Source organism: Rhinolophus hipposideros, assembly GCF_964194185.1.
Source record: "Rhinolophus hipposideros genome assembly, chromosome: 10".
Classification (NCBI taxonomy): domain Eukaryota; kingdom Metazoa; phylum Chordata; class Mammalia; order Chiroptera; family Rhinolophidae; genus Rhinolophus; species Rhinolophus hipposideros.
The window spans coordinates 5,488,142-5,623,412 of NC_138056.1; the positions used below are offsets into that span (position 1 = coordinate 5,488,142).

At 55.0% G+C, this 135,271-nt stretch overlaps 11 protein-coding genes across 21 annotated transcripts in view; 6 read left to right on the forward strand and 5 right to left on the reverse strand.

The window, feature by feature from the left end:
• The first annotated feature begins 11,112 nt into the window (after nt 1–11,112).
• On the forward strand, nt 11,113–19,663 carry SLC29A2 (solute carrier family 29 member 2). Of its 8 annotated transcripts, none has more exons than XM_081061844.1 (13): nt 11,113–11,578; nt 11,876–11,993; nt 12,245–12,326; nt 13,769–13,929; nt 14,139–14,278; nt 14,670–14,804; nt 15,419–15,516; nt 15,738–15,819; nt 16,787–16,923; nt 17,185–17,290; nt 17,388–17,473; nt 18,205–18,416; nt 18,527–19,657. In XM_081061844.1, exons 2-13 carry the CDS (start codon nt 11,965–11,967, stop codon nt 18,636–18,638), a joined length of 1,380 nt encoding a protein of 459 aa, XP_080917970.1. In that variant the 5' UTR covers nt 11,113–11,578; nt 11,876–11,964; the 3' UTR covers nt 18,639–19,657. The 8 variants fall into 8 exon arrangements, 5 of the variants coding, with proteins under 5 accessions (XP_080917970.1, XP_080917969.1, XP_080917971.1 ...); XM_081061843.1 differs by having other exon boundaries at nt 11,441–11,578; nt 11,945–11,993; nt 18,217–18,416; nt 18,527–19,663; XM_081061845.1 differs by having other exon boundaries at nt 11,443–11,578; nt 11,945–11,993; nt 18,334–18,416; nt 18,527–19,663.
• Nucleotides 19,664–26,653: 6,990 nt separating this feature from the next.
• B4GAT1 (beta-1,4-glucuronyltransferase 1) lies at nt 26,654–28,965 on the forward strand. Its single transcript, XM_081064075.1, has 2 exons — nt 26,654–27,853; nt 28,107–28,965. Exons 1-2 carry the CDS (start codon nt 26,798–26,800, stop codon nt 28,296–28,298), a joined length of 1,248 nt encoding a protein of 415 aa, XP_080920201.1. The 5' UTR covers nt 26,654–26,797; the 3' UTR covers nt 28,299–28,965.
• A 293-nt stretch (nt 28,966–29,258) lies between these two features.
• Nucleotides 29,259–36,415, forward strand: BRMS1 (BRMS1 transcriptional repressor and anoikis regulator). Of its 2 annotated transcripts, XM_081062261.1 has the most exons (10): nt 29,259–29,379; nt 31,915–32,059; nt 32,148–32,238; nt 32,394–32,521; nt 32,657–32,736; nt 32,818–32,914; nt 33,520–33,612; nt 34,837–34,901; nt 35,396–35,435; nt 35,859–36,415. In XM_081062261.1, the coding sequence occupies exons 2-10, from the start codon at nt 31,921–31,923 to the stop codon at nt 35,864–35,866; spliced, it is 741 nt and encodes a 246-aa protein (XP_080918387.1). In that variant the 5' UTR covers nt 29,259–29,379; nt 31,915–31,920; the 3' UTR covers nt 35,867–36,415. The 2 variants fall into 2 exon arrangements, with proteins under 2 accessions (XP_080918387.1, XP_080918388.1); XM_081062262.1 differs by lacking the exon at nt 29,259–29,379 and having other exon boundaries at nt 31,794–32,059; nt 35,859–36,410.
• Nucleotides 36,416–37,339: 924 nt separating this feature from the next.
• RIN1 (Ras and Rab interactor 1) lies at nt 37,340–43,521 on the forward strand. The gene is made up of 10 exons (XM_081062260.1): nt 37,340–37,508; nt 37,647–37,827; nt 37,919–38,033; nt 38,127–38,199; nt 38,319–38,410; nt 38,561–39,298; nt 39,522–39,827; nt 40,126–40,257; nt 40,404–40,555; nt 41,432–43,521. Exons 1-10 carry the CDS (start codon nt 37,423–37,425, stop codon nt 41,915–41,917), a joined length of 2,361 nt encoding a protein of 786 aa, XP_080918386.1. The 5' UTR covers nt 37,340–37,422; the 3' UTR covers nt 41,918–43,521.
• Nucleotides 43,522–52,832: 9,311 nt separating this feature from the next.
• CD248 (CD248 molecule) lies at nt 52,833–55,415 on the forward strand (the record flags this gene model as incomplete). Its single annotated transcript, XM_081062382.1, has 1 exon — nt 52,833–55,415. The coding sequence occupies one exon, from the start codon at nt 52,833–52,835 to the stop codon at nt 55,140–55,142; it is 2,310 nt and encodes a 769-aa protein (XP_080918508.1). The 3' UTR covers nt 55,143–55,415.
• A 9,523-nt stretch (nt 55,416–64,938) lies between these two features.
• On the reverse strand, nt 64,939–69,895 carry TMEM151A (transmembrane protein 151A). The gene is made up of 2 exons (XM_081063042.1): nt 69,639–69,895; nt 64,939–67,394 (listed from the first exon to the last, which is right to left on the reverse strand). The coding sequence occupies exons 1-2, from the start codon at nt 69,711–69,713 to the stop codon at nt 66,063–66,065; spliced, it is 1,407 nt and encodes a 468-aa protein (XP_080919168.1). The 5' UTR covers nt 69,714–69,895; the 3' UTR covers nt 64,939–66,062.
• Nucleotides 69,896–71,904: 2,009 nt separating this feature from the next.
• On the forward strand, nt 71,905–76,280 carry YIF1A (Yip1 interacting factor homolog A, membrane trafficking protein). Its single transcript, XM_081062290.1, has 8 exons — nt 71,905–72,327; nt 72,927–73,138; nt 73,301–73,405; nt 73,525–73,603; nt 75,086–75,143; nt 75,319–75,474; nt 75,893–75,986; nt 76,078–76,280. Exons 1-8 carry the CDS (start codon nt 72,297–72,299, stop codon nt 76,222–76,224), a joined length of 882 nt encoding a protein of 293 aa, XP_080918416.1. The 5' UTR covers nt 71,905–72,296; the 3' UTR covers nt 76,225–76,280.
• Nucleotides 76,281–76,651: 371 nt separating this feature from the next.
• CNIH2 (cornichon family AMPA receptor auxiliary protein 2) lies at nt 76,652–82,603 on the reverse strand. The gene is made up of 6 exons (XM_081061711.1): nt 82,222–82,603; nt 78,505–78,573; nt 78,019–78,066; nt 77,688–77,800; nt 77,456–77,599; nt 76,652–77,277 (listed from the first exon to the last, which is right to left on the reverse strand). Exons 1-6 carry the CDS (start codon nt 82,300–82,302, stop codon nt 77,250–77,252), a joined length of 483 nt encoding a protein of 160 aa, XP_080917837.1. The 5' UTR covers nt 82,303–82,603; the 3' UTR covers nt 76,652–77,249.
• A 712-nt stretch (nt 82,604–83,315) lies between these two features.
• RAB1B (RAB1B, member RAS oncogene family) lies at nt 83,316–90,477 on the reverse strand. Its single transcript, XM_081061712.1, has 6 exons — nt 90,306–90,477; nt 88,580–88,652; nt 88,203–88,298; nt 87,994–88,089; nt 84,870–85,001; nt 83,316–84,768 (listed from the first exon to the last, which is right to left on the reverse strand). Exons 1-6 carry the CDS (start codon nt 90,317–90,319, stop codon nt 84,574–84,576), a joined length of 606 nt encoding a protein of 201 aa, XP_080917838.1. The 5' UTR covers nt 90,320–90,477; the 3' UTR covers nt 83,316–84,573.
• A 623-nt stretch (nt 90,478–91,100) lies between these two features.
• KLC2 (kinesin light chain 2) lies at nt 91,101–100,759 on the reverse strand. 2 transcript variants are annotated; one of them, XM_081062576.1, is made up of 16 exons: nt 100,400–100,759; nt 99,471–99,746; nt 96,945–97,175; nt 96,733–96,802; nt 95,848–96,070; nt 95,134–95,221; nt 94,906–95,007; nt 94,635–94,808; nt 94,445–94,544; nt 93,812–93,861; nt 93,635–93,702; nt 93,133–93,241; nt 92,889–93,044; nt 92,688–92,812; nt 92,437–92,494; nt 91,101–92,070 (listed from the first exon to the last, which is right to left on the reverse strand). In XM_081062576.1, the coding sequence occupies exons 2-16, from the start codon at nt 99,702–99,704 to the stop codon at nt 91,987–91,989; spliced, it is 1,872 nt and encodes a 623-aa protein (XP_080918702.1). In that variant the 5' UTR covers nt 99,705–99,746; nt 100,400–100,759; the 3' UTR covers nt 91,101–91,986. The 2 variants fall into 2 exon arrangements, with proteins under 2 accessions (XP_080918702.1, XP_080918703.1); XM_081062577.1 differs by having other exon boundaries at nt 99,471–99,709; nt 100,400–100,601.
• A 9,749-nt stretch (nt 100,760–110,508) lies between these two features.
• The window catches only part of PACS1 (phosphofurin acidic cluster sorting protein 1), a 118,253-nt gene continuing 93,490 nt past the window's right edge, over nt 110,509–135,271 (reverse strand). The window contains exons 5-24 of one of the 2 annotated variants that reach the window (XM_081061713.1): nt 134,335–134,479; nt 133,991–134,082; nt 133,813–133,893; nt 130,960–131,019; nt 129,953–130,113; nt 129,514–129,607; nt 125,107–125,187; nt 123,401–123,516; nt 123,075–123,210; nt 121,771–121,875; nt 120,944–121,050; nt 120,149–120,303; nt 119,926–120,036; nt 119,081–119,183; nt 118,584–118,626; nt 116,386–116,428; nt 115,955–116,090; nt 113,613–113,839; nt 112,076–112,195; nt 110,509–111,958 (exon numbers count right to left, since the gene is read on the reverse strand). In XM_081061713.1, the coding sequence (XP_080917839.1) occupies nt 111,843–111,958; nt 112,076–112,195; nt 113,613–113,839; nt 115,955–116,090; nt 116,386–116,428; nt 118,584–118,626; nt 119,081–119,183; nt 119,926–120,036; nt 120,149–120,303; nt 120,944–121,050; nt 121,771–121,875; nt 123,075–123,210; nt 123,401–123,516; nt 125,107–125,187; nt 129,514–129,607; nt 129,953–130,113; nt 130,960–131,019; nt 133,813–133,893; nt 133,991–134,082; nt 134,335–134,479 (2,232 nt within the window). In that variant the 3' untranslated portion in view covers nt 110,509–111,842. Of the gene's footprint in view, nt 111,959–112,075; nt 112,196–113,612; nt 113,840–115,954; nt 116,091–116,385; nt 116,429–118,583; nt 118,627–119,080; nt 119,184–119,925; nt 120,037–120,148; nt 120,304–120,943; nt 121,051–121,770; nt 121,876–123,074; nt 123,211–123,400; nt 123,517–125,106; nt 125,188–129,489; nt 129,608–129,952; nt 130,114–130,959; nt 131,020–133,812; nt 133,894–133,990; nt 134,083–134,334; nt 134,480–135,271 lie in introns of both variants that reach the window. The other variant, XM_081061714.1, reaches the window with a different exon arrangement.

The window sequence follows — 135,271 nt, forward strand, 5'->3', positions numbered from 1 at the left end:
ACCTGTGGCCCCACCACTGCTGCTGTCTTCCCCCTTATTCTTAGTTAACCCACTTGTGGATGCCAAGGGTTTGAGTGTAAATCATTAAAGGGAACCCAAGGGGTGGTGGTCACAATTTCTAACACTCCAGTTAAAGACACTGCTGCCAGCATGGTTTAGATTTTTCAGGAATTTACAGTGAAGCGTCAGCTACAAGGCATGTTGTCCCCATGTGGGTAACAATAACTCCACTTACCAGATCCTGGACTTCCCAGGCTTGCCAATGGCTATCTTGTCCCATTCAAGGGGCACCAACTTTCCTTCATCCTGGATGGCCCTGCTGTTTTCCCATGAACTTGGTAACAGGATTTGCTGCCATTATTACAAGCCTGGAAGGGCTGCAGAAATCCACCCAGAAGTCACCCTTATCTAGACTTCCCCATATGTGTCCCGAAGTAGCTTCTCCTAAATGTTTTCCTACTGTTTCCTGCACGTGCTGACTGATATTGGGGTGCCCCCTCTTTCTGACTGACTCCAAAGTTTCTCCTACAAGGGTTGTGTTTACAGTTGTCCACATACACCCTCTCTGTCTTCTAACACAAATGTCCTGTGGAACAACCACTTCATATAAAAAAGAAAAATTTGAATGTATAGAAATGTACTCATTAGTAGGTAGAATGCCACTCCAGGCAGCTCACCATCATCCATGTATCATGCATTCAGCTGCAAGTTACAGAAAACCAACTCAAAGTGGCTTTAAAATAATTAAATGTAATATCTCGCAAATGGGGAAATCCAGAGGAAAGGCAGTTCGTTGGTTTAGAGTTCCAAGGATACCGTCAAGGACCCAGGATCATCCCTTCTCTCTGTTCTTCTGGATCAGTGTGAGATTCATCCTTTGAATGGGAGCAAGTTGACTTCAGTGGTCCCAAACACTGTTTCCAGATATAACAACATTCAGAGGAGAGAGAGTAGGTCCACCTATTCCTGGATCTCTTTCTTAGAAAGAAGGAACTTTTTTCCGAGAATCCCTGGTACTAGGTATTTTTCATGTGCGCCTCCGGACCCTGCTCAGGTGGCAGATTCATCTGTTCCATGTGGCACTCACTCACTGAGTCACTCGGTGGTCACTCAGTCGTATTCATCTAGTGTGATCTGGTCTGGAGAGTCCAAGACGGCTCCACTCACATGCCTGGCACCTTGGCGGACATGGTTGGAAGGCCGAGGTTAACTGGGCACTGTCCCTCACCACGTGATCTCTCCAACAAGACAATTGGAATTCTTCTGTTGGCAGCTCAGGCCATGTTCAGAGCAAGCATTCCAAGAGACAAGACATGGAGACTGACAGCCTTTTGAGGAAAGGAAACTGGAATAGTGTCACTTCTGCTCTACTTTAATTATCAAAACAGTCAGAGTCCACTCAGATTCAAGGGGAAGGTACATAAACCCTCACTGCTGGATGGTAGGCGTGTCAAAGAATCTGTGGCCATCTTTAACTCATTTTTTTAAAAAGATTTTATTGGGGAAGGGGAATAGGACTTTATTGGGGAACAGTGTGTACTTACAGGATTTTTTCCAAGTTAAGTTGTTGTCCTTTCAATCATAGTTGTGGAGGGCACAGCTCAGCTCCCAGTCCAGTTGCCGTTGTTAGTTGCAGGGGGCGGAACCCACCATCCCTTCCTTGCGGGAGTCGAGGAGTCAAACCGGTAACCTTGTGGGAATCAAACCAGCAGTCTTCGGCATTAGGAGCACGGAGATTCAACCTCTTGAGCCACCAGGCAGGTCCCCATCTTTAACTCTTGACACCATCATTGCATTCCTGGGACAAACTTAATTTGATCCAAATTCATATTTTTACATGCTTCGAGATTCCATTTATTAATATTTTGTTTAGAAATTTTTCATTTATGTTTATGAGTGAGATAGGCTTCTGATTTTTTCTTTCTTGTACTGTTCTTTGCTAGTTTTTGGTATTGAGGTTATGTCAGAATTATAAAATGAGGTAGAGAACATTCTCTAACAGTGTGTGTTTTAGAAGAACTTAAGTTTGGAATAACCTCCTTTTGTAATATCATTTGGGCCAAGTCTGTTCTTTGTGGGAATATTTGCAGTCACTGATTCAATTTCTTTAATGATTATAAGACTATTTAAGTTTTCTATTTCTCCTTGAAATCAGTGTTTCTAAATTACACATTTTATAAATTTGTCCATTTTGTATAAGTTTTCTGATTATTAGCATAAAGTTGCTCTTAGAATTCTATTACTTCTTAAAGTTTTTATTGCAAATAAACCATCCACAAATATAACAATGCAGGAAATTCAAAGAATAATAACTGGATTCCCATGTGTAAACATTACCAGTGCCTGTGAGCCTCTCTCTTTGTCATTTCCCAATCATATCACCACCCACTCTACTCACAGGTAGCCACTACTCTGAGTCTTTCTTATTTATTCTCTTGCTTTTCTTTATGGTTTTATCATGTATGTGTGTATCCTTAAACAATATATTGCTTAGTTTTGCCTGCTTCTGACTTTTATATAATTGCAAGCACACTATATGTATTTTTCTGCAACTTGCTTTTGTTTAATCCAAGGTATTTTGGGGGGTATCAATCAGAATCCAATCAGGAGATAGAAACCACACCAGTAATTTATATAGAATAATTTAACATAGAGAATTATTTATAAGTAAAGAGGGCTTAACTACTAAGAGAGTTAGTAGAGAACTTGAAGTAGATGGGAATAGTAGATGTGTGAAGTAGCTACTACCTCTGGGGCTAAGAAGGGTATACAAGGAAGGAATAACTGGCCAGAGCACCATCCCCAACCAAGGCTGAAATTCAGACTTCCTTGTAGAGGGGTGGCAGTATGGTCTGCTGAATGGCAAAGAAGTTCACTGAGGTGCCACCAGCTGGGCCAGCAAGCAGAGAACCACCTGAGGGGGAGCCAGCACACATCCTTAGGAAGACATCTGCTGGGTGCATTGTGGTAGCAGAAAGAGTACGAGCACAGAACCAGGAAGAGAAGCCTTTTCCTCTTGCGGTGTCTCTCTAGTGCCTCTACTGAGAAGGCCTCGAATGCCAGCTGGCAAAGAAGAAACATTCACAGCATCCAGCTCCTTTATCACAAAGAAGGCCAGAGACAGGTTGATGGGAGCTCAGAGGCAATAAATTAATACCTGGCACAGGGGCACATCTGTATGTTGCGTATGGCTGCACTTCATTCATTTTCGCTGCACGGCATCCTATTATATGAGTATACCACACTTTATTGACATATCCTACTGTTCTAGACATTTGGGTGGTATCTAGATTTCTGCCACCGTGAACACTGCCGCTCTGAACTTTCTTGTCCTGTCTTCAAAGTCACACGTGCAAGGATCCCCAGGACCCTGCTCTTTTCAGTTCTTTGGGTGGCTGAGTGGGGCCTGGTGTACCCAGGGCCACCTGACCAGTCATCTCCACCTGTGGGCCACCTCCTCATTTTACCCAAGGGGCTGATAACCTTTTGTGCTTTGCTACGTGTACCATTGTGTGAGAAAGGGAGGGAGACAATGCTTCACGGCTACTTAGCAGAGAAGCTTTGGGATTTTAGGGCATAAAAAGTCCTTTTTCAGCAATAACTCCAAATTGGTTCAATCTGTGCTCCTGCCAACACTGTGTGAGAGCTGCTTTGTGACCTCACCAATGCCTGGTATTGTCAAGGATGTCAGTCTGGTGGGGTGGAAAGGAAATATCAAGGTGGTTATCCTTACGTCCCCTGAATGCTGATCAGGTCAGATACAGTCTCATGTTTATAGACCACATTTTTTTCTTCTGGAATGCTTGCTCATGTCTTTTGCTTACTTTTTAATTTTCCTTTTTGATAAGTAGGTGCTCGTTCTATATTATGCATACTGTTTATGGTTGTGTCAGTCAGGGTTCCAATGCACAAACTACTCTTAACTATTATAAGCATCAAGGGATTCTGTCTAGTGGTTTTGTGTTTATACAATTGGAAGGACTGGAGAAATGAGCTCTTGATTGGGCTTTCAGAAACGACAAGCAAAACAATCCTGCAGAATTGGCCCACCAGGGGACCGGCTGAGCTTGCCACAATCAGGAGGCTGGAGAATCCTCTGTCCCAACTGCTGGCTCTGGGATTACAAGGATTGGGAAGCTGCCATCGAGAGTGTCGGTTTTGGGAATGCTTGTCTGGAATCTGTGGATAGGGAGTCAATATCCGTACTGCTGGCTCCAGAGCCCACCGTGCCTGGTCCGCTGTGCAGCACGATGGATCCTATGTCACTGTCCTCCCAAATGCCCCAGTAGTGCAGTCAGTTCTTACATGAGCGCACCTGGCTGACAGGATCTAAATCACACCCAGATCCCAGGCTATATAAGTGAGCCTGGGAAATGGAGTGTTGCTCTTTCCAGCTTCCAAAGTGCAGGAAAGCACAGTAGCAAGAGATTGGGAGAGATGCTGAGGGAGCCAAGTCACCACGTCTGCCCTCTCAATCCCTCAACATTCATATGGGTCCTCTTCTCATCCTCAGACATCCCGCAACACGTCAACAACCACGCATAATGTAGCTCTCTCGCATACAAATGCAAAAGCACTCACTCCCTCCTTAAACGGGAACAGTACTAGCTCAGTGTTCCATCTGTCATCACATCCATTTACGGGTGTTGAACTGGTCTTTGGTTCAGTGCCATTTCCATCTTATTATCCTGTAACTTCTGGACTGAAATATGAGCTACCAGCAACACACCCTCTATCTGGCGTTCTCAACCTTGAAACTATTTACATTTTGAGCCAGATTTTTCCTTGTTTGGGGACTTTTCTGTGCACTGTGGGATGTTTAGCAGCAACCCTGGCCTCTACACGTGAGATGCCAGTAGCGCTTCCCCCACTTGTGACAATCAAAAATGTCTCCAGACATTGTCAAATGCCTTCTATTGGTCAAAATCACCCCTGGTTGAGAAATACTGCCTTATATGAAATAGAAGAGGAGAGAGGGAAAAAGAGACATTGGTTACATAACAGGGCAAGGAAAAAATCATAAGCTACCTATAGAAATGTTTATTTCTGGGGGCAGACCGGTGGCTCAGTTGGTTAGAGTGCGAGCTCTTAACAACAGGGTTGTTGGTTCGATTCCCACATGGTCCAATGAGCTGCGCCCTCCACAACTAGATTGAAGATAACGAGCTGCTGTTGAGCTGCTGGTGGGGTAGCCGGATGGCTCAGTTGGTTAGAGCTCGAGCTCTCAACAACAAGGTGCTGGTTCAATTCCCACATGGGATGGTGGGCTGCGCCCCCTGCAACTAAAGACTGAAAATGAAGACTGGACTTGGAGCTGAGCTTCGTTCTCCACAACTAGATTGAAGGACAACGACTTGGAGCTGATGTGCCCTGGAGAAACACACTGTTCCCCAATATTCCCCCCCAAAATCTTAAAAAACAGAAGTACAAATTGTACTTCTGTAGTTACAAAATAGTCATGAGGATATAAAGTACAGCATAGAGAATATAGTCAATAATATTGTAATAACTATGTATGGTACCAGGTAGGTACTAGACTTATCAGGGGAATCATTTCACTAATTATGTAAATGCCTAACCACTACGCTGTACACCTAAAACTAATATAAAATAATACTGAGTATCAACTGCAATTAGGAAAAAAAATACTGGGTCTTGCAACAGGTATGCCTAATTAGATTTGAGGATTGGGCAGGAGGCGGTCAGTAAACAGAACCTCCCTAAAGAAAAAACATTTCATAAGGAGTCAGACTTAGAGGATGAACCACTCACACTGGCCTCAAGAATTAAAAACCTGGAGTATCCTGGGAAGCGAAAGGGGTGGCATGGCTGGGGCATGGTGAGCTGAGGTGAGAGGAGCCAGCTGGGGTTGGGGATTGTCAGAAGCCCACTCAGCCAGGATCTTGCAGGCTGTGCACAGACTCAGCTTTAACTTGGAGCACAGTGGGAAGCCATCCAAAAACATAAGTAGGAAATTAATAGAATCCGATTTTCATTTTTAAAAGGTCACTTCAGATCTCAGTGCCCAGATCTTGGTTTCTAAATACCATTCTCCAATAAAAGCAACAGGGCTCCTTGAGAAATGGCTGATTCAGAACTAGGGCACGGAAAACATAAGATGAGCCTGGAGCGTTTTGTAGTACCAGAAAGCCAGGCAGTACTCAAAGCAACAAAAGCATGGGGGAATGTCAAAGGGATACAGGAGCCAACGTGAAAGAACTCCAGTGGCCAATGCTGAAACAATTTGAGCAACAAAGTAAATAACGTAGTACTGGATTATAACTCAAAGTATAAAATGTATGTATATATATGAGTCCATAGTGATATAAATAAATGGGGGAGAAGAGACAAATCTTCATAGAAGAATTCCAAAGGTGTATGTGGCTCCTCCCCCTTCCCAGAGGTATGCTTAGCCCCGCCCACCTCTTAACTGGGGGCTGGATTTGGTGACTGGCTTCCAAAGATAGATTATGGAAAGGGGAAAATAGCAACTTTATAGCAGATTAATCTGGCAACATGATCAAAGATAACATCATCAGTGATGTCATGTGGTATCATGATAAGTAAGTGACATGTGATAAGAAAGGCACTTCCCGCTGTGGTACGTTGCCCCATCATACCAGTCTAGTCATAGTAAAGACAGAAAAACCCAATTTGGGAGACATTCTACAAAATTCCTGACCAGTACTCAGAAGTGTCAAAGTCATTATTTTATCTTACCCTTAGAAGTAAAATGGCTCTCCAAAGGAAATTCGGTAAAAATATTTTTACTCTTTGGTATTATTGGGGAATTATTAAATTCAATCAAAGAAATATTAAACATCATAATTGAGATATTGCAAAATGATGTCATATAGCTTTACATATATTTGAAAATATATGTATTTACCTGCTGGAAAAGGAGATCAATCCCACTAAAAAGATGGGAATTATGGGATTTAAAAATAACCCTTCTCGTAGGGAATTTCCAGCTTCCATTCTTGTAGCTATTCGATATGATCAGGCCTTAAGATTTTCTATTTTGGATGAGTTTTTCAAGGACATGGACATGACGATCAGATTTAAAGATCAATTTAAACTTCCAGTACAGGTTTGGGTATTAAATCCATGTGAAACAGACATGGAGTGTTAATTGAGCTTAAAACTATGTTTGAGCCCCAGACATAACTTAATGAATCTACTTCTTCGGAAAGAACTAAATGATGTAGCATTTCCAACAACATATTTATTTCAAAGATTCTCATTGCACCAGTGCAGATTTGCAAAAGCAACAAAACCAACTGTAAATATAGTATCAGAAGAAATCTAAGGGGGGCTCCTTTGAACAGACTTAGAACAAAATGTTACTAATTAGAGGGACTAAAAGGAGAGATCTCATTACATTTAATTAACAAAGGTTGCTTTAAAAAGAACTTCATATTAATAAAGCTATATTTAAAAGTATTTGTAATCCAATGATAAGAAACCTACAATATGAAAATTATGTGTTGTAAATATTTCTTATTTTGGCATTACCTGGATATTAAAAAAATCTTACTCAGATATTTTTCCCAGAAATAAACCCAACCAACTCCACAACTTCTTACATTACTGCTTGTTCTTTCCAACCCACCCTATACTGCCCTTTGTCTACCAAAAGATATGGCCTCCAAGTTCTTAAGTACTAGGGCCTCACTCTATGGCTTTACATGAAGTGAGATTTCAAAACAGGAGACATATCTCCTGATATATTTCATTACTATCCCAATCCTATATCATTACATCGGGAATTATTTTGACAGTAAAACTTAAAACTCAGGTCATTTACAAAAATATCACAGCTTCTCATTTTCTCTACTTCAGCAGCCTATGATTTTATTTTGGCGTGATATATAGATTTCAGTGAAGGTTATTTCCCCTTTCTCTTATTGTACACAAATAAGACTAGCTTTTTGTTACTTATCCCAGCTGTAGCTTTTATTCTGGTGTTCATGTGTCTTATTGAGCTTTCATTTTCCTGTCCTTCTTGTATTGAACTGACTTCTCATCCTCTTCTCTTAAATGTAAACATATTCATTAGAAGCCCAAGCATAAGACTCTTTACGTTAGAGTAGTTGTGCCTGAAGATTTACATATTGAAATGCTTACTCTTTTATTATAAATTATTAATTTTAGTTTTCCTTTGCATTACACTTAGGGCATTATTGGGTTATGCCATTTGCGAATCTCTTCTAGGATTATCAAAGTGGTGTTACAAAATATCTTCTAAAAAGAGAGCATTGGGTCTGCCAGCGCTTCAGAACAAGTGCCTCAGAACAACGGTTCTCAACTAGGGGCAATTTTGCCACCACGGGACATTTGGCAATATGTGGAGATGGGGTGGCGTTACAGGCATTTGATGGGTGTGGTCTCGAGTGTTGGGAATCATCCTACAATGCACAGGACAGCCCCACAACAAAGAATTATCTGGCAAAATATCTATAATGCTGAGGTTGAGAAGCCCTGATTCATAGAAACTCTCCCATACGCCATCCATAGTTGACACAAACCTCATTATACAGTGCATAACCGTCATATGGGAAATTGGGGACCAGGATGGGAGGGTGAATATGTGGAACTCTATGTCCTATTTGCTCAAACATTCTGTAAATCTAAAACTGTACTAAACATAAAATCTATTATTTATTTTTAAGAACCGTGTTGGTGATTTTCTGAGCCTAGACCCTAACCCCATTTTACATAGGGACACAATGTATTGTTTGTAAGGTTTGAATGTACAGTGCATTTTTCAGCAATCCATTTACTATCTATGTAGAGGGACAGCTGCATTTCTTTCTGTTTGGCCAAGATTTGGTCACCATTTCAGAAAGTCACATCACCAATAGCGAACCAGTGGTCTCTGAGTGGCCGGTTCACCACTCGCCTGTATGTGTCCGTGTTTGAATTCACTGAGGTTTTATAAAGAGGAGAGGCCCCGTGGCTCAGGTGGTTGGAGCTCCATGCTCCTAACGCTAAAAGGTCCCGGTTCAATTCCCACATGGGTCAGTGGCAGATGGCTCAGTTGGTTGGAGCGCAGGCTCTCAACCACAAGGTTACCGGTTGGACTCCTCGACTCCGCAAGGGATGGTGGGTTACAACCCCCGCAACTGGACCTGGAGCTGAGCTGCACCCTCCACAACTAAGATTGAAAAGACAACAACTTGACTTGGAAAAAGTCTTGGAACTACACACTGTTCCCCAATAAAGTCCTGTGCCCCTTCCCCCCAAAAAATAAATGAAGAGGGGCCAGTATTCAACTGCTTGACTGTGCCTGAAAGTTCACATACTCGAACATTATTACTAAATACTTTCATTTATCCCCTATAGTGCAATTAGGATAGTGTTATTTATTGACATTATTGTGTGTGTGTGTGTGTGTATAGGTAGGTTTTATTATCTATTAATTTCATCGCAGGATACTAACAAAATTGTTATTAAAATGGTGACTCAGTCTGAATTGAGAACCTCTCCTTTAAAATAAAATCCAGACTCCTTACTGAGCCCTCAGGCCTATATAAGAAGCCTGGCCGGCCCTTGCAGAGTCTCTGCCCGCTCCTCCCACCTTTCCTGCCAAAGGGATCTGTTTGTATGTCCCAGAATGTGTCAGCATTCTCTCTTCCCTGGTCTTGGTACAAGCTGTTCTCTCCCTGAAGTGCCCCCATCCTCTTCCTCTTGGCCTCAGCGAACACAGTGTTCCCAAACCTCAGCTCTTTACGTGCTGCCTTTAAAACTTATGCCACAGCTGTGTCCCACCCGCAGTCCCTTTTCTTAAACGAGTCATTTTTCATAAATTTATTTTGTGAATATGAAACTTATAAATGAATTTCTTTTAAAATTTAAAACAAAATGTATCATTTTATTCCTTTAAGAAATCTATATTTTATTTGCAGTCAATTCTAATAAGTGTAGATTTTAATTAATTCATTGTAATAAATTGATAGTTTATTTATTAAATTATACGTAATTTTATTTTTCAAAGAAAAGTGTGTATCATTATCACAAATAGGAAACTAGTATGAGTAACTCTAACAATAAAGCGACTATAAAAACAGAGAAGGAAGATGAAATTTATTAACCTATATTTAGGTAAAATTGTCAACAGAAGCTCTGAGGTCAGCTTTGTATTAGAGAGAGGGGGAGAGAGGGCAAATTAACAGGTGTTAGAAACATATTACTGACTCTGGGTGGTGAACACACAATGGGATTTATAGACGATGTAATACAGAATTGTACACCTGAAATCTATGTAAATTTACTAACAATTGTCACCCCAATAAATTTAATTTAAAAAAAAAGAAACATATTAGCACCGAATTGAGACTTTTCCCCCTTGATATATTCTCAAAGCTTGAACCGACTTAAAAGAATAACTTCTCTTTCAGTGTAATTTAATGCCGTCTATGTTCTCCCTAAAATCTCTTGTACATCACTACGATCCATTTATTCACTAAGCATTTATTGAGAACCTGCTATGGACCAGGCTGTGGTGCTAGATGTTTGCAATAATAAAACACTGACCCAAACAAGCATAATCTTTGCCCCACAAGCTCACAGTCAGCTGGAGGAAAAAACACAAGCAACCTGGGAGTGGCCATAAAATTTCATTACTTATGAACATAATTTGTGATTTTGAGCCTCTCACTTCTCCAGCATCTTCTCTATATGCACGGTGATTCCAGAGAAAAACAAACCCTCTCACAAATCGAATGAATTTCAAAATTACAATGGTCTATAATCTTTTCAAAGTTTTTTACTGAAAAAAAGTGGGAGGTGGGTGCATCTTAATGTGTTTCATGTACTAGATTGAAGGACAATGACTTGGACCTGATGGGCCCCGGAGAAACACACTGTTCCCCAATATTCCCCAAAAAACTTTAAACAAATATATATATATATATATATATATATATATATATATATATATATATATATATATATATAATGTTTCATGTGACGTGACACCGCCGTTTTTTTTTCTTAGTGGCGGTGGTGGGAGGGCATGAGATGAGGCTGGGGAAGGGGCCTGGGCTCACCTCAGGGCATTTGCTTAACCCATCTGCTCCAGACAGCTCAGTCTCACCGCCACCAGGAAGCCCGCCTGGACGCTCCAGCGGGGCCCACGCCTCCGCTGTGCGCACCAAAGACCCGGCGCTTCCCCAGGCACCCTCTGCAGAAGGGTCAGTCTGTCTTCCAGACCGGCCTGGGGGCTTCACCAGCACCGTTACCTGGCCCTCTCCTCTGCCTCCCGAAGCACCCAGCTTGGCGCAGCCTGCCAGGACCTCTGGCGACAGATGGTCTCTCTGGCTTTCCCTGGCACCGGCTCCGCTCGGGTTACACTCTCGGCTGGAGGCTCTGCAGGCACGCGGGAAGCCAGGCCCTCGGTGCGGGGCGCTAGAGCGGCTCTGGCACCACCTCCGAGTTGGTGGAGGGGGCAGAACACTGCGCCTGTTCCGCCCGCGCTCTCGGCTGGTGGAGGGGGCGAAGTACTTCTCCCCACCCCGCCCGAGGGGTCCGGGACAGACGCCTGAGGAGAGGAGAGGCGGCAAGGGGACCTTCCCAGGTCAGCCGCCTCTAAATCACACCGGGCAGCGCGGGGAGCGGTGGGGACCGGGAATCGTGAGGTGGGCCGGGGTGCACGCGGGAGTCCGGAGAGCGGGTTGGAGACCCTGCCCCGGGGAGGCCGGGAAGGGTAATGCGACCTTCTGTTCCCGCCCCGGGGGCGGAGCCGAGGTCCGAGCCTGCGGAGCGTGAGACCCGGGGAAATCCACCCGCAGCACCCTCTCTCGCTCACGCCTCTCCCCTCCCCTTTCGGGGAGACCCAACCTCCCCACACCCCACCCCGCCCACCGTCCGCAAGACCCGGCCTCCTGGATCCGCTGGTCCCCCTCCCGGCGCAGGTGCAGCACCCCACCCCTCTCCCACCTAGGCACATCCCGCTGGGCGGCCATGGCGCGAGGAGACATTCCGCAGGACAGGCGAGTTGGGGACCGAATGGGGTGCATAGGGGATCCGGGTAGCTGTGGGCAACGCAGACCCGCTCCCTTTGGGAGCTCCAAGGCTCATAGCAAACCAGATGGGACTACAATTCCCATCAGCCGCCTCCCTCGGCTGCCTGAGGTGGGGTGATGGGGGCTGTAGTCCGATATCCGGAGGGGGCGGCCTGGGTGGCGGGAGCGGAGGCCGAGGAGCTGCGTCCTCCGAGTGACCTTCTGACTGATCCCTACAGCTACCACCTGGTCGGGATCAGCTTCTTTATTCTGGGACTGGGCACTCTCCTTCCCTGGAACTTCTTCATCACTGCCATCCCGGTGAGACTCACGGCTGGAGTGACAGCCCCAAGGCCACAACCACCATCTGTCCCTCCAGTGCCTCGGACCTGAGCGGGTACCAGGCGCTTTCCCTACCCCGCGGCCTTTGACTCCTCATTATGCCCTTGTGGCTGAAGCTAGGAGCCTCTGAGAGGGGAGGTGCCTTTCTCATGGCTAGGAAAGCCAAGCTTTCAGGGATGCCCAGATCCTAGAGGGGCAAGGCCGCCAGCTCAGAGGGTCCTGTGGAGTCGCCACCTCTGTTCATCATTATTCCTGAACTAGTCACTCCAAAAGTGGGCTTTCCAAGCCTTTCGTTTTCTTTGAAATTGCATGAATTATATTAATTCATCCAACAAATAGTTGGACGCACAACAAATAGTTAATGTGCACCTACTGTGGGCCAGGCCATTCTTGGCACTGGGGGTTCAGAAGGAAACATAAAAGAGGAAGGCTCCATCTCATGGAGCTTATATTCTCTCAAGGGCAGGCAGGAATGTGGGGCTCATGTTCTCTTTTGTACTGAGTTATTCATATATATTCAGTACAACAACTTTCCAGATGCCTCTTCAGTGCCTGGCTGTGTGCTGGGCCCTGGAGACCCAAAGCTGAATCAGCCCCTGGTCCTGAGAGCAAGAAGGGTGCCATAACACTGGCATCGAGGCTTGGAGCAGAGTCCTTTGGGTCTCCAGGGGAGCGAGCAACTCCTTCTGCTTCACAGAAGAGGTGATTTGTAACTAAGGAGAAGGGGAGGTAAAGCATTTGGGGTTGGGGAAGGGAATGGCAGGAAGAGGGGAAGGCATTCCAGGCAGAGACGGCAGCCTTGCAAATGCACCAAGGCAAGGGGTATGCCAGCCTGTTTAGAGTAAAGGGTGCCCTGGAGCTTAGCAGAATGAAGCAGAAGGTGGGGCACAAAAGGGAGACCTGGGTCTGGTTCTGAAGGGCCCCAAATGCTGTTCCAAAACCTTGAGGTTTTGCTCCGCAGGCAAAAGAGAGCTATGGGCAGGGAGCGGGGCATGTTAAGCACAGGCGGGATAGGATATGCGTTTCAGAGAGAATGCCGTTGATCAGCACCGAGGCCAGAGCCTGGCTTCCCTTGGGTGCTCAATACTACTCAGGAATCCGGAAGCCCCTGCAGGAGTGGGGGTGGGGCTGGAACCAGAGCACTGAAAAGGAGGGATGAAGATGGAGAAAGGCCCACGTTGGGGGTTCTTAGGGCTTGGGCTGTCCCAGACTTCAGCCATTCAATTCAACGCACATTCACTGAGCTCCAACTGTGTGCCAGGTGTTGGGGACAGTACAAGGACATACCAACAGTCCCCACAAATATTAACCAAGCTATCTCAAGCTTGGGGTAGGGGGAGGCAATGGAAAAGGCTGGGGGGGGGTTACTGAGGGTAGGTTGTAGGGTGACGCTGTACTCCCCTTCCCCGGTATCCTGGCAGTATTTCCAGGGGCGGCTGGCGGGCGCCAACAGCACCGGCGGGACCCTGGGCACCAACCATACTGGCCCTGCAGACACCTTCAACTTCAACAACTGGGTGACGCTGCTGTCCCAGCTGCCCCTGCTGCTTTTCACGCTCCTCAACTCTTTCCTGTACCAGTGGTGAGAGGCCCACCCTCGGACTCCCTCCCAGGCTGCCCCTCTGTTGTCCCTGTCCTGCCCCTGCTGAGGCAGCTCCATCCCGCCCAGCGAAAACCTGCCATCCTTCTTGCACGGTCCCCACTGTCCAGTCCTGGGCTGAACCTTCTGCCCTACCTCCCTTTGCCCGGCCTGCGCCCAGGCAGTACCCACTCTGCTTCCTTTATGAGCAGCATTCCTGAGACAGTGCGGATTCTGGGCAGCCTGCTGGTCATCCTGCTGCTCTTTGCCCTGACGGCGGCACTGGTCAAGGTGGACATGAGCCCTGGGCCCTTCTTCTCCATCACCATGACCTCTGTCTGGTTCATCAACTGTGAGCACCGCTGCCCCTACCCACCTCCCTGCCCAGCCCACCCAGCCGAGCCTCCTTTTTGTAACGGAAAGGGCCCAACATATCCAAAAAGAGAAGACAGCAGCAGCATTATGCATATCCCTGATGAGAAACTGAGGCCCAGAGGGAGAGAAAATTCACTTGTCCCGGACCCCACGGTAACCTAAGAGCTGGCCTCTTAGCCCCTAGCCCTGCAGGCCTATGGCTGCACCTCAGAAGAAGAATGAATGGGGAGGGGGGTGACACCAGAGTGGCAGGCGTCTCACGCCTGCTAACTTAGTCCAGAATCCTCTGTGCATTCTGCTGACACCTCCTCTAGCGGCCCCTGACGCCTGCCTAGTCGAGTGGCAGCCTCATTCTTGTCCCTCTACAGCCTTCGGTGCAGTTCTGCAGGGCAGCCTCTTTGGGCAGCTGGGCACCATGCCTTCCACCTACAGCACCCTCTTCCTCAGCGGCCAGGGCTTGGCTGGGATCTTCGCTGCCCTTGCCATGCTCATGTCCATGGCCAGTGAGTGGACTTGAGTGACTGGAGGGCAAAGGTGGCTTCTTTGGGGGGCAGGGAGAGTGCCAGGGGTTCTGGTTGGAGACAGAAGTGATGGGGTGATGGGGAGATGGGGTAGGGAGCAGGGTTCTCTACAGGGAGAGAGTGACTGGCTGAAGATTGGGTTAACTTGGAGCCACGGCAGGACTCCTGAGGCCAACACTGGTATATGGCAGCAGGTTGAGTATGAGGGAAGGAGGGACAGCTTTGGGATTCAGATAGACTTGGGTTTGAATCCCAGTTCCACTGCTCCATAGTGGGGGGCATTGGATGAGACGCTTTTCTTGTGTCAGTTTCCCCACCTAAATGATTATTATAGCTCCATCCTCAGATTGTAAGGAGCATGCAGTAATAATGAGCACATAGTAGGTGCTCAAGAAAATGGCATGTAGGGAAGAGAGAGAGAAGTGAAAGGCTAGACTAGGGCCCTGCGTAAGATTCCCAAGTTTGTCAGGAGAGTAGTGGAAGAGGCTGGGGGTGAATCTGAGAAGGTCATAATGGGAAGTGGGATAAGAGCTGTTAGCTCTGTGGGAGCCGGTGGGCCCAGCCACCTCCCCACTGCAGCTGGAGTTTCTGCATAGGCGGCGTGGATGCCCAGACCTCTGCCCTGGGGTACTTCATCATGCCTTGTGTGGGCATCCTCATGGCCATCATGTGTTACCTGAGCCTGCCTCACCTGGTGAGCTTGCCCCACCTCGTTAGCCTGCCCCACCTGGTGAGCCTGGCATTGAGCTCGAGGCAGCCCTTCAGAGCATTTCAGATATAGCCCAGGGGAGGTGGAGGGGACTGGGGCCCAGTCCTGATGCCCACAGGGGGACCCCAGCCTCTTAGCCAACAGGGTGGGGGAGGGATCCAGACGCCTCACCCAAGTCAGGCAGGGCCGACGCTGTCTTTCTGCAGGCGTTTGCCCGCTACTACCTGGCCAAGAAATCACAGGCACAAGCTCAGGAGCTGGAGACCAAAGCTGAGCTCCTCCAGTCTGGTGAGCCACCGGACCCTGCTGGAGAGGTGGAGACACAGAAGAGGCTAGAGACACCTCCACAGGGAAGCATTTCCTCTATGTCCCCAACTAGAACCCTCACCCCGAGGGGCCTTGTCGTGCGGGGTGTCCCGCGGGGCGGCCTGCGGGGTCTCTGCTCCCGCTCCCCACATAAGAATGCAGGACACGGTAAGGCCAAAAAGAAACACCCACGGAGCCATAGGTAGGGAAGTCATACCACGATGGTCTCACTGGAGGCTGGGTGTACACGACGTGCGACCTGCTGTCCGCTTTGCTGCCAACTGACCAACTCTCCTCGACTCTCCTTACTCTCCTTCAGTCTCCTCCTTCACTCTCCTCGGCTCCCCTCCGTAGCCGGGGCAGTTCTATCAGTGACCAATGGCTTAATGGCTACAGCTGATGGCCAACCAGCCACAGCTGACGGCCATCCACTATCTGAGCCAGCACCTCTCCACATGAGGCCGAGAGCCTGGAAACTGCTTTCTGGGGCTCTGTCCCCACAGGCCTTCTTTGAGCAGAAGCAGATCATGTAGGATTAAAGTCACCCCTGCTGCCCTTTGGGCCTTGGTTTTTGTCCTCTATAAAATGGGGAGGCAGAACTTCAAGCATGCAAGTTCCGGGTCCAAACACATCTGAGTTTGAATCTTGGCTTCACAACAACCAAGCTGTGTGACCTTAAGCAAGTCATTTAACCCCTCTGAGCCCCCCCCCCCATTTCTTTATCTATAGGACAATGGCAGTGAGATAACTCATCTAAGGTATTTAATTTGCCTGGCACATGTATGAGTGTGTGCTTAGTAAATGGTATTTAAGCATCTGCTTAATTAGAGTTTGTTAATTCTCTTTGCCTGCACCCTGGGCTGAAGGAGGGTCAACTTGTGTTAGCTGGGAATCACCCTGTCACAGGCAAGGGTCACAGGTATGACCCTGCCCTCCCCTCTCGCTCCAGATGAGAAGAATGGGATTCCTAACAGCCCCCAGAAGGCAGCCCTGACTCTGGATCTTGACCCTGAGAAGGAGCCGGAACTGGAGCCGGAGGAACCCCAGAAGCCAGGAAAACCTTCGGTTTTCATTGTCTTCCAAAAGGTTTGGCTTGGATATAACCCCCAACCCCCATCCCTGGGGAAGAGAGGGCTGCTCGCTCTAGCTCTCCCCAGACTCTTAGAATGAGGCCTTAGTCCTCACCTTGGCCACCCCAAGGTGACAGGGTCAGAGTGGATCGGGGACACAGCTGAGCCAGGCTCCCAGTGTCCTGCTCCTGCTCTAGGGCTTGGACAGGAGGGTCAGGGCTGACTGTTGGGCCCTAGGTCTTCCCCGCCTGCTCACACCCCTGCCTCCGGCTCCCAGATCTGGCTGACGGCGCTGTGCCTTGTGTTGGTCTTCACTGTCACCCTGTCTGTCTTCCCCGCCATCACAGCCATGGTGACCAGCTCCACCAGTCCTGGAAAGTGGAGTGAGTGTTGGGAATCAGAAGAGGGCAGGGCAGAGGAGTGAAGGGGTGAGCAGGAAGAGGGGAGTCGGGACCTGCATGAGCCCTCTCTCTCTTCCAGGTCAGTTCTTCAACCCCATCTGCTGCTTCCTTCTCTTCAACGTCATGGACTGGCTGGGACGGAGCCTGACTTCTTACTTCTTGTGGGTGAGTACACCTGTGCCGCGGTGATCTGATGGTTTCAGGAAGCAGTTGGGAATTAGAGGGTGTGAGAGAGCACAGAAAGGTCTGGGCCTGGCAATGGAACAGCCCGCCAGGGGGCAGTGAGCGCCTGGCCCCAGGAGGCATGTCAGCCAGGGCTTGGACTATGAGTTTCTTGAAAGCAGAAGCGATGTCCGATTGACCTGTGTCCCCTGCACCCAGCCCAGGGCCCAGCCCTCGGTGCTCAGAGACTATGACATGGCGGTGCCTGTACCACATGAGAGCTGAGACAAGATTCCTAGTGTTTGGATGGCGTTGAGCCAAGGTGCTGCTTCTTTAAACGAACTCTTCCAAGGAGACACAACAACTAAAGTACATCAAAAAGGAGGTGCTCTGATCCAAGCCAGGAAGGGGCTTGATACCCAGCTTCTAATCAGTTCAGAAAGCCCATCTGCCCCAAAGGGGTCTGTGGAACCCCCAGGGGCATTTGGAGGGACCGAGTTTGAAAACTGAAGATGCCATCTCAGGGCCCTCCCAGTTCTGCCATGGAGAGAACCAGCTGGCCATCAGGAGAGGCAGAGGCTAGGCCCAAGCCCGTCCTTGATTGCTGGGTGGCCAGAGGCCCAAGTGCTGTCCTCACTAGTTTACCTAGGGTAGGTCAGGAGAATTGAGAGATGAGTCCATCTTGGGTACCCCTAGGGCAGAGACTATGCTCCCAGGGATTGCCCTCACCCCAGCTTCTGCCACAGCCGGACCAGGACAGCCGGCTGCTGCCCCTGCTGGTCTGCGGGCGCGTCCTGTTCATCCCACTCTTCATGCTGTGCCACGTGCCTGAGAGGTCCCGGCTGCCCATCCTCTTCCCACAGGATGCCTACTTCATCATTTTCATGCTGGTCTTTGCTGTTTCCAACGGTTACCTGGTGTCCCTCACCATGTGCCTGGCGCCCAGGTCCGGGGGCTAGTGGGGAGGGCCTGGGAGTATGGCGGGCAGGGGGCACTGGGGCTGGGCCCAGGTCCGACCTCACATTTTCTAAGAGCTCCTACTTTTGTGTGTTCTAGGCAGGTGTTACCACATGAGAGGGAGGTGGCCGGCGCCCTCATGACCTTCTTCCTGGCCCTGGGGCTGTCCTGTGGGGCCTCCCTCTCCTTCCTCTTCAAGGCGCTGATCTGAAGTGCTCTGTCCAGGACTCTCCCGGCAGCTCTCTTCTTGCTGGCCCCTTTAAAGATGAGACCCAGCACAGGGGCATGGCGAGCCGGCTCAAGCCTCCGTTGGGCTGGGGCCCCTTGCTCTGGGGGTGCCAGGAGGAGGCAGGTGCTGCTCTCTCCCTCCCAGGCTGGCAGTCACTTGGGATGCTGCTAGGAAGAATTCACCCCCAGTCATTCCAACACTCATCCAGGAATGGAGGTGACACACAGAGATAGGCTAGCTAGACATGCCCAAGACCTCATTGAAAGGGTGACAATCAGGGAAAGGAAGGCTGAGGGCCATGGCCCTTCCTCACCATCCGGAGTGCATTTGTTCATCACAAGAAACCCACGTGCTGATTGCCGTGGATCAGAGGCCACCAGCAGGATCGTGCCAAGGATGTGGCTGGTGTGGCCCCAACCTCAAGTTCAGAGTGGGAGTAGGGGCCAGCCCAGGGCAGGAGTTCTTCTCCCCAGACCTCAGCGATCCCGTGGTCACGTCTGTCGGACCCCAGGACAGAGGATGTCAGGGAGGTTGAGGGGAACGGGGAGAAAGAACAGGTGTTAGGGATCTAAGGGTGCTCAAAGGACCCTCTGGGCCTCCAACAGTGTTTTTGTTGCCAACACATACTGTCTCCACTCCCCAGAGCCCAGCTGGTTTGCAGTTAGCCTGCATGCAAGCACTCCACTTTACAGTTTGCAAAGCTCTTCCATACCCGTTCTCTCACGAAAGCCTCATGGAGGCCCTTGGAAGGAACCAGGTAGGGATTGCGTTCCCACTTTGTACAGGTGAGGAAACCGAGTCCCAAGGGGAAGTGACCAGTCCATGGCAGAGCTCAGACCCAGCCCCGGCATCCTCCCTGTAGGTGCTGCTCTTCCTGCCCAATGCCTGCTTCTCTTTTCCTCAAGGGGCTCAAGGCAGGAACCCTAAGCACTCACTCCACCATTTTGCTGTTTCTCCCACTGTCCCTGCTCCTGGGTCTAATAACAACCTTCTTCATTTGTATAATGAATTCACTGAGTCTTTCTTTCCAAGGTTCTATTGGCTTTGATGAGCTGGATCGGGTGGGGATGGTTGGACCCATCCGGCAGATGGGACGACTGAGACCTTGAAAAGGGCAGGGATTTGTGGGTATCCCTGTCATGGCCAAGGGGTATTGGCCAGCAAGGAGCCCTGTGCTCCTGGGCAGAGCACCTGGCTGCATGGACAACTATCGCTTCCTCTCCATCAGTGTCCTCTGCTTCCCCAGGCTCCCTATTCCCAGAAATGAAGCCTAAGAGGGGCAGTCAGCCAATTTCTCTGGGGAGATGGAGGAAAGGCCTGCTTCACCTCTCACCTGGACTACTCTGCCCAGCCCAGAGAAAAGCAAGGGGTTTTTGCCATTATGGCTCCAGCCTTTCTGTCCACTTGCCCTTCTGCCGGCCGTGAACATTCACTCAACAGCTATTATATACCAGGCGCTAAGTTAACACAGGGCTTCTGCTCAGAAGCCAAAGGCTGTTTTGCTATCAAAGAGGAAAAAAAAGGCAATACACATATATGACTTTGGTAGCTGAAATAAAGCCACAGGGTAGATCCCAAGTGAGGATTCATTCCTTCAACCACTATTCACTGTACCAGGGCCTGGTTGGTCTGGTGACCTAGAAACAAAGGATATGTCCCTGCTCCGAAGGCCATGGGAAGCAGAATGTAACTTGTGATGGGGCTTGTGAGAGCCTTAAAGAAGTGTGTACTATAAGACTTCAGAAAGGCTCTTGATCCCATTGGGAAGTCAGGGCAGACATCCCAGCGGAGGTGTTCCCCCAGCTGGGCCTTGAGGGATGAATATGAGTTTGCTGGGCTAGAGTGGAAAACAGTGTGGAAGGCATGGACATGGAATATTCAGGAAACAGTGGAAATAAGGTGAGGGAGTCCCTTGGTTGAGAGGGAGGGGAAGGGAATAGGAAGCAGTGGGCTGGGGACAAAAGATGAAGGGCCTTAGTGATGAGGCCTAAACAGGGTATTAGAGAGAGGAGGAGGGATACAGGAAACAAGAGGGCAGCTGCCTCTACAGAGGCCATTAACTCAGCAGTTAAGTGCATGTGCACTGACCCAGAGTCTTAGATTCAAAGCCAGGCCCTTTTATTTATAAGCAGTGGGAACTGGGACTTGCCCAAATCTGGAGTCCTATAGACAGGTCAGGGCTAGAGTACAGACTGACATTTACTAAATGGTAGTTGTAGTCCTGGGAGTATCTTGTGTAGACCATTAGGCCTAGCTGTACCCTGGGACTGGGACTGGTGGGGGCAGGATCCCAACACTTCGTGGGTTCCCTTCTTCTCTACCTTTAGAGACTATTGTTTGTTGTATCCAAAAGCTTCCTAGACCTGCAAACTCACCCTCGCAGGCCAGGCTACAGTCCCAGGGAACACACTGGTGCTGGTCCATTGTTCTCTGGAGCAAGCCAGATTGGGCTGAGCAGTGGAGGATGGGCCCAGAAAGAGGACACTTATCCTCAGATATCCTTGTGACATCACAACCCGGAATTCCTTCTTTCCATCCTCCTTCCCAGTAGACCCAGCCCAACTTTCCTATTAGATCAGGATGCAGCTGGCTTTTGATGTTGGAAAACATCAAAAAGTTTTTCATCAGCACAAATACTTGGGCTGATGGCTGCACCTGCCCATCCCTCTCCTGATGCCAGTCCCCCAGCCACTGCCACCTCCCCAGCCAGACACAGCTCCACCAGCAGGCCCAGGTTCCATCAGAAGCAACCAGTTTCCATCAGCAAACACTTGGAGAGGGCTGTACGTGAGGGTACTGAGGTAGGCTCACTGAAAGGACACAAATACTTGAAGGCCAGTCCTTACCCTCAAGTTACTCACCCTCTTATGAGGAGGAAGCATCCTGGTTTGTAAATTGATTAAACTCTCCAGTTAAAAAAGACTATCAGAATGGATTATAAAAATGATTCAACTATATGTTATCTATAAGAAACTTACTTGAGGGTCAGCGCGGTGGCTCAGGCGGTTGGAGCTCCGTGCTCCTAACTCCGAAGACTGCCGGTTCGATTCCCACATGGGCCAGTGGGCTCTCAACCACCAGGTTCAATTCCTCGAGTCCCATAAGGGATGGTGGGCTGTGCCCCCTGCAACTAAGATCGAACATGGCACATTGAGCTGCCGCTGAGCTCCCGCAATGGCTCTGTTGGTTGGAGCGCATCCTCTCAACCATAGGGATACCGGTTTGACTCCTGCAAGGGATGGTGGGCTGTGCCCCCTGCAACTAACAACGGCAACTGGACCTGGAGCTGAACTGCACCCTTCACAACTACGATTGAAAGGACAACCTTGGAAAAAATCCTGGAAGTACACACTGTTCCCCAATAAAAGTCCTGTTAAGAAATAAAAAGAAACTTATTTGAGAGCACAAAACACCGATAGGTGGAAAATGAAAGGATAGAAAGATATTCCATGCAAACAGTACACAAAAGACAATTGGGTGGATACACTAATATCAGACAAAACAGATTTTAAGTCAAAAATCATTTCAGAGATAAAGAATGATGTTATATATTCATAAAAGGATAAATCCATCAGAAGATATAATAATCATAAGCATATTCATCCCTAGCAACAAAGTCCTAAAAATATGAAGAAAAAATGGACAAAATTGAAGGAGAAATAAACACTTCTACAATAATTGGAGACTTCAATAATAGAACAACTAGACAGAAGATCAACAAAGAAACATAGTGAGGCAACTAGGTCAGACATACACAGAACATTCTACCTAAAAACAGCAGAATATACCTTCTCAAGTGTACATGGAACTTTCTCCAGGATATATCATGTATTAGGCCACAAAAAAAAGTTGCAATAAATTTTAAAAGATCGCAATCATACAAAGTAGCTTTTCTGATCTCAGCAGAATGAAACTAGAAATCAATAACAAGAAAAACAGGAAACTTCACAAATATGTGGAAATTAACACACTCTTAAACAATGAATGGGTTAAAAAAGAAAAAGAGAAATCAGAAAATGCTTTGAGACAAATGAAAATGAAAACACAACATACTCATATTTATGGGACGCAGTGAGAGCAGTGCTGAGAGGAAATTTATAACCATAAATGCCTGCATTAAAAAGGAAGAAGGATCTCAAATCAATAACCTAACCTTACACCTTAAGGAACCAAAACAAAGAAGAGCAAATTAAACCCAAAGCTAGCAGAAGGAAGGAGATGATAAAAATGAGAGTGGCAATAAACTTATGGAGGATAGAAAAGCAAAAGAGAAAATCAATGGAACCAATAGTTGGTTCTTTGAAACAATCAACAAAATTGACATACCTTTGACTAGACTAAGAAAAAAAGAGAAACTTTGAAATTATTAAAATCGAAAATGAAAGAAAGGCCTTTAAAATTACTAAAATCAGAAATGAAAGTGGGGCTGTTCTATTGATTGTACACAAATTAAAAGGCTTATAAGAAATAAAAAGGGTATGAACAACTGTACACCAACAAATGAGAAACCTAGATGAAATGGACAAATTCCTAGAAACACACAAACTATCAAAGCTGACTCAAGAAGAAATAAGAAATGTGAACATACCTATAACAAGTAACAAGATTGAATCAGTAATCAAACATCCCCCAACAGAGAAAATTCTAGGACCAGATGACTTCACAGCCTAATTATACCAATCATTTAAAGAATTAACACCAATCCTTCTCAAACTCTTCCAAAAAAGTAAAAACAAACAAAAAACAAGAAGCGGGAACACTTTTTAACTCATTCTATACAACCAGTATTAATTACCCTGATGCCAAATTCAGATAAAGATATCACAAGAAAACCACAGCCCAATACCCCTTATGAATAGAGATGCAAAAATCCTTAACAAAATACTAGCAAACTGAATTCCACAGCATAATGAAAGGAGTATATACCATATTCAAGGGGGATTCACTCCAGAATGCACTGTGGTTCAACATACACAAATCTATCGATGTAATATACCACGTTAATAGAATGAAGGGGGGAAACCACATGATCATCTCAATTGATGCAAAAAAAGCATCTGACAAAATCCAACACCTTTTCAAGACAAAAACACTCAACAAACAAAGAATAGATGGGAACTTCCTTGACCCGATAAAGGGCATTTATGAAAAACCCACAAGTAATATCATACTCAATGGTGAAAGACTGAAAGCCTTCCCCCTAAGATCAGGAGCAAAACAAGGAACAACATTTTTACCATTTCATCTATTCACTTTGTACTGGAAGTTCTGGCCAGAGCAATTTGGCAAGAAAGAAATGAAAAGCATTCAAATTGGAAAGGAAGAAGCAAAACTATCCAGATTCACACATGATATAATATACACATATACAGAATATCTTAAACACACACACACACACACACACACACACGCACACATAAACCTATTAGAGCTAATAAATGAATTCAGCAGTTGCAGGATTCAGAGTCAACACACAAAATTCAGTTGTATTTTTACACATACAATTCTGACACCAATTCTGACTTGTGGGTTTTTCCCCCCACATCAAGCAATACTTGGACACCACCTGAGTGCCCTAGAATGTGACTCAATTCTGACACTATCTACCTGGAGATAGAATCAGATTCCTCAAGTAAAGGACTCAGTCCTACAAGACTGCCTCCAATTCAGATGCCAATCGCAAGTCTAGGCTATTACCTGTGCTTCTGACTGACTGGCTATAAACCCGATTCCAGCAACCCCCTCCTTGGGTTCAATTAATTTGCTAGAGCAGCTCACAGCACTCAGAGAAACATTTTACTTACTGGATTACATGTTTATTATCAAAGGCTATAAGATGCATAGGCCAGACAAGATGTACAGGAAGCAGACCCCTTGGTAATTTAATGGTTTTTAACTCTGGTCTTTGACTATCTCAGGTCCCATTCCATGACAGCCAGGCCCTCACCTCGCCAGGCCTCTCTGCCCACAGTAATAGGCTTTTGGCTTTCCTCTGGCCCCTTCCACGTGGGTTTCCTTGACACCTCACCAAGGCTCAGTCACTACTTTTAATTCTCCCCTTAGACCAGGGCCCCTGGGGACACTTCAGAAGCCTCTGATTTACTCAATCAACAAACATGAATTGATGCCTGCTATGTGGCTAGCATTGGAGTGGGTGAGGGAGGGGTGTTGTGGGCAGATGCCCAAACAAATCTTCAATAGAGGCAGAAAATGAGTATTGTGTAAGTACTGCAGAAGAAACACGAATGCTCAAAGGTCTGGGGTAGGCAGGGAAGCGACAGGGTTGAGACTTCAGCAAAGAGAAGACTGTTTGCAAAGGGAGAGCCACTCTTATGCTCTGGCCAATTGTCTCCCTGTAGGAATGCAGGCCTGACATTGCCAGATCTTCCAGAATTTAAAACAGAAGTTGGAAATGTGGATTTTATGTGAAATCTCCTGATTCACCAAAGTTAACAACTAATGTGATTTAAATCATTATTTTTAAACACTAAACAAGTGAAAGAAAACCCAAATGGTACCAAATCTGCCTTCTGAGCTTCCAGTTTACAAGACCTATGCTGTAAAGATCTACTCATACCTTTCTCCTCTCTCCTGGCACAGGTCACCAGTAAAAACCTTAAAGGACAGTACCTGTGTCTCCTACAAGGCCCCATCCCCAGTACCAAACACAGCCGCTGCTGTTAGCAGATGCTCAGTAGATGATATCGCTGGGGGCTGCATAACACAGGTCTCCTGGTCATTCTTCAACTCAACAACCCTGGCTCCCGACTGCCTGTGGAGTAGTGGACAAATACCTTACCCTGCCACTCCAGGCCTTCCCCAATCTGTCCACCTTCCAAGGACTCACAGCGATCGAACAGTTATTACATGCAATTGATTTAGCAGTCGAAGTACCTGCCGTTCCCCACAGCCTCTCCTCTCTAAAGTCTATGGATCAATTATTCCACACTTATTGTATGTAGCTTTATGTTTAGTTGGCTGGTGTTCAGGATGTTCTGTGTGTGTGTGTGCTGGAGAAGGAAGTGTGTGGATACAAGATCTCCCCTCTGAGAAAAATGCTGGGCAAGGGGAATCAGTGGGCTGGATAGAGTAGTAATTTAAATGAACAAACACCACCACCAACAACAACACCACCCTTAAGTTCCACTACAGGGAGGGTGGCGCTACGGGGGTTGGAGGTGGGGGAGCAGCTTCTCTACTTAATATACTGGCCCCTAATTTGGCATTGGCCAGAATTCCATTTCTGGTCTTCTAGTTGCCACCGAACCCTGGGACCTTTTCCTAGGGAGAAAGAAAACGGCACACCACTGACTCCCTGGCCAGAAGGGGCAGATACCGAGAGGATGAAGAGCCTGACAGGCATGGAGATGCATGGTGAACAAAGAGATCCGGCTTGTGTCGAATTGTGCGTTCCAATCTGGTACTCCAGACCCGAGGGATGTGGAAAATTAAGAATTATTAATCATCTCCCGTGTAAAACACGACCGACGAGGATGGGATTCGAACCCACGCGTGCAAAGCACAATGGATTAGCAGTCCATCGCCTTAACCACTCGGCCACCTCGTCCCACGTACAATTGCTCTTTCCACATTCTCTTATCTCTTACCTCCTCCACATTTTCTGGGTCTTTAACATCTATTTTTCAGTGCAGCCCTTGTAGGACCTAAAGGAAGGAAAGACCGCGGAAAGAAAGGGGGTTCTTTTGTGTTCCTTTCCTCCCGCTGCTGCCGGGAACCGCGTCATCCTTCACCCAGCTGCAGCCGAGCTCTGCCACGGTTTCCCCTCCCTGAGTCCGGGGCGAGCGCGCCGTGGTTTCAGGACGCGCTTGGTCCAGGGGGTCGCGCACAGACGGGGAGGGAATGCGTGTGTGTGGCTGGGAACCCGGCGGCGCCGCTGCGGGCGAATCCAGCTTTTGCAAAGCGCGCCCGGCGGGCGGCGAGTGCAGTAGATCCTCCTCGCGCGCAGGGGGCGAGCTGGAGCGCCGGGAGGCCAGCGTGGGCGGACGGGGCTGCGCACTGGGCTCGGCTCGCCTCGGCTCGCTTCGGCAGAGCTCGGCAGGCTGCGGTAAATCCGGGCTTGCAGCGGCTGGCAGAGGCTGCTGTCTGGTAGTCCCTGCTGCGTGCTCCGAGCCGCGAGAACCATGCAGATGTCCTACGCCATCCGGTGCGCCTTCTACCAGCTGCTGCTGGCCGCGCTAATGCTGGTGGCGATGCTGCAGCTACTCTACCTGTCGCTGCTGTCCGGGATGCACGGACAGGAGGAGCAAGACCAGTACTTCGAGTTCTTCCCCCCCTCCCCGAGGTCCGTGGACCAGGTGAAGGCGCAGCTCCGCACCGCGCTGGCCTCCGGAGGCGTCCTGGACGCCAGCGGCGACTACCGCGTCTATAGAGGCCTACTGAAGACCACCATGGACCCCAATGATGTGATCCTGGCCACGCACGCCAGCGTGGACAACCTGCTGCATCTGTCAGGCCTGTTGGAGCGCTGGGAGGGCCCGCTATCTGTGTCGGTGTTCGCCGCCACCAAAGAAGAGGCGCAGCTGGCCACGGTGCTGACCTACGCGCTGAGCAGTCACTGCCCGGATATGCGCGCTAGGGTCGCCATGCACCTTGTGTGCCCCTCGCGCTATGAGGCCGCCGTGCCCGACCCCCGGGAGCCGGGGGAGTTTGCCCTGCTGCGGTCCTGCCAGGAGGTCTTCGACAAGCTGGCCAGGGTGGCCCAGCCCGGGATCAATTACGCGCTGGGCACCAATGTATCGTATCCCAATAACCTGCTGAGGAATCTGGCTCGCGAGGGGGCCAACTATGCCCTGGTAATCGATGTGGACATGGTGCCCAGCGAGGGACTGTGGAGAGGGCTGCGGGAAATGCTGGATCAGAGCAAGCAGTGGGCGGGCACAGCGCTGGTGGTGCCTGCTTTCGAGATCCGCCGAGCCCGCCGTATGCCCACAAACAAGAATGAGCTCCTGCAGCTGTACCAGGTGGGGGAGGTGCGGCCCTTCTATTATGGGCTGTGCACTCCCTGCCAGGCAACCACCAACTATTCCCGCTGGGTCAACCTGCCAGAAGAGACCTTGCTGAGGCCTGCCTACGTGGTGCCCTGGCAGGACCCCTGGGAGCCATTCTACGTGGCTGGAGGCAAGGTGCCCACCTTCGACGAACGCTTTCGGCAGTACGGCTTCAATCGCATCAGCCAGGTACCCATAAGGGAGAGAACAGGGGAAATGGGGGAGGAAGGGTGGTGGGGATCAGGAAGCTATGAGTGGCCCTGGGTGGGAAGAGGGCAATGAGGCAGGAGGGATCGTAGTTCATGAGGTGGTTGGAGGGTGTGGAAGACCCAGGATGCTTTCAGAGGAGTGGGGGTGCTGGAGTCAGCGTTAGGGGTGTCGGTCTCAGCTCTAGGAATGTCATCAAACTTTGCTGACCTATCTCTCCCCCTCACCCCCACAGGCCTGTGAGCTGCACGTGGCAGGATTTGATTTCGAGGTGCTGAATGAAGGTTTCCTGGTTCATAAGGGCTTCAAAGAAGCCTTGAAGTTCCATCCCCAAAAGGAGGCCGAAAATCAGCACAATAAGATTCTTTATCGCCAGTTCAAACAGGAGTTGAAGGCCAAGTACCCCGACTCCTCCCGTCATTGCTGAGCCCTTCCTTACCCTACTCTGAGAGGTCTCAGCCTCCTCTCTCCTTAGGCCGCCCCTCAGGCCTGACAGGGGTAAGAAATGTCACTCCACTTTACAGTGGTAGCTGTGGTGTTGGAACACTGGACTTGAACATGGGGTGCTGGGATCAAGTCCTAGCTTTACCACTAACTAGCTGTGTGGCCTTGAGCAAATCCCGTTCCCTCTCTGAGCCTCAATTACCCCGTCTGTGAAAAGGGAGGTGAGAATACCTACCTCTCAGAACTGTTGGGAGGCTCAGATGAGATGCTATGTGTGAAAACATTCTGTAAGCTTCGTACAAATGTGAAGTATTAATATTATTACAGTATTATTGTTGTTATTGTTGTTATTATTATTAACAATCTTGGGTGGGTAGGCAGCAGGAGAGCAAAAAGTATGAATGGGACAGAGCTGAGAAGTCGGAGTACTTAACAAAATGGGCTTTTTTGGAAACAAATCCGAGAGAAAAGGCGTTTAGTTCTTAGCTTTTGTGCAGAAGCCTAAACTTACTGGTTCTCCCAGGCCTCTGCCCTCGGGGCCTCTGGAGAAGGGAAGGGTCTGCAGGTTCTGTACCTTCGAATAGGCTGGGCTGAGTTATTTGCCTACCAATGACAATGTGTAAATAAATAAATGAGTGTTCACACCTACAGCTGGCTCTGTTACTCTCCTGAACCGAGCAGGCGGAGGGGTCGCGGGTTCAACCCTTTCACGCCGGGGGAGGGTGGTGGGAGGTGACCACGGACAGAGGAGCCCCGGCTGCAAAGCAAGGAAACCACAAGGGTCTTTCTCCGGAGGGCTGACTGCGCCACTGTGAACTTCGGCTAGTTGCTATGGAGACCGGTCCGCGGTATCCCAGCATTCCTCGTCCCCAGCTGTCCAATTGAGTGAGCTTCCCAACGGGCGCCCCCTGATGACGCATACGGAAGCACTGATAGGCCCCACCTCCCAGTAAAGAGAGACCGGCACAGGGCTTCCGGGAGCCGGACGGCGGTGGTGAGCACCGGTCGCAGCGGACACCTGTTGGGAAATCTCGGACGTGAGGCCGGAGGCTGCAATCCGTGCGGTGCGTAACGCCACCTGTGACGCCTGGTTCGGCCTCCGGCGAGTGGATCGGAGCCCACCCAATCTCCAGGGCCGACGCGGAGACTTAACCCGCCGGGAGCGTGCAGGGCCGCGAGCCCCAAACCCGCTGCGGAAGAGCGAGAGATTCTCCGACCCGCGCGGACGCATACGGGGATGGAGCGGCCGGGAGGCTCCGGGCGCGCCGCGGAGGGGCTGGGTTGGCCTCTTCGAGGGTGGGGAAGAATGTGCCTTCCATGGAGGCCAGCCTTCGAGATGCTCGCCTTCTGAAAAGATAAACTGCATGTGTACAGCGCCTTAAAATTTGCGTCTCCATCCCTTACCCCTTGCAGTCTTAACAACATTCAGAGTAGCAGTGGTCATTCTCTCTTTGGCCTGGGGTAAGGAGGGAAGGTTGTGATTTTATTGAGCTCATTCAGTGGAATCATGCAGCTGGAGTGACTCCCATCCCCTCTCCCCCTCCCCTTCTGGTCCCGATTACGTTGCATCTTAGAAAGTAAATATATTTTAACAGTGAAGAGGAATTGCAAAATTTGGAAACGGGGGGAACTGAGGCTTGTGAATGGGAAAGATGCGGCTGGTTTGGAGCACCGAAGGTTTCAGGTTAGGTTCATATTTTTTGTGAAGTCATTGAGGAATGTGACTAAACTATGCTCTAGTCCAGTTATTTTGCACAACTCGAACTGGTGTCAAGGAAGGTTAACAGAACACTGGGTTTGCTACCAGTGAAGGGGCCTGGGGCTACCAAGAAGTAAAAGCCAATCCCTGCCTCACAAAAGTTTGTTTTGTTTAATTTGTATTTGCGAAACCCCCAGTCAGCGCGAGCGTCGGTGCTGGGCTAGGTGAATAAGGCGCTTGTGCAGCCCTGCCCCGGTGAGGCTTAGGGACTAGTTGAGGACACAGACAGAGAACGGGCAAATAGAGAGGAGATGTAAACAAATAAGGCTTCCTGGAGGGAGGGGGGTCTATTCCCATGTAAAGGACTACAAAGAAGTGCCCAGAAAAGTTGCAAAACCATCACAATGAAACAATCCCCAGTAGACGGGTTATCTGTTGAGAGGACTATTGAGTCTTCCTCCTAGGTGATCTTTTGGCAGCATTTGGCACTGTCACCTCTCTTTCCTTATGAAAGTCTCTCTCCCCATGAATCAAGTTGTTCCTCCTCTTCCTCTTGCTAATTTCCTTCTTTGCAGGGGCCTCATCTGCCCCTTTGGTGACCCGGGGAGTTCCATCATGGATGTCTTCTCATTCCACACATTCTGCTTTGCTGGTTGCACCCTCTCTCAGGGCCTGAAGAACTTGCTACATGCCCTTGACCAGCTCTCTGCAGCCCAGACTTCTCTCTCAAGCTTAGACCCATGTGCCCCCAACCCTGCCCCTTCTTTCATTTGGGGGTCTTTGCACATGCTACTCCCTCTATTTGGAATGTTCCCTCCCTTGACCAGCTCAGCGCATCCGTCTGTCCATCTTCCTCTGCAAGTAAGCTGCAGCAACTCCAGGCCCCAGTTAGATGCCTCTCCCATAAGCCCGCTCTCAACTCTTCTCACACCACACTAATGGTCTGCTTCTTTGCCTTATTCTCCCAGGAACTTGTAAACCACTTGAGGTCAGAGACCGTGCATGTCTGTCTCACCACTGTGACCAGCACGTACTATAGTGTCTGATGGTACCTAGCATATATTAGAGTTCCAATAACATGAGATAAGTGAAGAAAGGAAGCAATACTTAACAGTGTTCAGGGTTGCTGAGACGTCAACTGTGATAAGCACTGAAAAATACTGGCGTCAGGCACAAGGAGGTTGTTGGCTGATTTTATAGGATTAGTTTTGGCTGAGAGTGATGATACAGAAACAAATGGGAACAAGCGGGAGGTGACAGTAGGAAGAACAAGTGTACACAGGCCTGGAAAAGTGTAGCTGTGAGGTGGAAACGGGGAGCAGTTAAATGGAATAGGGTGAGGTTTTGTGTTTCTGTTGTTCCTGAATGGTAGAACATACCTAAGCATGTCTAAGGGGAGCACCGCTGATAAGAGATCGCAGAGGAAGCAGAAGGAGATGGGACTGGACTCAGAAGATAAGAGGTTGTAGAGTGTTCTCAGGATGAGAAGTGGAGGGCATTATAGGCAGAAGGAATAACATGAGGGGACTTGGGGGAAGTGCCTAGTGTATTTGAGAATTGGCCATTAGACGGCAAGGTGAAGGAGCTGGCCCCAGTCAGAAGTTTGGGCCCAGTCCCATAGGCAGTGGGGAGCCCACCCGTGGCCTTTCCCACCTGATGGATCATCACCTTGGCCAATATTCCCAGGATTGGGTCATCAACAGGGTCCCGGGGCACGAGCATTTCCGTGGCTTCTGGGAGCTGTGCAGACGGCCATGTGCCCCCTCCGCACCCAGTGTGTGCGCGGGGTGTGGCAAGTCCAGTTCCTTCCCCCGCTGTCCAAGGCTTGGTGTGACTCCCAGTGACCACTTTCCTGCTTGGAGCTGTGGGCAGTGGTGAGTGATGGCGCCACTCCTTCCAGGGTCCAATGCCGATCCAGCCTCCCAGCAAAGACACAGAAGAGATGGAGGCAGAGGGTGATTCAGCTGCGGAGATGAATGGGGAGGAAGAAGAGAGTGAGGAGGAGCGGAGCGGCAGCCAGACGGAGTCCGAGGAGGAGAGCTCAGGTGAGCCCCCCGCCCGCAATGCGCACGCGTACACACACACTGGTGCCCTCCCACCCCCTCGCTGGCCCTGACTGGCCTCTTATCCCAGAGATGGACGAGGAGGACTACGAGCGGCGCCGCAGCGAGTGCCTCAACGAGATGCTGGACCTCGAGAAGCAGTTCTCGGAGCTCAAGGAGAAGTGAGCGAGCGAGGGACACGGGCTGGGGCCTTAGGCACCCGGGCTGAGGAGGCCGTGGGCCTGGTGCTGGGCCAGGATCCTGGGGCCAAGAGTGAGCGAGGGCCTGACTCAGGGCGTGCCGTGCACCGTGCGCCTGTGTATGCTTGTCCTCCCAGGTTGTTCAGGGAACGACTGAGTCAGCTGCTGGTGCGGCTAGAGGAAGTGGGGGCTGAGAGAGCGCCTGAATACACGGAGCCTCTGGGGGGGCTGCAGCGGAGCCTCAGGATTCGCATTGAGGTGGCAGGTCTGCAGGCTGTGCTGTGGCGTGGGCGGCCCCCAGTCCCCCTCATGGCTCTGCCCCTCTCATCCCTGCCTTGCCCGTGTCCCGGTCCCCCTTTCTGGCCAAGCTGGGCCTCCCATCCCCCACCCTCCCTCTCAGGGGTCTACAAGGGATTCTGTCTGGACGTGATCAGGAACAAGTATGAGTGTGAGCTGCAGGGAGCCAGGCAACACCTGGAGGTGACTGATGGGCGCCTGGGGGAGGAGGGCGGAAGTGGCCCGCCCTGTCCCTCCTGGCTGAGCTGCTGCCACCTCTCCCAGAGCGAGAAGCTGCTGCTCTACGACACCCTGCAGGGGGAGCTGCAGGAGCGGATCCAGAGGCTGGAGGAGGACCGCCAGAGCCTGGACATTAGCTCAGGTGAGGCCAGGCGCCGGCCCCAGCACCCCTGCCCCAGGCCTGGCCCCGTTAGTGCCCAGCTCCTGCTTGGACCTTCGCATCTCTGCCTGGACAAGTGAAGACAAGGGGATAGCAAGAAGGGTGGCTGTAGAGACTGAATGAAACCAGGCAAGGAAAGGGCCGAGCCAGTGCCTGGCACATAGTAGGGGCTCAGGAAGAGAGGCCCCCCCTTGCCCTCCTTTACCCTTGCTCTATTTTTAGAACAGGAGGTGTGTCATTCTGACACTCCCACACATACCACCCCCACAGTCCCCTCCATGTCCATAGTGCCTGCCATTCTATGGGGCCCTGGGGAGGCAGGAGTTGTCATCATCCCACTGTCCACTAAACAAATGAAGAGATCGAGGTTTACAGAAGTGCAGTGACTTCTTTCCCAGGTTGCACAGTGGTGCAGTTGAGACCTGAACTCAGCTTCCAGCCCCCAAGCCCAGGGTTCTCTCCGCTGTCCTGGGAGGTGGTTGATGAGGAAAGACTGGCCTGGCTTATGTAAGGGACACAGGCTCCAAGGGTGGGGGTGTTCTGGGAGGACCAGCACCCCAATCCTTACTCTGGGTCTGGGGTCACAGAGTGGTGGGATGACAAACTGCACGCCAGAGGCAGCTCAAAGACCTGGGACACCCTGCCACCCAGCAAGAGGAAGAAGGCACCCCTCGTTTCTGGTATCCTTCCACCCCACGGGGCCTAAGCTGGGCAGGATGGCAAGGTCAGCGCCGGGGATGGCGGTGGAGGGGACACGGAAGACAGAATCAGACTAGACACATTTATGGTCACTTGGCTTCATGTGGCCATGCCTGGGCAAACCCAGACCCCTCTCATCCCTGCCTTGCCCGTGCCCCGGTCCCCCTTTCTGGGCACTGGGGTCCCTGGCCAAGCTGGGCCTCCCATCCCCCTCAGAAATTTTTTGTGAGGTCCTAGATCTGTCCTGGGCTGTGTGGGTCATGGAAAAATAGGATCATCCATTTAGTGACTCCCCATAACTTCCTGAGTGAAATCTCTGAGGCCCTCTGGCTTTCCCACAGTGTCACAGGCATGTCCCAGGCCTCCCCACCCCCATGCCTTTCCACCCTCTTGGAGTGCCTTCTGCCTGTCTGTGCCTGTTGGACGCCACCTCCTCCGTGAAGTCTCTCCTGATCTTCCCCAATGGCTATGGCTTCTCTCTCCTCTGCACCCCTGTGGCTTAAACTGGGGCACCCACATCTGTGGCGAGCAGTTGCCTCTGCCCCACCTTAGGCATGAGCCCCTTCAGTCCAGGGCCTGCTGTGCCTTCATTCCTCTGGCACAGCCGAGCACAGAGCTGAGGTGAATCCCCCCGCCTGGGGCTCAGATTCAAGGAGGGTGGAATCGTGCTGCATGGACTTGAGGGGTGAATGGGAGATGAGGGTGTACAGACACTAGGCACAGAGCACAGGAGAGCAGAGTGGATGGTCCCCAGAGGGGAGTGTGAGACCAAAGGAGGGTTTTCAGGATGGAAGAGACTGGAATGTGTGTGTAGATGGGGAAAGGGGCTAGATAAGAGGACAGTTCAGGGGACAGAGACTAGAAGAAGCAAGGTCCCTGAGCGGGTGGATTGCACCTTGGCCTACTGACCTTGAGACTGGAGAGAGGTGGTGAGGGGAATCAAGGTGGGAGAGGCAGGGGTGAGGCTCACTGCCCTCCCCGCCCCCGCACCTCTGCTGGACTTGGTGTCATAGGCCATAGCCACACCGACCTCTCAGAGGACGTGGGGGCCAACAGGTAGGAGGTGGAGCCTGAGCTCCAGCCTGTGACCTCATCTCCGCTCCCGGGTCCATGGCAACACCTATCGTGAGTATTGGAGCTCCAGGGGCAGAGGCCGTCTCCCGCCCCCTCCACTGGGCTTCCTGCTTCCTTGACCCCTATTGCAGGCCCTTACATCGTGTACATGCTGCAGGAAATCGATATCCTAGAGGACTGGACAGCTATCAAAAAGGTGGGTCCACTGCTGCACGCTTCCCCCACCCTGTCTCAGGGAAGGGCCTGGCAGTGCAGCGCCGCCATGACAGCAGCTTTGGTCTCTGCAGGCTCTCCACGTGGGCTTTTGAGGGCCTGGGGAGCTCTTTGCTCAGCCCTTGGCGCCCGCTGCCTTCAGCCCAGCTTTTCTGGCATTGCTGTCGGCTCACAAACCTCCTTTTACCCAAGGCTGCCCTGGAGGAGGGAACTTCTAGTCTGTGTCAGCCCCTTTCCTGTTCTAGGGCAGGTGTTGATGAAGTGGGAGAAAGGGAAGGAGGGAAGGTGGGAAAGCAGCTGGGCTGGCTGGGCCTCTGACAGGAGACCGCATCAGAGCTTTGGAAAGTGTTTCATGCTCCCCACCCCTGTTGGTGCAGCACTAGCCCCGCAGCTCCCACCCCAGAGATGCTGACGAGGACCGGCTCCTGCCAAGTGGGAGGTAGGCTCTCAGAGGGTCTTTTCTTCTCTCCCATCCAGGCTAGGGCAGCTGCGTCCCCTCAGAAGAGAAAATCAGATGGTAAGAACCACAGGGGTTGTTCTACCCTCACCACCCCCTCCCCCAGCCCAGCCTCCAAGAAAGGAGCCCAGGGAGAGACGGTGGCCATGTCAGATCGGTGGCCTGCGAGTTCAGATGGTCTGGGTTTGAGGGCACTGTGTGAGTTTGGGGAGCAGGAACCAGGGTGGGTGGGGAGTTCTAAGCTGAAGGGTCTAGGGAATGAAGCCGCCTGCAGGATTGTTCGGGGAGGGCTGGAATACTAAGCCCCTGCGGGGGTGGGGGGGTTAGTGGGCCCAGAGTGGTGATGGGCTCACAGATGAGAGCTGCAGAGCTGCCCTGGGCCACACCAATGCCACTCCTCAGTCTCCCATATGAAGGAGCTGCCTCCCTCTTGTTTCAGCTACTTCTCACCTGCAGTGGTTTTCTCCTTCCCACATCCCCCAGGACCATGACCCTGCTGTTCACAGCCAAGGGGCCCCTCGGAGCAACTGGCACCAAACCCAGGATTTGCATTTTCCTGCTGCAGAAAGGCAGATTGACAAGCCCCTCGGGGTCTGCCCAACCAGCCCTCCAGTCCGCTGCTGCGCCCGCCCCGCCAGCCGGCACAGGCCTAGCCTCCTCCGCCCCTCCTTGGGGCCTGTCCAGCTATAGGCGGCCCTAGCCAGGCAAGACTGTCTCCTCCATCCCAGACCAGCCCCTTGCCTCCCCCTCCTGAATGTCAGCCTCCTTGGTCCCCTCCCTGACAAAGAAGTCATGCCTCGTCTTCAGCCAAAACACATCCTTCCTGCTGACCTTGGACTGGCTCCCCAGTCACGGAGCCAGTGAGTTGGGCCTGCTTCCCGGGAACTCTGAGCCAGAAGTTACATTCTGGAGGCCTGTCTGTCCTGGCTGTTGCCGGTCGTGAGAAGGCTGTCTCCCCAGGTCTTCTCAAGGCGGTCCTTGGTATCTGCCTCCCAGATTGTGGGGACTGGAATTAAAACCTTTCCTGGGACTCTCGCGTGACCCACATGTGTCTGATTTACCTTGCAAGGGAATTAGGGCTCCCATGGGGAGTGCCTGAGACAGGCAGTGTCTTCTGGCACCTGTGGTACCTCCTCTTACTCCCTAGCAGGAGCCTACCCACTCTGACTTGGGATATAGGCTGGGGGCTGGGGGAGGCTCTCCTATCGCTCGCCCAGAGGTGGGGGCTGGGCCCTGGACTACCCAGTGCTGGTGAACAAAGTCTGAAGCAACGTGGCACAGGCAAAACACATGGCCTCAAATGGGGAAGGGGGCTGGTGCTCAGTGCTTGGAGACTGGGTCATGTCTGCACCTGCCCCAGTCGCTCGGCAGATTGGCAAGGCAGGCTGGCAGGGCCTACGTGCGTGGGAGGCAGCCGGCAGCAGTGCCATGTGCTGACACCTCACAGCCAGACTCCCTCCCATTTAGTGCTGAGTGTTAGAACCACCCCCAGAACCTCAGTTAAGCAAAGAGGTTAGTTTCCATGGAGACACAGCATCCTTTCTCCATGGCAACCTGAAATCCCAAAAATCTAAGTTAGGAATGAGTCATCTATGGCCAGAAGGGGGCACGCTCTCACAAGGGTGACCCCCAAGGCCTGGGCAGTTGAGCACTTGACCGCAGGCTTAAAGGCGTCCCAGAGGAGAGGCTTGGGCCTGCAAGGACGAGCAGGCCCTATGTAACCCCTTCCTTCCCTCCCACCTGTGTGGCTTGAGGTGACTGGCAAGGCTGTGGGAAGATCTGTGGAGGCAGCAGCCCCACCGCTGGGCTTCTCAGAGTGGTACTTGCATGGGGAGATCCCTGCCCCTTAAGGCTGGGCCCAGAACAGAGAGGAAGCAGGCACTGCCCAGGCCGAGTGGACACAGAAGAGTTAACTGGCGGGGTGTGACAGGGTGTGCCGCCCTCAGGAAGTGTTACTCACCACCGGGAATGTGAGATGTGAGCGCTCTTGCCTTGGGGGCTGGCTTGTCTTTCTGAGTCCCAGGAGAAACCGAAGGAGCTCCATGCCATGGAAACCCCTGGGGAGCCAGGAGCAGGCCCTCTTGGAGCCCCCAGCCCATCCAACTTCGCACCTGGGCACCTGGAGAGAGAAAAGTTAGTGAAGTTGGAAGGGCAGCCTGCTGGGGAAGGGAGGGACTGTGGCGCAGGGTGTATCCTGGAGCAGAGGAAGGGGAAAGGTTGGGCAAGGGTCCCAGCCCCTGGCCCCCTCCTCAGGCCGGTGCCTGTCCCCAGGCCAGCACAGGACCCGCTGTACGATGTGCCCGATGCCAGCGGGGGGCAGACAGGTGGGCCCCAGCGGCCAGGGCGCACTGTGAGCCTGCGGGAGCGCCTGCTGCTCACACGGCCCGTGTGGCTGCAGCTGCGGGCCAACGCCGCGGCCGCACTGCACGTGCTGAGGACGGAGCCCCCAGGGGTGAGTCTTGCCCCTACCCGCTGGACGTTGGCCTTCAGAGGGTGGGAGGGAGAAGGGCTGGACCTGAGCCTCCGACCCTGTCCGTTCGCAGACATTCCTGGTGCGGAAGTCTAACACGCGCCAGTGCCAAGCTCTGTGTGTGCGGCTGCCGGAGGCCAGCAGCCCCTCCTTCGTCTCCAGCCACTATATCCAGGAAAACCCTCGGGGTGAGAGGGACTGGCCTGGAGGGAAGGGGCTGGAAGCAGTCAGAGCAGGGCACGCGGATTCCCCAGACAACGACTTCACTTCCCATCTCGCAGGAGTCTCCTTGGAAGGATCTGAGCTCGTCTTCCCGGACCTGGTCCAGCTCATATGCTCCTACTGCCACACCCGGTGAGCCTGCCCGCAGGCGCCTGCTGTCCACTCCCTGTCCTCCCTGCCCCTGCCTCTCTCAGCCCCCGGAGCCCCAAGCATCCCTCACTCCTGACTTTCTGTCCCCTCTCTGGCCTCAGGGACATCCTTCTCCTCCAGCTGCAGCTCCCCAGAGCTATCCGCCAGGCAGCCACCCAGAAGGAGCTGGAAGCCATCTCCCATCTGGGCATTGGTAAGGGTTCCCCTGCTCCCCAGGGCACAAATGGGCACGCTGAGGCCCAGGGGGAAAGGGGAGGTACTTGGGCATAGTCTGCCCCTGTGCCTCGCGCTCAGTTGGGCATCCCCCAATCTCCTGAGGCCCTATCTGGTTTCTCTTCTCTAGAGTTCTGGAGCTCCTCCCTCAACACCAAGGCTCTGCCTGGCCCACCTGAAGGCCCACTGCTGCCCCGGCTCAAGCCCCGGTCCCCACAAGAGCTGGACCAGGGCACCGGAGCCGCCCTGTGCTTCTTCAACCCCCTGTTCCCGGGGGACCTGGGCCCCACCAAGCGGGAGAAATTCAAGAGGAGTTTCAAAGTGCGCGTGTCCACAGAGACCTCCAGCCCCCTGTCTCCACCTGCTGTGCCTCCTCCCCCTGTCCCAGTGCTGCCAGGAGCAGCCCCCAATCAGACAGAAACGTTGCCCCCTCGCCAGCTGCTGCAGAGGGAGAGCTCAGTGGGGTACCGTGTGCCAGGGGGTGCCAGCCCCAGCCTCCCGCCCCTGCCCTCCCTCCAGGAGGTGGACTGTGGCTCCCCTAGCAGCTCAGAGGAGGAGGGGCTGCAGAGGCCCCAGGGGAGTCCAGCAACCTCACCCCGCCAGGGCCGCCGGCGGCCTTTGCTCCGGTCTGTGAGCACTGCCTTCTGTTCTCTGCTGGTGCCCGAGCGGCAGGTGGGCCGGGCAGCCAGTGCACTAATGCAGGACCGCCACACAGCCGTGGGCCAGCTAGTGCAGGACCTACTGACCCAGGTGAGGGCCGGCCCCGAGCCCCAGGAGCTTCAGGGTGTCCGTGAGGCCCTGAGCCGGGCCCGAGCCATGCTGAGCGCGGAACTGGGCCCTGAGAAGCTGCTGCCGCCCAATAGGCTGGGTGAGATTCCAGCCCGGCCTCCAATGCTTCAGCCCTGTCTCCATAATCCCAGCTCTTCTCACCCACTTCACTCTCCCCTCCTCTCCACAGTGCCAGCCTGTCTCCTGTCTCACCAAGATTCCAACCCCCTTTCATCCCTCTCTCCCCGACTATGCCCCTTCTCCCTGGGACTCTACCATGCCCCACTCCCTTCCTCTGACCTCTGCCTGCCTCTGCTCCACAGAACACGTCCTGGAGAAGTCACTGCATCGCTTGGTACTCAAGCCTCTCCGGCCCATCCTGGTGGCCCGTCTGAGGTGCCGGCTTTCCGCCGATGGCTCCCTGGCCCATCTGGCTGAAGGTCTCCGCCTGGCCCGGGCCCAAGGTCCCGGAGCCTTCGGGTCCCACTGGAGCCTGCCCTCCCCGGTAGAGGTGGAGCCAGTACGCCAGAAGCTGCTCAAGCTGCTCCGCGCCTACTCACCCAGTGCCCAGGTCAAGTGGCTCCTGCAGGCCTGCAAGCTGCTCTACACAGCCCTGAGGACCCACTGGGGTATGCCCCCACCCACTGCTCCCCGCCCTCGGAGGCAGGCCCCCCAGGCGGAGAGTTAGGAAAGGCTCACTCAGCAGGGGAAAAGATGGGTCCCACCCTCCCATCCTACAGATGGTTACACTGAGGCCCAGACTGTAGAGCATCGTCCCCTCAGCCCCTGCTCATGGTTGCCATAGAGATCATATCGCCCAAGGCTTGGCAGGTGGAGGTGAGGGTCACTGTCTAAGACAAGGAGTGGACTCTGACCCCGGAGCCCCCAGGAGTCTGAAGCTGCCTTGTCTATTACACCACCCCACAGGAGAGGGTGCGGGGGCCGACGAGTTCCTCCCGCTGCTGAGCCTGGTCCTGGCCCAGTGTGACCTTCCCGAGCTGCTGTTGGAGGCCGAGTACATGTCAGAGCTGCTGGAGCCCACCCTGCTCACCGGAGAGGGTGAGGGACCCCCACACACAGGCTACCTCCCTGTCTGGGTGGGGCTGGGCGCCTTAGCACCTGCATGGCCCCAAGTAAACAGGAAAGGGGAGAGGGAATAGTTCACCCACCCCCAGCCTGAGCTGCATTCTTCCCTTGTGTCCTAGGGGGCTACTACCTGACCAGCCTCTCGGCCAGCCTGGCCCTGTTGAGTGGCCTGGGCCAGTCCCATGCCCTCCCCCTGAGCCCCTCACAGGAGCTGCAGCGCTCCCTCAGCCTCTGGGAGCAGCGCCGCCTGCCCACCACCCGCAACTGCCAGGTAACAGGACCTCCATACCATCCACCCCAAACTGAGGCCCAGCAGGGGAAAGGCTGGTCTTGCTCCACCTGCCATAGAAACAGTGCTCCATGCGGAAGAAAAGGTCCAAGCCAGCCTTTCTAGAAGGAGGACGTTCTGTGTGTGCTCAGTGCTCCAGGGGCTCAGCCCTGAGTCTTCACAGGAACTCTGAAATGGGGCCGTTTTACAGATAAGGAAACTGTGACATGACATGGAGAAGGAAAGGTACATGGGGCAGGCCCCCAACTGGGTCTCTGCCCTCCCCTGGATTCAGGCTTCCCGCCTATGCTCCACTCCATCTCCCATCTGGGCTCAGGCCTGGTGTTCTCAGACCACATACCATCCCTGCCCTTCACCCTCCTCTCCATCTAGTCAAGGGACCTTTCCAAGCCGTGATTAAGAGTCCAGACTTTGTAGTCAGATCCTGAGTTCAAATCTTGATTCTGCTACTTTCTGGTTGTGGGATCTTGGGCACATTAGATAACCTCTTTGTGCCTCAGTTCTCTCATCTGTAAAATGGGATAATAATACCTACCTCCTGGGTTTGATATGAGGATTAAACGAGTTAATACAGGACAGCACTTAGAGTACTCTATCTAAGTACGAGGGCCCGGCCGCACAGGCCTACTGGGGCCAGCCTTCCAGCCTGCAGTGGGACCCCTTAGCCCAAGCACATCTCTCCTTTCCCCAGGGACCCCTCAGAGCTCACCTTGTCCAAAAGGCTGTTTCCAGTTGGTTCTGCCAGTGCATTTATACCAGCCGCCCCTGTCTCTGCAGAGCCTAAACTGGAACGTCAAGCTTTGCAGCCAGATATGTCCCAGGCAGGGCTGAGTTCTTGTTTCTGCTTCTCCCGCACAGCACCTCCTCCGAGTAGCCTATCAGGATCCCAGCAGTGGCTGCACCTCCAAGACCGTGGCCATTCCCTCAGGGGCCTCGATTGCCACCCTGAACCAGCTCTGTGCCACCAAGTTCCGAGTGACCCAGCCTGACACTTTTGGCCTGTTCCTGTACAAGGAGCAGGGCTACCACCGCCTGTCCCCCGGAGCCCGGGCCCACGGGCTTCCCACAACTGGCTACCTGGTCTACCGCAAGGCCGACCGGCCCGAAACCCCAGGGGCCTCCCCCAGGGCCCCCACAGAGAAGGACAGCCGGGAGCCAGAGGCAGAGGGCGAGGAGGAGGAGAAAGGGGGCTGGGGAGATGGGGACATCGACATCAAAGCCAGCCCCAAGGACAGCAGAGGAGAGTCTGAGACAACTGCCGAGCAGGAGGAGGGCCCAGCCAGGGGAGGCCCTGCTCAGCCAGAGGAACCGGAGGCAGAGGGAAACCGGGTAGCTGAGGAGTAACTGGAAGTGGCCAGAAGGCCTATTTCGGCAGAAAATTCGGAGCCTGCTGGGAATGCCTTTCAGAGCCATCAGCCACCCTAGCCTTGTCCACCCCTGGCTTCTCCTGTGTCTGCCACCTCCTGTGTCGTATTGATTTCTACGACCATACCTGCTGGAGGAGTGCCTGGACTGACCATATCTGGGGCGCTGGGGGAAAGGCGAGGGGGCTTGGGAGACACCAGATCAAAGGCCCTTTGCCTCTCATCCTTCTCCCCAGCTGGAGGCCAGCCACCCTGTGGGGGTGAGTGTACCCAACCGCTGGCCCCAGGGGAGGGGCACAGCCCAGGGCAGGGCCACTGCCCAGGCAGCCCCTCCAGGCTGGAGGCTTCGAGGCCCCGTAAGACTCCGCCCACTCCTGGGTGTCAGGAGAATTCAGGAAGGCAGCAAGGGCCCAGTCCTGCTCCACACCACCTAGAGGACTAGCACCTCCAAACCTTAGTGCCCTCACCTGTAAAGTGGAGGTACAGTGCCACGCTGCCTTCTCCCAGAAGTCTTCCAGGGGTCAAAATGGATGGTTTTGCTGCAAAGTAGAGCTCAGGCTGGGGGGAAGGGGAGGGAAGGAGGTGGGATGTTAGCATTGCCCCCCACGCCCCCAAGGGTTGTTGTCTGCACTTGCCAGTGGGTGATGTTCTGCAGTCAGCCCAGGGGAGATTCTGAAGGTCAGGTCCAGCCAGAGGAGTACTCACGTTCCAGTCTTTCCAAGATGGGAAGTCCTCCCAGGGGAATGGAACAGGTAGCCAGCCTTCCAAAATGGAAACCATTTTCTCTGCATATATTATAGCTCTTGTGGATTTCACAAGAGCTTTATGGGCAGTCATGCTTATTACCCACTGAGGTTCTGGAAAGTTACTCCTAAAATACTATGCAGCAGGCCATTAGGGGTTCCCCCACCCAAACCTGAGCATCAAATTCCAACTAGGCCCCCTATTCTAAGCCACCAATTAATTAACCCTCAATGGCAACAGAGCATGCAGCAAATCTGAGCAAAGAAAATGCCTGCAACTACCACAAGGGGCTGCGCGTGAGCCAGGAAGCTGTGGAGGGGTGACTCAGAGGGGCGGGGGAGGCTCCAGGGTCTCAGCAGCCTAGGTGGTCTCACAGGCTTTGCACTGGCAACCAACAACCTGGGGACACAGCAGGGGCTGAGGCAGCTGGCCCTCAGCAACCTTCGAGTCGGGTCTGGGCGAGGCCAGCCTCACAGGGACCACTCCCTGGACAGGAACTGTCCCCTGATGGAAGGAGGACCCCAGCTAGTCTCCAAGGCGTTCCGTCAGGCCCTGCGCACCAAGGGACATCAGCCCACATGTCAGACAGACCTGACACCTGGAAAGTGGAAATCCTGGACGTTGGGATTTCAGATAAACCTAAAGCAACCCAGTTGCAGGGCTCCCAGACTTCTCACTGGGCCACCAACAGCTCTCCCCTTCCCACACTCCCCACACCCCCCACCCAGCTTCTCGCTGGTAGGGAGTCTCCCCTTAGGTCCTCCCTCCCTATCCCATGCCCACCCCCGGTGCCTTGCACCGGACTGGGCACTCCAGGAGCTCAATAAAGGCTGTCCACTGATTGGAGTTTGGAATCTGGGGGGTTCAGGGAGGGCTGGTTCTGGGAACCAAACAGGATGTTTCAAGTTCAGTCCCAAAGGAAGGACCTGGAATGGTTGCAGGGGGTACTCAGAGAAGCCACGAGCAGGGCTCAAGGCCTAGGCTTCTGGCCCGTCGTGGGGGCCTCTGCAAGTTCCTCCCACCCCCTTGCAGTGCTGAGTCCTAATTCCAGGCTCTGGGAATTCCGCTTGCCCTCAGCAGTGGCCCAGCAGAGCCCCGCCAGGCCCTGTCATCTATCTGAGTCCTTTGGTTTTATCTTCTCAAGAAATTCGGATTGGTCAGGGGTCCAGGCCTGGTAAATCGGAGAGACCAAGGGTTGTGACACAGGGGTTGGGGCTCCAGGCAGGACAGGCAATGCTAGGCTGGTCTCATGATCACCATTTCACAGGTGAGGAAACAGGCTTGCTCAGGGAAAGTGGCTTCTTACAGGACAAAGGGCTCGGATGCCAGGTTCTGTAGAGCTGATTCTGCAGTCCTGCACTCAGCAGTAACCTATGGAGTATCCATATGGACCAAGCATCAAGCACCCACACCCCTGTCCAGAGGGAAACAGATGTGATCTGGGCAGTAACTGAGGAGCAGACTATGCTTGGATTCTGTACTGCCCGCTCCCCCACCCCAGCCTCCCACCTTTGGATTCTGGAAGAGGAAGTCAAGGCTCTGAGAGGCGCCAAGCCTTGTCCAGTGTCCATGGCTGCAGGGCAGCCCTGGAAGCCTGACATTTGGGTCTCTTTGAGGAGCACCAAGTCATTTCCTCACTTGGAAATGCTGCACTTATCACCTCTAGAGTCACCATAGTTCCATGTGTGGGTTTGTTTATTGTCTGTCTTCCCCACTGGCAGGCCAGAGCCAAGTTGGCCTTGTTCCCCATTAAATCTCAGGGGCCTAGAACAATGCCTGGCCCGGAATTGGCACTTAGTAAATACATGTGGAGTGATTGACTGGGGAAGACTCAGCCTAAACAGTTCGAAATCCCTGGGGCGCGGGCAGTGCATTCTCCATCGCTGCCACCAGGGGGCGAGCATGCCCATTCCTAGTCCCAAACCAGGTCCCCTTCTCACCTGAGGCCACCCAGGGACCCTGCGCTCTCCGAAGACGAAGACCGCTGCCCAGCCGGGTTCCAAGAAGGAAGCAGCCCTGCAGTGAGGCCTGGGGATCGTCCTTCCAACAGGGATCCTGAGAACAGAGGTCGAGAAATGACTGAGGAAGGGGCCGCCTTCCACCCAGGGTTTTACTCGCCAGCCAGGCCCAGGAGTGGAGGCCTGTGGGCTGGCCTGAGGGGACCCCGTGAAGGGTGGGCAGGAAAGCAGTCTTTAAGACCCACAACCACACCCTGACCCACCTTCGTCACAGAGCATTTAACACCCTGCCATAGCTTTGTGGCCAGTGTTCACAGTTTAACACACAGAAACACCCCGGACTCACGTTTGCAGAGCATGTGATACCCTCCCTGCCACAGTCATGGACGGTAAAACCTGGGCACCCCCAAGCTTAACAGGAACACAGAGAGTGTTAGGAACACTCTGACACTGTTAACCATTTGTGCCCTGTGGTAGGGGACAGTGACACACAAAAGCCCCTCCTCCAATCCACACCCTGACACAGACATCCTAGATAAGCAAACTCGGAGATATTCTCTCACAGCCCTCCCTCTTGGGTTCAGAATATGACTCCCTGACACGCACAGGTTGACACAGAGACATGTGGTGAATGCTACACAGGGACCTCATGACCCATTTACACCTACCCATGTGGGACTGCTGCTGGCACACCCAAGTCCCCTGCTCGGACAAGGCACACAGGCTTCCTCCTTCCCACTCTGCACATGCACAGGAAATGCGGACACACACAAACTCAGAGACACACACACAAAGACACACACATACTTTGTATACTTTTGATCCTACAGAAGATATCCAAGCTTTCTGACTAACCTCACCCCCAGCCCTGGCCTATCCCTGCCACCACTCAGCCCCCCCTCCCCATGGTAGACTTGGTGAGGTCTGAGAGCTGCTGAAAAGACCCCGATGGGGGGTGTGGTGACCCCACTGGCCAGGCAGGAGGCAGAAGCCCGCAGTACTGGGTGGGGAGGCCTGAGCTCATCAGATTCCAGCCAGAGTGATTCACGGAAGCGCCTGGGGAGGATCTGGGGATTGGGGGTGGGGGGGGTGGGGGCACTGGCCCAGGGGCTGGGGCTTTGGGGGCCTGGATGGGCTTCAGACCACAGGGTCTTGGTTCCAGAGCAAGCCTCTAGTCTGGGAGGGGAGCCTTCCTGGGAGAAGGCTCCTTCTGGGGAAGCAGACAGCCTGAAGGGGTGTCTGCTGGGCCTGGCTCCTGGGAGGGGCTCAGGACACAGAGCAGAGCCCCAGGATGAGACAATTGGCCCCTCCTGCCCAGGACCTCGGCCCCTGACCCCACGCCTTCCTAGTCTTGCAGCTGGGTGTCTTTGGCAGGGCTTAGGCCAAGGGTGGGGGCAGGGGTGGGGTGACCTTCACAGCCATCTTGGCCCCTTGGGCCCTCAGGCAGGCAGCCTGAGTGAATACCAGAGGCCCTGAAGGCTGGACCTGCCTGGCCCATAGGGTTACAGACCTTTGCTGCCCTGCCAAGTGAGGCTTCTGCCAGAAAGCTGAGGACACAGGGCTGTCCTAGCACCAGGGATGTTTTCCTGTTGAGATGGAGCCTTCTGCTCCTGCCACCCCCTGAGCCTCCTGCCTCTCAGGCCGGGCTAATGCACAGAGGACCCAGTTTCTCCTCCAGGGTGACAGGAAAAAAGGATGGGGCTCGGGGCAGAACGGGGGCACAGGAAGTGCCTTTCTTGGAACTCTGTACCAAAATAGCCTGTTCTGTCCTACTCTGGGTCTCAGTGTCCCATGAGGGAGGTATGTGTCACCAAGGAGACCTTCCCCAAGGAGGGGCCTGAGCTGACCTTAGTCTGGCTTTTGCCTGCCATCCTCCCACCCCCCACCCCCACCAGCCCCCACCATCTCCGCCTCAGGCTCTGCTCCACTTTGAAGTCCTAACATAAATATCATGTCTGCTTGGGTTCCCCTTCCCGGCCAGTCACAGCCCCCAGACCTGGCTCCCACCCCAGCCAGCCCCGGGGATGTGTGCTGGAGGAGTGGGGGGGGGCTGGACCACCCAGGGAAGGTGGTGAGCCAGAGACCCTGGGACAGGATCAGGGAGACAGAGTGGGCAAGACACCAGAAACAGAGAGGGGAGACAGGCAAGTAGGCGGAGAACAGAGAGACAGACCCCAACAAGGCGACAATCCTGGGGACAGGAGAGGAGAGAGACCCAGAGACAGACAAGAGAAGTAGAGACGCCTGATACAGAGGGAGGGAAGAAGAGACTCTGCTGTAAGACAAGAGATCCCTGGGACAGAGAGGGGGCAGGGAAAAGAGGGAACTGGACAGAAGGAGGGGGGAAAGTTCCAGGGCTGCAGGTGGAGACTGAGTAAGGGGCAGACTAAGATGGGGGTAATAGTAGGAAGGACGCAGTGGAAAGATAAATGTCCCTGGCAGGTGACCAACCATCCTCCTTTGCCTAGGGCTGAGGGGCTTCCTGCGACATGGGACTTACAGTGCTTAGACCAAGAAAGTCCTCAGCAAACTAAGCCGAGTTGGTCACCCTAGGTGGCAGGCCTCCGCCAGATACCAGTATACTGAGAGGGAGGGCTGCGCCCTTCTAGATCTGATGGGAGCTCCAGGACTTCCCTCCTTATGCGCAGATGTGGCCAGATGTTCAGGTCAGGCATCTGCCAGGAGAGAGACTGGGGCCCCAGCTGGGCCCAGGTTGGACAATCTGAGGGCAGCCATATGCTTCTCTCTGCACAGCTGTGGGCACAGGTGTGGGCCCATGAGGACACATACACGTCACCCAGCTGTGCACACCACAGCAATGCAGGGCCTCTGCAAACACGCACACACATGGTCATGCATGGACACTGGGTACACCCATGAACACACACAGTCTCCCTCCATGGCAAAGATAACACTTCACCCCATCAGAATCCTTTACTCCCAGGGGCCAAGTGTGGACAACACCCCTTCTTCCTGGGCCCCACCTTTCCCAAGCCTGTCTCTCCCACCCTATCCAGTCTTTACACCACCCCCTTCCCACAGGGCTCACCCATCCAGAAGCACACAGGGTGGGGCCCCAGCATGTGGGGAGGGGGAGGAGACCAAAATTGCTCCCTTCCCTCCCAGACTCGCTTCCCTCCCCACTCCTGCCATGGGACCTCTCCTACCTCCTCTCCTGCGGCTCCCACCCAAGACCAGGCGCCTTCCGCCCACCCACCCATAGACCCTTCCCTCTGACAGCCCAAAGGCTGGAGTGGTTTGGGAAGAATTTAGAAACGAAGGGAGGTGGGGGGATGGAGACAAAAGAAAAAGGAAGAAAGGAGGTGATTTGTACACAAAGCTATCTGCTGGCTCAGCAGCAGGGGCGCCAGGCTCTAGGATGCCTGGGGGGGCGCCCCCTAATCACACTCGACCCCCCCATCCTGGCTGGTCCACTGGGCCCTCTGCCGCTGCCTTCACCCCCACCCCCACGGGCCCACGCACTGCATCCAAAACCACCATCTGGCTTGTCCCAGTAGCTGGAAGACAAGGCTCCTTCTGGGGAAGCGGACTTCCGTTTTTATGCCCCTCCTGAGGTGAGCTCTCCCCAGAGCAGGGAACCCCAGACTGCTGACCCCTTTTGTGAGCTGTGCCTGGCGTCCTGAGCTGTCCCACTCCAGCCAGGGAGACATACTGGCCTCCAGCCCCAGTAAAGAAAACAGGTTATGTGGTAAGCATCACACATAATCCCTGCCAGTGGAAGCCCAAGCTGTCCGACCTCCTGGGCTGCACCCATACAGATCCATAGAATTACATTCTGAGCATGCCATCCATCACAGGGATGGCTAGTTATGAATGAGCACTTCTGCCTGAACCCCAGGACCCAACCACGCATCTAAACATCTCATCCACACACCCATCCACTTAGCCATCTATCCATCCGTCCATTCCTCATTCTTTTACTTTAACTACCCTTCCGTCCGTCCACCCATCCACCTATCGATCCACCCATTCTCCTACTGAACCACCCTTCTATCCATCCACGCATCCATCCACAATCCACCTACCCATCCTCCAAGCATGTATTGTATCAATTAGCATCTCCTTTGTGTTATGGGGGAACCAAAATGAGTCAGGCTGAACAGGACCAGCAGGAACGAACACAACAATCTCTCTTCACCCTCTCACCCGCCAGATCCTCTGTCTCCCACTAGGGCAGGAAGTTCTTAGGCTGCCTCACCTCCACCTCTCCCAACCTGGATGAGGGCAGGTGAGTGTTAGGCCTCTACGCAAACTGGGCACTCAGCTATTTCTCCAAGTCTCATTTTCTACCTACCAAACCCTTAGCCTTCTTAGGGTTAGGTATGCCCCACTCCTCCTCACACTGCCCACCCCCCAGGCTTCCCTCCACTTGAAAGTAGTCCCAGCCAGACCATCTGGAATGTGGCCTTTGACCCTCCTCCTCTTGCTTCCCTTGCCTGCCCCCCAACCCCTCACCCCCACGGAGGCTGGAGTCCCGACCTCTGCTCTGACACGCCCACTAGCCAGAAGGCCTGCAGCCTCCCCTCAGACGCCCCAGCCCCAGCACTGGCCATTGCCTTAATCATGACTGGGCCCGCCACACCCTTGGACCAGGCTCTGGCCTGCCCCAAAGGAGACTCCAGAGGCTGCCTCCCCCAGCCTGGCCCGCCCTGCTGCCTGGCTCTCCCGCCAGCTCACTCCTTTCTCCCAGACAATTGCAACAACCTTCTAACTGGTCCTCGGCCTCCCCTCCACCCACCACACACCAGCCACAGGGATCTCCCGCCATGCCTCTTCCCCAGAGCCCCTACAATAGAGGCAAGCCTTTTAGCCAGCTTCTCTACTCCTGACTGACCCTCTAGATGTCCCTCACTCCAGGCCCAGTAGAGTCCTTCGTATTCTCTATATGCGTCTTGAATCACCCACCTAGGTCCCTTGGTCCAGGCCGTGCCTTCTTCCTATCTCGCCTTCCTCACATCCTCGTTCCTTGATGTCATGCCCAACTCTCAGATTGTGCTCAAATGAGTCTTCAGGGCACTGCAGCAAAAAGAGACCTGAAATAAGAGGCAAGAGGCCTTAGTCCCAGCCCTGTTACTGACTTGCTCAGAGACTCCCTGCAAGGCCTCGGTTTCCCCACCTGCAAAAAGGCTTGCTGATTTCCAGAGATCTCTCAGTTCTAGGACGGTCTGACTTCTGGGGAAGTCTGGGCGAGTGTGGAGAACAAGTGGGCTTTGGCTCCAAGCAGAATACCAGTTTCCCCCACATCATCCTGAGGCAAGTTCTTCACTTACCGTGTTTCCCTGAAAATAAGACCGGGTCTTATATTAATTTTTGCTCCAAAAGATGCATTAGGGCTTATGTTCAGGGGATGTCCTCCTGAAAAATCATGGTGGGGCTTATTTTCCAGTTAAGTCTTATTTTCGAGGAACACGGTAGCTGAGTCTCATTCATTTGCCAACCTCCTGTTAGCAGCATCTATGGGCCAGGAGCTTTCCAGGCTCGGGGGTACAACAGGGAACAAGACGATGACCCTGTCTCGTGGCACTCACAGTCTCTTAGGGCAGGAGTTCTTCTCTGAGGGTAATACAGTTCCGGGACGTGACAATTAACAATGTCTGGAGACAGTTGTTCCAACTGGAGGGATGCTACTGGCATCGAAGTAGAAGATGGGGTGCTGCTAAACATCTTACAAAGCACAGCACAGTCCCTATAAGAAATAATTACCTGGCTTTGCATCTCAATAATGCCAAGGTTCAGAAACCCTGGCTATTGGAGAATTCGAGCCAACAAGTAAATATATACCGTGTCAGATAGTGGTAAGTGCAAAGGAAAAATATGCAACAAGACTAGGGGGCCAGGGAGCCCCAAGGGTGGGGAGGGAGGGAGTCAGGGACTCTGAGCGGGAGCTGAGACCTGAAGAAAGTGAAGGGGCAGAGAGCATTCAGATGTTACCAGAATGTGTGTTCTGTGGGGGGGGGGGGGTGGATAGCCACGGCAAAGGTGCCGAGGTAGACCTGAGCCTGGTAAGTTTTAGGAAAAGCCAGGAGGCCAGAGTGGCTGGAGAGGAGGGATGACAGGGAAGGAGTGGGATGAGAAGTTTGGGGGCAGATCACGTAGGCCTGGAGGCCATGGTGAAGACTGTGGCCTTTCCTCTGAATGAGATAGGGGCCTTCAGGCTTCTGGGCAGGGGAGTAACTGGATCTGACTTAGCTTCTAAAAGGATCCTTCTGGCAGAATGGGGAGGACACAAGAGAGAGCAGAGGACAAGCTATTGCAAGAGTCTAGATGGAAGATGATAGTGGTGGGGGCCAAAGACGGGTGGCAAAGAAGGTAGTGAGAAGCAATCAGATTCTGGATCTGTTTTGAAGGTGAAACTGACAGAATCTGCTGCGAGATTGGATGTGGGGTGTGGGATCATCCTTGAGAAGGATGATCTCAAGGCCTTGGGCCTGAGCCAAGACAAGGCTGAACTGCCCATATTGCCTTTCCCCTCGTGAGAAGGGGGATCGTTTTATGTGCTTCACAGATGTCGACCTTGACAGAACCACCTCCCAGGTATAGAGCAAGCACTTCAAAAGCCCTCGTTCTCAGGGGAACTGGCTGTGTCTGCAGTGCTAGCCCTGGTAGGGTAAGGTGGTTAGCAAAGCAGCCCTGGGCCCCACCCCCACCCAGATCTGCTCAGAAGACTAAGGAACACTTGCCTCCTGCTTTGCAGCTGACAAAGCACATTTGTGAACACTGAGTGTTGTGATGCACTAGCCCTGCTGCGGGGAAGGGCCCTGACACATTACCCCCGTTTTGTAGATAAGAAAAATGGAGAGCCAGAGAGGGTCAGTGAGTTCCCTGCAGGCACACAGCAAATCAATGGCATTGTGGGAAGCTGGACCAGAGCAATGCACTGAGGGGCAGGACCTCTCCTCCACATCCCCACTCCCAGCTTAAACTTCTGCCAAGAGTGCAGTGGGCGTGCACGGGTTAATCTGACAACTGGCTCCCCAGGGACCATCCTGGATGATAGGCTCAGTGCACATGCCTCCAGAGGCCTCCAAGAAGAGGACCCTGGCCAGGCCCTACGCAGCAGGCCCTGAGGGCAGGGAGGGCTCCACACATGTGACTCCTGTATCACACACACGTGTGTGTCATTGTGTGCCCTATGCCCATACATGGCCTCTCACCAGTTCCCTAACAGCCAGCCCTGCTTATCCTAAGTGCAGTCCAGCCCCTGCCCAGCTCCCTCCCCCTGTACCCTGCCCTCCTGCAGCAGGAGCCCAGAGAAGCATTTCCTGTTTGGGGGCCAACTCCTCCCCCTCTAAGCCCAGGTTCCCAGGGCCCCCGGCTGAGCAGAGGTGGAGGGAGGGCAGCCCTGAACAGCTGGAGCGAGAAGCTTAGGGAGTGGGTGGGTGGGGGTAGGTAGAGTCAAAAGCTTAGTACATAAATGAGGGGTTGAGGATATCGGTTCCTGAGAGATCAAGGTGGCTCCCGTTCAGGGCCTGCACACGAACTGGAGGGACTCCACGTGTTAGGGCATGTAGAATGCCACGCTACTTTGTATGTGCACTAAGGGGGGGCAGCATGTCAGAGCATGTGAATGTGTGGAAAGGGGGTTGAGGCCCACGTGGGTCTACAGTGAGAGGAAGGGCTTAGCATGTCAGAGCACATGCACATGTAGGACCAAGGGGCAGATGGTCGAGTGTTCTTGTGTGGGGAGAGGAGCATACCCACTCGTGTGATGTGAAGGGTGTGAGTCAGAGCATGTTTCCACACGTATGACAAGCGGTTGGGCTGTGAGACTGTTCACAAGTGTGATGAGATTGGTGTGTCCAGATTTGGGTCACTTTCCGTCTGTGGGAAGTGATCTCACCCCTCTGCCAAGAGCTCCAGGCTGCGCTGGAGTTTTCTGAGGGTCGTCCAGCCTCTTCAGGCAGGCAGTCCCCTCTCCTCGACTCCCAGCCCGTTCGTTCGCGCGCCTCCTCCCCTCCCCCGCCCCCCAACCCCCAGTCCCCCCGCCCGATTGCTTCCTGCTCCGGCGGCCCCGGGGGAGCAGGAGCAGGGAGCTGGCAGCCGCCCCATCCCACTCCTTACAAGGCCTGAGTCCGGCGGGGCCCGCCCCCGGCCCGCCCACCAGAGGGCCCAGTCCCTCCCCCTGTCAAGAGCGGTCGCGGGCCGGGCCCGGGCCAGTCGGGGGGCGTCGCGATGCTGCTGCGCCTGGTACTGGCCTGGGCGGCCATGGTGCCCACGCTGGGCCAGGCCCCCTGGGCCGCCGAGCCCCGCGCTGCCTGTGGTCCGGGCAGCTGCTACGCCCTCTTCCCGCGGCGCCGGACTTTCCTGGAGGCCTGGCGGGCCTGCCGCGAATTGGGGGGCGACCTGGCTACCCCACGGACCCCCGAGGAGGCCCAGCGCGTGGACAGCCTGGTGGGTGCCGGCCCGGCCAGCCAGCTGCTGTGGATCGGCCTGCAGCGGCCGGCCCGGCAATGCCAGCCACAGCGACCACTGCGCGGCTTCACGTGGACCACGGGAGACCAGGACACGGCCTTCACCAACTGGGCCCAGCCGGCCACTGGCGGGCCCTGCCCGGCCCAGCGCTGCGCAGCCCTTGAGGCGAATGGTGAGCATCGCTGGCTCGAGGGCTCGTGCACACTGGCTGTCGATGGCTACCTGTGCCAGTTTGGCTTTGAGGGCTCCTGCCCAGCGTTGCCGGAGGAGGTGGGCCAGGCCGGCCCAGCTGTCTACACAACGCCCTTCCACCTGGTCTCCACCGAGTTTGAGTGGCTGCCCTTCGGCTCTGTGGCTGCTGTGCCATGCCAGGCTGGCAGAGAAGCCTCTCTGCTGTGCGTGAAGCAGCCTGAGGGTGGTGTGCGCTGGTCACGGGCCGGGCCCTTGTGCCCAGGTACTGGCTGCGGTCCCGACAACGGGGGCTGTGAACATGAGTGTGTGGAAGAGGTGGATGGCCATGTGTCCTGTCGCTGCACTGAAGGCTTCCGGCTGGCAGTGGACGGGCGCAGCTGTGAGGACCCCTGTGCCCAGGCCCCATGTGAGCAGCAGTGCGAGCCTGGTGGGCCACAGGGTTATAGCTGCCACTGTCGCCTGGGCTTCCGGCCAGCCGAAGAAGAGCCTCACCGCTGTGTGGACACCGATGAGTGCCAGATCGCCGGCGTGTGCCAGCAGATGTGTGTCAACTATGTCGGTGGCTTTGAATGCTACTGCAGTGAGGGCCACGAGCTTGAGGCTGATGGCATCAGCTGCAGCCCTGCTGGGGCTATGGGTGCTCGGGCTTCCCAGGACCTTGGGGATGAGCTGCTGGATGACAGGGAGGATGAAGAGGCCTGGGAGGACTTCAATGGTGGCTGGACAGAGATGCCTGGGATCCCATGGATGGAGGCCACACAGCCGCCTGACTTTGGCCTGGCCTATAGACCGAGCTTCCCAGAGGACGGAGAGCCTCAGATGCCCTACCTGGACCCTACCTGGCCACCCCCACTCAGTGCTCCCCGGGTCCCCTACCACTCCTCAGTGCTCTCTGTCACCCGACCCGTGGTGGTTTCTGCCACACGCCCCACACTGCCTTCTGCCCGCCAGCCTCCTATTATTTCTGCCACACGCCCACCTCTGGCCCCTGCCCCTCAGCTCCCCAGGATCCCTGCTGTACACCCAGCTTTGCCCCCTGACCACCAATTCCCCATGATCTCAGCCAATTATCCAGATCTGCCCTCTGTCCACCAACCCCCCATTATCTCTGCCACTCACCCAGCACAGTCCCCTGCCCACCGGCCCCCAATTATCTCAGCCAAATACCCTGAACTGTCCCTTGTCCACCAGACCCCCATGTTTCCAGACACCCAGGTCTCTGATACCCAGACCACCAATAATTTGCCTCCAACCCCAGCTAACCATACCCCTCTGGTCACCACTTCCAGTGCCCATCACCCCCTTGGGACCCCAGATGTCCCAGTCCTCAAAGCCCAGGACACCCACCTTCCCATTACTTCCACTATCCAGCCCTCTTTGACCACTACTTCCAGGTCCCCTGTGCGCCCTGCGCATCAAGTCCCTGTGCCTGTTGCCACCCAGCCCCCAGGCCTCCACAATCCCCTGCCCCCTCAGAGCCCCACTAACCAGACCACTCCCACCAGCCCTACACATATCTATTCCAAAGCCCCACAGATGCCAAGGGAAAATGCCTCTGATTCTAAGCTGGCCCCATGGCTGCCTTCAGTGGCCCCCACAGCAGCCCCAACAGCCCTGGGGGAGGCCAGTCCTGCCGGGAGAAGCCGGAGGGATGACCGGTGGCTGCTGGTGGCACTGCTAGTGCCAACATGTGTCTTCTTGGTGGTCCTGCTTGCACTGGGCATCGTGTACTGTACCCGCTGTGGCCCACACGCACCCAACAAGCGCATCACAGACTGCTATCGCTGGGTCACCCATGCCGGGAACAAGGACCCAACAGAACCTATGCCCCACCGGGGCAGCCTCACAGGGGTGCAGACCTGCAGAACCAGCGTGTGATGGGGCACAGCCCCCCTCTGTGGGGGTGGGGGAAAGAGGCGTGCATTGGACACATGGTCCAGGCTGCACCAATGACCCATGGGGGCTGCCCAGATGGACAGAGAGCTTCCCGCTCCCCCAGGCGCAGCCAGGCTCCTCTCTCAGTCGACCACTAGACTTGACTTGTGGAAACTCTGCTCCCTGGCCTGGCACTCATGACAGAGGAGATGCTGAGGCCCCCAGGACCTCAGGGGGTGGGTGCTGGGGTCTCCTCTAATAAACAGGGTGCCAACCTCACCCGAAGCTCCTGATCCCCACTGGTGCCTGAGGGGAGGGCCTGGGAGGACTCAGAAAAAAGGAGGGGACCTTCCTTCATCTTATCTGGGCCCCCGAGGAAATAAGGTAAGACCCCTTAGAGGGTATGCTTCAGAGATTCTCAGGGAAACAGGAGCCCAGAGAGGGCAAAGCCTTGCCTAAAGTCACACAAAAGCCAGGAGTGGGATATTTGGCATGGAGAGAATTCCATAATTGTTCTTCATACCAAAACTCCAGGAAGGTGGGGCTGAATCTGGGGGAGGGTTCTGGAATGAGGGCTTCCGCTGAACTGGAGCCAAACTGGGTTTTAGGGGTCAAAGGTAGCTCTGGGCCTAGTGATTCTGGGGAATCAAGATGGTCTAGTGGGTGAGCTTCTCCTAACTTTCTTCTGGTACTTCCCTTGCCATCCCTGCTGGCTGCCCAGAAGTTGGTGGCTGGGACTCAGGGTCACTCAAGGATGCTGCCAGCCCTCTGGGTTGTAGGTGCTCCTGAGGCACTCCTCCCTGCTCTAAAGAGGAGGTGGAAGTCAGAGCTTAGCCGGCTGGGCTGGAGAGAGTACTAACCCAGGAGAGACTGTCCTCATCCAGCTCCCTGGGCAGCCTCCTGAGCAAAGCCTTCCTTCCCATCTTGGGCCACACTTTGCCCTTCTCAGAAAGAACCAGGAGACCCCAGCTTGAGTGAGAGTTCAGGCTGCTCAAGGCTAAAGTGCCCCATGAACAGGAGGAGGGGATGGTCAAAGATCACGGCCTGGGAGAACCCAGCAACCTCCAGCATCCTGGGCTCACTGACTTGGGGACCGGGAGAGGCAGGACCTGGAGGCGGGGAGGCGCCTGTTCCCACCACCTCTGTAATTTTTCAGTTGCAGCCTCTCAGGGGCCTCTAATTAAGACGAAGCAGAACCACCACGACCACCCGGGCAGGCAAGGAGGGGTGGCCCAGAGCCCCTTTCCCTATACCTCCGTCTGATCCCAGGGACTGGGCCGTGGCTGGAAGGCCGGGCTGGGTCCCAAGGGACTAGGAGACTAGGGGCCAGAAGCTGGGGATGAACCTGGGGGGTGGGGGGCGGAGGGAACGCTGTGCGCCGCCCCATCCCGGCTCCCGCTCTCACGTCCCCCTAACTCAAACCAGACGCCCCGCTAGATTCTGCCCAAGCTTTTAACCTCGGAGACGCCGCCAGAGAGATTCGCTAGATGGAAAAGGGGGTCGTGGGGTGGCCCAGAGACCTGGGTCTAAGAAGGAGGTGCGGGCGCAGCCTGGTGGGTGATAAAGCCTGCCGGGATAGGAAGGACTGGAGTTCCCCTCCTGTGACCCTGGGCCGAGGATCCAGAGAGCCCCAAGGGCAGGAAGGAGTTAAATGCACAGCAATCAGAGGGAGGAGATGGGAGTGGGGAAGGGGGCCCAGAGCCGGCTCTTTGTCATCCTGTAATGAGCACCAGATGCGGAGCTGCGTGCGGGCCTACACAGACAGCCTCCCAAGGCAAAACCCCCGCCTGCGCTGAGCCAGGGCTCCGCCCAAGCCCAGAGCTGTATCTCAGGCTCCGCCCACTAACTCTCAGGCCCCGCCTTATCCACGCAGGACCCCAGCGTGCATCAAGACACTCGCACTATCTGCCTGGTCCCTTGGAACTACGAGCCACGCCCACTCACTGCTGTCAAGCGTCCCCTCGGGAGCTCTCCAGAGGCCCCGCCCACTAAAGCCTTAAGTCTCTCCCCCTGCCAACTCAGAGATTCTCGCAGCATTGCCCTGCCCTTCTGTTCTATCAGCTCCACCCCGGCCAAGGCAGTACCGATGACCCCGCCCATCAGGGACAGAAGCCCCGCCTCCTCAGCCCAGCTCTCTCAGTCTAGGGGAGTTATTAGTTCCCGCTTCCAGGAGGTATGAACTTCGCCCAGAGTTTACCCATTCTCCTCACGCAGCCCCGCCTAACAGAACTAAAGCTCCGCCCCTTCCCACAGCCAAGGACTCGGTCCCCAAACGCCGGGAAACCAGCGGAGATATTAACGCTGTCCACAGGAGATGCAAACCCCGCCCTCCGGGCGTTTACGCGTTCCTCTCTCGAGCCTCTGCAGGACTTGCTTCCCGCCACAAGCCCCGCCCCTTGCCTGGAGACCCAAATCGCAGGGGCGGAGCCCCAGACCCGCCTCACAAGGGGACGAGCTCTGCCCACATACTGTTAATACACTTTCCCTTCACACTGAGGTAATGGCCCACCCACACAGAGTCCCTCGGGCCCGCCCACTAAGAATGCCCACAACAGGCTCCTGAAGGTCCCTTAAGTCCCGCCCACTCAGAGAATGTAACCCAACCTCTTCTCCTAGGCTCCGCCTCCTGATTATGTATAGCCCCGCCTATCTTTAGGCCCTACCTTATCGGAACTCAAACTCCGCCTTCTCCGGGCGTGGGACTCTCGAAGTCACTCGTCTCCTGGTTATGCCCAGACTAGTAGGTGGGAACCCCTCGTCTCTGACCAGGACTCTCCTGAACCCAGGCCGGGCGACTTCTCTCCTTCGCCAACCAAGGTTTCTGTCCGCCTGCATTGCAGATTCTTTGGAGAGAACGCCGACACGGTATCGAGAGCTCAGCGGACCGCGTCGATGAACGGGCCTTTGGCGCCACCTGCCCTCCGCACCGCAGCTTGCAGCCAACGGGAGTCAGTCTGGCCCCTCTCCCAAAGCCCTCTGGGGCTCAATAAATAGTTGCTTAATTAATAAAATGTGTATGTTACTCAAATATCTACCAACTCTCCACCCCCCGCCCCCGGCAAAACAGCAGATCTGGTTGCAGGTGCCCTCCGTTATATTTGGAAACCCAAGGGCTTCACACAGGACCTTAAGCCACTCTGAGCTGAGATGGCGCCTGTCAGCCTTTATAGAGGCTGGTGTGAACTTTCCCACGAATCCTGTTTCCCAAGGGGCGAAAACTCAGGCACTCACCGAAGGCCCAGAATTGTTAGGGCTGGGTCCTTCCCTCCCCCAACTAGCACTTCAAAGTGTAGACACCTTCCCTAGGGGTGTGTGTTTAGTGGGAGAGAGTGGGTCTGGGCTCAGAGGCCCTCTTGTGGGAGCTGAGAGTCACTGTTTTCGCAGGGGATTTGATCTCAGGGCAGATCTCTATATCTTCATTTGGAAATGTTCGCCAGCTCACTCCCACACTAGACTGGGCTCCAGGAGGCCAGGGCACTGGAGTTCAGCTCTAGGGGCTCAACAAAATGTTTTGCAAACATTACTGGGACAGACCTAAGATTGAGGGGGGCAGAACTAAACTAACACTGAGCTCAATTAAGTGCTAGCACCCACCCAGCTGGGCACCCTTCATTCCCTGCATTAAACACTGGGTGGAGCCACCTCCTGACAAACTCAAGCCTGGGGAGTGGGATGCTTTCCAGCTGAGACTCCAACTCAGGTGCCTTGACTGCTATGAATAGGAGTGGGGTTTGGTGCCAAATAATAATGAAAATAATAGTGAATGCTTGCAGCACTTATCATACGCCTAGTCCTATCCTCAGGGCTTTATATGTCTTAACCCATTTAGATTCATAACAACTCCCATGAAGTAAGTGCTATTCTTATCACGATTTACAGATGCAAAAGCTGAAGACACTGGCCTGAGAGCCTTACGTGAAGCTACTTGTCCTATTTGACCAAGTTAGTAAATGAAGGTTTGAACCCAGGTAGATTCTGTGGTCTTCACCCCTAGAGCAGGGCCAGTTCATAATGATAGCCATGTCTCTGATCAGAAAACACCCACTGTTAAACAAAAACCTTTGAGGCTGAAAGCTCTTCTGAAAGAAAGGGTTTATTGAGCCACATGCTAGCCAGGAAAGGACCAGGTCCTGGGACGTGCGTCTGACCCAGCAGCAGCTGGGGCAGGTGGGGAAGACATGTCAGCAGTCCGGGGTTGACAGGGCTCTTTTATACAATGACTTTGGAGAAGAAAAATCTAAGTTGTTTTGAAAGAATTTACATTGGCTGTAGGTGGGCGGGGAGGGAGAAGGTGAAGTGCGGCCAGTTCTGGGATAGATACAGTCTTTAAGGAAGAAGTGTTTGATGCTTCTGGATTGGTTGTGCATGACAGTCTGGAACGTTCGTGCATAAGTGGTGCTGTCTGGTGGTCAGCTCTTCTCTCCAGATGAGAGCTGAAAGAGCCATCTGGAAGTTGATTCAAAGATTCAACGTACATTCAGAAATGTGAGCAGTCTGTTACTGGCTTTGGCTTGGAGCTCTGTTAACTGATCAGCTCTCTTGTCTCTCTCTCCCATTCTCCAGCTTGCTGTCATTTAATTTAGGACAGCTCGTGATTGTTCTCTTGTCACCACCTTCCAGGGAACTCTCTTTTAGGGGTGAGTCTGCAAGATGGGGACTCCCAGGCTGATGATGCTGTGATTAGGTGGGGTGGTGGTGTAAACCCTTCCCTACCGAGGGAGAGTCAGTCGTGGTTTTGGTGGATGATGCCGGTGAACGGTGAATGAGGCAGGTAAGTGTGACTTCATGGGATGCAGAAAAGAGGCCCAGACCAGGTGCAGTCTTAGGGCATTGGCAGTGGCCATGCTCTGTGTGATTCTGGTGAATGCAGGGATTTCTCCCCAGAAGGCCAACTAGCAGTGGCTAAGAGCAGGCACCCTGCCCCAGACAGCCTTGCTTTGACTGCAGTTCCACTGCTTGAAGGCTGGGAGTCCTTGGGCAGGTTCCCTAATCACACGATGTTTGCCTCCACATTTGAAAAATGGGCGTACTATGTACCCATTATAGCCACAGTAACCTGTTGGGGAGAAGAAAGGACTCTCGGTGAGGAAAGTCAAGGTTTCCTGCTGGTAGCCAATGAGGAACTTCAGGGCAGCTGCATGAACCTGCGACAAGCAGAGCTGTCCGCTTAGCTGGCACCAGGCAGCCCTGAAGACAGACTCCAGAAACTGACATGGGAGAGCTGAATGGGCGGAAACTGATGTCCCAAACCCACCAAGTGCCTGCGGCAGATGTTCCCAAACATCATCAGTTCACCACATCCTAAATGTCTCAGTGATTTTTTTCATGCCCCCCCTTGGCCAAAAAAAAAAAAATCTAACAGTTTCATTTAATAGTTAGGATCAAACAACACAAGAAGTACTTATGTTTTAATACTCAATAGTCATTTGAAAAAGTAATATGCATACATTGAAAGATACAAAAATATTTTTATTCTTAACCACAATCACTAGTTAATGGGGTGGATGTTGGTCACTGCACAACTTCTCAAAACTTGGAATCACATTGGACATGGCCACCTTCATTTCCTGTTTGACTTTCCCTGTGGTACTTGTTTTTTTATCATGGCAGCTGCCAAAAACCCAGTTTTGCAAAGATACTTATGTCACTGAAAGGAATGTGTGCAATCCAATGTTGAAATTGTGAAGGGCCTTGAGCTCGAAGTTTGCCCGTTGTCTGACAGATGTCCAGTAGCTCCGTTTCTCTCCAGGGTTTATCATATTTCATAGCATCCATGTGAGCTTGCTGCAGTGTGTGGGGGAAGGGTCAAGGGAAGGGTCTCGTTGGACACCAGGACCCTGACAGAGGACATAGGAAGACTGGGAAGGAGGTGCAGGATTGCTGATGCCTCTAACCCTTCCCCTCCGCGCTTGCTCTACTCCATTGCCAGGTGTGTCCCATGGTAGCTGATGACAGCTTGGAAACTGAAATCAAAACAAGCCTGTGGATGCTGTGCAACATTAGATTAAGAAGATGATGGCACATCCAGAATGAGTGACAGAAGCCTGTGAAATACATGGAAACCTAGATTTGGGGGGTGGACTACCAGGTAGCAGAAAGTAAGTATTTATGTCTGGCACACCGTTGTCTTGGGGATGTTTACGGGAAGCAAGGTTTTATTGTTCTAACACAGATACCTGGCAGAAGCTTTTTCCAAAGGGCTCGCTCCAGCCTGGACCTAGCACACAAGGAAGAGACAGACTTTCCTTGGAATAATAGAGAGGAAGGAATCTCCAGACTTCAGGAAAAAGGAATGGTAAAATCAGTCTATCCCACCTGTTAGTTGCCTAACCCACAGACTGTTTCTCCAGGTCCCAGGGATTCTGCACTCTTGGTGGTCATTGAAAATAGGTTGATCAATGAAGCCCCAAAGGACTGGTTAGAATGAGTGCTCCACCGGGAAATTTCAGGATACTAATCGCCCCACTTCAAAGCCCTTAACCTTAACCACGTCTGCCAAGTCCCTTTTTCCATGTAAGGTAACATGCTCGTAGGCTATGGGGATTAGATGTGGTCATCATTCTGCCAACCACACTTAGGCACCAGGCAAACAGTTCTAGGTTGGTGTGAGATCCCACTTGCCACAGAGAGCAGGTCCTGCAGTGAGTGGAGCACCCAGTGGACAGAAGATAAAATCTACTTTTTATTGTTGGCTTGTTTATCAGTGAGAGAAACTGCCAGGAAAGTTGCCAGCCACTTTATGTGTCAGTCCAAACAGCTGGGACAGCTGCCATTGCTACTGATTATCATACAGCCATCATTCCTGGTCAGGTGGCCATGTGTCTGAAGGGGGACTGCGTGCTGCCACCGCTGTCACAGCCCCTGAAACGAGGGGCTGGGTCAGGAGGGATTTCCAGCTTTTGCCTTCATCCAGGAACCATTAGACCCTGGTGCTGAATTTGTGTCTAGCCACCCCTCCCCCCAGAGCCATCCCTCTCTTGGGGGCCCTTAAGGTTCTTTCCTGCCATCTGATCTCAATTCAGGTTCATCCCCAGCCATCTGGGTCTATTTAATCACTTTCAATCCTAAAAGGAAAATAGATCTGAAATGCCCTCCTCCGAGGGACACCAGCCCACAAGGGTCCTTTGATGGCAAGCAAAATGAAAAGGAATCTTCAGTAGGATGTTGGGCGTTGTGAGGTGAATGGGGGCTGAAAGTCAGACCTGGAGACAAGCAGAAGCCGGGGTAGGTTGGGAGGCTGGAGCAGCGTGGTCAGGCCACCGCTGGATGCTTGTTCCAGCCATTCTTAGAATCTTTGAGCCTTGGCGGGGGCCTCAGTTCTCCTATATGTGACCTCTCATCTGTCAGGAGGCAAGGCTGGGCACCTGCAGCATGGTGGGCTCAGGGCTCCAAGAGAGCACTGGTGGGAGTGGCAAGGCCTCTTGAAGCCCAGCTTCAGAAGTTGCACAGCCCCACTTCCACCATATTCTGTTGGTCAAAGCAAGTCTCAAAGCCAGTGGGAAAATAGATTCGACCCCTTGAGAGGAGGAGCTACAAAGGATTTGTGGTCTTATTTAATCTACTACAAGCCAGAGGGCCCCAATACATGACCTGAGCAGGTCTTTCTGCGCCAAGTAGGCCCACATCTGACACATCACCACCTTTCTCCCTCCAAGCAGCATTATAACAGGTTGGCATTCATTTTGCAGACCACTCTGTAGCTGTCAAGCAGTTAGAAACAGCATTTGGTTCAGTGGTGGCGGATTGCATTTTTGAAGATGGCTCCTATCCCACAGGCTAATCTTACCAAGTGATGTTGACGAGCTTCCATCGAGAAGTGGGTTCTTATGCTCTTTCTCCTTGAAACTGGGTGGAACTTTGTAATAACCTTGACCAATAGAAAGGGGCAGATGTGATGCATGTGACTTCCAAGGCTAAGTCATAAAGGGCGATACAGGCTCCACCCTGTTGGTACACTTGGCCTTGAAACCGAGCCCCCATTTTATGAGGAAGCCTAAGCCATGTGGAGAGGCCCCGTTTGGGTGTTTCAGCCAGTAGCCCTTAGCCATCAGCCAGCATCAACTGTCAGACATGTGAGTGAACCAGCCTTTGGATGATTTCATCCCTGGCTTTTGAGACTTCCAGCAGAGGCCCTAGATATCCTGGAGCAGACATAAGGCATCCCCGTTTGCTCTGTATGAATTCTTGACCCACAGAAACCAGGAGATACAATAATGATTATTGATGTTTTAAGCCAACTAAGTTTTGGGGTACATTGTTGTGCTCTGCTATCAGCACTTGGCCACAAGTCTCAAGGTCATCTCCTGATCCAAAAGAGCTGCCAGAGTTCCAGCTATCACACCTGCATTCCAGGCTGAATGCAGGATGAAGCAAGAGGACAGAATCAGCCTTTGTTTTTTTTATTTCAAGGAGCATTCTTAGAAATCCCTTGTAACGCCTTAGGCTTGTATCTCATAACCTAAAATTAAGTCACAGCCACACTATATGGGCAAGGGAGGCTGGAAATGCTGTCCTTTAGCTGGGCTCATTGCCATGTGAAGTAAAACAGAGGTTCTGTTATTGAGGAGGAGAGGAGAATGGATAATGGCCAGCAGGCAGTTGGTGGCTGTGGTGTTAGAGCAGGATGATGGGAGAGGGAAATTTCCCCATGGGAGGAGCTGGAGCCAGCACATCGGCCCCCCTGCCCATGCAGCCTCCTTGAATGCTTGGGCACCGTAGTTTCCCATGTAAATTTCTTCTGAACAAAGAATTGACTTTGTTCTCAAAGAAGTGAAGCAGTGGGCGGGTGCACAGGGAAAGCTCTGGTCTCTGACTCCACCCTCCGCAGGTGGCCAGCAGACAGCAGGGCTTTTGCCTCAAATCCTAACATGCAGCCCTGACCTTATCACTTACCCGCTCAACCACCAGTTTGCCCCAGTTTAAAGACCAATTCTGGGGCTTGGTATTGAAGGCCTCAGCCAACTATTCCAGGGCTCTTTGCTTCTACCTCCTGGCTTCATGCCTTGCACCCACGCCTTTGTGCAGGCAGCTCCCACTGCCTAGAACACCCTGTGCCCTGTCTCTGCCCAGGAGAAACCCCCCCCCCATTCTCAGCACCCTTCTAGGGCCACCACTAGACCTTATGCTGCCTTTGCACAAGTTAGAAAAGGGTGCTCTATATCCACGCCGGGGCTTAAGGAGTGGCCCACAGACTGGATCCCACCCACACCTGCCGCTCAGCCTGGTGCTGTTGCACAGTGAACACCCTGCACAGCCGTACATGTGAAGAGGCCATGTCCAGGGAGCTCCCTAGCTCCATCAGTGCGTGAGGCCCTTCCTTTGCCCTTGTTCTCTGTCTTCGGATCCCAAGCCCTGATTCAGGGCTGGCTGTTTGTTTCCCACTTTGTATCCTCCAATCTGCTCAGTGCCCACTCCCCCAGATCGCTACCACCAATTGCCACTCAGGGAACTGGACTCGTGCCACAGACCATAGCTCTTTCTCCCCACTTTGGGGGCCAGTCACCCTTAGTTCTCAGCATGCCCAGCCACAGATTGGAGACCCTCACTGGGCTGGAAGAGGGACCACTTGGATAGTGCCTTAGAAGTGACCCAGATACCCGTTGATTGGAGTCAGCTGCTCAGAGCAATTCAAACCTAAGTCTCAGAGGACCCCGCCTGGGCAGGGAGGTTCCCTCTCAGTTTACCCTGCTCCTGGGGCTCTAGAGACAAACCCTACATCCCCTTCCAGAACCCAGGTTGGCCCATTGTGCTGGTAGTGGTGGCTTTGGACCCGCCACTCAGGAATTCACATCAGAAGACCTTCCATTTTATACCTTTTATTTTATCTGCGTCTTCTCTGCCTCCTCCCTCCCCCACCAGCCCCTGAGAGGGGGTAGAAGCCCCAGTTGGAAGGGAAGGGATTACTCTTTCTTCCTGGGGGAGGGATGGTGTCCCCTGAGCCAGGCCCTACTGATGGGGGAAAAAGGGGCCTGCATGGCAGAGCAAGGGCATCGTCCAAGAGGCTGTGTCAGGCTGAGGCCCCTCGGATGCCCTGTGGCCCTGGGCCCCATGAGTCATCAGGAAGGTGAAGAGCAGAGAAGTCTGAGGGAACAAGGAGGCCAAAGCCCAGAGTGTGTGTGCGTGGCTGACAGAGGCGGATGTGGACTCTGGGGGGCAGGAGTGGACACCAGGGGTTATGGGATCGAGGTGGGGCCTTGAGAAGGAGCCCCTAGTTATAGGGGGAGCTGGATGCGAGGGAAGGGAAGAGTACACCAAGGAAACAGTGAGGGGGGGGGTATGGGGAAAGGCTGTGCTCCAAGAACCAAGAGGGGACACACTGCAGGGTCCGATTAGGGACTGGACCCAAGCAGAGGCCAGAAGGTAGGCAGGGGTCCTGTCAGGGGAGGAGGATGGGGACTTTGGGTGGGTGGTGGGGCCAAGGCCCTGGTGCTGCCATAGCCAGCTCTTCAGCTTCATGGAGGCCAGCCCAGCTGGGCATGGCCCCAATCCACCAGTTTGTGCTTCCAGGTTGCTCGAGGGCCCCCAATGTGGCCTCAACCATGCAGGGAAGACCCACAGGAGGCCCTCTGTGGCAGGCAACAGATATCCCCGGACTCCTCCCATCTCAGGCTTTCTGGAAACTTCCACCCCTGCCCAGCCTGAGAGGCCCTCATGCCAGATCATTTGCCATCGCAGGGGGTGGAACATGGTGGAGGTGGGTGAGAGCCACACTGGGATGGTTCACAAACTCAACTTCAGTGGTGTCTACTCACCCCCAAAATGACCCCGAGTCACTGCATTTTAGTCTATTTAAGGACTCCACCCTTACACCCTCCCCTTGTGTGCTGGTCTGTGTTCCCCCTTGGTTTGGCCAACATTTACTCGAGCCTTGGAGCCCTTGGTGGAATGGTGGGGAGGGGGCCATTCTAGGGGGCCACGTGGGTCTCAGAGGGCACCTTGCCCATCGCCCTGGCAGCCGCTGTCCCCGTGGACAATGAGCACCGGGAAATAAAGGGCCTCCTCATAGGATGGCGGGCTTTCCAGGGGCTCCGTGTCCTCTCCACGGCGCCCCAGGGGCCCCCCACTCAGGCTTCGGAAGACCCCCGGTGTGGCCCGGCCCCCAGCTCCCAGCGAGAGGCGGCTGCGACTGAAAGGCAGGCGGGGTCCACTGGGCCGGGGAGGGGGCAGCGAATTGCTGCTGACCGAGCGGCGACAGCGCTGGCAGCCACGGAGGTAGGCGCCCGAGCTGGCGCCCATGACCACAGCCTCCGAGTAGCTGGGCACCAGCTGCCGGTTGGAGCAGATGTGCCACTCCAGCTCTGTGAAGTCCACCGTGGCCACACGGGAGAGCGGGGGCCCGCTGGGCACGGCCCCGGGTGGGGGCGAGCTGGCGCCAAACAGCTTCTCCACCTGGTAGTGCACGTGGGCTGTGCCGTAGGCCGCCACCACTCGCAGGGGCCAGGACAGCGTGGCCGCTGACACCAGCCAGAAGACCCAGGCCCGGGCGTACCAGGGCGGGCTGCGGGGGTCAGCGAAGACCATGAGCGACTCGCGGAAGTCTACGTCCTTCAGGTGCATTCCCTCGCGGGCCTCCAGGTAGTCGTCCAGGCCCTCGTTGGCGCTGAAGAAGCGGGCCCTCTGGGTGAGGTACGAGGCCTCGGCCTCGGCGCTCCCGAAGCTGAAGCACTTGGTGAAACGCAGCCGCGTGGCGGCGTGATCAGCCAGGCCCACGAGCTCCTTGGAGACATCGCGGACACCGTGGGCTGAGTAGTCAAACTCGGCCCGAGCCGTGCGACTGTCAGCCCTCTCGTGGTAGACCTGCGTGGTGGTGTAGGCGTCCCCGTTCCGATAGCGGGTGACCTGGCGGGTGCGGCGCACATAGTGGTAGCTGGTAGCCTTCCACCAGACACACGGAGGCGCCTCCTGCAGCCGGCGTATCAGAGCAAGCACGGTGTTGGCGTCGGTGCGCGGCGCCTGGCAGGACCGCACGTGACAGTGCCAGCACTCAGCCAGGTACAGGAGGTAGAGGAGGGACACAAAGGCCAGTGGGATGTACAGGTAGCCATCGGAGCAGGGGCTGGCTGGGTAGGTGGGCGGCGGGCCCCCAGCCCCACGCGCCAGAGCTGCCTCGGGCCCCAGGACCAGCCGTGGCACGGTGGCCAGGCGACACCAGGCCACCACGGCACCGCAGGCGTGGATGAGCAGTGTGAGGAGCAGGCACTTCCAGTGCGACTCGCGGCACAGGGAGCTTCCCAGGGACTGTTTCAGGGGCCGCTGCTGCAGGGCAGGCAGAGAGGGAGGCGAGGTCAGGACGAGCGGTCAGCTGTGTCTGCCACTCTGCTTAAGCCCAGGGACGGTCGTGCTACGCTCCGCACTCTGCAGAGCAGGAACCTGAGGCTCTGAGGGGTTGGATAACTAGCTCCAGGCCTCACCCTTCTAGCTAACTCACAGTAGAGCTGCAGGATTCAAACGTGGGCCTGTCTGCCCCGAGCCTGTCCTCACTGTGCTGTCATCCTTCAGTCAAGGGCACGGAGGACAAAACAGACCCATCTCTGACAAGAGAAGGAAGGACCCCCTGAGCGGCCATTGAGAAAGCTGAGTTCTGGCCCCAGCTCTGCCCCTAACTTGTTGTGTGGTCTTGGTCATACCCATGACCTCTCTGGGCCTCAATTTCTGGACCTGGTGGTGTGGGAGGCCAGGGTGGCAGGGGTCCTACGGGTAAAGAGCATGGGCTTTGGAGGCCAACTGCTCAGGACCCAGTGCTGGCTCCACCACTTACTGTAGGACTTGGGCAGGTCCCTCATCCTCTCTGGACCTCAATTTCCTCATCTGTAAACTGGGGTTGTTGAGAGGATTCATGGAGATCATACATGTGAAGATCTCAGCATGGGGTCTGGCCATCGGAATAGATATTATTACTGTTTGACTCTGAGACTCCCTCTTGTCCCTTGGTTCCACTAGGGACAGCAGGAGACTTGGGAGAGGTTTTTAAGGAAGTGAGAAAGAGGAAGAGCTGGGAACGGGGGAGGTGTGAGTCTGGGGGGAGCAGATGGAGTGCCGGCCTCCACTCCCCATCTGTGCTGAGGGAGGGGGCGGGACACAGCTGTTGGGTAGCAGGGGCCACTGCCTGGTCCAGGGGATTTGGCCCACCCTCCCTGGCAGAGCTTCCAGCCTGGCCTCCACCTCACCCCCAGGTCCCTAGGGAGAGAGAAGGGGGGAGGGGGGGCGAGACGGAGGGCAGGAGTAGGGAGAGGAGGGTTAAAAAAAGGAAAACGGAGAGGTGGTCTGGTGGAAACGGCAAAAGTAGGATACATGAGCCACATCTCACCCCAGCCTCAATGGGCCTTAAGAGACCCAACAGGAAAGGAACCACCCCCATCCCAGCCCAGAATAGCCTGTCCTGCCGCTAACCACCCACCACAGGTACATACCACCACCCTGCCCTGCAGGGCCACTCAGATGCACACACCCACTCAACCACAGCCCCCACCCACCACAGACGCACGTGCTCCCTGTTTATCCCACACATATCAGACCCTCACCTGTGCTCAGTACAGCCCTCCATCCCCCTCCCGTAACATGGTGCACCAGCGGGCATGCACACACACACACCCACCACAGGACACAACATACAGGTACACGTTACACACTCACTGACACCCAGGGACACGCCAGACTCTCCATCTGACCACAGTGCACAGCCTCCACCCCACCCCTACGGCAATTCACTGACACCCACACCCCACAGACTCTACAGGAGAGACCCACCCACGACAGGACCCACTCACACAGGACCGCTTCACCCAAGCCAAGGGACCATTCAGACCCTCACCTGACTTCAGGGCCCATATTTCCCACTTAAGGTGTGGGGAGCACACACCAGTACTCACACACCCACAACCACACTACATTCACGCTAACACATACACACAGACCCACTCACCACCTATCACCTCCAACACCCCACGCTGGGCCCCACACCCCCGCAGCTCCTCTTCCTAGCTATGGCTGAGGAGGGGCCATCCTTGCGGGTCCCAGCCAGCAGAATGGGCTCTGGGGCCTCAGTGCGAGGAGAGGGAGTAGGGGTACCTGAGACCTCTTCCCTTCCTCTCCCCCCCCACTCCCCCGCAAGTCCCTGATACGGCTGCTGCATTGCAGGCGCTGCCCGAGCACCTCGTGAACGGCCAGGCCGGGCTGGGGGCTTGACCCCAGGCCCAGGGGGGTGAGGGGCAGCGCTGCAGAATGAGGACGCGAGGGGCCAGGCGCTGACGTCACAGGAGGGCGAGGTTGGAGGAGGGGGCGCCGGGGGCGGGAGTTGCCCCCCACATCGCTTCCCAGCTGCCCCACGCGTGCCCCTAGGCCCCGGGACCACTCGCAGGACGCAGGCTACCCCAATGACGTCATTGACCGCAGGGGCTACAAGCCTTCCCTCCTCAGCCCGGGTCAGGGAATTCGCCCTTCCCTCGTCCCCCGTCCCCTCTCCAGCGCAGGCTCTGGGCCCCCACCACTCAGCGCCGGTACCTCTTCGCGCAGCGGCTCGCCGTCCGTGATGAGCGCGGGCACCTCCCCAACGTCGCCACCGCCTCCCTCGGGCATGGTGTCCTGGCTGCTTGGGAGGCCCGGGCCCAAGATCCGGGCATGATAGGTGGGAGCGCGGAGGTCTGTGGCGCGGCCCCGAAGGGCGTCCGCTCAGCTCGGCGGCCGCGGAAGGAGTGCGCCGAGCTCACCCGAGCGCGCCGGCGGCGGCGGCCGCGGCGTTGGCAGCCACGGTGCCCGGCGCCCCGCCCTCCACTGACCCCGCCCCCGCGGCACCGGCGGCTCCGCCGGCAGCGCCTGGCACTGCGGGCGCTGCCCCCGCCCCCAAGAAGCCCAAGCTGGGTTGCCTGGGTTCCCTTCCTGCCGCGCTTGCGCTTGCGACCTTGGGCGAGTCCTTGCTCTTTGGGGCCTGAGTTACCCCGCTGTAAAGTGAGGAGAGGGGAAACCCATGGGGTCCCATCTCTGAGAGGCAGGCCCAGGCCTAAGCCCACCCTGACCCCACCCCAGAAGCCTCATTGGTAGGAAAGGAGGCAGTTACAGTCGAGAAAGGTGTGATGAGCCTCATTAGCTGGACAGAGACTCTGGGCTCCACTTAGAGCCGGCAGGCTGGGGGCCACGAGACCCTGGGCCCTGGTCTGTGTGACCTGGGGCTGGCACTCTCCAACCACAACCTCAGTTTTCCCTCCTGAGCAATGGGGATGGATAGGTGTTGGATTCAACGCAGAAGCAGTCATCATATGGTACAGGGGAGTGGGATCTGTCCTGCATGGGAGGACCCCTTTCCAGGTACCCGTGGCCTCAGCGCTGCTCCATGGCCCTTAGGGGCCTCAGACCTTCACACCTGCCCTTGGGTCTGGGCCTAGCCCCCAAGCTAGACAATCAGTGAGTGGGACATAGAGAGCTGAAATGCTGATTGGTTTTGTTCTGTGACTTTTTTTCCCAAAGGGCAACTCAAAGGCCATTTGGTTCAACAACCCTACCCATTTAAAGATGAGGTACCTGAAATGGTAGAGAGAGGAAAGGACTGACCCAGGGTTTTGCCCATTATTTATTTATTGGCACAGATGTTTATTAGGTGTCTTCTATATGCAAGTCCTGTGCTTAGCACTGTGAAGACAAGGGTAGGAGTGGAGAATGACACTGTCCTCATGGAATTTACATCCAGGGCAAACTGGTACACTCAGAGGGAGCCTAGAATTTGGCTTTCCGCCTCCACCCCAAGCAAGGTTAGGCGTCTGCTTCCTTTGTCTCTCTGAGAGGCACAAGTCGAACTGACTCTTAAAGGATAGTTAGGCCTTAGACAAGTGGATAGGAAGGGGAAGGGCATCCCAGATGGAGGGGAATTCTTGGCAAAGGCACTGCGATTGGACTGTGTGGGTTGGGTTTGGAGAGCAGGAAGGTCACCTGTAATTGAACACTGGGTAGCTGACTAGAGGCACGTCACAGAGAACCTGATTTTGCTCTCTAGAAAGTGGTGGCTGACGGTATATAAGAAGATTGGCCCCTGAAGACTGTCTCTGGAGAGGGTGGAAGTGGTCAGAAACTGGGTGGAGAGAAAGGAGCCCGCGGGATCACGAGTGAGGCTTAGGGGTCTGACTTTGAGATGACCGCAGGACCAGCAATGACTCCGGCGTTTCAACTGCAACTTCAGGAGGCGGATCAGCACACCTCTACCCCCAAATCGTCTGGACCACGGGGGAGTTGGTGGGACAGGCCTGGTCAGGGACCTGTCCCAAGTATACCATCCAATCTCTGGGACTTCAAATATTCTGGACCTCAGTTTTCTAACATGTGTAATGGGTGTTTGTGTGGATCGAGAGCCCAGGACTTTCCAGCAGCAGCGCCCCGGGGTCTGAAGGATGATGACAGCAGTGGAGGTAGACCATTTCAGCACCGGACGACGGACAGCACCCGCGCGGAAAGGAGGGGTGGGAGGCGGGAGGAGGAGTCAGCATCCCAAGGCTCGCTTGGCTACGCTGTCACTGCCCAGCCCGGGTTCCTACCAACAACTTCCAGACAGCTGGGGCACCGCGCCAGGGCTGGGGGGAGTGTGGGGGACGGGAGAAGAAAGCCAGCATTGAGAGGGAGGGGTAGGAGCCCCGAGAGGCGGGGCTTCGTCAGAGCCCCACCGTCCCATTCCCTCCTGGAGTATACGCCGCAAACGAAGCTTCGTTTCCGGACTGCAGCCGCCGCCTGCCTCCGCCGGGTGTCCTCCTGGTGCAGTCGTGGCAAGAGCATCAAATGTCCCACTGCGCAGGCGCGGAAGTAATTCTCTAGCTACACCGTAACGTATCTATTGGCTGCTCTCGCCGAACCAGCAAACCCACTACCCGATCCGAGGACGCCTCGAATTGCTCCGCCTATCTCCCCGTCCGGAAGTTTACTACTGCCGAATCCGCTTCGGCGACGGCTCGCTAGTAGCCAATTGGGAGACGGGAGGGAAGAGCCGACGCCGCCAAGAAGCCAATGGCAGGCGGCGCAGGCTGACGCTGCGGACATGGCGGCTGCGGTCGCAGAACCCGGGGACGTGTCGGGCTGCTGGGTAACTTCGGTCGGTGCCCTGGGAGCGGAGCAGCTGCCTCATTAGTATTCGTACCCACGAGGAGGCGCAGCGGTCCCTCCAGGAGAGCGAGCGTTGCGGCCATGGCTTATCCCTCGGGCTACGGAGCCCACGGTGCGTGGGGCGCGGGGCGGGCGGGGCGCGGCCCGACCCGCTTCAGCAGGGTCGGCGGCGCGGCCCGCTCACCCTGAGGGATTGGGGTGGCCGTGACCACCGCTCAGGGCGGCGGGAGTCATTCGGGTTGTTGCCCCGCGCGACTCGGCCACGCGTCCCGGACTTCGCCCTCTGGGCTCAATCCTGAGATCGGGCGGTGACAGCACAGCTGGGGTCCCCATTCCCGACCCGGGCACGGACAGGGTCCGCTTCCAGAACTTCCTTTCCTTGTCATGACCCTGGTAGGATCCCTAACCTCTGCCCAGGACCTCCTCGTACCCAGCTGTCGCCTTCCCCACTTTTGTTCATTTAGGGATGCCCTCCCAATTATCTCCTCCACCTAGCAAACTTCTACTCACTCTCCAAGGCTCAGTTCAGAGATCGCTTCCCCTGAAAAGGCCCTCAGGATCGCCTAGGTGGGCAACCACTGCCAGACGGTGCCTCAGCTCTTTCTTTACCTACATTTAGCACCTCTCGAAAAGAACCGTTGGGGAAGGGGCAGGGGTTTGGGCTCACGCTTAGTGTTCCCGTTACCTACTCTGATACCTACAAACCCACAGGCTCCAAACACAGGGCCCGGGCCGCTCCAGATCCCCCGCCCCTCTTCGATGACACGAGTGGTGGTTACTCCAGCCTGCCAGGGGGATACCCAGCCCCAGGAGCCGACGTGGCCTTCAATGTCAACCACTTGCTTGGGGACCCAGTGGCCAACATGGCTATGGCCTATGGCAGCTCCATCGCATCCCATGGGAAGGACATGGTGCACAAAGAGGTGTGGCCCTCCCACAGGGCAAGGGTGGCTGGATTTCTGGCCAGGGCTGGGGCATCATGGGATCCCACCTAATCCTCACAGCAGCCCTCAGGGAAGGAGCACACTGGAGCACCCTGACTTTCGGGGTGCAGCTTGCCCACAGCCTCCTCTCTCCCCTCCCAGCTGCACCGTTTTGTGTCTATGAACAAACTCAAGTACTTTTTTGCTGTGGACACAGCCTATGTGGCTAAGAAGCTAGGGCTCCTGGTCTTCCCCTACACACACCAGGTGAGCCGGTGGGCCCCCTTTCCTCCCTCGTCCTGCCTGAGTCTGGCCCCCAGACCTCAACCCGTCTTTCCTCTCTTCTTGTCTTTTTCTCCTGACCTGGTTGCTGCTGCCATTGCTAGAATTGGGAAGTGCAGTACAGTCGAGATGTACCTTTGCCCCCGCGACAAGACCTCAACGCCCCTGACCTCTATATCCCCAGTGAGTCTGATCTGGGCTGGGGGACATGGGGGGACTTGTGTCTTGAGGCACCAATGAAGAGGCTCATGCGTTGAATCAGCATCTGCTCTTGGTGCTTTTGTGTGTGGCAGTCAGTAGAGACCAGGTAGAAAATACGGGGTGACCAGTAAGGAGCTTCCAAGGAGTATGCCTTTAGTGCCATTAGAGTATGCCCTTTGGACACCTCTTTACCTCCTGACTTGGACTGTGTCCCTCCCCGCCTGAAGTCCTGGGTTTAGACCTGGCCCTGCACCTTCCACCTGTGGGACCTCAGGCTGGCTACTTTCACTCTTCTATAAAACAGGAATAACAACAGTCCCTCCTGCAGAGGATTGTTGTGGGGGATGGGACTCATGAGGTGATTGTGCTCAGCACAGCACCTGGCCCACAGGAAGCACACAGTAAATAGTAGCTGTTACCATCATTGTCACTTGAGGTCTCTTCCAACATCCCTTCCTCTGAGGAGGTGGTCACTCCCTTCTGAGTTCCCAAACCTCCCGTCCACGTGGCCCAGGTCAGGCTGCCCACACTTTAATGTGGCTGGCACATTCTGCATCTGACTCCTCTCTGTTCTGCGGCCTGCACAAGGCCAGGCCCATGGTGGACACACTGGAGGAGGCGTGAGTGTGCCCAGGCCAGCCCTCAGAGGAGGTGCCGGGACGGCAGCTGGCCAGCCCAGTTGTCCCACAAGGGACATGGGTTCTTTTTCCGTCCTACATTCCACTTCCCACTCAGGACCACCACGTAAGGTGGGAACTCTATTCCCGTTTTACATGGTGAAACCAAGGCTCAGAGAAACTTGAGTATCTTTGAGACCGCACAGCTTGAGCAGGTTTTTGACGCCAGACACTGCCCTCTGGTGGGCACATCACTTCTGAGGCTTCAAGGGGGCAGAGGACAGGGTTGATGGGTTCAAATTGCTGTGAAAGCCCATCTCCCACTGGCTCTGAGCTTTTGTGAAAACAACAGTTAAACATGGAGTTCTCTGCATTGGCAGGGTGGCCAGAGCTGTAGCCAGTGCCCATGCCCAGACTTGGAATTTGGGGCTGCAGTGAGGTTATCCCCATGGCCCGGACTCCCGGGACAGCCTGGGTGGTCCCCTGAGCCTGTACTTTGCTCCTATAGTCTTTTCTGAGATCAGCTTAGCCCCTGCGTGTGGGCCTAGGATGAGCCAATAGCCTTGACCGGTGGTGTAGTTTCTGAGACCCCAGGAAACGTTGGTGAGTTTCCTAGCACAGGGATAGGGAGGCAGGCAGCTTGGTCCTGAGAGAAGGATCAGGTGGCATTTACACACAGGGAGGGCTGAGCGGGGAAAGGCATCCCAGTCAGGACACTAGGGAGCTGAACGTGGGTGTTGGCTGGGTCGGGACATACATGGAAGGAAGTATGCGTTGGGGAGTAGGCCTTGAATGTCTAGTCTGATTGCGATAACCAGGCTGATGGCATCTCTCTGGCTCTTGGCAGCAATGGCCTTTATCACCTATGTGCTGCTGGCTGGGATGGCACTGGGCATTCAGAAAAGGTCAGTCCGTGCCAACCCCCTCCCCAGTCCCCCCACTTCTGCCCACCCCTGGTCTTTTGCTCACTTCCCTAGGGGATCGGCATCAGGTCCCGTGCCCACCCCCAGCCCCCCGTGTCACCCCTGCCACTGGATGGTTGGTTCTCAATTCCCCCCGCCCCACCCCACATGGCCACAGGTTCTCCCCAGAGGTGCTGGGCCTGTGTGCGAGCACAGCACTGGTGTGGATCGTGTTGGAGGTGCTAGCCCTGCTCCTGGGCGTCTACCTGGCCACCGTGCGCGCTGACCTGAGCACCTTCCACCTGCTGGCCTACAGTGGCTACAAATACGTCGGGTGAGCGCCTGGGGCCGGGTGGGCAGCTGGCCTGAAGGAGGGGCCTGGGGCCCTGGGTTCCTGGCCTGCACAACCCTGGCCTCGAATGGTGAGCCTGGACACACCTCTGGCCCTCTCAGCTTGTCTCCTGTTATAGAGGAACCAGCTGTTCCCAGCACTCTGTTGGGCAACTGTGTATTGTTGGTCGGAAGTGCAGGAGAGAAGAAAGCCTTGAGCTGGGGGAGCGAGGGGGGGTCTCAGATTCAGGGCTGAGTCCTGGGCATTCCAGATTCGTTTTGAGTCCAGGTCCCTGTGGGTCAGGGGTCCCCGGTGGTGGTAGGGGGGTCTTGGCTGGACTCTGAGCCCTGGATGGGGGGCCTGCCTCTGGCCTGGACCCTTGGGGAGGTCTCCAGCCTTCTCCTCACCCCGCTCCCTGCAGGATGATCCTTAGTGTGCTCACAGGGCTGCTCTTTGGCAGCGATGGCTACTACGTGGCACTGGCCTGGACTTCGTCTGCGCTCATGTACTTCCTCGTGAGTCTGGGCTGTCCCCTCTTCCCCTGCGTTGGAGCTGGGGACAAGCCTCCCCCCACCCCAGCTCAGCGTCAGCTCTCCGTTCTTCCAGGTGCGCTCTTTGCGAACAGCAGCGCTGGGCCCTGACAGCATGGGGGGCCCGGCTCCCAGGCAGCGTCTCCAGCTCTACCTGACTCTGGGTGCTGCAGCCTTCCAGCCCCTCATCATATACTGGCTGACCTACCACCTGGTCCGGTGACCCCTGGCCCCCACTGGTACTGATTTTTCCATACATTGAAGATTTGATATCCTTGATTGAGTTTGACCCTTATTTCTGGGGTTGGGAGTTGCTAACGCCTCTGGGCCTCTGCATTGTCCAAGGGACCAGGCGTGGGGCTGTCTGGGAGGAGGGGGACCCAGGGAGGACTTCCTGCAGTTGTTGACCTTGGAACTGCCTTGAAAGGCAGATGAAAGGGTTTCATTAAGAACAGCTGTTTATCTGTGTCTGGAAAAGTGACGATGGAAGGGGGCATTTGCCAAGGACACCTGGAAGTTCAAGGCCTCTGATCCATCTGAGGGGTCCCCAGAGGGGGTCTGTGGGCTGATGGGGGTTTAGCTCAGGGCTGTCCCCTGTCTAGTCCTTTTGCTGCATCTCCTCTTCACACCTTTCAGGAGCAGAACTGGGGCCCAGTGTTTGCAATAGTTTATTCATATTTTGTCACAAATGGCCAGGGAGGGGGTGCTGGACTCCTCCAGGCAACATAGAAAATGTGTCCAAGAGACAGGGTGGGCTGGGGTTGGGGCAAGTGGGAACAAGGAGGGGTCTGAAGAGAGCCTGGGGGAGAGGAGAGGGCAGACTAGGGGTGGGGCTGCCCCCCTGCTGAGCCTGCTCATTCTGGGTGTGGGTACCCCCCCACCTGCAGGGGGAGCCTCAGGGTATGGGTAGAAGGGGGCGGCCCAGAACTTCCAGGGTCAAGCTCTGCCCTTTGGCAGGGCCCACGGTCCCCCTGAAGTGGACAAGGCTGGAGGTCCCCCCCCTTCCAGGACTGATTGCCATGCCCATAGCTCCTGTCCCTATTTAGAGATCGGCCCAGCTCTAGTCCGAGGGGAGGGGTTTCTGAAGGCGGGAGGTCCCCGCAGCAGCAGTTTGGGGGTTGGAGAGGAGGCTGGGGGCACCAGTGCCCCCTCCCTCCCCAGGGCTGAGGCCTCTGCGGCCGAGGGGCGGGGCTGGGGGTGCACAGGCGTCCGGTCCGTTCTGGGCTCGCTCCCTGGCCGGCTTCCCCCTTAGAAACTCACCAGCGTATAAACCATACTGTGGGAAGACAAGGCAGGAAGCCGAGTCCTGAGCACCCACCGCGTCACACCCCGGGGAGCTCTCAGTCCTCGAGGGCAAAGGGCAGGACCGTGGGGCCCAGCCAGTCCTGGGACTGAAGGTATGGTGCCTGGAGCATCCCTTCCCTGACTCCTGACTGCTGTGGGCAGGGCCTCACCTGTACAGGTAATAGAAGAAGGAGAGCAGGTAGAAGGCGAGTTTGCACCAGGACTCCTTCTGGCAGTAGTTGAGAATGTCAGCATTCATGATGGAGACGGCGTCATACATGACCTCAGAGCCATCCGCAGGGCGGTGGAAGTACCTGGGGCAAGGGAGGCGCCTGAGTGCTCCCCCAACCCCCTCATCCGGCCCCGCCCCCCCACCGTCCCCAAGGCAGCTGCTCCCCTCACCTCCAGAGGTGGTAGAAGAGGAGAGGGATGTTGAGGCCCAGCGTCACCCACTCTGCCGCACACAGAAACATCAGACAGAAGAGGCCGTGGATGGAATATTCTGGGACGACCAGCTAGGAGTGAGGGCGAGAGGTCAGCAGCCTGGTGCCAGGACAGACCCAAGCTTCAAGGACACAGAGGGGAGCTGGGGACCTGGGGACTAAAAGGGCCTCTAGCCTTCCACTCCCTTTTTGACTGGCAGTGTGGATCAAACAGGCCCCAGACAAGGAAGGTCACAGAGACTGGGGCTGAGCGGGGCAAGGAGCCTCCTGCCCTCAACCCTGACACTGACCTTCCTCAGGAGGCAGCAGATGCGTTCGATGTTTTTTAAACGCTCGCGCTGTAGGGGGAAGAAAAGGCAGCGATGGGGCTGGGGGAGGCGGAGGGGTGGCATTGGGGGTGCCCCGCCAACCTCCCGCACTCCCCCCACCGCCCTGCACGTGGCCGCCAGGGGGCGCCAGAGAAATCTCTGCGGCGTTGACGGCATGGCAGGGAAGCAGCCGCACGGTCCCCATGGTAACCATCACCATGGAGGGACCTTCACCCGCGTCTCCACGGCAACGGCCCAGAGCCTGGCAACGGCCGCCCCACCAGGAGGAACCCGTGCCCTGAGCTCCTGCCAGGTGTTTTCTGAGGGCGGGGACAGATAGAGGAAGGGCCAAGGCCAGCGGTACCCCCACATATACACCCGTCTTCCAGTCCCTCACCCCCCTTAGCCCGCAACAGATGGAAAGACAGACAGACGGACACACCTCGGCACAGCACATGTATCACTTACTGCCCGCGCTGGGTTCCCCTGGTCGATGGGGTTCTTGAAGTCGGTCCGCAATTCGTCAAAGGCTATGATCTGGGGGAGGGGTGTGTGCCCGTCAGGGTTGGAGCAGCCTCTTACGGCCCCCCACCCGTCCTTCTGTGGGATGGGAATTCATACATGGGGACTGGACCAGATGGAGCTTGCTGTAAAGGTGGGGAAACTGAGGTCTCTGCCTGGCCCAAGGTCACACAAGTCTGGCATGGACCCCTAGTGTGCTGATGGCCCGGTTTAGGCCATGTCCAGGATGCCCCCATCCAAAACACCCCAAGAGAGGCTGTCTTGTCTGTTGGGCCCTGTGCACTGGGGCCCTACAGTCCGGGAACATAGCCCCTGCCCAGGTGGAACCCCAGGCTTGGGAGGAAAACTGTGAACAGGGCGATCAGGGCTGCGGGGTCTGGGGAGAACCTGGTGCCAGACGCAGTGTGGGGGGTGATGGGGGGGTTAGGCTGGAGTCTGATTTGGTGTTTGTCTGGTGAACAAATCAGGGAAGGGCAGTCTGAGCAGCAGGTTCAAAGACAGAGGGTAGAAAGAACAAGGAATATTCAGGAAGCTACAGATTCCATGGGGCTAGAATGAAAGTGTAAAGTGAGTGAGAAGAAAGAAGAAAATGGTGAAACATAGGCTGGAGAGGTCAGCGGAGCCAGACATGGGAGCCCTGTGAGGTCAGACCAGGTGTTTGGACTTGAACACAAAAGTAACGGGGAGCCCTTGAGGGATATGAAGTAGCAGAGTGGGTGATCAGGTTGATGTTTTAGGATGAGGGAGCAGGAAGGACAAACTGGCTGACAGTCCCAGCCAAGGCGTACGTGCTTACTCTATGCCAGCGGGCTTTGTGGTGATGAACACATACAGTGCTTGCAGCCCCTGACGATGTAGGTATCATCATCTCCGTTTTGCAGATGAGGATACTGACACAGAGGTTAGGTGACTAGTCCAAGGTCACACAGCTAGTGAGTGGCAAGCCAGGATTCTAACTCAGATTCCAGAGTTAAAATCCTTAACCACTTTTATCGTACTCAGCAGGCCAGACCAGTGAGGGGACTGTTGGACGGTTGGGGGGTGGGACACTGCTGGTGATCTGAGTGAGGAGAGTGGTGACAGGATAGAAGGGTGTGTGGATGGATTGCAAAACTATTTAGAAGCCAGGCCCAAAGGGCTTGAATGACGATGGAGTGTAGGCAGAGGGGCCCAAAGTGCCTTTGGGTGTTGGGGCATCACTGGGATGGGGAACTTGGCGGGGTGGGGGAGTGGGTATTTGAGGGGATGATGGGGCAAACCTGGGGGGAACTGACATGGGTGGCGGGCTGGCAGAGGAACTTTCTGGGGTACCTCCCCTCAAAAGCAGCCCTAGGATGAGGTAGCAGGCCCACCACACCCAAGCAGCCCAGACCCTAGAAGGTTAGGAGGGAGAAAACATGGGCTTCCTGCAGGCAGCTGAGGCCACGTGGAGCAGCACCCCCAAGTCCCCTTGACTCTGGGCAGGCTCTGCCTGCCAGGCACAGCAACAGGGTCCAGCAGGAAGCGGAAGGGTGCCGTATGTCTGCCCCAGAGCTGGCACGACCAGCAGGAGGCGGGTGTCTCGCCTCCCACCCCCCAGGCTGCCTGGCACTGACTCAGCCCCCTGGAACAAACAATCCCCCGGTGACAGCTGACACGCGTCACTCACCACCAGTGTTGCCTAGCGACCAGTGGGGCCTGGGCTCAGGCTGTGGGGTAGCATCTGGGGTCCTGCCCTGGGAGCTTCTAGTTCTTCCTGATTTGGATTGAGGACCACACCTCCTGTCCCACCCCACCCCATGGGCAGGCCCTGCGCTGGGCATTGTGATGTACACCCCACAAGCCACTTTATCGACCAGGAAATAGACGCAGGACGAGGGACTTGCTAACAGCACCCAGCTAGAGAGCTGAGCCAACACAGTGCCTAATGTGTAGTAGGTGCTCAATAAATATTTGTTGAGAAAGCTCGGGCCCTTTCTCCCAGCCTGGGAGCCCCACAAGGGCAAATCCTGAGTCTCATTTATCTTTGACTCCCCGCGAAACCTCCCAGAGCTGTTTCTCAGGAAGCATTACTCCAAGTCAATTGGATGGAGGACTGCTCTGAGGATCTTGTGAGGACAGGGACCCCCCAGAGGGGCTGTGGGAGGCCTCTGGGTGGGGAGGGGCCCAGAAAGGGGCTTCTTGAATTCCAGAAGCCTTTCTCCCAGGAGCTGGTTAGCTGTGTTCCCAGCTTCAGTTCCTTCCAGTCCTCAGGACCCCAGCCCTCCCACAGGATTATCCAAGGCCCAGATGAGACAGGAGACTCCGAGAGATCAAGATGGACCCAGGGAGAATGGAGGGAGGGAAAGAGAAACAGAAAGGGGGAGAGGAGAGAGAAAGCACCTGAGAGACACACACAGAGACAAAGCCAGGGAGAAAGAGCTGAAGATGGGGTGTGTGTGAAGGTGCCTAGGGGGTTTACTCCTCTCACAGGAGGGGCAGTCTAAGTCCGCTCTGATGTAAAAGAGACAGGCAGCCGGAGAGACTGTAGGAGCCACGGAGGACCACGGAGCAGGTAGGCAGCAGGTCCCAGGAAAAGAGAGAGGAAGTAGGGAGACTAGGAAAGAAGCAGGTGAGGCAATAGGGAGGAAGTGAGAGGAAGGAAGAAAGGGAGATGGGAGGGGGATGAGACTGGAGGGGTAAGGGCACCCCCCACCCTGGAGGGGAAGATCAGGGAGGGGTGTGCTAGACGATGCCCAGCTGAGCAGGCCAGCTGTGTGGAGGGGGAGCGGGTGGGGGCCTAAACCTCAGCGGACAGAGGAGGAGGAAGGGCAGCAAAGGGGGGCAGAAGGCCTCAAACAAATGACCTGAAGGGTGAGCAATAGTTCTATAGTGAGAGGAGGGGAGCCAGGCAGGGGCACCACTGAGAGGGCCCCAGAGAGAGACTGGGGGAGAGGGACCCTCTCTAAGGGGAGGTGATCAGGATAAAGGAAGGAGAAATGGACATTCTGAAGGACCAGGTGTCAGGCCAGGCCAGAGTGAGAGACCAAAGGGAACACCAGACAAAGGGGAAAGGGGGGGGGAAGGGGGGACAAGAAGAGGAGGGGAGCTGGAAAGTGGGGAGGAAATCTGGTGGGGGGGAAGCCCTGACAGGAGGGGTAAGGAAACCCAAGGTGAGCTGGTGGTGGGGGCCAGGTCTCTGGGGCTTCTTAGGGCTAATCACTGCTGGGTGGGGGGGGAGGGAAAGGGTTAACGGTCTCTGCGATCTGTGGGTCCTGTAAACAGATGCAGTTGCCATAGCAACCGGCTCCATCACCCTGGCTGGAAAAACCCACAAAGCGAGGGGGGGGCAAACAGACAGACAAACTGCCCGACAGAGGGGGCGACCTGATGGTGGGTAGGAGGGAAAGGAGCAAGAATCCCATAATTCCGTCCCACACCCCAAGGCTGCACGGGGCAGGGGAGGGGGCTCAGGGACCAACTGATATACCCACAGACAGCCGGGGGTGGCGGAGGATGGGGGGCCCTCCAGGAAGGAAACCGACAATGGGGCCGTTAATAGGGGCCACAGAAGCCGGCCAATGGGGGCGAGCAGAAAGGAGGCTCCAAGTTTCCCTGGGCCCGAGACTAACCATCCGCCCGACCCCCTCCCACCCCGTGCGCCCCCTACCCCCCACCCCGCCCCCAGCCCCAGCCCGGCCTTACGTGCCAGATGACAAAGAAGATGAGGGAGGCGCACAGCACCAGGGTGAGCATGTAGCAGAACGCAGCGAAGGTGAACGCCATGGCCCCCGCGCCGGACGGCGGCCCGGGGGGCGCCAGCGCGGGGCCCGGGCGCAAGGGGACGCCCCCCGGCCCGCGCTTAGGGCCGGCCGGGCATGGCCCGCAGAGCTCCGGCGCGGGATCGGGGGGTGTGGGCGGCACGGCCGGGACCGGGACCACGGGACCGTGGGGCGCGCGGGGCGCGGGCCGGTGGGCTCGGGTGGCGCGTCCGCTGCCGGCTGCCCGGGCCCCGATCGCTCATCCTGCGATGCCTCGCCGGCGGCTCCCTCGCTCTCCAGCCCGCGAAGCCGGCAGGGCGGAGCCGGGGGCGGGGCCGCCGTGCGAGCGGCCTCGGGCGGGGCTGGGGCTCTGTGCGCCCCGCTGCCTGCCGGGCCCAGCCCGGGCACCACCCCCAACCCCAACCTCGGACACGCAGGCAGGGACCCACATTCCTGGCATGTGTGCCCCCAGCCCTGTACACCGCGTCACACGACGAACCCACCACAGTCACACTCACACTCGGTCCACTCGGACGGGCACACAAGCCTGCCCTGACCCGCTGCCTCCCTTACAGTCCGGAGGCCCGACTAAGAGGTCTTGAGTTGGAAGCACTGTCACTGTCCCAGGGGCCAGAGACACCAGGCTTGAACCCACAGTGAAGTCGGGAGAGGGGGCTGAAGCAGAGGGATGGAGGGGACGCGGGCCAGGCGCCATGGGGCACAATGTCTGTCCCCTCCCCGCTGCGGCCCCACTTCACATCCTGTGCTTGTGTGGGTGTTGGCGGCTGCTCACCAGGTACTCGCCGAGGGCCGCCTGCCTCTGCCTGCCGGAACCGTGCTGGGCCCCAGGGGGACAGACCACAGCACAAGCAGGCAGCTCTCCTGGCTTCAGGAAGTGGGTCAAGGGCTGTCGACAGCAACCCTAGGACACAGGCCAAGCCAAGACCCCTGTGCAGCCCGCCAGGCCCAAGGCCCTACTTCCATCCTCCCCACCCCAAAGCGGCTCCCACCACAGACCACACTCAACCACCACAACTTCCTTGCAAAAACCCTCGGCTCACCCGAGGGCCAGTGGAAATTTATTTTTTTTGTCCTTTCTGTCTTTCCCCAAGTGGCTTTTCTTGCAAAATGCCTTGACATCACACCAGAAGGGAACCTGGGAGTGGGGGGCACCCCAAGGGGCAGCCCAGGGACTTAAATACAAGCTGGAGGACAGGGCACAGGTGGGAGAGGCAAGACAGCACAAGGGGCATGGCTTCTCAGGTAGAGACCAAAGGTTTGGTTTTTTGCAGGAAGCTGTACGGAGGGCTGGAGGCTAGGATCCTGGGGGGGGAGGAGGGGAAGACGCAGCCCCCAACCCTATGTTGCACCCACATTCCCCAGAGGAGAAGTAGCAACGGGATGAGGATCTTCCCTCGTAGGCTCCAAGGAAGGGGGGAGAAACAGCCAGATGTGCTGCCTTGGGGAAAGGGAGATGGTGCTGGCAGAGTGAGGGTTAAGGCTGGTTGCCCGGCCTCTGGCACGGTGGGCCTTCCGCCTCCGCCTGCCTTGGGGACAAAGGAGGGGCACGGTAGGCAGGCAGCACATGGGCCTGGCTGTGGCAGGGCAGGGGGCGGCAGCAGGCTCCCTCCGGGCTCAAGACACAGGCCCAGCGTGGCTGCCCGCCCACCTGCCCTAAATGTGCTCAGACCCCACCGCAGCTGGACGGCTCGAGCTGTGAGTGTGGGAGGGGTGGCAGGGAAGTAGGAGGGGAAAGGGTGGGCTGCTGGGCCGCTGTGGCCCCCATGCCCGTCCTGAGGTCTGGCCCAGGGCCCTGGATCCCAGGTCCTGAATCCCCTGGTCCCATCCTGGCCCTGGGTGCTGATTTCAGCCAGGGGCAGTGGAGGTCAGGGAAGCCATCAGCTCTTGGGGAAGGGCACGTCAGGGAGCAAAGGAAGAAGGGTACGGAGAGAAACCCCCTGCAGCATACACAAGGAGCAGAGGGAGGCAGACAGACAGAGGAGCCCTCATCCCAAAGAAAGGTGTGTGGTGGGCTATCTTTTAGTCACCTAGAGGCAGCAGCAGAGCAAGCCCCCACCCCCACTCCAGCCACAGGTCCTGGGTGTCCTCTCTTGGGGGCCCTGACAGAACCGGGGGTCAGGGCGGCAGGCAGATGGGCCTGAGGGAGCTGGGGAGCTCAGGACACCCCAAAGCCACAGACTCAAATGCCCCAGGAGAGGGCGGCACCTCCTGCCCTCTTCCAGGGGCATCATCTGAAGGTGCCCCCTCCTGTCCCACCCCATGGGCAGGGCCCCTCCTAGCAACAGCCGCCACCAGCCGGCTTCACAGGGGTGCTGTCAATCTTGAGGTTGGGCCGCTCACCCCCCGAGGCGGCCCCCGGCCCCATCCGCTTTTTGATCTCAGCAGCCATGGTCATGAAGGCCTGCTCAACATTGGTGGCGTTCTTGGCACTCGTCTCCAGGAAGGGAATGCCCAGAGAGTCTGCAAACTCCTGACAAGAGGAAAGCGGAGGAGGGGTGAGGGGTAAGGGACAGTAGGCCCCAGTCCACCCTGGGAGGCCTGCCCTGGGAGGCCTGCCCAGGCCCCGCTCACCTTGGCGGTGGTGTTATCCACCACTTTCTTGGTGGTGAGGTCGCTCTTGTTGCCCACCAGGAGCTTATTGACATTCTCACTGGCATAGCGGTCGATCTCCTGTAGCCACTGCTTCACGTTGGCATAGGATTCCTAGAGGAGCCAGGGTCAAAAGTTAACTTTGCTTCCACCACCTCCCACCCCTACCCTAAGCCTGGAGAAGAGGGGCTTTGGAGGGAAGGGGCAGATCCCTGAGCTCAGGGACCCAGAGGAAGCACCCTCCTCCAGGCTTAGCTCTCCTCCCTGCACTCTTCTGTCGGAGACCCGAAAAGCCAGCCCCAGCCCAGCTCCAGCTGTCTGCCAACTGGCCCAATGACTGAGTAGCCTGGGCCTCAGCGGCAGCCAGCTCCGCTTCCTGCGAAGGCTCGCCTCTCCCTGAGACACAGAAAAGGCTTCATTAACCACATGTAGGGAGCAAATGGCATCAGAAGATAAGACGAGCCCAAGGGGAAGACAGAAACAAAGGACAACAGGTTAGCAAGAATCACAAAGTTCTCACAGTGGCCTTAGTGTCCCTTTAAGGTTTGAAGTCTTAAGAGCCCAGTGGCAGGTGAAGGGTCCTTGCAGAGGAGACCCTGGCCTCTGAGGCAGACAGGCATCTTGGGAACAGGCCTAACATTCGTCCAACTTCTGGCACCAACAGCCTCACTTGGCCTGGCAGTCCCGGCAGCTTGCCATCCTCCCCCGCCCCCCGGGGCCCCTGGCATGTGGACAAAGCACAGAACTTTGAGGAACATGCTGGAGCTAGAGCCACTTTCCCTTCTTAGGAGCCAGAGGCCTGGCGATATCACCACGGTTCCCACTTCCACCTCCTGCCATGTCCCAGGCTGGGCACTAGGGACAAAGGCGGCAACCCTACCTGGGCCCTGCCCTAAAGCCCTCGGGACAGGGAGGACGAGCCCAGGACATACACGATGGCGAGACAGAGTGAGCAGTGCTGCAGCGACAGAGGCAGGAGCTGTGGAACTCCAGGCCCACCTCAGCCCGGGGAGGCTCAGCTGACCTCTGGCTGGGAGCCAGCGGAGGAGATGACAGGTCACAGAACGAGAGGAGCGTGGCGTCTCTGGAGAGTGGGGCAAGCTGAATGTTGCTGGGACACGGAACCTGACAGGGAAGGACGGGGCAGGGAGGCAGGCCAGAGCATGGAAGAGCGCGCACACAGCCAGGGGCTGGGGCAGCAGGAACACACCTGTATTCTGGGAAGACAGTCCTGGCAGGAGTGGAGGCCAGATCAGAGCAGCAAGAAGATGGAGCCCAAGTGGGAGGTGGCTGGACAAATCCAGGGAAAAGCAGAGGTGCCCCAAGCCAGGGAATGAGGCAGAAAGAGCACCGGACTCCACCAGACCGCCATGCGTGAAGCCCCGGCTCTGCCCTTTACTGTGTGACCCTAGATATGTCATGTGACCTGAGGCTCAGTTTCCTCACTTCTACAAAACAGTACCTCCCGGTGGGGCTGTTGTGAGCAGATAATGAATGTAGGCCTGTCTCCTAACAAGTGCTTAATTAGAAGGAGCTGCTATTATCCTCATCACGGCTATTATTATGAGGGGACAGATTGGAGAGAGCTGACGGGGAAGAACAGAGGGGACCTGGGACTGACTGGATTGGGCGGGGGGGAGAAGTTTTCTGGTCAGGCTGACAGCGAGGAGAGAGCCAGTCTGGGGAAGAGATGATGGGGCCAGTGCTGGAAACGCTGCGTACTGCAGATGGTCTGAGAGCATGAAAGGGTGAGCTTGGGAGCCAAGAACTGGGCTCAAACCCTGGTTTCGCCTTTCCTGGCTGTGAGACCAATGGCAAGTTCCTTAACACCTCTCCGAGCATGTTTCCTCTCCAGGAAAATGGGGACCCAGTTCCCTGGGTCGTATCGTGAAAATGAGAATTAATGCAGAAACAAAGTACCAGTGGAAATGGAGGACACCGAGAAAAAGAACCACAGTGATAGCCATTTAGATGTGAGAATCACAGAACATAAGACAGAAGCCAAAGCACAAAGTGGCCAGAACCGTGAGGGAGAGTCAGGAGGAGGCTTGGGGCAGGGTCGGGAGGCACCAAATATAGGGTTATGGGGGTCAGGACAGGACACACCTGTGAAAAGCTACTGAAAAGAGAATTGAATGCAGCAGGAGTGGGGAGAGCTGGAGACAGGGAGCTTTTCAAGGAGAGGAAAGACGGAGTTAAAGCCATGAGAGGTCAATCAGGGCGAGAACTGAAATGAGGTCACAGGATTTGGCAGTTAGAGGTCCTTGGTGACCTCTGAGTGGAGCAGAGCTCACCCAGCTTGTTGTCCAGGAGGCATTATGAGTCCTTGGTGAGCCAAAGAGCCCAGCTGCCCCTTAGGGCAGGGACTCCTCCTGGCCGGAGCTGATGTAAACACCTCCACGTCCTCAGAGCCCCATTAAGCAACAAGGTTTGGTAGAAAGAACAAAGCACGTCGAATCAGGAGACCTCGGCTTTCTTTCTGTCTCTTAACCAGCTGCAGGGCTCTGAGCAAGTCTCCTCACCTCTCTGACCCACCTCCTCAACTGTGAAATGGGAACATAATGCAGACCTCTTAAGAGTGTTATGAATTTCGAAAGGCTGCAGCAGGTTCTGAAAACTACACAGTATCGGCGGGGCTGTTTCTGGTTGTTGAAATCACCACTCCTGCCAATGGCTCGTGACTGATGCTGGCACAGCAGACATAGGGCTCCCAGACCCCTGCTCACACGGGGCCCAGAATGCAGGGCGCCCTCACTTCTTGTCTGAGGCTCTCTAACTGCTTCTCCGCAGTGTCTTCACACAGGAGGCCATGGGCCCAGCACAGCAACCAATCAACTGACTAGACGCCTCCAAAACACAGGTGTCTGGAAGGCCTAAAATAAGGCGGTGTGTTTGGCGGGGAGGCACGAGGCCTGGCTCTGCCACCACCCTGCAGCAGGGCCAGGAGGACCTGTTTCTGTGCTGTTTCCCTCCTGGTGAAACAAGTCCAAGTCCAATCTCCTTTCTAGGCCGCATTCGGAAGAGAGGACGGGAAGAGGAAAAAGAAGCAAGAGCCAAAGAGCCGAGGCTGCAGAGGCAAAGCTGGGGAAGGGGAGCCCAGGAGTACCTGGTCGGTGACGTCATACACCACAATGATACCGTGCGCCCCCCGGTAGTAGCTGGAAGTAATGGTCCGGAACCGCTCCTGACCAGCTGTGTCCCACTACGAGACAGGAGCAGAGAAGGGCAGGTCAGCCCTGGGCTCCATGCCCAGAGACCCGCCCTGCTCAAGGTGGACGCCTCTGCACCGGGAATGCTGGGAAGCGCGACACTCACGATCTGAAGTTTGATGGTTTTGCCATCCAGCTCAATGGTCCGGATCTTGAAGTCCACCCCAATGGTGCTGATGTAGCTCTCTGTGTACGTGTCATCCTGGAAGACAGGGAACTGGCCTGAGTGAACAGGCTGGAGGCCCAGCTGGGACACCTCCCTCAAGCGTCCTGCTCCAGCAAAGCTCCTAACTGCTGAGCCCCAGGTCTCAGCACCTAACTGGCCCGCCAGGTGCCCCTGTTCAGTCAGTTACGGTGCCGGCAGGTCCTGCAACTTCATCCTTGGTCCCCAGTTCTTGCTACTACCGGGCTCTGGGTTGGCCCCTCTCCCTCCAGCCACCAGCCAGGACCCCAGATGGATAGTATGGGAGGCTTCTTACTCACAGCAAACCGCAGGAGCAGGCATGACTTTCCCACACCCGAGTCACCAATCAATAGCAGCTTGAACAGGTAATCACTGGAGAGAAAGGACGGGAAAGTGTGAAGGAAGGCAGGGAGCGCTCCCACCACCATCCTGGAGTCCCGGCTATAGCACTCTCCCACATTAAGGGATGCCTGGGTTTACAGTACGCACGCAATCACAAGATCCTCCCACAAATCTTGGGAGGAGCAAGCTGAGCACCCCCAAAAGGCCTGATTATTAATCCCCACTTTACAGAGAAGAAAACTGAGGCACAGAAAGGGACATGACTTGCTGAGGACCACAATGAGCTAGGTGGCAGTGCTGGGTATCTTACCCATTCCTGACAGGCATCATGGTCTCGGGCCTGGGAGGAGCTACATAGGGAACCCATCCTACTACACTGCCCTGAGGTGTACCTGCCTTGGCAGGGGAAGCCCCAGAAGTGGGAGTCAGGGCCCGGCCGAGAACTTATTAAATGATCATCTATGTAAAGAGCCTGGTAGGGAGCCTCTAAGAAGAGGTGGTTAACAAATGGCAATCACTTAAAATGTACTGCATTCCTACTTGTGCCCGGCCCTGTGCTAAATACTTCAATGCATCGTCTCATTTAAGCCTCACAACAGTCCAATGAAATGGGTGTTGTTATTCCCAACAAATAAGGAAACCAGAGGTCAGAGAAAGGAAGTGACTTGCCCTAAGTTTACACAGCTTCTAACTTTAAGACTGGAAACCAGGTTCAGACTCCCAAGTCTCTGTGAGAGTCCGTCAGTTCCCTTCTCTGTTCCCCCTTAGAATCCAGCTCAGAGCTTCACCCTTCCCCAAGGAAATCTGAGGCCTGGAGGGAAAAAAGGAAGAGGAAGAGGAGCAGGATGATAACGGGGCACTTGGGAAAGACTGTCAGTGGGAAGTCTGGGGCAGAGATGTGGGCCACCTACCCATAGGGGGAGTGACCAAGAAGTGAGGAGAGGAACAGAGAATCCCACTGGAACGGGGGAAGCAAATGCCACGATTCATCTAAACTTCATCAGCGGTGTGACAGCAAAGGGAAGGGGTGTGACGGTGGCGCCGGGGGCCTGAGCAAAGGTGAACAGAGGACGGGAAGGGGCCCACGGCGGGCAACTTGATCCAGGCAAGGGGCAAAGCGGCAGCCCCGGAGGGGGGGACATGCGGGAGAGCTACCCAAGCGGCGCCTCCGGGCCTCCCGCGTCTAACCAGCGCCTGGGCTACCCCCAGGAACCGGATTCCGGGAGAACCGGGAAGAACTGATTTACGGCCCGACCTAAAGGGCCCAAGTCTGGACTGAGATCAGGAACTATCTGGTGACGGGCTCCATAAAGCTGAGACCGTTGTCAACACCCAGACCACCACTCTCAACCAGCAAGTGGGGAAACTGAGGCCTGGAGAGACGGGGCTGTGGGGTCACCTGACCAATAAGGCCTGGCAGGGTCGGCGCCTCGGGCTCCAAGTGGCGCCCCTCAGGGTCGCAGTCTCTGGGTCCAGCGTTCAAGATCTCGGGGTGTGGAGCTGGGGTCCTGGGGCCCCCGGGGGAGGGGCAGGACCCGGATGTGGGGGGGGGGTTCAGAGGAAGAGGGACCCGGATGTGGGGGCGCCGCGCAGTCCTGACCCGGGCCGGACAACCCCGATAAGCGTACAGCCCGGTACTCGGGATCGAGGCTGAGCCGGACGGCGCGGGCGGGGCTCACTCACTATTCGGGGTTCATGGCGGCAGCGGCGGCCCGCTCGGTCGCTCCTAGTCGGCTCTGCTCCGCCTCCCGTTCCAAGATGGTGGCCGCTCCGCCCCAGAAGCCCCGCCCGCAACGCACAGGCGCAAACACGCTCGACTGGGGCTTCGCTGCTTGGCTTCTCGGAACTTGTAGTTTCCTCACAGTGTCAAACACACCCGGGCTGCGCATGCGTAAACCGAAGAGCCCGAAACTCGGAGAACCCACTCTCCATCATCGCCGCGCATTGCTTCCTGGGGCTTGTAGTTCGCTTCCTAGACGTACCTGGGCTTGAGGACTATGCTCTGGAACCTGAGCGCGCACCCACGTTGGGAGCTCAATTTTAGGGCCGGGGTTGATACGTTCCTTTCACATCTGACAGGGGTAGTTATCCCTACCCTCCCAACACCCAGAGTTATGAACATTAGTAAAAGTTCATTTATCCAGGGTGCTGGTGCTCCTAACTCACAGCCACAAGCCCCACGTGTCGTCATACATTTTAAAGTATATGAAAAAATAGAGTCGGTAACCCGCTCAAGGTCAGCTTAGTGAGGGACAGAGCTCAAAGCCTGCGCGGTCTATAGAACCTGAGATGAAGCTTATTAGATCCTGAACCTGGGGGGCCCCCTAACAATTCCGGGTTAGGAATATCTGGGCTCCAGTTGTGAGGCACAGGACGTGGACACACACACACACACACCCCACTCGCAGCCTTTTCCGACCCCAACCCCAAACTAGAGACGCTGGGAACGCTTGGCCTCAGCCCCAAAACAAGCCTGGCTCAGATTCAAACCGTCTTTATTTCTACAGCATTTGAAAATAGAGAGCGACCACCTTACCCCCAACTTGGGCAGCCCCTCCTATCACAGGGGTGGGGCATCACTGCCCCTCGCGAGAAGCTACAGGCGTGGGAGGCGTGGCTGGATGGCACCAAGGGCAGTGCCCGGGGCGGGATCAGGCCGTGCCTGGGTGGGAGGGGCAGTGCATAAGGCCGGGATGCAGGGCAGGGCCCGGCCGTAAAGAGACGGGCAAGGGGAGGGCTCTCCGTCCTGGGGCACAGGACAGTGGTGGGGCTGGGAGCACCCCTCAGAGCTGAAAGGAGCACGAGAAAGCCCAGGGAACCCTTTGGGAAGGCCCCCCCAAGATGTGTTGTGGAGCCTGGGAGATACCACCGCGCGGAATAGGGGTGATTAAGGCCTGGGCGGTACCACTAGAGAAGGACAGGGAGGGGAGGCCCGGGCAGTACAGTCGACTGAGGGGATGGGCGCGGCCAATAACTTATTTCTCTATATACAGAAGCAACGGCCGGGAAGGACAGGGGTGCGGACGGGATGGGAGGTGCTTAGTGTTCTTGGCTCCGGGGTCTGGGGAGGGCGGGCCACTGAGTCTCTACCTGGAAGACCCCGGCCAGCCCCTCGGGCTGGCCCTGAACCTAGGAAAGAGGAGGCCCTGCTGGAAGGAATAAATAAGGGGTAGAGCTGGAGCGGGGCAGGCCCAACCTCCAGGGCTCAGGCTGAGATGACAAGGAAGGAGGTTACCCTGAGATTGAACAGAAAAGACAGGGGTCCCTGGGAGAGACAGGCGGGGCAAGCAGCAGGCCCATGCGCAGGGCTGGGGGTGGGGGCAGTGCCGGGTGGAGGCTCTGGAGACCAACTGCCCCATCAGTATTAGCCCACCAGGGAGCTTCGTCGGGAGAGGTCCATGGAGCTGGAGCTGAGGGTGCGGCTGTCAGAGAGGCCTGTGCCTCCAGGCTGTGGGCAGAGGGAGCAGCTGGCTCAGCCTCATGCTGCTGCCAGTCTGTGCTTCCCAGGTCGGAAGGGGAAGGGGACTGCCCAGCCAGAGTCCCTGAGCCTGGCCCACAGCCCACCCGGTACTCTTTAACACTTCCACACACCTCCACAGTGACTGTTGGCACTGGCCACTTGCATGGCCACCCATTTGGGTTTCCCTCATTTGTCTTTCCAGTGTCCAGCCCAAAGCCAGGCCTGGACGGAGACAGGAAATGTTGCTGGATGAAGAGCCATGCTTTGAGGAGAAGCTGGGCAGGTACACGCGACATGCAGGCCTTGGGCCCTGGGCCGCAGCTGCCCAGTGCCCTGACACCCACCCACCCATACCTGGGCTGGCTCTTCCACACTCTTGTTGAGGAAGTTGAGGGAACTGGCCCGCTTCATCCTGAGGGGAAAGGAAGGCTGCGATTTGTCCATGGTAGAACTGGGAGGTGATGGTCGGGTTGGGGCCGGGGAGGGAGGCGGATGGGAGATGAGGGAGCTGGGCCTGGGTCAGGCGCTCATCTGGGGTTGGTGGGTTGTAGGGTGACTTCACAAGAGGCTCACGCTGGGGGGGGCGTATGGGTTCAGAGGCTGACCTGGGGTTCGGGGGTTCCTGCGGGCCACCGCCCTGCAGCTTCTTCACCAGCATCTCACTGCTGCGCCTCAGGGCATCGCGGAGCTTCCCAAAGGAGCCACTGCGCCGCAAGGAGCCGCTGCCGTCCTAGGGGGCGGACAGCTTTGTCTCTAGGCCTTGATGGCTCCACAGCCCCCGGGGCCACCCCAACCCCTAGACTCACCCCACTCCACTCAGCTGCAGGCCCTGCCTCCTCGGCGTCAGACTCAGACCGAGCACCCGTACCTCCGACCGCATCTCGGCCGCCCCGGCGGTCTCCCCGCCCACTGCCATCTTTCAGCAGTTCCACCACCTTGGTCTGGCTTGCAGGGTCCAGGCCCTGAGGAAGGAGAGGGCACATCAGGCTCTGACTGAAACACACAGGGCCACGCAGGTCCCTGCCCACTCCCCTCATGTCTGTGGCCCACCTGCTTGCGGCTGCGGCTGGCGCAGTCTTCCAGTGTGTGCGCAGCTTCCAGCTTGCCCTGGCGCCGGTACAGAGCCCCCAGGCTGCGCAGCGTGGTGTTTACAGTGGGGCTGTGGACAGGACAGTGGGATAGTCTCCAACTCTGCGATCCCCAGGAACCAGGGCCTATCCTCGCATCCAGCCCACATGGGGCTCTAAGGACCCATCTGGCGAAGGAGAATCTCGCCCCTGTGCTAGGCCCCACTGCACTCTCGTCTTGTAATCACCCCAGGGCTGGGGACCTGGCCCCAGAGCCCTAAGTGGGATATTGCCACTAAAAGCTGGGAGACCCAAGAGCCAGATAACCAGGACAGCCATTTTGGGACAGGTGGCCTATGACCCAGGCCTTAAAAGAAAGCAGATAGAGAAGAGCATAGTCCTGGGGGTGGGCAGTAGGAAGTGGGCACCCTGGCCTCAGTCCCACCCACAATATATTTCCCCACTACCTGCCCCGTTGTCCTCACCTGTCTACTTTACAGGCCTTGTACCAGCTGCCATATTCCCCATAGGGGGTGCTATCCCGGCGCTTATCCTGGGGGAAAGAATGGTCAGGGGAGGTAGGAGGAGAAGGCGCCTCCTCTACACACCCCCAGCTTCCCCTTCCTCTGTACACCGCCCCCATTCCTGCCCCACAGAGCTACCTTGCTCTCCTCCCGTTCCTCTGCGTGCATCCAGATGGGCTTGTTGTCCCCTGGGGAGAAAAAGGGGGCTGTCACCAGACTCCCATATAGACCTCTCCTGGTTGGATGTGACATAAGACTGGGATCTGGAGAGGGGGTCAGAGGTACCCAGAAAGGACCAGAGTTGGGCTTTGTGGAATGAACGAACAAGAAACAGGCCAGAAACATTACTGACCCTCCTCTGGAACCGAGATGACTGTGGCCCAGCTCTGTGCTGGAGGGGTTTGGGGAAACAGACCTTTAGACCCCTTAAGTCCAGAGCCTGAGACATGAGCTGGGCATGAATGATGGCTCAGGCTGAGGGATCCCAGAGCAGGAAGTGACTGACCATCGGGGCCAGAAGGTAGCTTCCCAAAGGCGGAGACATTTGCGCTGGGCCCTCACGGTGAGTAGCAGTAGAGAAAGTTGTGGGGTAGGCAAAGGGTGTATATGGCACAGGCAGGGCCCAGGTTTGTGTGCATGCTCATGTATGCACACGAGTGGCTGGGGACCAGCCCGACCCCAGGCATGAGGGCCTGCCCAGCTGCCGTGGATGCTGACGGCTGAGTGAGCCTGTGCTGGGTGAGCTGGGGGCACATGGCAGCCATGACGCACCATTGACAGAGCCAAACTCCTTCTCGTGAGCGCGGGTGAGGATTTCCTTGTAGAGGGTCTCTGCGTCCTGGTACTTGCCCTGCTTCAGGTAGCAGGAGGCCTGGAAGGGCAGGGGCCAGAGGATGAGTAGGATGCAGGCAGCTGGGCGCTGTTCCTTCCTTCCTCCCTGCAGCCCCCTGGCCCAGGGTACCAGGTTGTTCTTGGTTTTGGCCACGTTGGGGTCGTCAGGCCCCAGGCGTGTGGCGTAGATCTCCAGTGCCCGCCTGTAGTAGTATTCCACCTCCTCAGCTTTGCCCTGGTTCTGGCACAGCAGGGCCAGGTTGCTCAGCTGCTTGGCCACATCTGGATGAAACTTGCCCAGGACCTGGGATGGGAGCGGGAACCAGTGGCCGGCTTCAGGGTCGGCCTAGGCCCCCCGCCTGCCCAGCCTGCCCGGCCTGCCCAGCCCTGCCTGCTCCCACCTTCTCCCGGATCTCCAGGGCCCGCTTGCACAGTGGCTCGGCTTCCTTGTACTTGCCCCGCTTGCCGTATAGAACCGCCAGATTGTTTAATGTTGCTGCCACCTGGGGGGGGGGGGTGTGAAAGAACGGAGCGCCTGTGACCCAGGACACTGCTGGGCAGGGGCTCTGGGACCTTGGAGCTACTACACGGGGCAGTGGCAGCCTTCACCTCCACCCACCCTCACTCACAGCTGGGTGGTCCTTGCCCAGTGTCTTCTCGCGGATGGCCAGGGCATCATTGAGCAGGTGGGCGGCTTCCTTGTACTTGTTCTGGTCCCTGGGGGCAGGCAGAAGCATGGTGAGGGCTGGCCTCTGGCCCTGCCCCCGTGGTCTGAGATCCCGCGGTCACGCCTCCTGTGTTTGCTGAGTACGCATGATTATGACTGAGAGCGTGAGGAGACCTGGCCAGCCCTGCCCTCTAGGAGCTCGGAGGGCTTTGGGTCGTTCACTCACACCCCCGTGCATGCAGTGCTGGGGTATGAGGCAGACCCCCCCTCACCACCTCATGCTCCGTTCACCCCGTTCTGTTTCCCAGTGCTTTTGCTCATGCTGCTCTTTCTGCCAAGGAAAACTTGCCCAGTCCTCTGTGTCCTGGGCAAACTCATCTTTCACCAAAGACCCTCCTCAAGCCTTGGTGCCTACAGATGTGCGATCCCCTACCCCCGCCCCAGTGCCTAAGTCCTCAGGTGCTGTCCCCTCCCTGGTTATGGCCAAACTTTTCTCCTCCACTGGATGGAGGCTTATTCACGTGTGTTGCCCAGGCCCAGGTGTACAGGCTCAGACCCCTCTGGACACAAGCTCCTCTCTCTTTCCCGATTGCCCAGAGGAGCCTGAGTCCTGGCCCAAAGCAAGCACTGAGGGTTTGTGACCCAGGGCTGGAGGCTGTGGCCAGAGGCGCCTCACCGATAGACCAGCGCCAGGATGTTCAGCATGGTAGCCACGTCGGGGTGGTCGTGGCCTGATGTCTTCTCCAGGTCTTCGAGTGCCTGCTTGCAGAGTGGCACGGCCACCTCATAGCGGCCCTGCGAGGCATACTGGATAACTAGGTTGTGCAGGGTGCGGAGCCGGGCCGGGATTTCATAGCCCCCATGCTGGGCAGCCACATCTCCTCCTCCAGGGCTGGGGGCTGCAAGTTCAAGGGCAGGAGATCAGATACACCAACTGCCCCCTGGGCTGGGCTGGCACATGCTAGCCATGCCTTTGACCCACCCGACATGTGGCCCTGGGCAAGTCATGAACTATTCTGCCTCGGTTTTTCCATCTGTAGAGTGGGTCTAGTCACCCCCCAGAAAGAGTAGGTGGTGTCCCAGCTCCAGTGCTTTAAGCTGTGTGTCCTAGAGCAAACCACCTGAGCTCTGAGCCTTAGCCTCCTCAGCTGCACAGGAAGGCTGTGACATGCACTTGACACAATCAGCAAGGCGAGCATTGGCCCAGCACTGGCTCAGCACTGCGTATGCGTCCTCCTGGAAACCTCAGAGGAGGCCGAGAGAGGATAGGAAACTCGACCAGTGGTCACAGAGCAGCCAGTGGCACAGTGGGACGTGAACCTAGGCTGGGCTGCTCCAGAGCTCTGAACTGAAATGTCTGCTCCTCAGAGCTTACGGGCAGGAGAGATGCACACGAAAACATGCCTCTTAAGCTGTAACATGTGGGATGTAATGAGCAGAAACGAGGAAGGAAAGAACATGGCAGCCACTTGGTCCGTTTCTGGTGACTTGTGGGTCCCAAGGACCAAGAGTTCATGCAGCCCCCCCTGCCCCATCCCCAGAACCAGCTGCCCCTCCACACCTGGGCTCTGCTCCTCCTCGTTGGGGAACAGGTCATCCAGAGAGTCTTTGGGGACCTCCCCTTTCTCCTCCTGGGCAGGAAGACAGGATGAGCGTCAGGGAAGGAGGTGCCAGACAGCCCAGGTGTCAGTGGTGGGTGAGAGCCACACTGTCCCCCCCCGGCTCCCAGGCCCCCCTGCCTGGTGGCCTTGCAGTGGCTATGGTCGGACTCACGCTGGGGGAGTTGTCCTCATCCAGCTTGTGGATCTGGCTCATGAACAGCAAGTGCTGCTTCTCCTCCTCGAGCTGGGCCACAGCCTGCTCGCTGCGCTGTAGCTTCTGCTGCGTTCCTGCCAGTTCCTCTCGCAGCCACTGGTTCTCCTGCACCAGGCGCCGCACCTGAGCCCGCAGCTTCTGCTTCTCCGACTCTACGGCCCCCAGGTGGCTCGAGAGTGCCAGGATCACCTGTGGCAGCCAGCAGGGATGCGGGTTGGAGCCCTGTCCACCCCCAGCCTGGGCCTCCGGGGGTGCCGGGGCCCAGGGAATGGCTAGGTCCGGCCCTGCCTGAGGAGCTGCAGGGCTGAGGGCCTTGGAGTTCTCTCATCAAGGGAATTTTCCCCCGCGGCCCCTAACACACTCTAGTCCAAGACCTGAATGCAGGAGGCTTGGGGATCCCCAACTCCTTCCTTTTGGGGTCAGAAGCCCCAGGCTCCCAGGCCGGTTCTGCTGGACTGAAAGTCCATCTCCTTTCTGGAGCCTTCAGCTAGTCCTCTGAATTGATGGTCCAGCTTTCCCGAGCTGGCCATTCTCTTCTCTCCTGGGGGTTGTACTCAAGCCCCTGCAGCCACAGCCACTATAACGCTGCCCCCTGCCCCAGGGCTAGCACTTTCCTGATAGATGGCTAAAGGACCATAGAAAGACCCCATCCTGACTTCCGCCAAGGGTCCAGATTAGCCCCTGCCCTTCTGGGGGGAAGGGGTGCATATCCCAAACCCCCGGATGGTATGGGGAACCACAAGGGCAGGTAAGGCGACCCAGAGGCCTAGCCACAGCCCCCACCCCTCTCCCAACCTCTATGACTCCTTTTCTGAGCTCCCAGACTCTTCCAGGCTCTACCCTTTCTCCATCCTTCACATTCAGGGTCATTTTTGCAGTGAAACCTCTTGTCTCTTATGCCCACAGCCCCAGAAAAGCAGGGCACCTTCCACTCTCTCCACGCCATCTTGTTGCCCATCTGTGCCAGTGCCTGCACACACGGGGAGGGGGACTTCTGAGTGTTCATCTCTGCACCTGGCAGCTAACTGGCTGTGGAGTGAATGACAAAACACATTGCCCATCCAGAGGGCCAGGCAGTCTGGACCCTGTGCTTTCCAGTTGATTAATAAATGCCTAAGTGACAGGTGTTTTTACAACCACTAGCTTTTTAAAAAAATTCCCGAAACAGCCTGGAAGTAGATACAACAGATGGCATGATCCCTATTTTAAAGACAAGGAAACCAAGATGCTACCACCTGCCCAGGATTCACGGAGCCAGCCAGCGTCTCAGCCAAGATCCGAGGAGGCCAAGACTCTTCCCCCTAGAGCCTAACTGCTCCACATGCATACTGTCCTGGCAGCGCCAATATAAGAGGGCCAAGAACTACTGATCATCCAGCCTCTCTCATGCCCTTAACTTGCACCAACCACAACCCTGGGAGTTACCCTGCCTGCCTGTCCCTCCCTTACTCTATCCCCAGGTCCTCCGGAACCTACCTCCAGGACATCTAGAACAGGTCCCCTTCTTTCCACCCTTACAGCCACCCCTTTAGTCCAAGCTGCCATTTTTTCATTTGAATTCCAGCAGTGGATTCCTAGCTACCTCATACCTGCTTCCATCCTTGACCCTCTATAATTCTTTCTCTATACCCCAACCTGAGAGAACTTTTAAAACCTAAGTCACACTGTGTCCCTTGACTGTTTAATGCTCTCAAAAGGTTTCCCAATTTCCTGAGACTAAAACCCAAATGAACAAGGCGCAGCATGATCTGGCCTCTGCCTTCTGCACAGGCCTCCTCTGTCCCTCTCTCCTTCCCCACGAAGCTCCAGTCACATAGGTCTTCCCTCAATTGTCTCATCACAACAAGATCTTTCCTACCGCAGGACCTTTGCACATGCAACCTCTCAGCCTCCTCCCTTTTTCTGGAGGCTGGTACATTCCTTCCTGCGGGTCTTGGTTTAAATGTCATTTCCTCAGAATTCTTAACTGACCAATAGGTAAAACATCCCGTTAAAAGCTATTAAAAGATCGTCCTTTGCTTTGGAGAACTTATCACAATGTGTAACAAATGTATGTGTTTCTGTCTTCCTACTACACTAGGGCAGGGATCTTATGTTTTGTCGGACCTGTATCCTTGGCACCTGACATATTGCCTGGCACATAGTAGGCATTTGATAACTTGCCTATTAATGAATGAATACAAGAATAAATCTGGGGAAGGGGTCCTTAAGGATTTCCTTTTTTGTTCTCCTATTCCAGTCTCTGCTACCTAGCAGAGAAGCTAGGAGGAGGTTCTGAGTGGGGGCTAAAGGATGGTCAGGCTTTTCCCGGGGCAAGGCCTGGCTGGGGTCTCCAAAGCCCATTCATTTCTTCAACAGATATTTACTGGGGTCCTACCATGGGGCTCCAGGAGGCAGACGGTTCCCTGCTCTGATTCTGTTCCACTGGAAGTCTCCATCCTTCCCTCCTGTGACCTCCCACCTCAGCACCCCAGACCAGCCTACCTGGGCCTCCCCAAGCCCCAGCTCGATGGCCTCCAGGGAGCGGCGCAGGAGCACACAGCGTTCCTGTGAGCCAGGCTCGGCCTCGCCGGCTTCATGAGCGACCAAAGGAGCGAGAAGGGCACGATGCTCCCCGCGCAGGGTCTCCAGCCCTTGGATGACTGCTTTGGTGCCCAGCACGATCTCATCCTGGCTCAGCTTCTCCTCTCGAGGAAGCACCATCGTGGCCATGGCCATGCCGCCTATGAAGGCGAGGGGGCGGGCAGGCGGGTGCCGAGCCTGGGACCACACCGCCGTCCGCCCGGATTAGGTAAACACCTCCGGTCCCCGGACGCCTGGATCCCCGGGGTGCCCTGGCCCCGAGCCGGCAGCCCGCACCGTGTCCGCGCTCGACCTACAGGGGGCGCGCCCAGCTTGTCTCGGCCCGGGAGACGCAATGCGGTGAGGCCGGACCCGGATTCGGCCCAGACCACCCGCTCAGACCAGCTTAGGCGGCCCAGTGTCGGGGCTTTCCCGGGGACTCTTAGCTAGGGCAGGGCGCGCCGGAGGACGGTCCTACGGGGGGTCTTCGGGGCTCACTGTCCTTCGGGAGATCCCGCCCCAGCCCCTAGGGCAGCCCCCACCCTAACAGGCAGGCCGAGCCACAGGGCCCCTCCTTGTGGGCAGGCCAACCCTGGGGAGACGCTGCCCGCAGAAGATCTGCGATCTCGGGTTCTCCGTCACCCCAGGCCCCGCCCACGACGACCCTCCCCATAGGCGGGCGCAACGCCCTGTGGACCCTCCCCCGAAAAGGCCGACGGCCCGCCCCGGCCACTCAGGACCGCGCCCCCTCCCCGCGGGTGGGCCTGGCCCTCCCCCAGGCCGCGCCCGCGACCACCCCTCCCCCAGGCCCAGCCACAGGCCCTCTCCTGGCCCAGTCGGCCCGCGCAGACCTGTGCCTCTCTCTTGGGCCCGGCTCCAGCTCCCGCTGCGGCTCCGGCTCCCGCCCCGTTTCACTCGGACCGGCAGCCGTGAGCGGGTCCCGCCGCCTCCATCCCTCCGGCCTTCCCAACAGTCCCCGCGCCGCCTTAAAGGTGAAGCTGCTACCTCAGCGGCGTCGGAGGGGGCGAAACACGCTCTTCTCCGCCTGCTGGCTGCCTTAAAGGAGCGCGCCAGCCGGACGGCTCCAGGCAAGGAGGTGGGGAGGGTCGGGGCGTGGCCACCCGAGAGAGAGGGGCGTGACCACCAGGGGCGAGCGTGGGCTGGCCGCAGGCGCCCCTTCCCTGCTGCTCCGTCCACGCTCCTGCGTTCTCGGGTCCCTCGGTTGTAAAGCGCCCCGAGGCCGCACAGGTGTGGGGAGGCTCAGGAGACTGTGACCCTGAATGCACCCAGTACCGCGTCGAGCGAGGAAGGCGTGAGAAACTGAGGCACAGGGAGCCGGCCCGGAGTCCACTGCGAGACCCTGGACGTTAATTGAGGGAGTTGCCACTTTCTAAGCAATGTGTGTCAGGTGCCTTAAGTGGGTTAACTCAGTGAATGCTCGCAGGGACCTCATGAAATGGTCACTGCTGTCATCACAGCTCGCAGACCTGGCTGCCCTCAGGCTCATTTGTCTCTAGAGACGGGTTGCGCCTCCACCCAATTCCTTCGGAGCTGTTCAGGACCCTGTAGGGGATTCACAACATGTTAGGGCTATTTCTTGGGGAGAGGGGACGGAGGCTTCTGACTGTAAGGGAGAAAAGGGTGGCACAGGGCAGCCGGGTATCTGCCAAAACGAAGACTCGTGCACCTGTGCTTGAACACCACAACAAATGCCCTTGGTGGGGTGATCAAGACCAGCTGATGATGTCATTCGGGGCTCAGATGAAACGTCACCTCCTCAGAGAGCCCTTCCTTGATTCCCACCCCCCATGTACAGCGGCCCTCCAGTCCATCGCATGCACCCATTCAATTCTCTCTGTAGCATTTATCCCTTCTAACAATTTTCCTGTCGGTTTTCTGTCTCCTCCCTAGAATGCAGGCCGAGCCCTGCCCATCTTGTCCACTCCCAGAGTAGCCCCTGGCCAGCCACATAGCAGCACTCAGTAAACGTTGGTTTTAAAAAAAAGGGCAGAAGGGTGCACCTACTGGCCTTGCCAGGCCCCTGCCAGGCCTAGGTTTTGGTCTGGTGCTCTGCACCCCTGGATTGGTGGCTACCCTGGCACTGCCCCCACTGCAGGACATCTAGGTCAATGTCACTAGTTGGTGACAGCAGGATAACTGCCCCGAAGGCCAAAACCTGCACACTCTTCTTGGTATTATCTCTGACATAGAGATGGCCCGGTGCCCCTAGATCGAGTTTGTCCTGTGACAGGGAGCTCACTACCTTCTACTGAGAGAGTAAAGATTGGAATGTTGTTCCTTAGATGGCCCCCAAAGGACCTTCCTGCAGTGCTCTGAAGCTCTGTCTCCAGGAAGAACAGTCTGCTCCCTTTTGCCAATAAAGATATTCAGAGGCCATAATGGTCTCCTTGCCTTGTTCCTTCACCCACTCCTGGCCCAGTTTCCTGCCCCTTCTCCATCCTGATTTCTTCTTTCTGGGTGTAGTTGAGCGTGTCAGTGCGGACACTGCTCAGAATGTGGTGCTCAGTCGAGGGCCCAGGGAACCAGCAGGGAGGGATCTGCACAGATCACAGAGGGATGGGCCCCTCTCGATGACTGTGCCACCTATCTACCATGAACTTGAAAATCAGGCTGGTGGCCACCACACAGTCTGCGCAGGGGAAACTTGTCAGCTGAAACCCTAGATTGCATGCATCCCCATTGTATCCAGTCAGGTTCTTCTCCCCGATCCTGTGCTCCTGCCAGTGATTTCCCCCCAGTGATGTAAAGGTAGCTAATACAGTCATGGGATGGAAAATTCAAAAGGCATCTGCAAGTTATAGAGAAATAGAGGTCTTCCTTTCTCAGCACTATCCTTAGCCATGCAGCTCTCCTGCCCAGAAGCACCTGTTATTACCAGTTTTTGTGCCCATTCATTATGTGGTTTACATCAGTGCAGCGCTTGTGGTCACCCTTGTCGGTTTCTTCTGGTCGGTTTTCCTCTGGCGTCCTGAAGATTGGAATCTTTCGTGTGTTTTTTTTGAGGGGGCGGGGTCTGTCGTCCTTCAGCTCTGTTTCCCAGAGGTGCTCTGGCTGCTGTGTGATGAGCCTGCCTCTGGGCATGGAGCCTCCATCAGTTCATGGTCACACTCCCAACTTGCCTGCACACCTACAGGGAGGAAACAGAAGCTGGAACCCAGGGCATCTTGGTCACTCTTAACTAGGCTGGGTTTCAGCATCTCTCACAAAGACACTTTGTTAGAAGGCTCTCTTTCTAGAGATTGGGATTCGGTGGTGCCAGGGTGGGTCCTGGGTATCTCTTATTTTAAAACTTTAATGGTGCCCATTATGTTTATTCTCAGTCGAAAGTCCTTGCTTTATTTTACAAGGACACAGAGGTCCAGGGAGGGGAAGGCAGCTGCATGAGGTTCCTGGCAAGCTCAGGCTCCCAGTGACCACTGGTCATTTTGTTCCAGTGGATAAAGGAGACTGACCTCATGGAGTAGCGGTCAAGAGAATCAAAATCAAGTGCTTGTTCACACCTACCTGAAAGTACAGTCGCTCAGAGCCTCAGGCAGATTCACCCAGAGGCACTGAATGAACCCCTGTGTGCCACACTCACATACCTCCATGTGTGTGTTTTTAGGCTCAAGTAGGTGCAAACCACACATGGCCACGCACAAACACACAACCACAACCCCTGCTTTCTTCCCTGTGCGTCCCCTCTGTCTGATAAAGGAGTACATTCCTTTTATCATCTTTTACCAGGTAAATGGAAAGAACATTTTTCAGTCTCCGGTTTGCTGGGATTTTGCTCTGGCTTTTCTGCCAACATCCCTGTAGGTTTTGTGGTTTCTCTGAGATTCTCTTTAGGCAGCTGGCCCAGCTCCTCCCCGTGTGCCTGGTGTAGGGAAGGCCGTTCTCTGGCTCTTATCTTGATTTCAGTGCTTGACCTTGCATATGTTCAAACCTTTTCAACTACCCATCTTTTTATCTTGTCTCTGAAGATTGTACTGTGTGTCTCCCGCAGGAAGGACTGTTACTTCAACCACTGTGTTCTGTACCCCCACCCCCGCCCCGCCTGTGCAGCTGCTGGGCCGCCAGGCAGCTGATGGATGCCCAGTTAACAGAGGGTTAAGGAAGGAGCCCATGCTCAGTGGTGATTCAGCTCCTCATCCCATTTTCCACAGGGCTTCACAGGCTTGCCCCTGCTGGTCCCCAGCCTGGGAAATTGTTGCTACTTTTAACATTGTTTTCTACCTGAAAATCACTCCCACTGCTCCCACCCTTCCCCTTGGACCCTTGGAAGCACACATCCCACTGAAGTCTGCTTTCTTAAATGATTCTTTTCCCCTCGGCTAGCTTCACAACTTTTCTTTGAAATGGCCTGGGAGCACTTTCACTAAGCAGTCAGCGAGTTCACTCGTAAACCCTCAAGATTGGAGGCTCCTTAAAGATGTCTCCCCATGTGATGTGCAGCTCCCCACTTCCTGAGGGGCCTGTCCCACTGTGAACACCTCTGGTGGTCAGTTCTTTCTGCCACTGAACCAAGAATCTGTCTCTTCAGAGCTCCTCCAGAGGCTCCTGGTTCCTGTCTTGGCGGTCACATGGCAAATCTGTCTCTTCCTTGTGGCCTCCCAGTCAGACTAGAAGCGTCCCCCATCCCCACCCCGCCCTGCTAGTGGGAGGGCACATAAGCTTTGGGGTTACACTAAGGTAAGTTCAAAGCTGCGTTTCTCCATCTGCCAGCTGTGCAGACTTAGGCATGCTATCCATCTGTTTCCTTATCTGTAGGATGAGTTTCTTAATATTTACCTTGTTGGGTCCTCGAGAGAACAGAATAAATAGCAGAGTTTAGATCTTAACATTATGCCTTGTACATAACAGAGACTATTACTAGTAGTTATTTATTATTACCATCAAGCGCACTATTGGACAGATCTTGTGCAAGTGAATGGAGAGTGGGGAGAAAAAAATATGACACATAGGGCAATGTCTTCTTAAGGTGGTGTTGGAGAGAAAACACATTCAGAATGAAAGCGAACAACAAATGAGGCAGTGAAAAGGAGAAGAGTGAGTCTAAGATGTCTGGTGCTGGCAGTAGATGCCCTATGTGGTCAGGACAGAGGGAGCTTAGTCCGGCCGGGGCTTATCTGACCCTCTCTCTAAGGTCAGTTCTCCCACATGCTAAAGAAGCCCAACCCTCCACCAGCCCAGATCATTCCCCTGAGCTCCATCCAGACCTATATATTTAACTCCAGTTGGACGCCCACCTCTGAAAAGCACATAGCCCCCTTGCCCGAAAGCCACCCAAGTCTCCTCTGAGATGTTCCACCATCTGCCCGTTCACGCATGGCAGGCTGCCTGTCCCAATCCTCAACTCTCTCTCTTTTGACCTTATTTCCTAATCAGCCACTGAAACCTAATGATTCTACCTCCTAAATAGGATTCAAGTCCCCATTTCCCCCACCTCTTTCTTATACCCGTGCCTTAATCAATGTCTGGGCCACATCTTTTCTAAATTGCTGCAACACCCTCCTAACTCCTCGAGTCTCCAGTCTCGTTTCCTCCCACGTGATCTTACTAACGTCCATCATCTCACCTTTCCGCCTAAAACCCTTTCTTGGCTCTCCACTGATCTCAGGGTCAAGTGCACAGTCCTTGCTCTGGCACAGACACAGCTACCACGCTCTTCAGTGCCGTGGCCTCTTCCTTTCTCCTCCACCCTGTCACTCACCATCCCCATCCCCTTTCAGCCACGGGTGTACCATGTCTGACAATTAAGTTCCTGAACCTGTTGCAACAATGTTTCTAACCTTTTTTTTATATCAGAGGGATTCTTTTTTTTTCATTTAATTTGTACCAAATGGATGAACAGTTAACCAAGTTTACTATTTGGAAGTGCTGAAAAGGCTGAGTGAAAAAGTTAGATGAAAACGAGCTGAACTTATCACCGACAATTATGGCTCTTGCATCACGACAATGCACCAGCTCACACGGCACTGTCTGGGAGGGAATTTTTAGCCAGTAAACAAATAACTGTATTGTAACACCCTCCCTACTCACCTGATCTGGCCCCCAGTGACTTCTTTCTTTACCCGAAGATAAAGGAAATATTGAAAGGAAGACATTTTGATGACATTCAGGACATGAAGGGTAATACGATGACAGCTCTGATGGCCCTTCCAGAAAAAGAGTTCCAAAATTGCTTGTAAGGGTGGATTAGGTGCTGGCATCAGTGCGTAGCTTCCCAAGGGGAGTACTTCAAAGGTGACTAGTGATGTTCAGCAGTGAGGTATGTAGCACTTTTTCTAGGATGAGTTCACGAACGTAATTGTCTGACCTTGTAGGTCTCAGACTGGGTCAGACGCTCTCTTATCTCTAATTGATGCTATTTCCTGTACGCAGAACATCCACGTGTCAGGCATTTTGCTCAGGTGTCATTTCCTTTGAGACAGCTTAGACTCTCACTCCCCAGGCTGTGTGCTGCCGTGCAACCTATCAGGCTGTGTGGCAGTGAGCCATCTGTCTTCTCTGCTAGTCTGCTCCCATATAGGTAAAGACCCACCCCTGTTTCATCCCTGTATCATCATCCCGAGGACAGGAACTGAGCCACAGCAGGAACTTAATACATGTAGGATGTACGGATGGTTGGGAAGCTGGGATCTACGTAGGGCCTTGAGACATGGTCCGGAGTCCGATGACCTGGCTTAGAAATCTGGCTCCTTCTCAGCTGATGGGTGTGCATTGGACAAGTGACTGAGCTCCTCACTCATTCCTTAACTAGCCAAGTGTTTGTCCTATGCCACAGTGATGGGTGCTGGAGGTGAGGCAATAAGTCCGCCTGAGTCACTGCCCTCCTGGAACTCTCCTTCTCATGTGGTGCAGATATTTATGCAGGTGACAGTGAACTCCACAACAGAAGAGAGGGCTGAGGTAGAGACTGACAATTGGGCTTTGGGCAGGGAGGTTGGGAAAGCCTCTCTGAGGTGATGGGTGTGTAGTTTGCGTCTTACAGCAAAATGGGATGCGTGTGGGGTGGGAGAGCATTTAAGGTGACCTGAACAGCATGTCAAAACCCATGTGGAGGGAAGAGGGATCTGATGACGGAACCATCAGGTGTGGCTTGTGAGCACGGGGGAGAAAACAACTGGAGGTGAAGTTATTGGCCGGTGGGCCGAACTGTGCATAGCGGGTGGACCATGGTTTGGGTGGCCGTATTCAAAGGGCATTAGGAAGCCATTGCAGGACTCCAGCAAGGGCGCAAGGCGCTTTGGGAACGGTGTTTGGGGGGCAGAGTGGACGGGAGTCGCTGCGGTGACACAGGATGACACTGGATTCTGTCCTGAGTAATAGGATGGATGTTGGTGCCACCTTCCCAAGACTGGGGACGAGTAACGAATACCGTCTTGGCCGTACGAGGTTTGAGAAGTCTCTTGAGTGTTCGAGTCAAGTAAATGGTTAGACATGAGAGTCTGGAGTTGGGAGGGGAGCTCTGACCTTTGGCTTCCTCCTTGGTAAAAAGGAAGTCGCAACTGAATTGACTTCCTAGAGCTGCTCTAAGGATTCAGTGCAGTAAGCCACAGGGAGGACTCAGCAGCAGCCTGGCTGAAAGAAAATGCCCGTAGGTGACAGTGAGAGTGCTTTTCATGCCACCAGTCCTTGGACACGGTGGTGGGTGATGAAAGAACTGCAAATAATGGATGCAGAGGGGAGCTGCTCACTCCTGGGTGTGGCTGTGCTCGGTGACAGCCTTCCCCAGGGCACAGGAAGGGAAGGGGCTGCACCTGGGCTAGTCAACACCACGTGAGCCAGGCGAGCCAGGTGACATCATCGGGATGTCATGTTGAAGGCACAACCCTTGACATGATGCGCTGACAAATCCCAGTTGAGGGGCAGTCTACAAAATGCCTGACCAGTTCTCCTCAAAACTATCAATTGTCCAAAATGGGGACGTCTGAGAACACGCCAGGGCCCGGAGGACTGAACGTAGTGTGGTGTCCTGGCTAGGAGTCTGGAGTGGAGAAAAGACTGGATGGGAAGACTGAGGAATCCCAGTTAAACATGGGCTTTAGTTAATAATGTGTCCACTCTGGTGCATTAGTTAGGACTGGGAGAATAGTAGATTGCAACTTTGTTCTATCTCTGTAACTTTTCTGAAAATCTGAAACTATTCTAAAAGAAAAAGTTTATTTAAATTGAAAATAAAACCAGTCTGGAGTTGGTGTGCAGGTTAGATAGGGGTTCTTTCACCTTCTGCACTAAAATGCTACCCTTTGCCTTCGAATGTTGCTGGTGGCCCCGTGGGCAGCTCTGCTCTGGTCCGGCCACTACTCTCAGTGACTGGGTGAGTGAGCTCCTTGTAAATCTCCCACCTGAGTCGCCTTGTGTTCAGGGGGCCTGGAAACCATCCCTACACAGCCTTCTTCCTCCTCTTCGCTCAGAGTAGGGGTCTATCTTCTTCCAGGGACTCTGAAAAACCTCACGTGTCCTTTGGTCGAGGAGGCCTCACGGTGTCTGAGTGGCAAGTCTGCATTAGTCCTTGTTCTAGCAGCACGAGGGCTCTTCATTCTCTATTACAAACATGTATCGTGTACCTATGATGAGCCAAGCGGTATCTTGGGGACCAAGGACGTAACAGGGAAAAAAAATAATAAAGTTCCTGTTTTCTTGAGCTTACATTCTAGTGAGGAGAGACAAAGAATAATTAATGCCAAGAAGGGAGAAGTGCTAATAAGAAAAACAAAGAAGTGAGAGAAAAGACAGCTGCTCGTTTAGACAGACAGGCTGAAGAGGGAAGGCTTCTCTGTGGTGACATTTCAGCCAAGACTGGGAGCTGGGAGCACGCCGCCCAGACCCAGGGGCAGGAGCATGGGCAGGGGGAATGTCTTGTGCAAAGGCCCTGAGACAGAATGTGCCCGGTGAGCCTGAGCAAGGTACAGGAGGCCAGTGAGCGAGGGGCAGAGTGAGGAGATAGTCACGCAGCCCTCAGGACATCAGATCATGTAGGCCTGGCAGGTCGTAAGGAGGGCTTTGGATTATATTCCTAGGGGGATGGGAAGCCATGAGACAGTTTGGATTAACACAATCTGATTACCATTTTAAAAGGCTCTCCCTGGCTCTTGTGTGGAGAACAGACTACAGGAAGAGGAGGTGGGCGCAGAGATAATCAGGAGGCTACTGGAATATCCAGATGAGATGGAGTGGCAGTGGTGACAGCGGTGGGGAGCAGCTGTCAAAGGGGAAAGCCTTGAGGACGTGCGGTGGATTGGACGTTGGCTCTGAAAGAGGAGTCAAGGGTGAGAACTTGTTTCTGCCTCAGCCACTGGAGAATGGAGGGAGGAGCCTGAGCACAGGGAGCATTTCACACCACAGGGCTGAGCCAGCGAGGGGAGAGGAGGCCGGCGGCTGGAGCCCCGAGAATTTCAAGGTTGGCAGACGAGGAGGCCGAGAAAGAGCAGCCAGTGAAGTGGGAGAACAGAGGCTGCCCGGGCCAAGTGGAGAAAACCATTCTAGCAGGGAGTATGTACGTCCAACGCTACTGATGCGTCCAACAAGAAAATGGACCCTTGCATTTGGCTCTCCACGTCATCGATGACCTTGGAAAGGGAACTTTTGACAGGATTGTGAGGAAAAAAGCTTGAAGGAGTGGGAGGAAGCGGAGACAGGGAAAGCGAACAACTCTTTGGAAGCATTTCTAAGGGGAGCAGAGACACAGGGTGGGAGTCGGGAGCAGGATCAGGCGAGGTTTTTAACATGGGAGCTATTACTGCGTGTGCGGAAAAGATCTGGTAGAGCCGAGTAAATGCAGGAGTGAAGCCCTGGAGGAGGGAACCTGTGGGTGGGGACCGGGGAGGGCGCTGACAGCTACAGGCAGGACACTCACGCTCTGGAGACAGAAGCAGGTCGGCTGGGAGTTCACGCCTCCTCCTTAACCTCTTCTCCCCATCGCCTGCTCCCTCTTCTGGGCTCTGAGCTGGGACCCAAGTATGCTTGCCCCACACCCCTCCCGCTTGGGACTGCTACCAGCTCCCAGGTCTCCCCAGCCCCTGCCCTGCCAGTGCCCTCCCCCTGCGGGCTCCTGGGAAGGCCTCTGTGGGCATGTTCTCTCCATCCCGAGAACACTCACGTTCTCTCATCACCTCAGACACAATTTGAGGTGTTTCCTGTCAGCGACCAGATTGTACATGTCGTTCTCTACCTAACATGCGATTGCATTCTGGGACACTTTCGTAGCCCTCACTGGACTGACCCCTTGGGAGGCAGCCGGTTAGTTCCATTTTCCAGGCTGAGTTTGCGCAGGGCCATACCCCTGGGTCTCAGAGCCTCCCTCCTTTAGGTCATCTGACCACGGGGCTTGGGGAGCTTGCAGTGACAGCCTGCCCCAAGTGGCCATCCACCCCAGTGGCTGTGTCCTGCAGGATGAGGACGCCAGCCCCCGCACCCCGTGCAAGCCCCCCTCTCTGGCTTCTTCATGGGAGGCGGCTTGGCGTGCAGGCCTGTCCTGGGAGCTTGTGGAGAACCAGGCACCAGGGGCTAGGGCTGTGCCATCTCTAAGGTTAAGGGCGGGCAGGAAAGCCAACTCCGTGATGAACCCCCCAGCAGACGTAGGAGGCCTCAGACCTCACCAACTTCCAGAAACTATGGCAGGACATCAATCAAGTGGGGGGAGAGGAGCCAAGTTCGACTTTTTGATCAGAAGAGTGCCCTTGACATGTCACTGCCTTGGGAGGTGGGATCTGGGGATGGTGAGTCCCAGGGGAAAAATGGGACTTGGGTGTGAAATGGTGTTCTGTTTCTGACCGTTTGCCTCCTCCTGGGCAAGACACTTTCAAGCCTGTGTATCTATAATTAAAAAATGGGAATTTGCTTCTTTCCAGCCAGTTCCTTGTTGGTTTGGAGCAGAGTTGGCTGCATTGTGCACAGGGGCGGGGGAGGACAGACCCTGCGTCACAGTGAGGCACAGAAACCTGAGGCTTGCTAGTTGGTAAGAAATCACCAGTTTATTGAATGAAAAATCCAGCATCCACTCAGCCCCTGCCACTCCACCCCTCCGTCCTGCCAGGAGGGTAGCAAAGCCCGGGAGATGCTCTGGACAGCAGCGCTGGGCCGTGGCTAAGAACTGGGAGTTTGGGGGAGCTATGGAGAATGAGAAAGACACTTTTCAGAATGAAGTTCTGTGCAAAAACTTCTAGAAGGGGTGAGGGAGCAACGGTCAAGTTCTGGAGGTGCCAGAGAGGGAAGGAGGGCTGTGGCTGGGACTGTGACCCAGTGCGCTCAGCCTCTCCTGAGAAGGCAGATGGTCGAGGCTGAGGAGGGAAGGGCTGAGACCTCCGAGGCGAGTCTGTGGCAAGAGGGAAGGAATGGAGCCTGCTGGAGACCAGACTGGGAGGATGGGGTCTCTGCCCAGACCAGGGGCCTAGGACAGAGCAGGGGAAGAGCAGATCAAGGGAAGGGAGGCAAATGGGCATGGGTGGGAACAGGGAGGAGAAGGGGCTGGGGGGCCAGACAATACACTGGTGGAGGTCTGTCTCCCATCTCCCCAGAATCCAGAGTTTTAGGAAGAGACAGAGCTGTGCTGGGTGGAGGGATGGGAGGAAGAGGGAGGAGAATCATCAACAAGGGGGAGCCACAAGGACATGGACCGAGAGACTGGCTGTGCAGAGAACCAATGAAACGCTGAGGACACACGCAACATCTACAGGGGACCTGGCGGTGGTGAGGATGTGGAGGTGGTGCGTGGGAGAGGCCAGGAAGGGCCCTCCATCACAGAAATACACTGCCCTAGGGTGGGGGAAGGGTGGGAGAGGCCCTGGGACTGCGGAAGGGAGGGGTCCCATGGGCTCAGGCTGGGACATGTCCATCCAGCAGCTGGGCTGTAAAAACGGAAGGGGGAGGGCTAGACTCCTCGCTGTGGGCCAGGATTCCAGGTTTCCTATTTCCAGGAAGGGAACTGGTGCCATGGTGCCAAGGTGCCACGTGGGGAGAGTTTGGAAGTCAGGGGAAGGAAAGACCGGAGGACTCAATTCCAGGGACTGGTGCCAGAAGGCAAAATCAACATGCCTCAGGCCTGGAGCAGGAGGGAGGGGAGGAAAGGGAGAGGAGGAGGAGGGGGCTGCCCAGGGGCGACTGAGCAGTGGGGCAGAGGGGGGGCAGTGACCCCAGCGGCAGTGTCCTTCAGGACCGGGCAAGGGAGATGTAGGCCCCAGGGCCAGGAAAGGGGGTGCTGGGCCCAGGCCTGCTGGCCTCCCCCTGCCCGCAGGCGGCGAGGCTGGTGGCAGTGCCAGGTGGGAGAGTGGCCAGAAGACAGTGCCCTCAGGTGGTCTTGCTGCCACTGAACAGTCCCACTGGAAAGTGCTTGACATGGGTGGGCCACTGGGCCGCCAGCTGGAAGAACTTGATGTCACTCCACTCGACTCCGTCAATGGACACTGGGGAGACGGGACAGGGAGGGCGTGACCAGGACTGCGAAGGCCATCTTCCCAGGGTTCCTGCGGGGCTCGGCCTCCCTGCCCCCTAGAGCCGCCCCCTCCCGCCCATGTGCACACCTCTCAGCATGGTCTGCTGCTGCTTGGCAGAGCAGATGAGGCGGCTGATGCCTTCAATGACTTGGCTCTTAGAATCCACCTCCTTTTCTCGAGGTTTCTTGCTCAGGAAGATGGTGGGAACTAGAAAGCAAGCAGGAGGCCCATCTGTCACAGCCCCTGGTAGTGCAGCCACCTTCTCCTCCCCCACCCCGGCGCCCCCTTCCTCTGTGAAGGGGGGTGATGTGCAGAAAGCACCCCTTCCTGCCTGACCCCCAGGATCTCCATGTTCCTGCCCTGTCCCAGCACAGGTCCCCCACCCCCCCAGGCCCCGAGATCTCCATCTGTGGAACGAAGACCTGGGGCCAGATGGTCTCTTAAGTCCCTTCCAGCTCGAATGTTCCAGGCAGCCGGTGGGACACCGGCAGCGTGTAGGGCTGTGCCTGCGGCGCTGGGAGGGAGGCTGAGCAGCAGTGTTTGTACCAGCGCTGCCTGGGGAGGCGCTCCCTGTTCCACTCCCACTTGGGAAGTGGCAAGAACAGGAGGGCACCACCCTCGGCCAGTCTCTGGGGCACTTGCAGGTTTTGGCTGCAGGCCTGGCACAGCCCCTGCCCCCGCTCTGTGAGCAGAGGCATGACAGAGAGCACCCCTGCTGCTCTGGGAGCACCGCCAGAGAGGGAGGCTCCAGCAGTTACAGGAAGTCCCCTTCCTGACAGCTGGGGAGGTAGGGCCGCTGGGAGGGCCCTCGGTCACAGATCTGCAGGTTTGCAACCCAAAGTGACAGCAGCAAGCACTGCCCCAGCACTGGCCTGCTTGTGGGGACTCCGGCCCCACTCTCCCAGAGCACAGGACCCAGAGCCACCCCAATTCAACCTCTGTACCTTAAGCCACCCCTCTGATCTGGAATGGGCTGTATTCCCCTTAATTTTTTTTTTTTAAATTGAGGAATACTGGGGAACAGTGTGTTTCTCCAGGACCCATCAGTTGTCCTTCAATCTAGTTGTGGAGGGCGCAGCTCAGCTCCAAGTCCAGTCACCGTTTTCAGCCTTTAGTTGCAGGGGGCGCAGCCCACCATCCCATGCGGGACTTGAACCAGCAACCTTGTTGTTGAGAGCTCGCGCTCTAACCACCTGAGCCATTGGGACGGCCCTCCCCTTAATTCTTAAAACACAACTGTGCCCTTTTGCTCATGAAGGCTCGAGGGGCCTCCAGGGCTGGGTGTGGACGTGCTGCTCCATGGGGCTGTGGCCTGGAGTCCCCGAGGGCCGTGACCAGAGAGGCTCCCTTCCTTTTGGCAGCACTATCTGCCTTGGTCCCGGAGGTGCGGACGCTCAGCAGGCAGGGACCAGTGACACAGCGGGAACCTCGGTTTCCTGTTACAAAAGGAATGGCCTCGTCCCGTAGGGTGAGGCAGGACCCCGCGAGCCCCAGGCTGGACGCCAGATACTCGCACTGCTTAACCCTCATCCAAGAGCCCCCAGAAGCAGATTCCATCCTAAACCCCTAGAGGAGAGCGGGTGTCTGGTGGCCCTGATGGCCCCTGGCCTCAGACGTCACTAACCTTTTTTGTTCTTCTCTTTGGTGACCACAGTCATAGCCATGGTGCCGGAAAGCTGGGCCTCCCCACCATGGGGCAGGCGGGAAACCTGAACTGAGCGGAAGACGCTCTTGAGGGTGTTCTTGGAGCTGGCGTCTCTCTTGTCACCTTCCCTCCTCCGCTCCCCAGGGTGGCCCAGCCAGTAGTCCACCTGGAGTCCAATCACGTCGCCATATGGACTGTTGGGGCTCCTGGGGAAGGGGAACAGTATGGAGGGTAGACTCTGCCCTCAGTTCCCAACTACATGAGCAGATGGAGGGGGGTGGAATGGGGACCCCAGGCTCTGGGAAGGGTGAGAGGAGGCAGCCGGCTAAGTGGCTCCAGGGTCCCTTTAGCCTCACAGAACTGGTTCATGTAGGACTGAGAGTTCATGAGGACAAAGCCAGGTGAGGGCAAAGACACGAATCACAGTGAGGGAACCAAACCGAAGACACAGGGGACGGGGCAAACAGACAGGAAGCTTTCCGAAGGAAGAAAGTGCGCGCACACACGCGCACACACACACACACACACACACACACACACACACACACACGCGCGCGCGCGCGCGCGCGCGCGCGCACGCGGGCACTCCCCCACACACCCATCACACAGAGCCTGGCAGAACAGCCAGGGGCGGGGAGAGTAAGTGGGGCAGAGGCGGCGACTCAAGCAGCAGCCCCGGGAGACCTGATGGAGCTGACCTGCGGCTTCTCTGGTTTATGGCACTTCTAGCTCTGGGATAATTTTAGCTCCAAGGGGAGAAAGAGCTGATGTGCTCTTGAAAGGAGGCGTCAGACACAATAGGTACGGAGGCTACAAAAGTCACCTGACATTTCTCTTTCTGCCTGGTTTCAGCGGTTCCGTGAAATATAAGCTTAAATGGGCTAGGAAAGGAGGTCGAGGTAAAGGCTGGTCCCCAGGGCCCCCAGGAAGCCTGGAACCCGAGGGCACTGGGGCTACAGATGGCTGTGTGGGACTTCCTCCTTTTCCTGCACGGCCCTTCGAGAAGGGAAATGAAAGGGGGAGAGAGGGCGGGGAGGACAGAGATTGGGATTCGAGCTCCAAAGCAGGCTTCTCATGACCCAAGAACACTTCATATATTTCAGGGACCATGACAATGTCACTGGTGGTTCTGGAAAAGCCGCTGGCCAGGACCTGCCCTCTCTGTTCTACAAGGACAATCATCAGAGGAAACAGAACGAGGTGAAGGCAGCAGAAGGGAAAACGGAAGGGGGAGGGGTGGGAGCTCCTTTCTGTGGGACCGCTGCCTTCAGAGGGGCCTCCCTGACTACCTGATCGGAACTTCGGATACTTCAGATCCTAAAGAAAGTCCCTCCCCTCCACAGCCACCCCCTCTGCTTTTCACAGCGTCTCCCGCAATCTACAGTCTGAATTTCTGTGTTGTTTAAGCCCAGCTGGGGCCAGGAGCCTGAGCTCCAGGACAGGGTACCGCCTGTCTCATTCGTGGTGACAGCTCCACGGCGCTGGAGGACAGACTGGACGCGTGAGAGAGGGCAGCAGTCCCCCGTGTCAGCATCAACACACACGCCCTGACTTACGTCTCACAGCAAAACCATGACCGGCTATTTCACTTCGACTTGCAGAGTTGAAAAGGAAGCTTACTAACTTGTCCGAGGGACCTTCTCCTGGCCCATCTGTGCACTGCCTTGTAAATCCAGTTTTAGCAAGCGCCTCCCCCCATATCTGACACCCTGGGTGTGTGATCAGGTTTCTCACCCCCACTCCCAGGATGTCTGGTACCCTGGCCTGCCTCAGTTTAGCCAGGATCCCCTATTCCCCATTTCCTCTTAGTAATTTTCCACCCACTGACCCCACACTGCTCCTTGGCTAGAAACCCCCATTTGTTTGTGCTGTATTTGGAGTTGAGCCCCGTCTCTCTCCCCCACTGCAAAATCCCATCACAGTGGTCCCTATACCTGACGTTCTAATCCCCGCCTTAGGTAAAGTCTCCCTTTCTGTGCTTTCACCAGTGTCACTGACGGAAACAGGACCACAGCTCTAACCCACGTGTGTCTGACTCCCCCGCCCACACTTTCTACCACGCTGGGCAGCCCCACAAAACATGCACACAGCACTTTACAGGCTACCAAGGGCCACACCTCTGAGAGACAGACAAGGCTGACAGAGCTGTTCGATGACTTGCCTGGCTAGTGACCTAAGTCTCTGAATTCTCACTCCGGTGTTCTCACCACCGTCCTACCCTGTAACCTCAGTGTGCTGTCGCTGCCTCGTGATGCTGCAGACAGCGGGGCAGTCAGGCAGGCCCTGGGCCCTGATGGACAGACGGACAGTGAGAGCCTTACCCCACAACAGCAAGGGCACTGCTCATGGATGGGGAGGAAGGAGGGGTGGCCGTGGCATCTCGACTCAGGCCCGAGCTGGAGGGCGGTGAGGTGGAGGGCACAGTAAGGCTGACCACAGGTGAGTCGTCCCCATCGCCTGTCAGAGGACAAACACGGTTGGCCAGAGGAAGCCACTCCTGACCCACTGGTGACAAGGAGCACAAGTGCCCGCGCCTGTCTCAGTGGCAGCCTGTACTTCTTTGGGCCTTAGATGCCTGCCCACTGCTTCACTTGGGCAGTGAGGGTGCCCCCAGTTTTCCTGCTCAAACTCAGAATTAACCTAGGACACCCAAAGTCTTCACCGTCTAGCCTGCTGGACTGGAGAGGAGGCCAGGAAGGCACCACCCTCCCTCTAGAGGGGCCCCACAGGAAGCCTGTAGCAGAAGTCTCACCTGTAGCAGAAGGAGAGTCTTCAACCAGACCCACCTTCACCACCTGGAAGGAAAGAAGAGACACTGCATTAGGTCCTCTTACCAAAGCTGCACATGTTCTGATCCAACCGGAAGCAGATAGCTGGGGGGGTGGGGGTGGACAAGGGCCATTACGATCCATTATCTGAGTGGAGGCTTTTAAATTCTTTGCGAATCCAGAGCAGCCCAGATCTTTAAGAGACGTGAAAAACCCAGTTCCAAAAAATGAGCTGGGGTACAAGAGACCTTGTGGCTCTTCCCTAGGGATGCAGGTAAGGCCATCTGGAAGGCAGGAACCATTTCCATAGCCTGATCTCCTGTCTTCTAAGATCTCAAGGGTAGGGCCATCTTCCCATGTCAGAGAGAGAAATAAAGAACATTGAGAAAGCCAGGGGGTATGGGCGTACTGGGAGGAGCTTTCCGCACGCCTGCTTGTTGCACCAAGCTAAGGGGACATGCAGCCGTGTTGATACCTGCTCCCTCCTTTCCAGACTTCCTGGAATCTGGAGGGATACCAGTCAGGAGGGGTCCCAGGCACACCACCCCCCAAGGTAGTGGTGATGATTCCAAAGAATTTTAGATGCCTCATAGGGAATTCTGGGAAGGATAGAGGGTGCCCTCCAGTGGCCAGCAAAGAGTCCAGCTAGAGAGACTGAATGTCACAGCTGTGGCTTGAAGCGCCAGGTGAACTGACAGGACCCAGGACCACCACCCGGCAGAGGCAAGGCAGAGCTGGGAGGTCACGGAAGGTGGACCCTGGGGAGTGGTGTGAAATGGAGAGCATGCGTAGATGGTCTTCGCAAGGCTGGCTGCTCAGAACACAATGCTCCTATTCACTGAAATTTGTCTCCAATTTTCTCCGCATCCTATTTTAATCCCGGAAAGTAACACATTAACACTCTGAGCTTCCTGGATACGACGACTCCCCTTGTTCCCCTAACGTTGCATGAGGCTGCAAGCTCCTTTGTTTATTGAACTTAAAAATTTTTTATGCCTCTCTCTTAGCTGTGAGGCCAGAGTGGGCAGCAATCCACAGCTCTATGACGAGATGAAGCAGACCCCCACCCAGGCTACAGGCCACAGTCTGGGGCACCCAACACGGCTATGGGAGAAGCCCTAGTGGCTAACGGGAAATGACTGGACAAGCCAGACCCCCCGGGAGGCTTTGCAAGGTACACAAGAGAAGGGGCAAGTGAATTTCCCCAGGCTCGGGCATCTCTCAAAGATCACTCTAGACATCCAGAATCTGGGACAAGGCGCTGGGCCCCTCCCCTGCACATACCCTGTCCCCCGGGAGCTGGGAAGGGTCCTTAAGGAGATTATAGGAAAAGATTCAAGCTGATCTGGAAGGACAATTTGATCATCTCATACATGGAAATCTGAGTTTCAGCCAAACTTCTGTGGGGTGGTCTGGCCCAGGCAGGGAGTCAGATCTTCTCCCTTAGGGCTCCCTCTCTTGGTTTGTCTGTCTTGTGGCCCAGCCACCGCCAAATGAAACAAAGACCAGTACCACCTGACACCAAAGATATCCATGAGGTATCCCCTTCATTTTCCAAATCCACTAGTATAGTGATTCTCCCTTGACTGAATAAAAAGGGAAAGAAAAAACCCTTATTCTCAGTGGTCTATCTGCCCCTGAAGACAAAAACAACCTATTTCTTGCATTTATCTCCAGACTGTCACCTATCATTATTTCTGAGGAGCTTTCTTTTCCCTGGAGCCTGCAGAAGCTGTGCTCTGGACATCACTCCCAAGGCCAAGGCACAGGTTCAAGGCCTGGTGTAACAGATAGGAGAAACCAGTGATGACGTGGGGATGGGCCATGATTTGGGAAAGGAGGACACTAAAAGGAACAGTATATGTCCTCGCTCAGCAGTTCTCCACCTCAGTGCTACTAACATTTGGGGCCGGATCCTTCTTGGGGAGAGTGGGGGGTGAGCATCCCGCATATGGCAGGATGTTTAGCAGCTTCTCTGGTCTCTACCCACTAGATGCCAGTAGCACCACCACTCCCAGCTGTGACAACCAAAAGTGTCTCCAGACATTGCCAGATGTCCCCTGGGGAAGACTCGCCTCCAGATGAGAAACACTGTCTAGATTAATCTTTTATGCGTGTGCGGGGAGGATAGGAAGGCCGGGAGAATGGCTGCGGCACAGGGAAGAGGGGAGTCAGTACTCACGCCAATGAAGGGGATAAACTTCTGATATGAGTCTTCATCAGGGCTGTTGGAAGAGACAGGAAAGCTTTACAGTCAGTAGGTGAGGCCATGTGGACAGCTGGGGACATAAGCTTTTCATGTTTTTTGTGGCTTTAAGGGAGTCCTGACACTAAACATCATCTTTCCATCACATTTCGGGGAGGCATGAGGAGCCACAAAATAGAGGAAAAGGACTGGATTCTGCATAGTGCACCCCTGGCTCCCATGTCTGAACCCCAGTCCCTGGGATGGGCTTCTCTGTACTGAGGGCGCCCAGGCGGATGTGGAGGCCCAGGGCAAGGGTGGGAGGGCCTTGATGGTAGGCAGTAAACATACTGCCTTTCTCTGTCTCCCACATTCTCCTGGGTCTCCACACAGGTAAACAGGGTAAGAAGGAAAATGTGGAAAAGCAAAGAACACTCGAGACTGACCCAGGCCACCCCACCTAGTTTTAAGAAATCCCCCCAAATCAAACTCACAACTTATGCCTGCAGGTCAGCATGGCTTCGGCCACAGGAAGCTGGTGTGTCACGCCTGCCCCATTGACATATTGCATCACGCGCCCCACCACGTCCAGTTGCTCTATAGAGAAGCCAGGAAGTGCCAGCTGATTGAGTTCAGCAGGCAAACCCGACAACCTGCTGAGAGAGCTCCCTTCTTGAGACCCACCGGAGACTTATGAGTGGAGGCAGAGAGAAGGCTTGAAAGAGCTGTTGGTTTTGAATCTGCGCATCATGAACCAAAGCGCCGTCCCTGTCAATCATCTTTGGCAGTTCCTCACAGCCCTGCTCATTCCCGGGCCAGCCATGCCCCGGCCTCTGTCCTTGCTCACACCAACCTCAGAACGTGGGGGGACCCCCCAGTCCACCAATCTGTGCCCATCACTTCCTTCAAGGAGTGAGGAAGCACTTACCAGCCCTCAGCCCCGCTCCAATCCCCGCCACGAACACCGTATTTCAGGAGGACACGGCCGCTGTAGTGTTACTCGTCATCAAAAGATCCCTTAAGAACTAGTCTCTGCTTCTGTACAACCAGGTTAGTTCTGTACAACCAGGTGTTTCCTCCCCGACCCCCCTCAGGGCCCTCCTTATCTCTAGATGGACAGGAGCAGAGCCAACAGCAGAGACCAAAAGCACCCAGAGTGGAAGGAAGGGCGGCTTACCGGGCCTCCTCTTAAGAAATACTGAAAGCGTGAACATGCGAAGGGCCGGGGAGTTGGAGCCTCAGGGAGGACGAGCAGCACGCTCCCCTGGGCCCCTCTGTCGGCCAGGACCGGCTCTCCACGAACCACATGGCATCTCCATCTCTTCTAAGGGGTCATTACCTGACACTGGGGGCTCCGAGCGACTGAACAGTTCTCTCCATCCAGAATCAAGGAAGGTGCTGCTGTATCTACTGTCGACCGAGCCCAAGTATTTGGCCACAGGGTGAGAACCTGGTAGGTGGAAACCAGAGAAGGTGAACTGGTTAGGGGATGGAGTGACAGCCCCTCCTGAGGACCCCCACCCCCCACCCCCGCTTTAGGACTGGGACCTGCGCATCCTCACCGAGGGGGATGATGAGAAAGCGCATGTAGCCAAGCCAGTCGGAGGTCTTGCTGGCCAGCGACTTGACGAAGAACCGGAGGATGGAGCTCAGGTACGTCTGGCTGCCCAGCGCCGCCACCTTCACCGGCCTCGGCATGGAGGAGTTGCAGTTGCAGCTGGGGAGCAAGGGGACAGTCACAACCACTCAGAGGAAGGCCCCAGTCTCAGGCTTGACTTGATCTCAACAATGCACAGGGGAGAAGCAAACTCATAAAATACCAGAGAGAGAGAGAGGAATAAACCACATTGCTCTTGTATGAGGAGAGAAGGCAGGTCACTGTCGAGGAGGAAGACAGAACTGGCCAAGGCTAACGGGGAGACAACTCTGCAGTGCCGCAGGGCTCAGTGGAGGGCGTGAGTCTGGGTTCCCGCAGTCCCCCCCACCCCGCCCCTCAGGGAGGTCCTGGGAGCGGAAGCCCTGACACTGGGTGTCAAATGGCACGGTACAGCAGAGGGACGGCAGTAAAAGGCCTTTGTCAAACCCTGGGTCCTCTCTGCCTGGCCTTCTTCATCATGGGTTTAAGAAGAGGATGAGGCAGGAGCCAGGCAGGGAGACAGGGAGGTGGCATTTCTCACACCCTGATCGTCTGGGGCCAACAGCGACATCAGAGCACCACGGCCTGCCACTGCCCGACCATGCACTGACCATGGAACCTTGGTCTGCTGAGGCCAGGATGTCCTGTGACCGCTTGGAAGTCAGGGTGGGAGGACGAGCTCAGAGGAACCCCAAAGGCAGGAGAGAGGCAGAGCCCTTACTAGCGCTGGATGCGGGTGAGCAGGGCGGACAGCACGGCCTGGACCTCCACGGTGGAGCAGGTGCACACGACAGGCTTCCGCTGGTCCTGGAGCAACTCCGCCACATACTGGGGGCAGCGAGGCAAGGGGGGACAGAGGTGAGGCCTTGAGGCAGGGACACTGCTCTCCCATGAACGCCACGATGGCAGGCAGGGCCCAGAGCAAGCTGCAGGGTCCTTCCGCTGTCCTCAGACCACAGCTGGGCAAAGAAGGTCAGGTTTCCAGCTGTCAGTGAGGAGAAGGTGGGGCGAGACCCCATGGAGCCGTGCTTCCTGGGAAATGCAGGAAGGCTGAGGAACCTTTCGATTCTCACATCGCCTCTGCAGCCCACGGTGCAGAAGAGGGATTCTGGCACCAGGGTCCAACTGGGGGGACAGCGGTGAGTGGGAGCAGGTGGGGGTTGCACTGCCCCTTCTGAGCTACTGTCATGGAAACCACAGGCAGCTGCTGGCTTTTATAGCACTCCACTTCTCAAGGTACCATCCTTCCATGACACTGCCTGACACACATCATCACCCCGGAAGGGAGGTAGGGCAGCTGATACTGTTGCTGTTTTACAGATGAGAAAATTGAGGTCGAGAAAGTCAGTGACTTAAGATCCCATAGGCTGGAAAATGACAGAACTGGGACTAGAGCCAGGCTATGGGCTTAATTCAGGGTAGGAGGGGCCTGAGGTATCGAATCATTCTCTTCTCTCTCCATGCCCTGCCTCTCAATCACCCACCTGGGTGTCTCCTGCTCTCCAGAATGTCTCCTCCTCCCCAGCCCTGCAGTCTTTCATGCTTTACCTGGCCCTGCCAATCAGTGGTGTTCACAAGGATGACATTTTCTGGGAGGGCTGCATCTGACACCAGGATCTGATTCAGTTGGTCATATACCACCTTTCTTGGAATCTGCAGGGACAAAAAAGCATATGTTAGGCAGTTCCCAGGGAACTTGAAGGTGGGGCTGGATGGACTAGTAGCTAGAGAATTCCCGGAGAAAAGGTATTCGGAGAGATAGTGGGAATTGGTGGAGGAGACCCAGTATCCCACTGGCCAGGCCAAAATGGAAAGGGGGAGGACGAAGACTAAGCAGAGAGGGTCCTGGGAGAACACCCCCCCACACCGGGCAGGAGTCCTGAGAGGGTGGGCAGACACAGGCGGAGACACATCCCAGGAAGGGTAATGAGGCAGGGGCAGTGGAGAGGCAGCATGCAAGGACCAGGAGGGGAGGAGGGAGGGAAAGGGGAGGCGAGCAGGTGCTCACAGGAACCAAAGAAAACGAGGGCAATGGGGAGAGAACTAATGAGAGTGGAAGGCGCTGTGGGGAGGCCCTGCTGTCACAAGGCAGGAAGGCATTCCAGGAACAGTGATTAACAAGAAGGACAATGCCTCGCCCCGGGCACTGGGCTATTCTAGTCTCTGGTTCATTTCCACCTAGGTAATAGCGTCAAACTCAGGAAGCCACACTGACACAAACTTTCCTCCCAACAAATAATATTTATCAGGTAAAAGAACAGGCTTGCTGTTAACTCTAGAAGAACAGCAGCTGTGTGAGGTGTGTCAGTTCAGAGAAAGCCCTTCCCCTAACCCCTGGTACCAACGGCCTTGAAAAAGAAACCACAGTCCCCAAAATCCAGTTTCTTTTGTGCTTCTGTTCCAACCCACTGCCTTAGGTCTTTCAATCAAATATTTTATAACTGTTGGTAAAATCAGACTAATGGGGCCACAGCAGTACGAAGGTGGCTGATATCAGTGAGTCTCTGAGGGCTGCCGTCCTCTATAACCACTCAGTCACCATACAATCTACAGACTAATGGAGGATGGAGGCAGAGGGGGCAGAACAAACCAGAAAGTGTGAACTGCCACTTGGGGCTGATGGCAGGCTGGGACAACGCTGGCACTTCGTCCTCCCCCGCTGCCCACAAATCAGGCCCAAAGCCAACTGCACACTAGTAGTAAATAACAAGCATGCTAGACTTTTCTATTTAGGTCTGCTTTCAAGCCTGTCACTAGAGCACTTCACAGTGGTCCTGCTCTCCTCTCACCTAACTACCTGCCCGAGGAAGACGGCCAAACACACAGGGAGGTCCAGGCATGCTCAGAAGTACCTGTGTGCTGTGGCCCAGATCCGGGGACCGCTCGCTGTCGGAGCTGTTGGTCCTCTCGCTCAAGGGCTTGGAGAGTTGCCGCTCCTTCAGGGGAGTGCTGCGCTTCTGCCGGGGCGTGTGCACCCCATCCATTTTGCTGCCAGACATGTACGAAGGAGGTGGTGAGACAGCCCCTCTGACCCCAAGACGGCCAACCCACTCGACCCAGGGCCACAAGTCTCTGCTAAGTCTGGTTGCAGCCCTGTACCATCTGCCGGCTTCCTTCATTCAACCCGCCCCTCCTCTCCCCACCTCCGTTTTTTGGAGTTTCTTCCTGTCCTCAGTACCTGGGTGAGGCAGAGCCTTGGAGATCCATTTTGCTGGACTTCATGGGAGTTTTGACTTTCTCTGGCACAACCAGACTTGTGCTCCCATCTCCAAACATGTCCTGATCAGTGATCTCCTGCCATGGAGGAAAGGAAGAAGCGAGCGTTGCTGCTCACTCAGCGCCACCAGGAGCCTGGTGGAGTCCCGCCAGGGCCCGTCACCGCCATGAGGACAGTCAGTCATTCCCTCTCTTTTCCTATAGCTCCCACCTCACTCGGCGAGGACACCGTTACTGTTTTACTGAATTGAGTTTACCCACTTTGCTGAGCACTGTCTCTTGCTACTGTGTTTCCCCGAAAATAAGACCTAGCCGGACAATCAGCTCTAATGCGTCTTTTGGAGCAAAAATTAATATAAGATCGTCTTATTTTACTGTAATATAAAACCAGGTCTTACATAATATAATATACAGTAAGACCGGGTATAATATAATGTAATATAATATAATGTAACATAATATAATATAATACCGGATATAATATAATATAATGTAATACCGGGTCTTATATTAGTTTTTGTTCCAAAAGACGCATTAGAGCTGACTGTCCGGCTAGGTCTTATTTTCGGGGAAACACACTATTCAGTCTGTCTTCTACATTTATGAACATTTGCAACACACACACCTGAACTGACAATCCAGCTTCTCTACGTGGGAAGGAGAGAGTTTTCATGAGGAAGTAACATGACTGAATTTAATTTTGAAACGCCCACTGTGCAGTATGGACCAAAGTGGGCCAAGAGTGACAGCTGGGTTACTCAGATTACCAGTGAACTACAAAGCGCAAGCTGTACAGTAAGTTTGGAATTACTCTTGAACCAAGCCTAAGGTTTGGTCATGCACCAGAGCTTTAATGCAGCATTATTATATATAGGAAACACAAGCCTAAAATAATTTTCTTGGATTCCACTCAACTACCAGGTCTCACTGTGAGGCTGGTGCACAGCACCCCCCGACGGTATTCAGGAACGTTCTCTGCTCCCTCCCTCCCTCCCTCCCTCTCTCCCTCCTTTCAGTCCCAGCTCAGAAGTCCTGCCTGCAGTCAGAATCTCTCCGTCCCTGCCTGTGCCTCTATAGGGGGTGTGCACAGGTTAGCTTGCCTCCTGGAGGGTGCCATCTTGATGGCAGAGACCTTGTGTTCTCATCTTTGCACCTTTAGTGCACAGTATGTGTACATGGAACTCAATGGAATTAAATCGTACACCCCAGCCAGTTCACTCCCAGTCACTAGGGCTTGGCCTGCTCTCCTGGGCGGTTCCAGCATCTCTTAGAGGAAGGAGCTGACCAGTAATCCCTCAGAGATGTACTGTTGTAGCTGTTTGGCCATTGTAAGAGCAACAAGGGACGAAGGGATGGTTTTTTAGGTGCAGATACTGGTCATCATCTCTCAGAAGTAAATGAGGGTGACAGATAGTGAGAAATTATCCAATTAGCATTTGATCAACTCTAATCAAAGAGCAGAATGGGGACATTTCTGGTTGGCTAATTTGGGGAATAACCAGCATAGTACATTCCATGGGTAAGGATTTTAGGAGAAAGAACACAGGACATTCACAAGTCCACAAATGTGGCAAAATTTGCAGGGTGGTCCTGAGGGTTTTTGTCTTTATTTCTAAAGGTACAAAAATTACTTTAAACAGCTAAACCAGGAGACCGAACCATACATACCAGAGTGTCTGTTTCAGTCAAGCTGTCATCTTGGTTTTTAATCCAAGCAGATTTGACTTTTTCTAGAGCAGCCAATTCCATCTGCAAACATTATAATAATCAGTCATCAACAATCCAAATAACTACCATTAACTTGTTTTCTAGGTCCCTAAGAAACTTAAGATACTTTCACTTAATCTGAAGACCTAATACAATCTTTGGGATTTTCATTTTATAAGGAGGTTATTTTTGTGAAAATGAAGCATCAGAGGGGTCAGTTATTTTTATAATCATTAAATCACTAACACAGTGAGATGAGAACCCAGAAATTCTGACAGATGTCACTAGGGAAGAGAAGCTCCAAGGTTACAGGGCTTTGCTATGGACTCGGTAAAGCCCTTTGCCCAGGAGGGACATTTGGGGCCTCTTCTGCTTGTCAGAAGTTGCTGAGAAGAAGGGATTTTACAGTTCAGGTTTTTGATTTTGAGATTAAAGACATCCATGGTAGCCTAATGCTTTTTGCTTGGTAGAAACACCTAGAGAACCCTCAAACAGAATGTACTTAGCAAAAAAACCCAATGTTAAGCAATTCAAGTGTGAATTAATTCTCCCTTTGTCCCCAACTCTTACTAGCATTTCTCATAAATATTAAAAATTTATTTTGCAAATACAGATACATCCTTAGATGTTTCTTATTTGCTAACGTTGCTTCTGGCTGTGGTGATACCAACGTCAAAGTCATGAGCAGCTGAGGATTGTGGGATTTAGATACGGGGATGGTAGTGGCCTCAGTGAATCTCTTTGGTTCTTGTGGGGAACCAGGAAGTCAGAAAAGATCACGGATATCCCATTTCCTCCTAATCCCTCAAAGTCCTTCCTCTGAGTAAATTAAATAGCACTGAGAACTATCAAGCTAGTAAGTTCAAGGGGTCACCTGGCAGACTAATGCACAAGGGTCCCTGTGTCATACTGTAAAGCAGGGCTTCTCCATCTGCGCACCATTGACATTTGGGGCCGACCCTTCTGTGCCGTGGGGGGGGCGGTCCTGTGCGCTGCAGGACGTCTGGGGGCATGCCTGGCCTCTGCCTGGTACATGCCAGTAGCAGACCCCTGTCCCTGCCCCACCTCTCCCTGTGACAGCCCACAACGCCTGCAGTCGTTGCCAATGCTCCTTGGGAAGAAAAAGCCATCCCTGGGTGAGAACTCTGCTCTAACACATGTGCAAGCTTAACCCAACACACCTGAACCAGACCTTGGGAGCCCAGATTGGGATGGTTTGGCTCAGAACCACGCCCAACAGGCCGCCCCCAGACTGCACAGCTAGTTCATTAACACGTTGTCGACGTGAATAACCACTGTTAACAGAGTCTAGAATCACGGGGACGTCCTGGTCGGACTTCAGACTGAAGAGGATTTCACCCCATTCGGGATCATCTCGATTATGACAAATGAATTGGGGCGGCAACACCACTAAGCTGGAAGCTTTCAAAGCAGCATGTCCTGCAGTCAAGTCTCTGGCAGCTATGAGTTTCCACGGCAAAGCTGCACCAGCTGACGAGACCTTTAACCGGGATGGGGTCGGAGGGTGCCTGTCGGCCATGTACTGACTCTTCTGGAGGTTCCCGACAACCCCACTCAGAGCAAACTCCGCTTCTCCAAGTCTATTCCTGCTCCTAGAAATACTCAGGGCTGTCCTCACGGCAGGAACCTGGGACACCTGCAGTGCAGTAGCCGTGTCTGTCTAACTGTGTGGCACTGGAGGCAGATGCCAGCAGTCTGTAGCACTGTGCCTGTGGGGCGACGCTGGCTGCAGAGAGCGCACATGCTGGTGTGTGTGTGTGTGTGTGTATGTGCGCATGTGCGCAGTGGGATCATTGTCGGCTATCATTTATAAGAGGTAAGAGTCTCTGGCACCATTATTCCAGCGGTATAGAAATAGCAACTTTGGGCAGCAGGCAGTCCTGGCGGAAAGGCTGCATCTGAGGACTGTCAGGCCGACTGTGACCGGCCTGGAGAATCTAATGGTGTTGCTTTGTGCTCAAGTCCTAGGCACACTCAACAACTGTGACAGGTTGTAGCCGCAGACACTCCTTCTGGTTCTAGTGACAAAGTGAAGCCTCTGAAATTTGGGGAACAAGCTGGAAGATTGAGAACACTAAGTAACAGTGGTAGAAGGTCCGGGGAGACGGCAAGCGTTAGGCAGCGCGTGTATGCCTGCCACGCACGCACAACCTCAGGATTTTGTCCCTGGTACACTGAGCAGTTCTCTGTGTAACAGCCTCGCTCTGGAGCTCTTTCCCAAAGTGCCTTTCATACTAAAGGATTTCAAAGTTCCACACCCACATCAAGACATATGGGGTTTTTCAAAATAGAAATATCACAGGGAATCAGCAAAGCAAGTCTGAAATCTACCCAAGGGAACCAGGATTTGAAGGCCTCACTAAAAAGACACCCCGATTTTATCTGTTTCTGGAGTCCACAACTGAAATGCTGCTAAGGGACTATAATAATAACAGCAAGAGCAGCTTACGTGCTGCCCGTGCAGCCAGTCCATCCGTCCATCAGCTGAGCACCACGCTAGAGGTTTTGTTCCTCATTGTATCTCCACACTGCCTTGTAAGCATGTGCTTTCTGCAGCTACGTAATTTGTAAACGTGGAAACGAAGGCTTGGTAACTGCCCTCGAGCACGCAGTCAGGGGAACGGTGAGTCAAGAGTCCAACTCTGAAGTCTGACTCCAGAGCCCATGCTCTCAACCCAGCCCTACGCTGCCCCAAACAAATGCTCGGCCTACGCAGGGACCCTAAGGCCATCGCGTGCTGAAGCCTGATAGTCAACTGACTTCTGAGCAAACTAGGCTCCTCTGCCAGCAGCTTTACCTCATAAATAAGGCACGTGAGGCTCAGAGCATTAAGGAGGTTTTTCTCTTTAAATTCTGTAAGCCATGTAACTGAGACTAAAGTAAAACCTAGAGACAAATTCCATCAACCCAGAAACACCTTCATTAGTGTAAGAGTTTCTCTTGCTGAGTTAATATGAACATTCCCTAGCGTTTACTTGGCGTTCGCTCACCATACGTTAGGTCATGCTAGTGCTTTAGGGCCACGAGCTCCGTTAATCGTTTAATTGCCTTTTGTTACAGTAGAGTTCTGTTCTGCATTCCTAGGACCCCAAGAAACAGTCCTCCCTTGGCCAGGTGTGAGGTTCCTCCCTAGAAGAGTCATCCCTTATACATTCGTATTTAAATGCAATCTGGTTCTAGTGGCCGGATCTGTCCACAGGGACAGTGACTATTCAGCAGGGCCATTCAGCAGCCCGGGGAGAGAGAGCCGCTCCAAGCCCATCCTTAACATAAATGGGGAAGAGGCCTCCTCAGCTCCAGATCACATGAACCTGGGCTGGAAAGCTGCTGAGAGCGCAGGGTCTGCAGGTGGCAGGCCTGAGATTTGTCTGGTGGGATTCGTTGGGTGGGCTGCAGTTTTGCAGCCCACGTTTCCTCACTAACGCCACCTGGTGCCACTGTTTTAGGGCCAGACTGTGCCTGTGGTGCCTTCAGCCCAGAGGGATTAGGTGGAAGACAGCCCCACCTGGTGGCAGCAGGCAGTAAGGCAGCCAGGAGCTGCCTGATGGTTTGCAGACTCTTGGGACAGGTGGCAGCCCTTCCTCAGAGACAGGGGAAGGAGCGTCTCACACACTTCAGCCCCTTCCGCACAATTAATACCTATTTGCAGGGTGAGTTTTGTATTCCCTTTGGTAAAGCAGCAAGAATAGGAGGACTTAAAGGATTACATTTCTTTGATCTAAGAAAAGACACTGGGCTTCCAACAGCAAACTATAAACTGCGCTAAAATCATGCAGGGCTTCTTGCCTTTAGTCGTAAATGGGAGGCAGAGCAGATGCTCAGGCCTGAGGCTCCTGTCTCTCATCCACCGCGGGAGAACCTGCCCAACGGGCCTGGGTGATCCAGGAGACAGCTCCGTTCTCCTCCGGCTCACCAGGCAAAATGGAAATCTGCCCACTAAGGTCTGTATTCTTTGAGGGAACTGCCCCTCTATGAAGAAACCTACGTACATTCAGTCTCCTGAACAGGACTGTGGGCTACCCCTGTTCTTTCCTCAGCCTGGAATGCAGAACCGCGTAACCACTGGCCGGATGCCACACTGCCAGCTACCAAGCGACAGAGGCTGAGGAAGAGTTTTGAAGGCTCCAAGCCATGGTGGGAACACACCAAAAAGAACACATGACCAGCCACAGCAATGCCCTGAGAACTAAGCTCCCAGCTAGGACCGAGATGAGGACAACCAAGGTTGAAACAAGATGAGATCACTCTTCTGAGGTCACACAAGGAGCCACGAGCAGAGGGCCCAGTGTTAAGACCGCCCCTGCCCCAGGTCCCTCGCCCTACCCCATAGCCATTGGTCTTGCTCACAGGGCTGGTGGTGTCTTTGCCGAGGCTGCCCTTGCTGTTGAGGCTGCCAATCTCCGTCTGTGAGCTGGACTGCGACATTCCCTCAAAGAAAGGCCTGCGGCGAAGCACAGCCAGGGTCAGTGGCCACCAGGGCCCAGAACAGCTGCTGCTGGAGAGCTGGTTAGAGCTGGTGTTCAAGAAAGATCAATGACCTGGGCTTCAAAGACACCGGGGAGAAAGGACAGGGCAGAGGCTGGACAAGTAGGGACCTGGACCGAAGGACTTCAGGAGAGTCCTGTTAGGACTCGTCAGTTAGCAGCAAAAACCATGCTCTTTATCCAGATAGCCGGAGGTTCCAGAGGAATGAAGAACCAAGATTCCCTGGAAATGGGGGGGAGGGAGGGAAGGGTCCGGGAAGGAGAGGTGTGGGGACAGTTTGCTAGAGGAGGGTGGGCCTCACTTGAGCTTGGGCTTTGGAGTGCTAAGGATGCTCTCGGTCTCCTCCATTTCAGGGCCACTGTCGCTGGGGTTGTACATCTCCAGACTATCATACAGTTCGTCCAGGTCCTCTTCCACCTCTCGGATCTGCTCCCGGGACACGTGTTCCAGCCCAAAGCCCACCTGCGGGGAAAAACGCTTTGAGTTTGGGGTAACTCCTGTTAATAGTTATGGCAGGCCTGCAACTCCTTCCTCCTGGACAGGTACCAACTGGCCTTCCTAACGGGTCCCCCTTAAGGGACATGTCACAGTATCACACTCATTGGGACAGTCTTGATGTCCTTGTTGTGACCCACTCCTGAGAGCCAGGATGTGGGGAGGCCACTGGCCCCCTTTGGTGCCTCCCTCACATTCCACACTGTGGACCTGGCATCGGGAAAAACAGTGGAAGTGCTAACATAACTCTCACAAAGAACGGGCACAAAAAAACCCAGAAGCCCGTGACCCCATGCGGGCTAGTTCTACCCTCCTCTGTAGCCCACAGGACAAAGAAATCTGTCTCAACAATTTTCACCTTCATCCTTTTTTTGGCTCACTGAAACGAGAAGCCTGTGAAAACTGGCACCAGGCCTGCCCGAGCCCAGGGAAGAGACTGCTTCTCCACTCATGGCCAATCCATGGTTACTCAAGGGCCGACCCCTGAGGACATTCCCACCTCAGAGGCTGTTGCTCATGACACTGCCCTTGGGAGGAGAAGTTTGCCAATGACGACAACTTCTTTTGTTACTGAGAGCTCAGAGCAGAGTGGGGTGCTAACCAGTGGCTGGGTCTAACCTGCTGCCCGTCTTCAAATACTGGGAAGCCTCGGGTACTACATGAAGCCTTTCTTTCTCTTTCCAAGTAGCTCAGAGCCCTTCTTTGGCTACCCTCTCCTTGGGGGTCTTGGAATCTTGACTCTCCATGGCAACAGAGTTCGGTGAAACTCAGGGAAATCTACTCACCATCAACCTAGGGATTAAGGGGTCGTACCTCATCTGAAACTTTAAACCGCTTCAGGAGGGCCACGAACTTCTGTTTGATGTTGGGTTGCTGCAGGGACAAAGTGCACAAAGGTTTTCAAACATGCATTTGGGGGAGGGGATCAATTCAAGTCCACAGACTGACTGAGAGCCCACTTTTGTGAAGAACTAACTGGGGAGGACACAAAGATGGGAAGAGAGGGTTTCTACCCTCTGGCCCTTGGGACCTATGCGGGGAGATAGACGCACACAGGAATAATCCAGTGCACAGCACTGCGTCCTGGCGTGTGGAGACAGGTGGAAGGAGGAGGTGTCATGGGTCCGTAAGGCCCTGGTGACACGCAAGCGTGCACATGCAGCTCACCCCCCTCATCCTTCAGATCCACGGTGCGACCTCCATCTGCACATCCACAGGCACCTCCTACTCCATGTTTCCAAAGTGGAGCTCCTCATCCTCTCCTTGTAACCCTCCCCTGGCTACTGATGTCACTGATCCATCCAACCGCCTGCGATGTAAACCTGGAGTCCCTCCCCTGCCCTCTGTGCCCAGAGCCGGCACAAACTCCCACCTTCTCCATCTGGAACACCGCTACTTTCATCCAGGCCTTTCTCCTCACATCTCTCAGGGATCACTGCAACAGCCTTCGGCTGGCAACCCTCCCCGCTCCTCCCCGACTTCTAGCCAGTTTCCCATCTTGTTCCCTCCAAAGTCCACAGGGACCATCTATTCCAAATGCAGATCTAATCATGTTACTCTCCAACCTAGAGGTCTTATCTTAATGGGTCCCCACCACCTAGGGCACAAAGCTGAAGTGTCTGCTCAATGTCTGCCTGAGGGCTGGTTCTGCCTGTCTCTAGCCTCATCTCACGCCCAACCCTCACACCCCATACTCAACACAAACTAAGTGCCTATAATTCTGTGAAAAGCTGCAGGATGCTGTGCACCTCTGGGCCTCTCCGTATGGTATCTTCTGCCTTGACTAAACTATCCCCCCAACCACTTGGTGAAGTTCTAGTTATTCTTAGAAGCCCGTGTCTCAGCCTCTCTCATCCGTGAAGCTCTCCTGTCTCTCCTGCTCAGAGTTGGTCACTTTCCCCTTACTGCCACCTCTGTTCTTACACAAAGCTCTATCTTTTAGCACCTATCCTACTGTGTTGTAGTCACTTGTTTAGATGTGTCTGTGTCACTAGGGAGCTTTCAGATGGCATGTACTGGGCCTTCCTTATCTCTATGTCCCCAACTCGGGGCACAATGCCTAGTATGTGGCCATAAGTACTTCCTGCCTCAATGTCAGACTCACTGTTTGGGATGGAAAAGACCAAGCTGCAAGTTAAGACTGAGTTCTGCCTTCAAGAAAGGGCAGGGCTTCCGAAGGTGGAAAGGTCGTAACAGCAGAGAAAAAAGCATGCGTTAGTGGTGACAGAGAAGGATAAAACATATTCCGAGAACAGCAAGTCAATTAGTGTGTCTAGAACAAAGTGTTCTTGGTCGGGAGAGGAGAATCCATGTGCACAAAAGGAGACAGAAACCAAAGAACAATTACTAAGTCTCTGGAAATCTGACTGAAAAGTGCCTGCAGCTAATAAAAAACCTGTGGGGGCGTGGAAATTAATAGGAGCTCTGAACTCTGGTCATATAACCAGTGCCGCTATGAAGGAGACCACAGGAGGAGGTGATTTGTAAAGCTCCAGGGGGCACCCTCTGGGGAGAAAATGGGCCTCTTTGTGGTTACAAAGCAGGAAAAGAAAAACCAAGCAGAAGGAACTACAGTAGAAAGTGACCCTCTGGCCTCTGCCCGTTATCAGAGGACAATGGTGGCAAGGTGTGTGAGGTGCGGGTGGTCCCTTACTGGGCTACTCTGGAGGTCAATCAAGGAACAGACACCCGAGGACAATGAAACAGTTCTCATCCTCTATAGTCATTACTGAGTGACGGGAAATCAAGACCCTAGTCTTGAGGATTTACATTTAAGCCCAGTGATAGCTCAGGAGGATTGGAGAGATGACAGTATCATTTCCTGGTAGAATGCCAGCCTCAGACACAACACATTTGGACGATCTGGCTTACAGTTATTTCACTCCTGAAGGTGACGAGAATCCTGCTCTTGGGGTCCCTAGACTAGCTCTGCACTACAGAGGATCAGGATGCCTTTAGGGAAAAATGAAATTGTGAATTTCTCTTCTAAAAAGCTCCCAGCACTTTGACTCTCCCACACTTTAGCACAGGAACTCCAGAATCAGTCAAAGTTAACCTAGAAATTCAGGTATTAAGTGTCTGAGTCCAGGACTCTAATTTCACCAAAAATAGTAACTCCTGAGGAAATCTTATGCAGGAGCTATCTAAGCCAAAGGCATCTGGTCCCTAAAGTTATGGTTCCATTAAAGCAGAAACTATATCTAATGTGGTTAAGCCTTATCAAACCCGTAATTCCAAGTACTAGCCCGTTAGTTCTGGATAGGTTCAACAAATGACTGAAAATGGTGATCGTCCTAGAGAGGACTGGATTTCTCTACACAGTGGACAGTACGCAATTTGAAGTCATCAGCTGGAGAGGGAGGAGTTCTGTTCTGAGGAAGCACTGTCTGTTCCAAAGTCCAAAGCAAAGGTTCTCAACCTGTTTTTTTTTTTTTAAATCCTGAGACAACCTGAAGACTCTAACACAATCCCATCAGTGATGCTGGTTCTCTACAACAGTGATTCTTGGTTAGGTGGTGGCAGGGGGACACAGAGGGTGCATCAGAACTGTGAGGGGACAGCCAGTGCAGGCTTTACAAAGCCCCCAGGAACCCTGAATAGCCATGCCCATCCTACTCCTACACTGAAACTCTCAGTGCAAACATCCCTCAGACCTTGGAGGCTCACCCTGGTGATGGCGGAGGTTGAGGTGAGTTTCCTCCGGGTCTTCTTTACTTTTCGTAGATCCTCATCTTCATAGAACAGGTCCTAGGTGGGGAGGGGGACACGAGGTTGGGAAACCCCAGCAGGGTCTGGAATTGCTCTGCTCCTCAGACCCTTGAGGTGAGGGGCTGTGGAAAGTTACCTGCCCGTGGAGAGGATCATCACTGCCTTCCTGCTCTGAGGAGAAACTCTCCTCCTCTTCCTCAGAATAATTGTCAATATCAGGAGAACGATCTGGAAACAGACACCTCAGTAAGATAACCTCGCAATGGGGAGATCTGGCCTAGGAGACTGGCGGGAATCGGGGTTCTCCTGGGGTGGAAATACGGCAGGGTGGCTGGGAGGGCCAGTAGGCCACGATGCACTTTCGGGGAGCTCTAGCTAAGCTGCTCTTTCCTCGGGACATTTCAGACACCCTCTTGCTTAGCTTCCCAGGACGGGCATCAGCTTGATCCGCAGGGCCTCCAGACACGGCAAAGAGCTTACCAGACAGCTTGGACTTGATTCCTTCATGGTCAATGGGCTGGCTGGACAGGGAGTAGATCTTTATTTCTGCCACAGGCACGGAGACGTCCTTGACGTTGCTGTGCAGGCCAAGCACCAGGGCGCCTTCGTTAGGGTGCTGCATCACCTAAGGTCACAGAGCAGCAATGGCAACGCCTCGCTGCGGAGGGGTCCGCAGAGTCGTCCATTTTCATCAACCCAAATGGACACGCGAGCCAATGGGCATGGCATTCTGTGAATACATTTTCTTTTTCACTATCTTCCAAATCCATGGCTTCTCTTCTCCTATTGCTGTCAAGGTCTTACTTTAAAACTGTTTCCAGAAGTACCAGCCACTGGTCAGGCCAGGTGCTTCAAGATAAAAATCAAGGCCTGAAGTGGAAAATGATTGTACCCACTAAAAGGACTACATTTCAGTGTAGGTCCTTCACAGAGGAACGAGTTCTCCTGGCTGGGCAGGGCTGGCTATAGATGGTGGTCACCTGTGCTCACCTCACAGGGAGGGAAAGGACCTATGGCCCGTGAGAAAATGGAAGGGCCTGACACAGCTGGGAAATGCGGCGTCCACATCACTTCACTCCCCCAGTCCCTCATACTGATACCAAACCTGAAGAGGACAGAGAGATAGTCGGGGACTATCCCATATAGTCTATTTATTATGGCCACAAACATTTCCTACTTAATGTACTAAAGTGCAGAATAAGTTTTAAAACCGGTTTTGGGACCCTTTCTGCTTCCCCTCTGTCAGGGCTGAGAGGATTTGCACAAATGAGCAAACAGAGTATATAAAACCCGGTCTTATTTTACTATAAGACCGGGTCTTATATTAATTTTTGCTCTAAAAGACGCATTAGAGCTGAATGGCCGGTTAGGTCTTATTTTTGGGGAAACACGGTATTAAGAATAATAGGAGCCTGGA

Excerpts from the sequence above, each read along its gene's own strand:
- TMEM151A (XM_081063042.1), bottom strand. The coding sequence starts at position 69,713 with ATGCCCGAGGGAGGCGGTGGCGACGTTGGGGAGGTGCCCGCGCTCATC. Across the intron at positions 67,395-69,638 it reads GCGAGCCGCTGCGCGAAGAG|CAGCGGCCCCTGAAACAGTC; the intron begins GTACCGGCGCTG and ends CCTGCCCTGCAG.
- KLC2 (XM_081062576.1), bottom strand. The coding sequence starts at position 99,704 with ATGGCCATGGCCACGATGGTGCTTCCTCGAGAGGAGAAGCTGAGCCAG. Across the intron at positions 96,803-96,944 it reads ATGAGGACAACTCCCCCAGC|GAGGAGAAAGGGGAGGTCCC; the intron begins GTGAGTCCGACC and ends CTTCCTGCCCAG. Across the intron at positions 95,222-95,847 it reads ATCCTGGCGCTGGTCTATCG|GGACCAGAACAAGTACAAGG; the intron begins GTGAGGCGCCTC and ends GCCTGCCCCCAG.
- RIN1 (XM_081062260.1), top strand. The coding sequence starts at position 37,423 with ATGGAAACCCCTGGGGAGCCAGGAGCAGGCCCTCTTGGAGCCCCCAGC. Across the intron at positions 38,034-38,126 it reads TATCCAGGAAAACCCTCGGG|GAGTCTCCTTGGAAGGATCT; the intron begins GTGAGAGGGACT and ends CCCATCTCGCAG. Across the intron at positions 38,200-38,318 it reads TGCTCCTACTGCCACACCCG|GGACATCCTTCTCCTCCAGC; the intron begins GTGAGCCTGCCC and ends CTCTGGCCTCAG.
- CNIH2 (XM_081061711.1), bottom strand. The coding sequence starts at position 82,302 with ATGGCGTTCACCTTCGCTGCGTTCTGCTACATGCTCACCCTGGTGCTG. Across the intron at positions 78,574-82,221 it reads TCTTCTTTGTCATCTGGCAC|ATCATAGCCTTTGACGAATT; the intron begins GTAAGGCCGGGC and ends CCCCTCCCCCAG. Across the intron at positions 77,278-77,455 it reads TTCTTCTATTACCTGTACAG|TATGGTTTATACGCTGGTGA; the intron begins GTGAGGCCCTGC and ends GTCTTCCCACAG.
- BRMS1 (XM_081062261.1), top strand. The coding sequence starts at position 31,921 with ATGCCGATCCAGCCTCCCAGCAAAGACACAGAAGAGATGGAGGCAGAG. Across the intron at positions 32,915-33,519 it reads GAGCCTGGACATTAGCTCAG|AGTGGTGGGATGACAAACTG; the intron begins GTGAGGCCAGGC and ends CTGGGGTCACAG. Across the intron at positions 33,613-34,836 it reads GAAGGCACCCCTCGTTTCTG|GCCCTTACATCGTGTACATG; the intron begins GTATCCTTCCAC and ends CCCCTATTGCAG.
- B4GAT1 (XM_081064075.1), top strand. The coding sequence starts at position 26,798 with ATGCAGATGTCCTACGCCATCCGGTGCGCCTTCTACCAGCTGCTGCTG. Across the intron at positions 27,854-28,106 it reads GCTTCAATCGCATCAGCCAG|GCCTGTGAGCTGCACGTGGC; the intron begins GTACCCATAAGG and ends TCACCCCCACAG.
- RAB1B (XM_081061712.1), bottom strand. Across the intron at positions 88,299-88,579 it reads GCCTGCTCCTGCGGTTTGCT|GATGACACGTACACAGAGAG; the intron begins GTGAGTAAGAAG and ends CCTGTCTTCCAG. Across the intron at positions 85,002-87,993 it reads TGTATGACGTCACCGACCAG|GAATCCTATGCCAACGTGAA; the intron begins GTACTCCTGGGC and ends TGGCTCCTCTAG.
- SLC29A2 (XM_081061844.1), top strand. The coding sequence starts at position 11,965 with ATGGCGCGAGGAGACATTCCGCAGGACAG. Across the intron at positions 14,279-14,669 it reads CTCTGTCTGGTTCATCAACT|CCTTCGGTGCAGTTCTGCAG; the intron begins GTGAGCACCGCT and ends GTCCCTCTACAG. Across the intron at positions 15,517-15,737 it reads ACCTGAGCCTGCCTCACCTG|GCGTTTGCCCGCTACTACCT; the intron begins GTGAGCTTGCCC and ends GTCTTTCTGCAG.
- YIF1A (XM_081062290.1), top strand. The coding sequence starts at position 72,297 with ATGGCTTATCCCTCGGGCTACGGAGCCCACG. Across the intron at positions 73,406-73,524 it reads TCTTCCCCTACACACACCAG|AATTGGGAAGTGCAGTACAG; the intron begins GTGAGCCGGTGG and ends TGCCATTGCTAG. Across the intron at positions 73,604-75,085 it reads CCCTGACCTCTATATCCCCA|CAATGGCCTTTATCACCTAT; the intron begins GTGAGTCTGATC and ends GGCTCTTGGCAG.